Here is a 119,880-nt window from a genome sequence, read left to right as displayed (position 1 = left end):
AGTAGCTGATGGCTCAGAAAAGACATCAGCGAGCCATGCTGGGAGCTGTTGCAGCGGGAGCATCAACCGTTCCACCACGGTTTGACTGACCCAACTGTTCCTCTCGCCCATCTTGTGTCCTTTCTGGCTCCTGCCACAGTTCCTTTGGGTGTTTTCAGCCTGCAGCTCCTGTGGAGGATGGAGAGGAGGGAGGACACAGCTGCGGGTGCTCCTGCCCCAGCGAGCCGGTCCCTCTGCTGAAGCACAGGAGCCAGGGTGAGCTCTCCGTCTGCTTGGACCCGCACCTTGCTTCTCAGGTGGCCTTTACTCAGTGTGGCTCATGGAGGGGAAATTTGAATACATGCTTTCCAGTGCCTCTGCCTGTGCGGGTGCGTCATTTCACCAGCACAGGTTTAGCTTTGGCTCGCAAAGGGGGAGGCAGGGTGGCGATGGAGTGTGGGACGCCTGGTTCAGGTGCAGTGCTGTATTGCCGTGGTGCGGAGGTGTAGGACACCTTCTTGGTCATGCCTGGGGTGGGGGTCCCGCCAGGGTCTGTGGGGAGGTCTCCCTGTCCTGGGGCTGGGGGTGGAAAGGGCTTTATGAGGTGCTTGCTGGTTTGAAAGGTGTCACCACATTTTGTCAGGGAAGGGGGGTGCTGACGCTCACCATATGGGAGCCAAATCACTGCCAATAAAGGGAGCACAGTTCTCAAGGAATTTTTCCTGAACTCTGTGTCTTTTGTCATTGCATAAACACCGCAGATGTGAGCAGGGGCCGGTGGCTCTGCCGCTGTGCAGACCCCTCTCCGCAGCACAGAAACTGCTCTAGAACAGAGCAGCTCGTAGCAGCCCTCCTGCGGACGCCTGGCCCTAAACCAGACCTCTTCCACACATTTAGGCACAGAGATTTTCAGGAATATGACAGAATGGAAAAAGAGTTCATACAGTAAATATCCGTAAACTCTCATTCTCCTGGAGGATTTGAGCCAGGGACAAAGCCTCGACTCGGACACAGTGTTATCTCTGTAAAGGCAATGAAGCCTGGGCAAAGCTGTCCTTTCAGAGATAAGCCCTCACTTCCATTTGCAGGTGGGCACTGCGAATGCTTTGTGCGCAGCTGAGATGCTTTTCTGTTAGTGGTGGCATGCAAACGCACGCGCCTTAGATTCAAGAGAAGGGCCTGCTCCTCAGCACGCTCGGACACCGCGGCTGGAGTCAAACACATCTGAGCTTTGTCCCTTTGTCAACATCCGTAAGTTGTTATGAAACTATTTCCTCACTGGGTTGGATTTCCAGTAGCAGATGCCTCGGATTTACTGTTTAATGCCGAGCTGCAGCATGCCATGTGGCAGGGGTGCGCCTGACACCACAGAAGTCATAATGCAGCGCATCTAGAATGACCCAGGCTTAGTGCTAAGAAATATTTATTTTAAAAAAAAAATGAAGACATCGTAGATGACGCCAGTCACAGCAAATGATCATTAATCACATTTGTTCTTGAACAATAAATTATGACGTGGAGCATTGTGCCCTTTTGGAAGAGGTTGCCACGGACAGATGCACTGGGGAAGATACAGGCACAGACATTTTCTAGCCCCTGATCTTCACAACAGTGATTTTCAGCGTCCTGCACCCTCTGGGTTTTTAGTGCATGGACTTAAGCTGGAGAGACCTTCTGCCTCCCCAGCCCCAGCCATACTCAGCGTGGAAGAGAGGAGCCACGCGTGTGAGCACGGGGATACAACACCGGGAACTGACAGACTGGGAAATTCTATTAATGCACAGGAACAGACAAAACGAGATATAAATATTACTTCATGGTCACAGAGGTATAAGTAAGTAAACTAAATGCTAATTTCCAACATACAGTTTGCTTTTTATATTTTCAGATGTTTCATCACTTTTTTTGCAACGTATGTTACCGAGTATAAAGCAGGGTTTGAAAATTTAAAAAAACTACATTAGAATCAATTTTACTTGATTAACTAGGAAAGAAAGACTATTATGAATTGGTATGGTACAGTTACAATATTTGGTCTTTGAATTTTTTTTAAAAACCATGAGTTTCACAGTATCAAAAGTGCTTATTTAAAAGAAATGTAGTGTAACAACAGTGATTAAAATTGTTGCATTTTTGATTATGAATAATTTAGTGGATGTAGAACAGGTTACTGCAGCATTTTAAAAAAATTGAACAGTGCTCAGTTTACATAATTTCTTTTTTCTTCATAACAATAAATATAAATAAATTTACAAATAGTAATACTGCCTAGCACAAGAATAGACAGAAGCACAATACACAAGACTATAAAGAAATCTAATCTTTTTTAAAAAAATCCTAAAAATAGGCATAATTCCTAAAATCTTCTAGCCAGCGATCAGTTTAATAATTCACCACTTCCTTCACAGGGTAAGGACTTTGTTTTTAAAACTAGATATAACAGTTGACTGCTATGGGTTTGATTTTTCATTTTTAGTATTTTTTCCTCCTTTTTTCCTACTTCATAACAATAAATTAACAATAGTTACGTCAGAAAAGCGTTAGTGGTGCAAGTGTCTCCAGAAACTGTGTGGGGTCTGTGTTCAACAGCAATAGTTATTTGGCAATTTAAGAAAAAAGATATGCATGGTACATGATCAACCATTTTTTGACTCCAGCTGGGTGCTGAACAGCCCCTTGACTTGTGTTGGCTTCTGTGGAGGTGGTGACCAAACAGCGTCCGCATATAAGTCCGGATCACAGTGTAGATTAAACGTATTTACCTTAACGGGACTATTTTTTCACTCAGTTACATTCTAGTGAAAGTTCCTGCTGACTGATGCCTTCTGGGTCCTTCTTGAGAGCTCACCAGTCCTGCAACACAAGTGTCCGTGCCTCTTCCTCAGTCTTGCCACGGGTGAAAGTGGTTCTACTAGTAACAGTTTGATTTATTTTGGCATCACGTGCTGTGTCCCAGTAAATAGCCAACACATTCCAAGCATCTGCAGGAGGAGCTCTTTTATTGCTTTCAGGTCGGAATTTAACAGTTAGGAGAAACTGGCCCCTGAGTCAGAGGTCTGTGGAACGGTGCAAAACTCAGAGCAGAGCGATGGGTTTGTTGCCTTGGGGGTTCATGTACTGAGCTGCCGCTACGTTGTCCAGTGTCGTGTAGGTGGTATAAAGGCCGGTGACCTGCAAGTCTGAGAAGGAGTGATCGCTGCCGCTGGAGACAGGGGTGAGGCCAGGGGTGCCCAGGTCACAGTCTGAGAGGTGGAGCGGGGAGTTGCTGAAGGCACCCAGGGTGTCAAGGCTGAAGCCGTCGTCTTTCATTTCCTCCCATATGTTACCTTTAAAAGATTAAATTCTGGTCACAGCAACACATCCAACCCTCCCAGGCACTGTGCGTAGGGGTCAGTCCATAACTAAAGGGCTTTACCCGCTGCTTAGGACCAGTGCTGCTTGCGGACGGTACCATCTGTAGTGCAAAGGCAGTAAGAGCGTCTGTGTCCCCCCGAATTCCCCTGGTTCCAGCAGGAGTCCAGACCTTTCCAGGCAGCATCTATCTACCATGTGCTAACTGGAAACCCAGGGGCCACGCTAGGCATAGCCGTGAGCTGGGGAAGTTCTCCTTTTACAGAAGGGGAAAACCAAGGCACGAGTAGAGCTATGGTTTCCCATGGGCAGAGAGATGTGTGTCCCAGATCCAGCTGGTTGGATATCCCTGCCTATGTCTGAAGTGCACTTCAACCGTGAAGGCAGTTTGCTGTCCCATCTAGCACAGGGCAGAAGTGCACCGAGGAAGGCCAGGGAAGTCATGCTGCAGAGGCCAGCTCCAGTTTTTAGCTTAGTTACATCCTGCCCCAGAGCATCCTGCTGAGGACCCTGGTTATATATTCAGTGACTGCATAACCACAGAAGCCATGCCCTCCCCTACCCCAGCTTCCTTCTCCCATACCTTGCAATGCAAAATCCATAATGCTTGGGTCAAGAGCATCCACCTCCGCGTTCATGTCTGCTGTCATGTTGAGGAAGTCCGGAGGCGCGCGTCCCATGGGATGGTGGGGAAGAGGGCTGTGGCTCATGTCAGGCAGAGTATGGAGAGGAGGCGTTTGTGCAGGTGCTGGTGAGTCTGGGGTGATGCGAGCCTGGGTCTGGATCTGGTGATGCAGGGGGATGGACTGCAGCAAGAGCGTCATGATGGGCTGAGGCTGCAGCTGGGAGATGGAGATTCGGCCTTGGGCTGCTGCCATGTGGCTCAGGGTGGAGACCTCAGGCTCTGCCTGTTTGCTGGGTCGCCTGCAGTGCTCAGGTCTGTCAGTGATCAGCTTGTCTAGCTCCTCTGCGCAAGTGATACCCATTCCCAAGGAAGAAAAGAGACAATTTAACCCATTCGTTCAAGCAGGACCCGGCCAAAGCATGTCACAAGTGAGCATAGCCACACGCTTTTGCCGTAACACTGAACAGGCAGTGTCTGTCACTGTACGCAGTGCAGCACAGAAGCCAGGCTTTGACTGTGCAGAGAGCAAAGAAATGCCATCTACTTCCCTGCCCTTAGCTCTTACCCTAGTCGACTTCCACCATTACCCCTAACTGAGCTAAAGAAATGATCACATGAGATTTACACAGAGCAACCACGCCACAGCCGATGGCAGCTGGCCCACAGTGGCAGAACTAAATATCCTCAGTAGGTCTCCTGCTCATAGGGAAATTCTGAATTCTGCTTGTATCTCAAATAAGATTCGTACAAGAGACTCCTGACAGTTTCAATGTCACTTGTTTTTAAGCAGAGGAGAATGCAATTTATCATTGATTGCATGTTACAGATTTTGCAGCAAAAAACTCCAGTTGATTTTGCAATACTGAACTCCTGAAAGCTTCAAAACCATGTGTCTTTATAAGTAAGAATGAGAAAGTCTTAGCAAAGGGAGCGTTTTGCAGAGGAGCAAGCAAAAAACTGCATTAAAACGTGACACTACAAATACTAACACTGGAGGCAGCATAACTCCTCAGAAGGCCTTGGATGTGCTAGATAGGCTAGCATGGGGGAAAAAGACAATCCATTTTGAAGCTGGGGACCAATTTGCACTGAGGGCCTCCAGAACAGCTGTCAGTCCAGTTACCCCCTCCTGCTGTAGTGTATTGCCCTGTCATACAACCTCGGGGCAGCAGTAATGACTTCATTCAGTGCAGAGCATGGGGTATTTCAGCTCAGCTGCTCAGAGGAGGAGGCCGTTGCAAGATGTGAGAGCTCTGCACTAGCCAGCTCTGTTTCATATAACTTATTTCTTAAGATTCATGCATTCCTGGCCAAATAGCCATTTTTCCCCCTTTCCTCTCATATACATAGCAAAAGCGTAATATAAGGCCTACCTGGGTTAGCCATGCTCCTGTGAATAGCAGCTAAGTCCTTCCGCTTCCACTTCTGCATCTCCTCTTCCATCTTGTCAATCTTGGCAGGATTGAGAGCCCAGAGGCACCCTTTGCGAGAGGTGCCACTCATCTTGTTCTCCACCTTCTCAAAACACTTATTCAGAGACAGGTTGTGGCGCACAGAGTTCTTCCAGCCATCAGGGGCTGTCTGAAAGATGCAGGAGGATGTTAGTGAAATAAGCCCTGAACAAAGTATTTGTGATGTTCTACTTCTACCTTTCAGGTGTACGCATACCTTGAAGTAGGGAAAGTGCTCCTTCATGAAGCTGTAGATCTCGCTCACTGGGAGACTGCCTGTTTTGCTGTTCTTCAGCGCCATTGCAATCAAGCAACTAGAGGACAGAGAAATACAGGAAATAACAACAGATTGCATATACGTAGCCATCGTATGCCTTCTTCTGGTCTAGCAACCTCAACTGGCTGATTAAGGGATTACTGTACTCAAGTGCTCAGAAGTCACCCTGTGATCCTGCAGATTTTACTCCTCTCTGGTATTACTCTACCTTTATGCTGACGTCCAGGAACTAGTTCGCTTGTTCATTCCTGCTACCTCTCAGAGGCAGCTTCCACAGAACTCCTGGGCGGATGACAGGATTTTTGTTCCCTTCAAAAAGGAATCAAACACTCTCGTGCTATCACACCTACAGCATTACAGTCATCCCAATGCAGGCTGTAGGCAACACGCCATTCTGCTCTCTACTTACCTATATGAATAGATCGGCTTGGGGTAATGCTTTGGATGCAGTTCTTGGGCAGAGTGAGGAGCCAGGCGTGGCTGAGAATAGTGTGGCTGGGTCCCATAGGATGTGTTGTAGATTGCTGCTGGGTTACACTATATGCAGAATGAAAAGAAGGAAAATGCGAGGTGCAAAATATCCGTAGGTATGTACGTTTAGGGATATTTTGGTTTTCTTTTAAAATAGTTTTAGATATGATCTTGGCAGGTACTTGAAGACACAGACGACAAGCAAATAACAGTACCTGTTGTGTGTTCTGTGCTAGGGCAAACACTTGCTGTGAGTGAGGAGGAAAGAGTTGTTGCTGTGTTTGTAAACTAGGAGATGGCTGCCCACCTACAGCATACTGGCTCATCTGCTGAGATAAAGACAACAGATGTGTCAGTCTTGAAATTACGAACATCTTCTCCTAAGAAGTGTTGCAATAATAAGCCATCGAGGCCTGCTCTTACATTTGCTCCGTGTGTTGAAATAGAATTCAGTCCCAGGATTCCCTGTGGCAGGCTGGCCTGGACATGAATCATTGCTCCAGGTGCTCCTGTCGAGTGCATATTGCTTGCTACAGGGCCTATTTTGGAGAAAGCAAAGGCAGTGAATGTTCGCATGAAAGTACACTTTAGAAAAGAGAGATGGCATTCATTTTTAATAAACGCAGTTGAACACAGCTAAGCTCTGGAGTGGATAATCACACCTCTCTGTGGCTTTCCATCCCAAAAGAACTCAGAGCATTTCACAAATTCCAAAGACGACGTCAGCTGCTTCTAAAACTTGTTATGCAGGGAATGAAAGACGACAGCTGTTTAACAGTCCACAGTGGTGTTACAGACACGGTATCTTACAAAAGAAAAAAAAAAAACATATTCGGCACTATCCGTACTCCAGAGGATTTCTGGTCTAAAGCAAGCAAGATGATACGCTGAGCTCTCTCAGCAGAATGCCTTCGGGAACAAGTGTGTTTACCTAAAGGATGTTCACAAAGGAAAGAAAGGCATTCAATGAACATATGCTGTAAGTCTGTATGAAGCAAACAGGTATGGGGTAAATAAGATACTCTTAATTTTATCAATGTTGAAACAAACAAGAAAGGCTAATTACCTAATTTCAAAGCTGTTGAAAACCTCTGAAATGCAAGTCTTAAATACCTTGGCCCAAGTCCACGCAACAAGGCACCAGCAACTACACCGAGCAGAAAAGCCAATCAGATCCAAAGATCTCTGTCGTGACTGCTAGGGCTCTCTGCCTCTTGAAATGAAGGAAATGTATCAGCAGTAGCCTTATCAGAAGACAACAGGCTCCAGGTCTTCTGACAGGAAGCGAAATGTAAGGCACTTAAAAGGAATCTACTAATAGGAAAGGTAGCCTGTGTGAGGGAAAAGAAAGGAGGCAGTAGGCTGTGTTGTTCAAAGAGCAGTTATTTAACATCCTAGCAGTTTACCTGTCTGTTGTAGCACTGCATTCTGGGCACTGAGGCTAAAATCCATTCTTCCACTGGCCATCTGTTGTAACCGAGGAACATCAACAGATGTCAGCCACGACAAGGACTGTAAGTCACTGGGGAGGTCATCTTCACTCAGCTGGGAGGGGCCAGAAGCTAAGAGTCTGCAAAATAGCATGAAAGGTTAGTAGAGAGCAGAGATGCTGCTACGCTGTCCCTGGAAACAGGGGAGATGACTGGGATGCCAAAGCTCACGTAGGTCAGCAGGGAAAACACATCAGGCTGGAATTCCATTTGCAGAATTCAGATGCGACCTTTGGTTTCACAGCTGGCTGGTTACTTCTGCCCTTTACATAATCATGTGTTCCTTTGTACAATTTGAAACATTGTAGTTAAAAAAACCTTCTTGTGCAGTATTTGTAGGGGAAGAAGGCATAAGAACCCGGAAGAGAAACTGCCTAGAAACAAAACCAGAGCTGATTAGTTTTTTTCACATTTGTCAGAAATTTGCACTTGTTTGGCCTTGATGTAGAAGAAACCTGTCAGTACTTTTAACCTGGCAATTTTGCATTGACCTTGAAATCCAGTGACGAAGCAGCCTTGGAAGGATTTTCTGCACCTAGTTCCTCAAGGACCTGTGTGTGCTGCTGGCTTGAACACCCGGGGAGGGCTTTTCCCAGCCACTGCATCCCATCGGTGGGGACGGATCAGCGGAGAGTTGCTGCATAAACAAAACTTTACAGAATGAACTGGTGATCTCCTCCATTCAGATCCATGAAGTTATTGACACTTAACAAGGAACCATGAAGCACATGAAACATATTTTTTAGGCAGTTTTTGACATACTAAATGATCAGAATGAAAAGCTAGTGACTGAATGCACAATAACTTCCAGCCTGCCTTTAGCTGACAAAACTGAGGTGTAACGATGACAGGCTGCTTTTGGTTTAAAGCTCCGTTTTTGATACATTCTGTATGCTCCATCCCACTTGTTTTATTTTGCTTCTGATAGTGCATGGTACAAAATGGAAATATTGAAATATATTTACAGTACTCAAAAATTCCTGTGTGGTCAAAACTCCAATTAAAGTCAATAAAAGAACTATTGCAAATAAAGGGCTAAACTACTTTTACTTATGTTAAACAGTATTAAAGAAGTCATGGGTATCTTGAGGAGTAAAGCAGTAATTAGAACATGTTAGGACATTATCATTAGATACCCAAGGATTCAGGTCCAGGAAAACATCTTTCTCTTTCAGAGGAACATAGTTTAGTTGGATGTAGCTGATTTTGCTTTCAAAACAAAGGCTTTAAAGAGCTCTCTCATAGATATGTTAAAGCCAGCTGTGTGGTACTAACGTGTGTTTGTTGCCAAATGACGATGCAGAAGCCTTAAATAAATCTGGTCTCTTGCTGAAGCATCTTTTATGTTTTACAGGATTCTAAATCAGCTTAAAAGAACAAGGCAGAACTCTAGTGCCTGGCTGCCCAGGAGCTTTCAGCTCCTCTATTCATGATTTCCAGAAACACGTATCAAAGTTCCCTAAACTATTATCTGGGAGATCTTTAAAGCAGAATGTAATTTATTTGTTTGTAAAAAGATTTTTGAAAAGAAGAAAAGGAAAAGAAACCCCAACACCTGACGAGGAGCCAAGAGCTCAAATCCTGGCCAAAAAAACATCTTCAAATCTCTCTCCCAGCCTACCCTGTTTTCTTTCTTCTACTGTAGTTATAGTGCAATAATTAGCATTGCCATGGTTACCACTGTTCAGTTATTTTGTGAGGCCTGGGACTTAAATACATAAAAAGACTATCAGGTGACGGCTCTCCCGGCCCAGAGATTGGCTGGATTGGAAGTAAACAAGAGCATTAAATGATTTGAAAACTGGGCAGGCTCATGTCGTTTGCAACAGTTGGGCCCATTCATGGGAAGCCGATAACCCATTGTGCCACCAACGACTGCTGCCCGGTGGCACGTGGCCTCGATTGTTTTTGAGATTCTTGCTTAATTGTTTCCCCCCCCCTCCTCCTTTTTACAAACTTCACATTAATCTGGCTGAATGACAGCCGACACACAACACACATCCACATGCCATCTGGCACCCCGGTCCCTGCCAGTCCTCCCAGACAAGTCAGCTCCTTCAACAAATAACGGGGTCAGATGGGCGGCGAGGGTCAGCACCCACTGCACACGCCTCCTGTCAGGCAATGAATCCGCCACATGCCCTCGCCGCTCCTCCGCATGGGACGAGCATCTCCGCACCGGAGGACCGCGGGAGTCACGGTGGTGCTCAGCAGCATTCCCAGCTTTAACTTTTTGGGAAACAAAGGCCTCTGCTTCACACTCACCCTAGGTGCACTCATCCTGGTGCTCTTTCTAGATGTGGGAATGACTGGCCATACCCTGGGCACAGCTGGATGCCGTCAGAAGCTTCAACTACAACTCTCCTACTTGCCAGTTAGCATCGCGCAGTGTTCCCCTCTCAGCATCCTCGTGATGCACACCCACGCAGCTCTCTCCCTCTCGCACTAACGTTGTGGATCCAAATGGGGGCAAGGCAGGTGACTGAACTTTTAAGTTGATATAGCAGTCATTAAGCTCCGCTTTAAACAGATATGAAGATGCAATAATACATAATAACTAGACAAAGTGTGCAAGTCAGCTCCTTTTCCAAGACAAAGATGTTTTTCAGCTCCTTTTCCAAGACAAAGATGTTTTCTTCCCTTCCCCATTCTAGCATGGCATGGTTGTTTGAATATAAGTTTACAGTTCTTTTAAAATCACCTCTGGCTGTTCACTTACACATTTTTTTAATGGATTTGTTAGTTGTCAGAATAACTGTTTTCATTAATAATGGGGAAAAAGTATATTTAATCAGAATAAAATATTTCCCATTTCAGGATTATTCTTCAGGTTGTCTTCAAAACCAATATTGAAATTTCATATGTCTTAAAGAAGGTGAAACTGCTTAAAGTATGCCCATTCCTGTCTGACTGAGGTGTTTTAAATGCCCAGATATATTTCTGCAGCATAAAACCAGCTTATCTCACAGTACACAGGCTCACTATGTGTCCTGCTTTTAGTGAAAAAATGCTAATCTAACTGCCTCTGGAAAGAGCTATGCATAGTAATACCTAACGTTTTAATCTCACAGAGTTCAATCTTTCTGACCTGAAAAATTGCCTGTGCCAAGCCAACTACAAATATGTAAGTACTTACTGTTAATATCGTGTGTACTTTGATTCTGTTCCCCTCCACCACCCTTTTCATCTCACATTTGAGGGTAAACTTCAGGAGTCAGAGATCCTGTCTTTAGATGGGTGTTCACAGCCCCTGGCACAATGGGGCACTGTAGTAAAAGCAGCCATTTCCTTTCAATGCATGTAAATGAGATAAATAGTGATACGCTATAATTAATGCACACTACTGAAAATGTCCCCAGCTGCACATTCCCCGGGGCTGTCTGGTAGATACGCTGAACTACTAAACCCCTATGAAGAAAAGGTTACAGTCACTCCAAATATGTTGCAAACATGGTATTATTTTTAAAGGTGTGGTGAAATTATGCAACTCCATTTTTGCCCCTCTCCTTTCAAACCTCTGCAGGAAAACACCCTTCTGTTTCTATGTGTTTCTATCCTAGAAAGGCACCTGCATTAGTAAGAATCCACACGATGCTGAGGATTTAAGCTCCAGTTCTCCTCTGTGTATCAGAGGATGCTGGCCTCCTGTGAAAAGTGCCATGAGAGCTATGATAGGTATGATACAGAAATGCTCAGTGGTAGCATTAATCTCTGCTACCTGCACTAGCATGCACTGCCCAAAATATTTATCTAATCAGGACAATAGATCTTGACCACCAGCCAGCCCACACAAAGTTTACTTTTCCAGAATCAGGAAAAATACCCCTTGGAATGAAACCCCTTTCCAGATCTCCCGATACTGAGCTGCAGACCTTCCTGCCTGCAGTCATGGAGAAATTGGACTCCTGCATTGGTTGCACATCTGACAAAGTTCACTAGAGCCTGTCAGCAGTGCAAAATCATCAATTAGATGTACCTAAAGATATCTCTACTTTTTTTCCCCTCATCAAGTATATCCTGCTGGCACAACAGCTAGCTAGATGGAATGAAATTCATTCCTGGCATAACCTTGCAGGAAGCTGCAACTAACATCAGAGTTTAATTTGAATCTATATTCATAGATCTAACTTTACCATCTTTCCTCACATCGAGCTGTTCTAATGAGCTGGATCTAAGGCAAATTCGTCACCGCAGAAACTGCTGTCAAGGTGAACTATCCACTTCTACATTTGCAAATGCCATAGTATGGTGAACTTGTCACTGGAGACTATAGGGACCATCTCTTCAACAGCATCATAGAATACTCTGCCAAACAAGTTTGTTCAGACTAAAGGAAAGTTCGGCAATGACAAGCATACCTTAAGATATTTTATCTCCAGATAGTTTAGCCAATAACTGGGTGTTTCGGTTTATGATATGGTGTGCGGAGTTACATATTTCTATGCATATTGCACCATTCACACTTCAGAGGACTCTGCTTGCTTGTTTGCTCTGGAGTCTGTCCCTAAAAGATACAAAGCACTCAAACTGGTTGATGTTGTAAGGGCAAATACAATGCTACAGGTTCTCTCAAACGGATTAGTGCATGGTGGCAACCCATCATTGCTTCCGTTCTAAACAAAGTCAGACCAAAACATTGCAGTTGCATTCGGCACATTCAACTTCAACCAGTTTTAAGATGTGTCTCACTCAATGGACAATTTTTATTACCATTGCCAGCACTGACATCTGAGCTTTTTGCCTATGCTTAAGTAATACAGCTGCTCAACAAGTAGGAGCAATCAGGGGTGATAGATTCTTAATTAGCTCTTTGCAATGGTTTATCCAGTGTGCAGGACAAATGAACAGGAAGAGTCCTAAGAAAACCTCTTCTTGAAGTGGTGATGAGAAACTGTTGTCTTTTGTCTGGGATTATGTAATGTCCTCGGAACAAGCACGGTGATTTCTCTTATGTAAAACAACACAAGGAAAATATTTATGTTTTGTGACTCTTCAGCTGTCTCCATGGTGAGAAGTATTCTCCGTTTTATTGGAGGAGTCACCTTCACCGCCTCCTTTTGCTCCTCACTCCATCTGTTCTGCTCCTTCCTTCTATGCACTTTTCTTCCCATCTTCCTCCCTTGCGGGTGCTTTCCCAGCTCTAGGTTCTGTTTTCCACACTCCACAACGACCTGCCCCTCTCCTCCCTGTTCCTACACCAGCTCCTCTCCTGCTTCAGCCAGCAGCTCTCACTGCTGCTTTCAGTCTGAGATTCCTCCTTGCCTCTTGAAGGCACACCACCCATCCAGTCCCAAACCACCAGCCCACCTTTCTCCTCCTTGTCTTCAAGTTCTTTGAGTAATTTCTGACCTTGCTGGAAATAAGAACAGAAATTAGGCAGCTTTCCAGGGACAACCAGAAAGTTCCTCCTCAGCTACAGCTCAAGAAACCTTGGATTATAGGAACAAAAACTAATGAGGAAAAAGCAAATAACATGATTACCCTGTCAGGTGTTGCTGTTCTCCTTTTCTTACACCATGGTTCAGAAGAGGATTCTCCAAAAACCTTCTGCAAAGGTACTTAGTGCTAACAGAACAGGCTATAGATGCGCTCCTGGAGACTTTTATACATTTCAGCTCCAAGTTTCACAACCCCTCATTACATCATTTCAGTATGGGATGAAGAGAAACTGAATTACAAGCGACCTACGTGATTTGCCTAAGCCTAAGAGGAAGTTAGCACAATATCAGCACTGAACTCCCAGCCACTTGCTCCCTGCTGTGCTTTACCCACATAACCATCCCTAGGTTCAGATTTGCCAAATGCAGCTGGTATCTGACTCAGCAATCTGTTTTGTTAAAAAAACATAAAAACAAAATGCAAACCTGTGACTAATGTTAAAATAAGCTTCTCCTTGATGCAAAAATATGTTGAAGTACCAGGCACTACAGGAATGTTTTCTATTAAAACAAGGAGCATTGTCTATCTGGGAAGCTATTTTTTCCTTTAATATTGCTTCAGCTGCTGTTTATTAGCACTGAACTGATCTATCTGCCTGGGATCTTGTGTAGTTATTTACTCCAGTGTAAAGGGAATATAAAATATACTACCCTTTGTTTTGCACTGTTGTAAGAACCCGTCTCAACTGCATTATTTGCTGCTGCAGTCATGCAGCGATTCTGCTTTCTGCACGTATGAGATTTTTAAAATGGGTAAAATAAAGAGCGGTGTGCCATGAGCATCTGAGATCTCACAGAAAAAGTCCAAATTCCTTTTCTGTTCTTGTTTTGAATGGGGGGGTCAAGCACTGTTTATGAGGTAAGATATGAACTCTGTTCTGGTTTCACTGGAGGCAGACGAGCCTGAGAAGCCTGCAAGATAGTGCCTGGGTACAAATCAGTCCTTCCCATCTCTGCCTGTAACTGCATGACAATTTGAGGAGCAAGGGCCACAATTTTTTATTAATACCGATTAGCACATTTCAGGAACTGCACAGGAAACAGTTGAGCTAATCCACTTAAATCAATCCACAGTGGCCTGAGTTTGACTGATTCCTAGGAGGTTTCTCACATTTTTTTGAAAGAATGAAGCAACTACTGTGATGAAATTCCTCCGACACATCAAGTCATTATCTCACTCCCTGTCAGACACACATGGTGTCAAGGGAATGGACACTGACATTTTCTTCAAGAACAATTACGGTTTCGTTAGTTATGCATTTGTAACCTTTTGTCTGCAGAAATTTCCTTCATGCAAACTCCCAGACTCCATCCATCCCCAGTGGTGACAGTCAGGAGTCCTGAGCTGTAGCTTGCTCTCCAGAAACCAAAGTGCAAAACCAGATATGACACTACCACTTAGGAGAGCTAAAATGTACTGTGTGTCATAAAGACTTTTCACCTTTTTCACCACTGTAATGCAGTCATGTCTGGAATGTATGGAATACAATGGTTGTGTGTTTATGTGTCTATGCTTCTTAATACGATTTTATGCCAAACTATGCTATCATAAAGTAATTATTACAACCAAAATTTAATCAGACTATCTAATGAGCTAATGAATATAGACCAATTTTTTAAGAACCAAAGGGACAATTAAAATGGGGTGAAGGAGGATATACTCTACTAATATGTTGAATGATTAACAATTGAGTAGCTACTTTTGATCAAAAAGATATCTATTTAAAACTGAAATCCTGTTAAACAAGTATAGAAAATGCATTGCAAGGCCTTCAAAATACTACATAAATATTGAGCTGCAAAACATGAAGTTAATTTATTTTGTTGATCTAGGGTTAGCTTTACATCTTAAGTAATGTTATTTCTTCAACTAGAATTATACATTTTAGTTATTTCTTTCAAAATATAGATGCCACATTGTTACCTAGAGTGATGATTTGATTCCTTAAATTTGGATATTCACATATTCCAAACTCTTTGCCTCCCTTCTAATGTCATGTTTTTCATGTCATAATTTATTATATGATATGTAATAAACCACACATAACTGTACTAGTTTGGGAATTGGATAGTCACTGAGAAAAATAAGCATGCTGCTGCATTTGAAAACCAAGAACGCTGAATTAGGGTAATATTGAGCCTGCTTTGGGAGAGAACTTACAGGTTGTAAGTGTTTTTGCAGTCTTAGTCCAGGCCCACCTTGACCTCGCATCTGCCTCCCTGGGGGGCTTCTGTTGCTCAAGCTCTGCATATTAATTCTCATTCTGCATTTGCATACATCACAGTAGATCTTTTACCTCTCTTGCACTGGTTATGTATGTTAAATCAAATTAGACTGCAAAAGGATAGATTGCAGATTTTGATTAAAAATATTGCTTGAAGACCACAGCATTCATGAGCTGATGAACCTTGTTTCTCAGAGACCAGCTCCAAGCCCACTAAAGACCATGGGAGCTCTCCACTAATTTAGTAGCCTTTGAGTTGGCTCCTATAATTTACATAGCTTTGTGCTGAAATAACCACAAGCGTGCCACTGCATAGTAAACTTGTAGTCTGCCTATTGCTTTGATTTAAACATCAGAATATTTACACTAAAACATAATGTTAGATTATTAACTATAATTAACAAGAAGAAAGTGTTAAGGGTTAAAAAATCCCAGTGTGTTACAATTCCCTACTTTTATTCTGTGAAATGTAAAATGAAATCATTAGAACTATTTGTCACTACTACAATTACAAAAAAATTGAAGGTAGTGGGTTTTTTCTTTGGGAGAGTGAGAGGCACCTGCTAATATGAAGTATTACTTTGCATTGGTAGCCAGGCAGTGACAGCACCATAAAAACATAGGCATTGGAGACAATATGATGGCCTTTAATCACTCCTGGACAGTCGCATGTTTTATATCCCACAGCTGCATTGGTAGGAGATGTTTGTCTCAAATCATTTTACTATGGTGCAAATAGTCCCTGGACTTTGCATAGCATTCTAATCCTCATCACTGCTCTATGTGCTACATCAAATTTTCTATAGATGCTTTGGATCCACAGAAATCAAAGATCTGCTAAAATCAGGGATTTTTTTTTCCTCATCCATTTAAAAAAAAAAAAAGAGAAAAAATCCCATCGTTTCAAACTGTAAGCATAAGCTGCATGAAAACTTATCGGTATTTGCTGATTTGATGCCCTGCTTACACACCCATGCACTCCCTCCCTTTTCAGTGTTTCCTCCGGCACACTGGCAGGAAAGCCTGGTCTCCTCCAAGTCCAACTGTCCCATTGAAAGATTCCAAGTGAGACAGAAGAGTATTCTCAGCACAGCCCCAGCCTCCCACTCACTAATTGGAGGCCATTCCCCATTTTGTGGAGCCTTGATGCTCCCCCATGGAGATCTCGGGACTGTGGGTTCCAGTCTTGGACTGTGGTGACAGCAGGAGAGTAAACAGAGCTGATAGAATTTGACAGGTCTATTCTTTTCTTAAAATCATTCAGTCTAAAAGATTTTCTTTTACATAATCCAAAGTGTTTTCTCATGAAGTAGGACAAATACTGCTCTGCATTTATGGTGCAGTTCAGATTTTATGCATTTTTATCAGAATTTGACACTATTAAATGAGGTCAAATAATTCATTTTAAAGCCGCATTAAAGAAACCACAAGTGGTTTAAAAATTTCAGAGAACTGGGATCTTTGAGTTCAAAATGTTTAACAGAGAATTAAAAGTAGTTTTAAAAAGCAGCTGACTTCTGAATAAAAGAAGAAACTCTTACAATTCCTTTACTGGCAGTAAGATAAATCCTATCTTTCTCAAAAAAGAGTGTTTTTCTGCAGCTATGAGTTGAAGAATAGTTCTCTCCATAAAAAGGGTCTTTGTTAAGGTGGTATGTTCTTCGGGGCACTGAAGAGTCAGACTTAAATATAAGTACCCAGAAGTCTCTCTCATACACATCCTTCATTAAATACAGAATAATTTCTTTACAAATATTTACATAGCCAACAAAAATGCCTAGAGCAAAGAGTGCTTTAATAAACAGCAAAACAGAGTTCCACAAACCTTTTTCCACAGTGGCTTCAGAGAGTATAACAAATCACTTGTTGAGCTGCAAGAGGCTGCAGTGCAGTGTTTGCATTTTGAATAGAGAGGCTGATAGAAGAATACCTGCGGCTGACCACTTTTACCCATAGAAATGGGTGAAAACACCCTCAGACTGTAAGGAAGGCAACAGCCTCTCACTCCTCATTTTAAAACAAGGAAATATATTTTTTTTTTTACTGTGAGAACTGGGTCATGTTCTGTTATTCTGTATTTCTTGGAACTTTGCATCATGTGACAAGATGTAACCTAACTTAACCCAGTGTACTGTAATTTATGCAGAACTATCCTGTGACTTCTAACAATACTTTTAAATTATAAATTGATCATTAGTGGTATAGGTAAATTATCAAAGGCTGTTGACAAATCCAGGTTTGTTCCCACTGATATTAGAAGATCTTTGACAGAAGTCAGTGCTTTGGAGTACTACATAAGTACTTGATTTAATGAAAAGCTCTTCTAGCATCTATTGCACTTGATTTAGTCTCTCCATGACTGCTTCATAACAATGCAAACTGTGATCTGAAAGGGACCTTTCAAATAATTATTACTTAACAAGAATATCCTTCTCTGGCAACACTCACACAGTAGAGAGAGTTTGCTAGAAGGTCAGCCCAAGGCTTTGAAAGTGTATTTATCAAACATAGTTTAGTATCAAAATAATTTAAACAGGAATGCTTCTAACTAAGTAATGCATTGTAACCGGTCACCAGCTTAGAAATCTAATTTAGAGAGGAGAAATAATGCAGTTAACTTTTTTTTTTTTTTTGGTAACGAGAGGATTTCTATATGCTAAGGGATTTTTTTTAGGAAATAATGAGAAAACAACATCAGTGCAGTGCATATTTTTGAAATCGATAAATGCCTCACCTGTACTCCTGTGAAGGGTGGTGATTTTGCCCTGAATTCCTAATGATTCCTGACATTATGGACGGGATATCACTTTCTATCATCTCCTTAGCAAAAGACAAGAAAACAGAAAGAAGCCGTTCAGGCAGGAGTAGCTATCCAGCACTTCAGCAGCGGGCAGGAGACAACAAAATCCCAACCGAAACCCAGGACTATAGGAAAGTAAAGCCCAACTTCTAGCACCTTTACCTCCAGCTGCACTGGTTTTATTTGAGCCAGGCAATGCAGTAAATTTTTTTTTTTTTTTGGGGGGGGAAGGAGGGGGAAAAAAAAAAAAAAAAAAGCCCAGAATGGGAACCTTGCCCCTGATGGGGGGAGCATCTATGGACTGCGGGCACGGCGGGGCAGTTCGGGTGCCAGGAGGCTGTCAGTACCGGGAGCACCCGAGTCGGCCGGGAAACGCTCCCGCCTCGGGGCTGCTCTTAAACTGCCGTAAAAGCACCCGCCTAGCATTTAGGAAAAGCAAGCTGCGGTAGCGTGCAGTGCTCTAAGTGCGCCCAGGCTGCCCGCAGGGAGGAGGGCAGCCCGGGGGAACCGCGCCCCGGTGCCCGCGGAGCTGCCCGAGGGCGCTCCCGAGCCCTTCCGCGGCGGCGGCCCGGCAGCCGGCCGGCAGCGAAGGCGGATCCCCGCGGCCCGCCGCCCCGACACCCCGCACCCCGGCCTGCCCGCACCTCCCGGCCGAGCGCTGCTTGCTCCTTCCACAAACCTGGCGGGCCGGGGCCCGGCGGCCCGGCCGGAGCTCCGCGGCTGCGGCCCGGCGCGGCGGGGTCTCCCTCTGGGGCGGGGGGGGAGGGGGGGGGGTGTGCTGGAGCTGGCCCTGAGGGGGGATGGAGCCGGCGGCGGCGGCTCGGAGCCGCGGCGAGTCGGCGGCGGGGCCGGGCTCCAGCCCGTTTTTAAATTTCCCTCTCAGGAGCTGTCCAGCCTGGAGCATGCGCGGCCGGGGGCCGCCCGCAGGGTCAGGGCCGGGGCAGGGCCGGGGGAGCGCGGCGTTTCCCGGCAGCCGCCGCAGCGCTGCGCGCCCCCCCAGCCCCCCCCGGCCCGCCCCGCCAGCGCCCGCGGGACCTGGCCGTGGGGAGGGCGAGCGGGCTGGGCAGGGGACTCAAAATAATAAAAAAAGAACAAAAAAAAAGGGGACACACACACACACCCCCCACACCAACCCAACTTCTTCTAACTTTCCAGAGAGAGGAAGGGGGAGGGGGACCCACCCATCGCCTTCAAACGGGCACCGGCGGTTTGAGCGGGGGAGCATAAATGTGTGAGGGGGAGCGAGGCGGGGGCCGCCCCCGGCACCGCCGCGGCCCCGCCGGAAAGCCGCCCGCCCGCCCGCCGGGGCCGGGGCAGCGCCGCGGCGGGAGCTTGCGCCGGTCCCCGGCCGGCGCCCGCAGAGCCCGCTGTCCCGCTCGGCCGCGGCGGGAAGGGGTGTGGAGGCAGCGCCCGGGTCCGCCTCTCCCCGCCCGCCGCCCGCGCTCGCCTTCCCCGCCGCTGGGCCCGCCGTGCCCGGGACCGGCCTCCACCCCCTGCCCCTCCGCGGGAAGGTGCCCGGGAGCGGCCGGCTGCCCTCCCTCAGGCGAGCCCGGCGGCGGGCAGCGGCCCGCGCCCGGGGAAGGAGCCGGGTGGGGCCCCGGTGGACGCGGGGAGGCGCCGTCCCGCCCGTCCCGCCGCCTCCTCAGCGGTGAGGGGCCGCGGCGCTGGGCTGTGGGGGAAGCGGCGCAGCGCTGGCTGCCGGGGGGGAGAAGATGGCTTCCCAGGCGGGGAGCGGGGACCTGCGGCGGGGTGAGGAGGCAGCGTGTCCCTGCCCCCATGGAGAGGGGCCGGCTCGCCCCGTGGGCCTGCCGCCGGGGAGGCGAGGGGGGCCTTCCCCGTGGCGGGGCGGGCAGAGGCTGAGGGGAAGCGCTCCTCTCCCTGCCAGGGCGGGAGGGCGGCCGTCGAGCGCCCGGCTGCCCCGGGGGCCTGAGGGTGGTGGGGCTGGGGGTGCCAGGAGGGCCCTGGGCGGGCTGGAGACCAGGCCACAGGGTGCCTGGTAGGCGTGGGCACCTTTATTTGGCTAAGGTAATACATAAAAAATAGGAAATGGAAGAATTCATTCTGACAGACATACTTTTACTTCCTCTTTCACCAGAGGCTTAAGCGCAGTACACCCCAGATGGTGAAGTCTTGACAGTAAAGGTGTGAAGTTAGGACAGCGTTACCTCTGCGTACCAGAGAGATGGGAGCGAAACGGCTGAACCAAGGTCAAACCCCATGGCAGCGGAGGGACAGCCCCAAAAACTATTGGCCTGGACTTGCTGGGTCTTTTTTTGAGACCACAAGTTTTTTCCTATAAGCCCATCTTCAAAACAGGTGCCGTCCTTACTTGTCATGAAAGGTGGCCTTTATGTAGAAGCAGTTTGAAATCAGTGATGAAACCAGGTCATTTGGACTCTGCGTAAAACGTAAATGTGGAAATACTTTATATATACTTGTAGAATGAAAACCCAGAGGATCTCCTGAGAAATTTATTTCCTTGTGCTTGACAGTTTACCGCACGGTATACAGGGAATGAAATGGGAAGATGGGAGATTTTTTTCTTCTGCTCTTAATGAGAATCTGTTCACTTTGATGAGCATCAAATCTCTCTGTTAATTACTGTCAGTAGAAATGGAGAGTAATCAATACTCAGCATCAAGGCCTATACCAGGCACATCTGGAGAACTGAAAAGCAGAATAAAAGAAAAAGTCATAGTACTGCTAGAGCCTAAGGCATGGAGTTTGCACAGTTGCAAGTGTTCCCTTAATTACAGTGATATGTTGTGCCGTTTTGTGACTTACTACAAGGTGAACTTACAGTCGTTACATACTTACCTTGTAACTTAAAAAACACTTTTTTTTTTTTTTAAATGCGTTCCTGTAGCTTAATATTTGCAGGAGGGGCAAAGATAAAACACGCCATTTCTTTTAGACCTTCTCGGAATCTGCTTGAGCCATTGTGTTGAACTTTTCGCTTGACTGGTTTCCTTGTAGCAATACATTCAGTGCACAGATTCGTTTCTCTCATTCAGGTGATTTGCATACCTCCTGCTTGGAAGGGCCAGATTATAACAGGTAAGGACTACAAGGGTGGCTTATACCCATCTTGCTCACGAGGGGAGCTTAAACTGAAATGTGAAGGGATAAAGAGCTTAGTTCTCCAAACACTTAGAAGAGTACATAGCAAGTTGCAACAAGGAAAGTTCTAGTTAAATATTACGAAGCAAGTTTTCACAATGAGGGTAGTCCAACATTGCAACGGGGCACAGAGGGATGGTGAGTCTCTGCCCTTGGAGATACTCAGAATTTGACTGGACAGAGCTCTGAGCAAATTGATCTGCTTTGGCCCTGCTTTGAGCAGAGGTTTGGAGCAGAGACCTCCGGAGGTCCCCTCCAACCTAAATTACTCTGTGACTCCATAACAGTGGCATGTAGTACTCCTTGGGAAACACGCATGTGAATATTTGCAGGCTGGGGCTTTTGTGACTGTTAAGCGGACCAGGTGGTGGAGTCTGCCAGTTACCAGCTAAAACACTGTTAAAATTATCAAACAGATTTAAAAGCAGAGTTTCCTCAGTGAGCAGCTGGCCTTAGAAGTTACTGTGAATGTTTTTGCTGCTACTTCCATATATATTTGCAGAAATTCTTTGTTCTGTGTTATGTCAGCATGAAGTTTGAATGCAGGTAAACTCCAAGTTGATGATTGGCTTCAGAGAGATTGACTGTAGCCAATTTTTCCTTGGTTTAGGTGTTTTCTCACCCAGTTAATGTTACACTGGAGACATTATGCTGTCCAAGAGAATAGCATGAAAATGAATATTGGTGTGTATTGTTTTCTTACATACATTAGCTGGGTTCCTTTACGCGATTTAAAATGAGGGACTACAAAATACAGACAATTGTTTTATAAATTAAGTCTTGTCTAAGTTAAGGAATAGGGCAAATTCACCTGACAGAACTGAAATTATTTTTACAGTGAATTTAACAAAGAAATGTGTATTAGGTATTTCTATTAATCCAATTTCTATCTAATTTATTTTGGCAGCATGTAAAATCACATGTGGCCTTTAAAATAACATAATGTTCAGCAATTAAATTCTTCCTTTCTTTGGAGTAACTAGTTTGTAGCAAATAAATAATGCAATAAAACAACAGAGGCAAAAGAGGGATTTGCTTTGTAAAGGCATTGGCTTCCTTGTGTGTGAATTTCTCCTAAAATTAGCTCAAATTTCTATAGACTATTGTTTAAACTGTAGTAGCTCCTTTTGGATGTTGAACTGAATTCATTTTGCTACCAGCTGAGGTCATCATAAAACAACTTTGTTTTATTTTCCCCACTCTCAAGTGTGCTTTAGGAGATAAGTAAAAAACAAAAAAAAGGAGAGTTGAGGAACCCTCAAAACCAGCAATTTATGAGAACTCTGTGAAGACTTTGATGACCTCGGTGTTCCATCTAGTGAGGCTGTAAAATCAAAATATTTCCCCCACCTCAGAACAATTTGGACTGGGACTCATGGTTTCTATGTTGAACCCAGCATGGCTGAAAAGCAGCTTCATGTTTACTCATCATCCTTTTTGTAAAAGGACATTAGCGTGTCCTGACCCTTGATCTTCTTACTCCTCACTTGGCATGTTTTCTGATATTAGTTTTCATCCTTCTTCAACTGAGTATCTAAAATGTGTGGAGAAAATAATGATGTGAATTAAGATCAGTGCCCTCTATTTAGTGAAATGGGGCGCTTCTAAAAGCGGTTAGTGCTGCTTAAAAGGGAATAATTTCCTTGCACGCTTCAAGCCAGCTTTGTTTTATGTGAAAGAGTGGATTCTTTAGCTCCTCCTTTATTTACCCAGTGCCTTTACAATTCATCCCTCCATTCCCCTCAGTATAAAAGTGAAATATTCTATTTACGTTTTAAACTGCAACTTCATCATGCAAATTCTCAGTCCCCGAACAAGATGGGAAGTACGTTACACTTCATCCTACCACTTGCACAGATTCTAAGTTTGTGTTTGTATTCTTTCCCTCAGAAATAAAAAGCAGCTATTTCAATTACCCAAAGGTTCTTTTCCCGAGACCTGTGCATTCATATCTGAATGAAACTAATGTGCAAGTGGATTCCCTGCAACCCATTTTAAATACAGGAAACTTTACAAGCTTCCTCCTTTTATTACAATGCAAAAGCACTGACCGTTTTTTTTTTATTTTAGAATACTGTATCGTAACAAATTATACTTAAAAATCATTTAGTGTGAAATTGCAGATTAATCCCATAGGGATGGGGTTTTAGCACTCGTCTAGCCACTTGGGAGCATACAGATGGTGAATCTGAGTTGTACAAAAGGCACAATCACTGATTACATGCATGGATGTAACGGACAAAAAGGCCTTCCTCACGGCTAAGGTAAGGAAAATGCACTGGAGGTCCTAGTGCCTGGCTTGTTCAGAAAAAGCTACATTTGAAAATGCCTTTACTGTTGAAAAGTTGCATAATATGTATCACAAACAAAGGGAAACCTGCTTTTTACTCCCTTTAGGGTCCCATTTTTACTTTCTAAGGCAATTACTACTTTTCTTATTCTTTTTGTTGTTGTTTTGGTTTATTGCATCTTTAGGCAACAAACAAACAGTGATTCCTTTAGAAGGAGTTTGGCAGCTTCTAACTATCACTGTCCTTGTTACTAAAACTAATGCCTGCTGTTCTCTATTCAGCAGGGAGAAAGTTGTCTTACTCTGTGTGAAGTGCTGGTAGTCTGGCCTGTAAGAAATTAATCTTCATCCTCATGAAAATGATATTGCTGCCCTGTATAGCCGTGAAGTTAAAACTGCCATCTGACCTACTCACTGATACTAATGTAAAATTGTTAATACTTAAGAACAAAAGCCGTCATACTGTGTAGTCCATCATAGTGTGTCCGGGTTCATTAGGGTAAGGTGTGTCATCAGAAGGAGAAGCTTCTTTGCTGGTATCCCAACTTAATTTTTCTTTGGGTTAAGATGTAGTTTTTAGAATGCAGTGCTACTGAATAAGTTTGAAGTTCAGAAAAAAACCTAGTTGGGGATAACTGCTCTGTTTACCTCAGCTGTTCTCATTATACTTACACGTGTCTTAAATTTTCTCTAAAATACTCAACAAAACTATGCATATGATATATAATTTCCTCTGAGGCTGAAACCCTCTCACTACTGTACATTTGCAGAGTGCAAAAAAAACAGGCCTGGGGCTTCTAAATGCTCCTGTAACAGAAATAATACAGAGACATTATTATATGCGCTTTAAGGGCTGGCAGAACCACAAAACCAGACCCACTAGAACACACAAAGCCTGACAATCTGTTTATAATTTAGCCACTTAAACCTAAGCATAGCACAATTTTATCTTTGTGAGTGGTCTACAAGAATATTCTGCCTTGATACATGTCTATTTCAGGGCAAAACATTGTTTATAGATAGTATAATTGTGCAGTGCAGTGGTTATTATATACAATATTATGAAGCAAGTGTTGTGACGAGAATTCTGGTTGGCTGGCATGTTTTCCTCCACTTCAAATCTCCAACATAATTGCTCTTATCACAGGCTGTTAGCAGATTGTAACCCTCAAAATTTCATTAACGAGAAAGTGATCTCTGAGAAATGTAGTTTTAGTGTATTTTTACTTAGCCTCCAGCAACATAGTTACTTTCAGAAGTACAGTGCCTAATACGAGATTCTAGAAATGAGAAAAATTGGGACTGAAGCTAAAATTTGCTTCCTTGAACCATTCTGTTGTCTGTAGATATGCTGTGTATAACAATTAGTATCAACATGTGCAGAAGGTAACATCCCCTTCTTAAAACATGTGGGTGTGAAAGGTTGGAATAAAAACTTACTGTCACCCTGAATTTTTAATGTCCTAAATTTTGACAGTGATGTTAGAACAAATCCTGGTACTATGTAAGCATAGTATTAATGCCTTTTTTTTGCATTTTGGGGATAAAATGTATACTCTTAAAATTATCTTTTTCAATTATAGAAGGAAATCAGTATGCTGCTGGCTGCTGGATATAATTTACAATCTAGTTTGTCACTGAAAGAGACTACTTCAGCGACAGAGCACGCTGCAGACAAAATTGTCAGTTTTGAACTCTTTATTGCTTTTTTGTAGACTGCAGTTTATTTACAGCTGAAGAACACTGCAGAGAAGCATGTGTAGGTCTCACCTATTTCTTCACCATAGTAATGAGCTTTTCCTAAAATAATATTCCTGACTGTTTTCAGCAAATCTCCATGGATTGTGTTGTGCAGGTAATGACAATGAATGCATTGTCAAAACCTATGCTTACATAAAGTTTTTCCTCTCTGTAGACGAAAAGTTAGGAAAGAAGAAAAAAGGAAAATTTTACAGCTACCTGCTTTCAGCTTTGGGTCAACATACAAGTTCTTGTCATAGAAGCAATGAACGTTGACTATATAAGTACTTTGGGAAATTCATCTCTGAGGGCCTTATTCGTTGCCTCAGTTGGAGGCACAGTTGAATCTTCAGCCCTTGAAAGATTTAAATCAGTTGCTTCACACAGTGATGGACACCTGGAGCATAACTGATTAGTGTCAGAGAGAGCCCAGTCTGGTCCACCTTGCTTCCCAGCAAGGCTGCTGTAATGTCTAACCTTGACAAAGTGGAATTAAGTTTGCCCAGTACGTTACTTGCTGAGCTGCACAGAGAGATGGGCGTCATCTGAAGATCACAATCTGGCCACATTTGAACTTACATTTCTTACATAGAAATCCAGTGACAAGACCACAGCTAGAGAAAGGCCAAAGTCTAGTTTGGAATTTAAAATTCTGCAGAATTCAAATCCCCTTGATCACGTTAAGTTTATTAACCATGACTAGAAATGCTCAAGTAAAGTCATTCTTTAAGGTTTGTGGAGAAAAATGTTAATAACAAATACACAATTTTTTCTTGGTTTCTATTGCTGCAATATTTTCAGCATATACACTGACACGTTTTATCTCAAATAAAAAATAACAGCCATAGGATGTCAGGGTAACACTCTAAATGTGTAAAGCCCAAATACAATACGATAAAGGACTTTCATAATCTGTGACAGAATGATTGATTTCCATTTTCTTCCTAGCTTCTGTACATCTTAGGTGAATATGTAACTAGTTTCACACATGTATCGTACCTCATAAAAGCAAATCTACTTTCCTGCCAGTTCTTCAAGAACGTTGGGTGTTTTCTGGGATTCCTGGTTCTGAGTATGCGAGTATTTGCATAACTATAACTTTACAGGTGGAAGCATCCTGCAGAAACCAATGCTGTGATAATTCCTTTGAAGTCAGTGAGACTATCCACATGAGTGAAGACAAGCATGTACATATTTTTCTAAGGAGCTAAGAGTGAAAATTTAAGATCCCTTCTCTTAATAAGGCCATCATCAAATTAACATAATCAAGAAGTAGTCAGTTCTATTATGAACAGCTTCTCTAGCAGGTATCCTGCTACCTCAGCAACTCGGTTCTAAACAATATCACAATTTAGATGAGTGTTGTTTCATGCTTACATGACACAGAAATCTAATTAAACCATTTCTGCACCTTCCCTGGCCAAAATTCTTAATATCAGTAATTAGAAGACACCATGGTACAGCCACGCTGTTTCATCAGATTTTAGGCTACGAGACTTAAAACTAACATTTTCAAAAGCATTTCATGGTTTGAAAGAATGGTCAATTAACCTTCAGTTTCCTGTGGGGAACCCTGCAAAGAACTGTCAACAGTTCAGTTTAGAGAGATTTGTCCAGTGACCTACGAGGCCACTAAGTTCACGAATGCATGTAACAGTGTCATCATAGATTTGTTTCCTGGGTTACTATCACAAGAGAATAAACCAATTGTTTGGCAGTTTCTGCTACAGTACATAGGTGACCAACTGAATGATGGGAAGTGCCCCAGTGCTACGATGCGCTCCAGTATAGCCCGTTCCAAACTAGAACCACTCAACAGGAAAAAAGAAAATCTCCGGTATCTTCACGATGAATTATGTGTCTCTTTCTCTTCCTTCCATAAGGTTCTTTTTTTTAAGATGGGGCCAGGGGGAATTAATCGACTGCCTGCTGAGTTTCTTTGTATTTCGAATTCTCTTCAAATGGCAGTGTAAGATAAACATCTGATTATTCTAGTGGTGACAGTCTTCAGATTTAAGTGATAGCAACATCTCACTTTTATTCCAAATTAAGGGCATTCTGTGGAGCGATAGAAATCAATTCAGGACGTGCACCTGCTGAAGAAAGGCAGGCATACCCATTCTGGGCCCTTTAAGAAAGATTACACCGTCAAGCTACAGTGAGCCGATTTTATTGTCAAATTGAAAAGAAACCAAGGGTCTAGTCCTGGCCATTGAAGTCAAAAGAATCTCTGGTTTCATGAGGGAGGCAGAACTAGCCATAAATAAAATTATCTTCTATGTAGGATTTGATACATGGAAATTGAAATCCAGCAGTTGGCATTGGGCTTTGCTTTTACCTCAGAGCTATACAAACAGGATTGTGGCAGCATTTTGCAAGCTGCATGGAGAAGTGAATTTTTTTTTTTTTCTTTTACTCAGCATCAGAAGGTTATGTCTGGCCAACTTGGCAAATGGAAGTTTGATGTATTTGTTATCACCTTTGCTTATTGCCAGTTGTGTGGATTATTTCAGCGCTTTCCTATGTATGACTTTGAATGCCATGTATCCTTCTGTGAAGCTAAGTATCTAACTGAAAACACCAGGCAATTCTAAATCATGGCACTGTGCCATCAGGTGAAATGAAAATAGTTCAGTGTCGTGTGAACATGGAGTTCCTACATGAAATCTGATTTTCCTGGTTTTTGTCATTTTGTCACATCCTTAGCACTCTCACAAGTGTTGTCAGGGTTGTTGCTTCATGATTGTAACTGTCTGTAATACAGTTTAAAACACTTCAGTTGATCCTATGTGATGCTCCAAACTTAAAATTTGAATATGTGAAGTAATCAGGAGGGTTTGCTTAGGCATTGTTTTGAATGTGCATGTATATCTTTGGTTAAGATTTTATTCATCATAGTGTGCACTATTGTCTGAAGTATTTCAGTTTATTACACAGGGCTCTGATTAGTACATATATTGTCATATTTTACCCATTGATGTAAGAATGTAGCAAAAAAATGACTTCTTTAAACTGAAAAATATTTACATTTTAGTCTTCCCTAAAAAAGAAGAAATTTCACAATGTTTACAGAATGTCTTTTAGTGTGTAATATTAGGGTTTCATTACCTTCCTTTCAAGTTCTGATTTAAGAAATCTAGTCCAAATGCCTTTTCTAATCATCTTTTTAATTTTTTTATCGTTTCCCTTGAATATTGAGAATTGATGCCAAAGGTTCTTCTTATTCCCTCCAAATACGTATAGCAGAGGGTCATTTTTGAGCAGCTGAGGGAATCGGATAATCCGTTCTTTCTCATGGTTTTTATCTTCTGTATGGGAAAAGCACTTTCGAAGAATTTGGACTATGGTCATGCCCTGGTCTCTGGGGTGCAGCGGCTCAGGGGAGCAGACTCCTCGGCCTGCCTGTGCTGCCTGCTCCCATCCGGCAACATCCCCTGTTGCTTGCTCTCGGCTACTGCACTGCACACCACCTGCGGGAAGCTGCTGCGAGGGGAACTCTGGAGAGCTGGGGGAAGCTGGTTAGTGGGAAAGGAAATGAGCTGTTGAAAAAAAAGCAAAAATATAGCTGGAAACAAAAGTAAATTTCTTATTTAAATGATTGCAAAGCATACAGACTACCAGTCATGGGTCTAAACTGATGGTTGGGAAATAATGTATCTTTTCCTAGCACTATCACAGACCATGTGCTTGGTCTTGCATAGTACAGATTTCCACATTTTCTGAAGTATTTACTAATACTGGCTGTCCTTGCTAAGTGAGTTAGTAACTCCTTTTTTTCAGCATGTTGCAAGAACTGCTGAATACCAAGCCCTGAATTGAGCTAGACATACAAATTAGAAACAACAAAACTAGAAACAACCAGATTTGCTGCATGGTGTTGAAAATGTAAACTTCAGTTCCTCAGAAATCTGTTATTTGGAGTTAACTGCTGAAATGACTAATTAGGTGAGTTCTGCTAAACAGATAGTGCCATGATAGGGTTATCTGTGCCTTGGTTAATTCTTCCATAAAACAGATAATGTCCCTTTCTATTATTATGCTGGGGCTTCATTCATTAGTTTTTATAAAACTTTCAGATACTTTGATGGAAGAAGCTGTAGAAATGCAAAAATATCATCATCATTTGTTATTGAAGGAAAAAAAAATTAATTTCCTCAGAGAATAAGATGTAATTATATGAATTCAACTTGGCCCAGTTCCACAAATCCTGATGATCACAGTTCAGAAAAATAGGCTCTGACTTTGAAAAGTTGCAGAAATGGAACTGTAAGCAACCTCTTGCAGAGAAATTGTCTAGGAAGCGTGGCATCTTTTTGTTATGAGTGCCTTGAACTCCCTTCAAAATTGTGAATTTCATTCAACTGCATTTTAAATCTTCATACTTCAATATGCTAACCCACTTTAGATTTCTGACATGAGGAAGTGAACTTCATTGTTAGAGTTTTTCATCATCCTTACATTTGTCTTTCAAAGGTGCTACATATCTATGAGACTCACAGGATGAGATCAAGATACGGAAATTTCACGGAATATACCTCTTGGCATTGACCACAGTCATAGGGTTCAAGTGAGAATTAAGTTAGCAAAAACATTTGATTCTTCCAGCTGAAGAGTGCACAATTAATATAATCAATAATGCTTTTAGGGGGTTAAAATACACATATATGTGTGTGTGTATATATATATATATATACACAGGTGTATGAGTACAAGGCCATGGACATCTCTCTGTAAGTTAATTGTTATCCTCCATAGTCAACAGTTCATGTAAATATGGATATGTAGACATATCCTTGTACTTACGCACCTAACTTCCCACCACAGACAGCTGTGCATCCTAAGAGCAGTTTTTGTACTGAGCGCGGGTAACACCTGCTACAAATAACAGAATTCTCCAAAACCTCAGTGCTTCTGTTTTCCCAAGTGCTGCATGACATGAGCTGGATATACTTCAGACTAGAGGAAATATATAAATTTTTAAATTAATTTTTTAAAACTGTATACTTTCTAAGGATTGTAATTGAAATCTATGCCCTGTTCTTCTGAGTGTTACACGGATGCAGATAGCCATGGCTCAGGCTCCAAAGATCGTCCTGCCTATGCTGATTCCCATCTGACTATAGCCATTGAGCAGTGAACAGATGTATGGGTCAAGTCAAGTAGGTTGTCACCCAGAGCCTGGGCTGACTGCCTCGCAGTGCTTTCAACCAAGAGAAGACACTGCAGGAAGGGAATAACGTTGGTCCTTTGTATTTTCCCTGTGTTGTATTTTAGCAATGACGTGTTTGTGGTGTTCTAATGTGGCCATAGAGAGTCCCCTCGTGAGGTTCCTGGTGTACAAGAAGGGAAGTATGAGGAAAAATAATGGGTCACATTATAAAATTGCACATTCTTTCAGAATAAGTGACACTGGGGAGAAGCTCAAATGCTCAACTGTTCTTTCTTTCCTCAGAAGTCAAAGAGAACAGATTTAAAATGCAAAGCATGACTTTGCAGGCCTGTACGTGTAAGGGGGGAGGGGAGCAGAGGATAAAATGCCATTGGCGGCACGTTGCACGAGCATCGTTAGACATTGAGAAAGATATCATTAGATTAAAAAAGTGTCTTCACAGAGAAACAAAAGGCGAGCCAAGGCACAGCATGTCAGGATTGCCCAACACGAACTTCAGAGTCATTGCTGTTGACAATAGATGCATGGGCAAGCTTTGCCTGGGAGAGGTTAGCAATTCCAGACAGGGTCCAAGTGGTGCTAACAGACACTGACTGTCATTCTAGCCGAATAAACAGTCAACAGGGCTCCACATCTCCCTCTCAGTTCAAGATTAATTACTCATCTAAAATGACAGCTACTGTCAGTGCCTAAAAGTTGTCAGGCGCCGTATTGCCCATTCATGTTCTTCAAGGACAAATGGTTTCGTTTCTCTCAGGCACATTTCTGAATTTGTCTGACTGTTCGATTACATCTTTGAAAGTGCTTAGCAAAGCTGACAAATTGTTCATATTTTTATTGCTGAGGCTGAATAAGAAGTAATCTGTTCATCATATGTAATGTCTGTCAAGACAGCCAGGTTTCTTAATACATTCAAACTATCTTTCCTGGATTTATTTTTTTATAGCACTTCTGTAAAATAAAAGCTCAGAGATTTTGCTACAATCTTTGGAGCATTGCCTAAGAAAAATATTGATCCTGCTAAACGCCTGAAAATTGGCACTGGAATATGAAGTTGGGCACTTATTTTTCTACTTTTTCTTTTGTCTTGCCAAATAGGTTTAACCTTTATGCATTATATATTTTCTTGGTTTAGAATGGGCAGTTTAATGGTTAGGTGAATTGCAATATACGGGTATGTAACAGAAAAAAGAATCTGTTGGGGTTATTCATGTGCTTCTGGATTTGATTTACTTCCTACTTCCTTATTTAATAACTAGGTTCTTTAAGACTCCTTAAGCTTGAATGACCCATGTTTTGTTGCCGGGTCTATTCCAATGACCCCTGCCAAGACCCCTGCCCCAGTTCGTCTATCAGACAAAAATGAATCTATTCCAGGAGCTATCAGTTCCCATTATCTCTAATTGAGCCTGACAGTTGGAGACAGGCCTCATTATTTTTAATTGGGCCCTATAGTTCTAGAGTTAAATTAAACACAATTTAATGCAGATAGCTCATATACATTGGTATGACAGAGTCAAATTGTATTTTAAGTTTAATGAAACAACAGTTTTTGTTTCCAGGCTTTGCTTTTACATAGTTTTACTGCTTTGAGCTCTGCATTATTTAAAACTTGCCTATTGCATGATGACACATACATTAATTAGAATCTGACCTGATCATGCACCTGTTGAACCTTTTCACTACATACACTTTTATACTGAAAATCGTAATGTAGGCATAAGGTGGTGATGAACAACTCTTTATTCTCTAATAAGCTCAGACTGTCTGTGATAGATTCATACTCAATGGTTAAGATAGTTTTAAACAGATTTGCAGTCACTAGTCATGCAAATAAAAAAAAACTCCTGAAAGTTTTCCCAGAACTCCTGAGTGGAAGTTTTATTCAGAATTTTAAAATGATGATACCTCTGTATACCTCAACAAGGGCATTTTTACTGCTTTGTAAACAGAGCATCTGGCCTTTTTCTGTCACAAAGCGAACATTTTTGTCACGATCAGATGGGGCATTTCTATAAAGACACCCCTGAGTAAAGAAGGATTGAACCATCCTGTTACACAGGTGCATGTTGCTCTAAATATTATAAATGATCATGTACTGAATTTTCACTGGGAAGGAACATACCAATCCATGCTGATGAAGGAGCCAGTCTCACCATCCTTACTTTAGCAGTCTTCAGCCATACAAGAGTTTGTAAAATCATTCTCTGTCCTCTTTCTTTGCAGCATGTAGTGAGTCAGCAGTGGGCTGCAAGACAAGGTCAATTTTTATTAAATCTTTAGCTTTGCCAGAGTTATTGAAGCAGGTAATCCATCAATGATACTCCTCTTTGGATTAAAGATCACGGAACCAAGTTTCCTAATTACAGAAGGCTTTGATTAAATATTGGATTTTCAGATGGAAATTTCCCTTTACACAGGTGAGCTTAGCAGATACTTCTTTCAAAGGACTTTTCCTTTAATAGATTTGCATTTGCTGTAGCTCCCTCTTCAGCTTTGCTTGAAGGACAAATAAATAAACTACACCAATTCTCTAATGAGACGTGACACATGTAATCAAACTGGACACTTTTTTCACAAAATGTGTAAGTTTAGGAATCCAAGACAAGTACCCCTGTTTGGAACAGCAGGAACTCTAGCCTCCTTAAGAGCTCAAACAGCTTGCATTTAGTAATTATATACTATGTGTTTAATTAACAGATACTTAATCGTGGAAATTATATGTCATCAAGCCTATAGGCTAGGATTGTCCTGGAGAAAAAGAACAGGGATTACCCAATGTTTATATAGTCACTCTACCTTTCTAACTGCTTTCCTTGGCCTGTGTATAGGCATCCTTTCCAGACCAAACATCAGTTATGCCTTACGTCTCCTAGCTGCCTCTAAAGTTTCTTCTGAAGCATGTTACGCCTGCATCACAGAACAACGTCTGAATGAATGCTTTGTTGTCTATTATACTGGACTGAATCTCTAGCATTTTCTCCCTGCATTGCTTTTTTTGAACAAAGGTGCCATCACAGATGAGAGGTCTGCTCTACCTTTGTTCCTGCTATGGGGAGTGACTATCACTTTCAGCTTGTAGATACCATTTGACATTTTAATTTTTTTTTTTTTTTCAATTTATCAATTTGCAGGGATGCACTTCATATTTTAGAGCAACAGTGGGAATATTTTCCATGCTGAAAGTCTAACAGGAATCTCGGGTAACATTGGTGTGACATACTGTCACACACTCCTCCCATCTGCAGCTCCCCAGGGAATGCTCCTCCACTCCAGTGCTACACACTGCCTTCCCAAACCCTGGCATACAGTGTGTCCTAATGTCCATCACCCTCATATCCATTTCCAGCATGTTCAGTTCCTCCTCTCCAGGGCTTCTCCAGGGCAGGGCTTCTTTAAGTCGCTGCATTCTCCTCCAGAAGTGTAGCCACATTGCACAGAGCTCCTCAAACCACCCCATCTTCCTCCCCGCAAATTCAGTGGGGTCAGTGATGGGAAGCTGGAGGGGGATTAGCTCAAATGGGTGGAAAACTGTGGTATGGGTGAGAAGGATGGAGGTTAGCAGGGAGAGAAACCAGTGCTAGAGAGAGGAAGGGAAGAGTCAGACCAGAAGCTTGCAGGACACAAGTCCGTGACAGTGTTCAGGATGTAGGACAGAATTCCTTTTCCCCTGTTCCAGAGAGGAAATGGGGGGGGGGGGGTGGTATAATTTGTCCCCAAAATATTTTTAATTGAAGTAAAAATAGTTACCGAAAACAGTATTTTTTTAGTCCAACCAGTCACTTGAAGGTATATCCGATAGCATCTCTGGAATTAATTTTTCATGCCCACATTCAGTATGCATATGCTACTTTAGACATAGCTAAATGCATGAGCTTCTCAGCTCTTCTACTCATTAGGTATTTTTGTTAGCTTTAGCTTGGCCAGCAGAAAAACCCTCTTTTCCTAGCACTGCAGGAGGTCCCTGCTGTGACAGGCTAAAATACCAAAAGATACAAGGGGTCTGTCATATGCTGTTGTCCTTTTGATTGAACTTGGAGAGAAAAGGCTTTTGTATAGTTTGTGGCCAGTTAGCCAGCACACTCCTAATATTATAGGCGCAGATTTAGTGACCTGCATGAGAAGTGAGATTGAAATAGATTTATTACAGCTTTCCATGTCCCTGGAAACCATGTATCTATGTTTGGGATTTTTAATGGCTTTCTTGTGCATTAGCATTTGGGCACTGCAGAACAATTTATGTCTGAATATTCACAGCAACTGTGCAAGGCAGAGGAAGTATTGTTGGTCATATTTTACAGATGGGGAAGTGAAGCTTTGAGGGTGTATTTATGTAATGGAGTACAATGCTATGGAAAGATTGAGATGAGGTAGACTTAAATGGCTTGGATCCTGGGAAGCAGGCTAGTTTCTAGGTTTTTTATACACATGCTTGCTTTGTACAGGAGTGTCCTGTGTGCAGTAGGCATTTGCTGGGTAAACTCACACTACAGGCTTGTGGCCAAGCACAGAGCTGCATTCAGGTGTCACAAATCCTGACTACCGTATCAGTCCTCTTTTTCTGTGCAGGCATAAGCTCCCTAGATGGGTAAATTACAGATTCATTTATTAGATCGTAATAAATGGATTTATCATTCCCAGTTATTACTGGAACATATTTGAAAATCAAATCTTGCTGGTCTAAGCCACCTGGTTTTATTTCTGTCATCATGAAACTATGTCTTGCATGCTGAGCCCTTCTGCGGATGCTGGGTGGGAGAGCTTGCGCACAGCAGTTCGCACTGGAGCCACTGGCTCCTGAGCTGACATGCGTGGATCTGGCAGAAAGCTTCCAGGGACGAAAGACACCTTCTCTGGGAGCATAATGACCCCTTTCAGCCACAGAGCTAAAATGCTTCATGTGTCACCCCTGCTATTGTTAGCAGAAGAACAAAGTTAAAAATACTACTTCCATATTTGTTGTACTAATTAACTTCTGTATGTTCCAGTACTCCAGTCAAGTCACAATGTTGCTTGCTCGGTAGATTTCTGTCTGAATGCTTTCCAGTTTAGGGTGAAACTTTAAATCATTGTTCTAAGATATTCCTCCCAGTTTCAAGTGCAAACAGAATTTTTTCTGTATTGTGTGGCACAATGAAAAAGGTATAGACAACATTTTGTCAGACATGATTTTTTTCTGTTTTTTTTCCAGAATGCCAAATCCACAAGAAGACCATGAGACCCAGGCCAAGGGAAGGTAGATTTTCCTGTTCCAAGTACCATTCTGAGCAATGACAGTAAAAATTCAAATGTAAACCAAGTCCCATTTTACAGGTAGGAAAACTGAGGCATTCAGTGAATTGTTCAGTAGGATATTTCACATTTGCATGATTTCTCGTTTGCCTTGTGAAGATGAACTTTTTAGTGGGATACATTCACGATTCCATGGCTTGCAGAACACCACGTTGTTGCTACACAAGGTTCATGGATTGTCATGGCCATGCTGGATTCATATTAAAGAATTGTAAGAAAAAAAGGCTTCTGTTTGTAACAGTCTCTTTTCAGCAGGGTTTTAAAGCTTAAGGTGTGCCGACTATCAGAGGGACTGCCCCAACTCTGTCAAGTAGTGATGTATATAGATGGCACATCTGCTCAGCAGTGCTGAGGTTGCTGTCTGGGCCTTAGATGCAATGTGAAAATAATGTACTCTACTCTTACAATGACAGAAGAAGTCTTTGCATTTTGAAATACTTGATTTTGTGTGACTGTACTATTACTAAAGTGCAGCGTGGTTTGGAGATCCTCCCAGAGAGCAGGTTGTGGTTTTGCTGTGCTTTACCAGGACCAAATTATCTCCTGTTCCCTCTGGGGTTTTTGTCTGCTTTGTTTGTTTCCTCTCAACTGGCTTGAGAAAGAATGTGGGTTATAAACAAAAGATGTCAAGGATTTAATTTAGCTAGTCAAAAAATACTCTTTTCAAATGTTAAAACTGAGGCTGAAAGAAAGGTCTGAGCTGCTGGTTTGAAAAGAGAGGACTTTTCTCAGTGCTGTTCAGCCATCACCGGTCCTGGCAGTGATGGGAGAGACTCAGGTCCTAAGCTGATGAATCTGCCCTGTGCTACTTTCTGACACAGCACCACTATTGTACCATGTATGCTAGCCTGCTTTCTTCTTTAAATAATATATACAGGAAAGCCCTGTATAACTCACTGATGAGCTTGCAGTTACATGGACAAAGATTAAAAAGGAAAACAAAAGTATTTTGGAATTTTTACCGGAGCAGTAGAGCAGTCCTATTTATTACTTGGGATGTTTGGAATTAATGCGTTCAGGAGTGAATAATTGATAACCATTTTAACACAAGCAAGAATTCAATTAAATATGAACAAGAGGAGGCCGGGCATGCAGTAAAGAATTTCTCTTTCCCTTTTGACTGCAAACAATCCTTTCAGATCTGGTCACTGAAGACAACTGGCAATGAAATGGGTGTGTGAAAGAGGAGGAAACTAGATATTATGTTACTTAAAAGTCATTCATCATGTCACAGGAAGGCAGGAATCTGAACTCCTGAAATAAATAATCACTAAAGGTGATCTCTGTACACAAAGGTACTGCAGCATGAAGCCACTTGCAACCGCTAAAATATTCCTCCTGTAATTAGGCCAGGTACCCGAGTGCTGTGCTTGCAGTATGTCTGGGGAAGAACAGGACACATTAAGATAATTTCCTGGGTGAGACATCTCCATGAACTGTCTGTAGAAGTGAACTTACTGCTCTGTTGTGCAGATGGGAATGTAATGCAGTATTCTCATCTCTATTTTTGCCAATGTGAATGCTGAAATAAAGCAGGATTCTGGGTTAAATTCTCAAGCCTGAGTTGCAAAGACTGTTTGAAGAGCCCCATTCATATCTGCCCATCATAGATAGCACCTTGACTCCAAGTACAAAATTAATTGTCATTTTGCATTTGTCAGTAAAGAATATTATTTCTTTCTGTCTTTTAATTCCATGTCTGTTTTTTCCTACTCTGTGTGAAACAATTCCTCAGCATTCCCTACTGAGAATGGATGGCATGAAAAGATCTGTTCGATATTTTATCTGGTGGCAACTTCAAAGTTGTAACTGTCTGAAAGAGTAACGGTGCTTTTGTTGGTGGTCAAGGTAACAGCACCATAGTGCATCAAACAGTCCAGGCCAGTTTACTGAAAATGTACTACCTTGTCTGTGTAAAAGACAGTGACTTTGGGATGAGAATGGGCACAAAAGCTTCTGTCAGCAAAATAAGTGATTGCAAGGGATCAATATAGCACATACTTCCAAGAGTTCGACTGGGCATGAGCGTGCTTTCTTTTTCCATCTCTTAAAATACTCAGTGATACACTCAATTCCACTTTCATGTCTAGCCCTACATAAACTAATGAATTTTCCTCAGTGTTTCTGCACTGAAGTCAATAATACATGTTCATATGCTTTTCATCTATGTATTATACTGTGTCACATTATATTATTTTTTTTTATTTTCCTCTCCCTTTCCGGGAAGGTGCCTAAAGATCTAAACTGAGTGGTTTTGCAGTGTTTATCAGCATTTCCTATGATGTGAGTGTACACAGAAGCTACAGAAGTTAGTCTATGGGACTGTTAGCCTGAACCTTTGCTGCTGCTCAGTTTTCTGATGCAAGTACTCATCGCTCTTCGTTCTGCATAGCTATGCACTCTGCTGCTTTGTTGTGGTTCATAGACACCTACATAAATATGCACATGCACTTTGAATGCACCACATGATATGTAATGGGGAATGAATTGCTAGATAAACCTGAAAGAATTTAATAAATGTTCTCTCTATCTTTCTCTTTATGTAAGCAGCTGTAGAAATCGCTTGAAGCTCGAGGTCTAATTTTTCATCAGCTAATGTGTGTGGAACTGAGTGTGAGGACGGTGCAGCGAGGATGCCAGCAGAGGTAGGACTGCCTCTCCTTAGATCTGGTTACAACACGTCAGGACTCTGTAGAAGAAAAAGGAAGAATACAATATGTGAATGTGAGAGTTGAGTACTCATTCATTATAACACTGTTTTGAGTCTCTCTTTAGGGTAAGACTGTATCCGCACCTGTGCCCTGTCACAGTGAATGGCACATTGCACAGTGGGGTGAAGGGATCACAGAGGTTGCAGCAACTCAGGGAAGTTAGTAAAATTTAGTGCGTGAGTTGGAATCACATGAAAGATTAATGTGTAGTCTTAGCATCTGTTCCTCCTTTGTAGGATATCTGCACTTTTAATTTTTAAGCATGTCTTAGCGTCAGCCTGGGAAGAGAGATCCTATAACCAAGAGAATATACATTATTAACCTTAAAGCTTCCAGCTCGAGTCAGGTCTCACAGCCTCTAACATTCCGGTTTCTGAACAAGCAGATGAGCACCCACCACCCAGTCTGCAACACCAGCATGGTCCTGGATTGGGCAGACTCCAGGGGCAGTTTTAAAACAACAGATGGATGCACTCACTTATTTTGGTAGCTTGTAATTAACATCTAATGCTTATACCAACTCATCAAAGATCACTGGTGCCTGCAATGTAATCTCAAGGAAGATTCAGTTTCTAGTGCTTATCTTGGAAAAGCGGCCACTAAGTGTATGCGCATACCATAGGACAAAGTCCCTGACTCACACAGTAAATTATTAATGGTAGTCTATTCGGGTGAGAACATAGTCTCCTAGCTAGCTGCACAGTGTTACGAAGGACCTTAAACAAGTTCAAAGCACCTTTTGAATGGTTTAGCTGGAATAGTTGTTAACAGCTGACTTTAACAGCATTCAAGATGGATACCCAGGTAACTTTAATTATTAGTGGCTATAGTTGTAGATGTATTGCAGCTAGCTAGAGATGTAGTTCCATATGACATTTCTATTAACTGCATTAGTAAATATTTCGGTAGTGCATTTCCATAGGCTAGATGATGGTATAATGATTTTGAAATAATATTTTTATAAAGTACACAACTGATATAATTCAGACTAATTTCAAAAACTTCATGGTGCCAAAGTGTGTGTTGTGTTTAGCTTGGACGATACGCCTTCAGCAGTAAGAATGACTTTTATCCTTGATACCTGTGTATTCATAAACGTTCACTTTCCATCTCTGCTGGCTAATTTAATTTAGTGGACTTCGACAAAGAAATTTCTTGGAAGCTGTGACTGAGGTGACATCTCACTTGCATGCTAATGAAGTCTTGACAGAGGAGATGACAGATGGAACTCCAGGATCAAACCAGCTACTTTTTTTCCAACAAGATATTAAAATTCAAAGGTTTATAACAGCTCTTGCAATTAAGGTGCAGGTTTCTCGGTGTCTGCTGATGACTTTCCCTTGCCATAGACTGTAGCAAAACTTCCAGGGAAAATTCTGTTAAGACCTCTGTAGCAGTACTGTGTCACTAACAGACTGTTTTCTTAAATAGTCCAGTTTAGTCTTTCTAAATGCTTAGGAAGTTCTGAAGCTGGCCTGTTTGGACAGTGGTCACAGTCTTGGTGTGGCACTCTGCCTCCAGCAATCTCCATCGAATCTCATCACAAAACCTGGTGACAGTTTTTGTAGGACAGACATCCAGGTAACCTTGACATTCTTAGTCCAGAGCTGACACGTAGGCAAATGAATGATGTGGTGACATTCTGTGTTCTAATTGGCAAACATTCCACTTGCTGCAAAATAACTTCCTCCATTTATTTATTGACCATCAGTATGTTGAGACCTGCTCAAAGGAAAAGCAGTTCCTTTGCACCTCCTTTTCTCATCTTCCCCACAGAAAATTGTTGTCTGTGTTTGGCAGGGACAATAGAGTTCACACTTACAATGCATTTCATGAAGGTCAGTTGTGCAGTAGAGGTGGTGTCCTCGGAGGAATCACGGTTGAAAAGCTTTGCAGAGAGCTGCTCCATCAAGTGATTGGGCTGGAGAGAGTCAGCTCGGCACATAAGGAGAGGGAGGCCCTTGCTAGCTGGGGGGGTTTGAAGTAAGGAGTGACATTGAGTCACTGGGGAGAGGTGCTGAAGCAAAGGTGGTGATCCAACTGTGAGCTGCAGCAGCGGCACGGAGCAGAGGGAGCAGAGGTGGGAGCTGGACTGGAGCTCTGCAGCTGGCACCGTGAAGACCAAATGACAGAGCTTGATGCTGAAGCCAAAAAGAAGTAAGCAAATTATTCCCAAATGAAAGGCAGAATGTAACAGAGCGTTTGAGCTGGATATTCTGACTCAGAGAGAGGAATACAGTGACCAAAGGCAAGACAGAGGATTTAATTTTTAATTAGCCATAATTCATTCCTTCCACTTCTTATGTCTGGTGAGAAGACAGAGTGAAAGGAAGTAATAGTGGTTTTGCTTCGATGTGTCATGGTACCAGAGAGGGAGATAAGGGGTTGTATTTTAGTGAGTTGAAGTACTGACTGCTGAACTTGGAGATGATGTGGGTGTCTGGCTGCGCAATGATCCTGTTAAATCTATTGGAGTTTTGCTTATTGCAACACTGAAGGTTTTTTTAATTTGCATGCAATTTCCAGTGTTGCTACTCGATAGTGCATGGTCTAGCTGAATCAGAGACAGCGGAGCCCCCGTTCAGTGATCCAAACTTAAGCATAAATTTAAGAATAGTCCATGGGATGTGATAGGTACCTTGCTGTGGAGGCTTTAAACTGATATAGAAATGAGGTAATTTCTTTTTAATAATAGTTGTAGAAGGCTCAAAAAGAATTCCTCCTCAGGCAAAAAAAGTATTTTATTTTAGCCAATTAAAAAAAAAAAAACCTCTCTTTCCCTTTTAATGTATATCTGTACAGATCCAGACTTACTAACAGCTTTTATTAGCTGGGGGCTTTTGCAACTTTGCTGTGAAAGTTTTACTTCCTGCTGTTATACCACATGATAGCTATTTGAAATAAATTACAGTTATCAGACAAAAAAAAAACCCAAATGCTCAAAGGAAAAATCATTTGCTCTTGTCAGATAACCCCGTGCAGCTTCTTTGGCCCTACTGATGTTAAACCTGCTCCTTCTTTATTCATCCTCCCAGGAAAAAAACCAGCCAGGACCTGCATTTCTCATTTCAAAAAACCCAAAGCAGCATTACCCTGCTCCTTCTTCTCAATTTGTCCTTTTGAAGGTCAGCTTTAAAGACCATAAAGTCAGCACAGTAATCCTAATAGGATCCGTGAGTAATTCCTCAGGCAATAGCCTTTGTGTATCCTCACCCTGTGTTTCACCAACTCTGGAGCTCCGGTGTTGTGACAGTGCTCGGGTGTCCCCAAGCCCTCTTGTCATGCCACCAGCTCCTTGTTCCCAGAACAGTTTATTAACTGGCGGTAATCCGCCAGGGACAGGAGCAACATCCTCCTATTTGCTAAGCATTGAATTTTGGATTTGCAAAAGAGCTGCAAGGCTTGGAGGAATTTCTCCTATGTAAAATCAGGCTTTCTTTCCTCCCTGTCTGGTGTCAGTGAGCGCTGGGCTCGGGCAACGCGGGGCTCTTCAGGGAGCAGGGGGGGGATGTGGCCACCTGCCATGGAAATGGAGATTTTACAAACATAATGAAAGGCAAAACAAAGAAAACAACATCTACAACATGAGCTGCTGAGAAGCAAACAGCAACTTACATGTGGTTTGGGTTTGGCATGGCCTTTATTTTTACCCTTAGACAGGACTCCATATCTAGTTCTTTACTGTATTAATGACACGAGACAGAATTACAGCAAACAGGCCAAGCACATTCACTACTGCAATAATTGTCCTCGTTTCCTCTGAGGCTGGGACAGCCGAGCGCTGCACAGAGCCCTGAATGTGAACAGACCGATGGCTGCAGGTGGAATGCAAGAGCGGTTCCTGGTTTCTCCTTTTTCCCCACTTACGCTTCTTTTCTTCCATGTCCTCTCTTTGCTCATCACCTAGCAGAAAGGAAATATTCAGTTTGATTGCTGGGATAATTTTCATTCACTGTAAATAGTCCTGTGTGAGAAGAGGAGTTCTTAAAGGAAAGACTTGTGGGTTCATAAAGGTGACACATTCTTTTCCCTCAAACCCCCCTCTTTTATTTTTTATATGTAAAGCATTTACTTCTCAATCACTGTAGTTATTTCTACTTCCTCAAATAACATTCAGCTCTAAGTATAAAACCCAAGATTAATAATGTATAAAGCTACTTATGCCCTTGTATGAAACTCTTTATTTTAAAGTTGTTAATTTTAGATAGACTTATTTTTCAAGACAAGGAATATATACTTTAATAGGAACACTTCCTTATTCAAACATGCACCTAAATCCAAGAATTTCATATCATCTCCTAATATGCAGGTAGAGTAAAATACAGAGGCATCTGCTGATATATTGGTCTTATATTTATTAGCCTGCAATTATGTTACCACTAACTTTTGACAGCAGTCGCCTATACCATGCAGTGAGGGTTTATTCTTTAAAAATTCAAGCATTACATACAAAAATTTGCTTGTAGCAGAATATACATTTCTGTATATTCTTTCTTCTTCTATCCTTCTTAAGCACAAATAAAATAATTTCATATAGAAAACATTATCTTTATTCTTAAATACTGCTAGTATATTAAAACAAATCCTCTTTCTCATGAGAGGAAAAGGAAAGAGGTTTTACAGCAGCTGCACCATAGTGGTCATTTTGTTAAGGATTAAGGCTAAGAAGTGATTAATGTTTTGTTGCTCCTTTAAAATGTGCCTCTTCACTTACCCGTTTTACCTATTTGAACAGGTTTTCCCTGTTTCAGATGATTAAGTTTCCCTGTGTCAGCCATTCAGTAGCCTTTTAACCATAAGAGCAAACAGCTGTGTCACCTCTGCTTCTAGCCTGCTCTGCTGTGGCAATATATCCTACACTCAGAGTGGGTAGTTTTGCGTTTCGTAAGGTGGGGCGGATTTACTTTTTTCTCTTTCTTGCTTGGCTTGCCTTAGGCTACCTTTTTGTAGCAATATGGAAGAAGTGGGGGTAAGTTCTAGAGTTCCTTGTAAGGTTTTAATGCTAATGGGTGCTTTAAAATGAGAACTTCTGGCTAAACGAGGAGAGATAATTGTCTTGGCAAACTGGTGCCTGACTTGCAGTGTGTAGGTAGCAATGATTTTCTTCCTTCTCAAAGGAAGAGAGGTAGAGCTGTTTCTGGGGCATTTTGGAGAGAATGGTGTGACCAAAGGAGGAAGGAAGGAGCTGACTTTTACCTGTTGGGAGAAGAGAGGGATGTTTTTTTCTGATCAGTGGAGAAGGGGGCTTGCTGCATGCACACCAGAATGCCTGGTAACTTGTATATGACTGCTTGAGGAGCCTTGATCTTTATGTAAAAAGCAAAAACCAGATACCTGCCCTTTGGTGACCCTGATGGGTGGGTCCTGCTGCATGCAGAATGCTTGAGACCCCCTGCTCCCCTCTTGTACTTGCTATGGAGTAAAAATAACTTGGGTGCTCTCATGGGCATCACTGTGCTTCTTCCTTTTACTTCTTCTCTGTCCCCATCTCTGTAACAAGTCAGAGTGCTTGCCTTTCTCTCATGTGGTTTCCGAGCTGCAGGCAGCAACGGAAGTTCCTCACAGGTACCGTGACCAGACCCTTCCTACCCTCAAAAATAGCTTTCGTGCACTGTAAAGTATCATGAGGGGTAGGTAGGAAAGGGATTTCTTCTGAAGATAACACCCTATCTTCCCTTTACATAAATTTCTCCTGTATTAAGTCTCGCTATGCTCTCTGCTTAACGCTGCAGGTGGCTGTAAAGCAAATCTAGTCTGCTAACCCCTCTGTCAGACTGGTTGGTTGGTGGGGTGCAAGAGGCTCTCCTGTGGCTTCAGGTGGTAGTTTCCAGAATGAAGCATTCATGTGGCCTATTGATAATGTCTTCATGCTTGACTTCTGAATTTAAATGCTTGTTAGTTAAGTGCTTTGAGTGCAAGGGGGTCCAGGAAAACTAAAACAATATGGAAGGTCTGATAAAGATGTCTTCTGCATCAGTTTGAAGGAGGTTTACTATTTATTCCCAAGAATGTTCCCTGCTCTATTGTGGCTGCCTCTGCAGGCTCTGTTGAAATATTACACTTGCCGGTAAATTTGCAACTAGGTAATGAGTCTGTGCTCACAGCCTCTTCAGATGCGCCCTCTGAGTTCCTCCTAGCTGTGTGCAAAATTGCAGTCTTGGCATCTGATGCTACTTCAAGCCTGACAAGCCAGGCCCAGAGCAAGTGCATGTTCCAAATTAATGTGAGCGTTTGGGTGACCTTTGCTGTAATTCTTGTGAATTAGACCTTGCGTTGCAGCCTCTGAAAGTTACTGGTTTGTAGTTGTTATCAAAGCAGCCCTTGATTTTTTGGAGGGCTCTGGTGCAGAGATAAAGACTGGCTTTTGCTATGGGAACTTGAGTTGTAATCTTGTTTTAAACAGCAGTTTGTTGTCCCAGGCATCATTCATCTTGTCTGCTTTCAGTTTTGACACTGACTTGTCGCCTCCCTTGAGAGGAGTGATTACGCAGGCCAGCTTTTCTTTGCCTGACGATGCCCAAAGGATTTTATCATTGGGGTTTGTGTTGGAATGCTTCTATGGGAGATGTGATACCAATACTTGTTTTATCTGTGGCTGCCTTGCTGTGTCCAGAAGTGTGTGTTTGGGTGCTTGGGTGCAATTTTCCTCTAGTTCTCTCTTCTGACTGTCTTGAAGACTTTCCCCTATAATGTTGTGCCTGCTTTGTAAATGCCGTGATAGTGTGTTCACTTGTGTTTTAATAAAACTTGTCATTGCATTGAGGGATCATGAGTTTTTGTCCGTGTCGTGTGTGTGTGTGTCCCTGGAATTCTAGCTTAAGAATTAAGATTTGTGATTGTGGAAACCAGAGTGTTCAAACTGTGAAATGGGGAGAAGGTGCCTTTGGTATTGTAGATTTCTGCGCGGCTGGTGTAGATCTGGAACCCGGCTGGAGCGCTGGACCTCCTGCCCGCAACACCACGCAGCTGGGGGAGGTTGCTCTATCTCCCTTTCTTATGCCAAGTAGGAATAATGGCATGCTTGCTCTGAGCAGCCCAAGTTCTGGTTGAGGCCAAACAAGGAATAATTTTAAATACAGAGAGACTGCCACCCAATCCATCAGAAATACCTGTTATATCTTCCCTGTAGCTTGGTTGTGGGTGGGTTGGTTTTGTTTGGTTTTGGGTTGGGTGTTTTGGGTTTTTTTTGGGGGGGGGTTGTTTTAGGTTTGTTTTTTTTTTTTTCATTTTCCAGAGGTGGCCCTGTCCTGCTGTGTCTTTTTCTGTAGTTATTGGAGCAAAATCAAGGTCTGAGAGGTGCTCTGGCCAACACAAAAGGCACCTTAGCAAGCTGTTCCTTTCTGTTCATCTGCAAGACTTTTGAATACATGAACTTACTGTTGTTTAATGCTACTCTCCCTGTAACGAATGGACTGTCAGATATTCAGGGACTGTTCTCTTTCCTAGATGTTGAATAAATCTACTCTCCCTTATTTCCAGAAGGGAATTCGGCTAACTCTGAATGTTAGCTTTCCAGCTGGAAATCCTATGCTCTGTTAGCTAGGGAATACATTTTATGGACCTTATCAGCAATTTATCCTTTCTAATAAGATGCCCTGTTCTGCAATTAATAAAGATTCAGGATTCATTAAGGAGCTGCCTCTGGTCCAGCAGCAGTAAATCTAAGCATGTCGGTGCTGAAGAAAACTCTGGCATTTGTATCTAAAAAGCAATGGCTGAGAGCAAGAGCATGAAGTTAGTGTCTCTGTTCTGGCTTGACAGGATTTGTAGCTTGATTTTTATAGTCTTAAATTTCCCAAGTGAGGTGTGATTGCTGTTGCTCTCCTTGCTCATCAAGCTAGCATGTCTGGGGTGCAGAGGCAAAAGCGGAGTTTCAGGCAGCACCTCTGCTGCATGCAAAACAAGCTGATAAAGCAAAAGGATCTTTCCTAGCAGTTGTTATGGGTTTGTCAATTAAAAAGTTATAAAGTATTTTATGCTATAGGTCAGGTGTCTGAATGCATTGGTGCCTGCTGACAGCACTGTAACCTGGGAGCACTGGTGCAAACTGGAATCCCAGAGGCGAACTGGGAATTTTGGAGCAAGAAGGGCTGTTTTTACTAACCTGGTCCAGAAGAGCAGGCTTACTGGCACTAACCCAAAATTTGAGCTGCTCATATTAACCTGACAGGCAATTGTTTTATTAAAGCTGACGTGCTGAATGGGACTCTCTTTAATGATATTCTTTACCTGTCTTATTGTGTTAAAGTGGGGAAAGGGGAAGGGGGGGAGAGGCGCAAGCAGGGCGAGCCATGGCAGGTGGAACCAAACATCAGCACCGGTTTCATGCCTTGAACCGCCCGGCGCAGCCAATGTAGACCCCGTGTAACAAGAAAGAGTTGCTAAGAACAAATCTCTATTGTTCCCCGTCATCTTTAAATGAGTGTCAAAGTAGGCAGGGGGGCTTTGACCGTTAACCGCACAATTTAGCCTGCCCGTTGTGTCCGGCAGCCCCCACCGCCTTGGAGTTTCTCGGATGAGAAAAGGCGGCCTCAGCCCCTTATAAATGGGCCAACTCTTCTCCTTTGTGTGCAGACTGCCCAGTGTGAAATCTGCAGTGACGTTAAATGTTTTCTAATGAATAATTACTGAAAGGAAATGTAGGAATATATGTGTAATGGATTGTAGCGCATTAAAATGTTTTATTTTGGGCACAAAAATGTTGTCCTTCACCAGCGCCGCGATTGTTTCAGGAAGCCTTTTGTGGGGGTTTGATTCTCAATGGATTATCTGTGAGCGCTCGCATTTCAAATAGAAATCAAAAGGGTCCTTTGGCAAACTAATGTTTTTCAAAATGGCAGCCATGAAGCCCATTTAGTATTTAAAGTTTGGGTTTTAAAGAAATGTTTGAACTCTGGAGATTTTCTCACTTTTTTCCTTTCTTTTGATTTATGAAAGTGAAGTGGTTCACCTCGACCTCTCCTCTATTGAGAAAGACAGACAGTCACCCTTTAACAAGTCTATAGCAGACTATGCCCTGGAGACAGACAAGAGGCCTTAAGAACTGTTGGCGTTTCCCTAGGCTGTTGATTAACCTTAAAACCCTCTTATTCTGTATTCTTTTGAGAAGAAATTAGGTTACAATGTGTAAATTCTTCCGCAGTATAATTGTATTTATGAATTCTCTTGCCTTGAAAAGTGTGTACAGTAGTGCAAGATGGCCCAAGTTCCTCATTACAGACCCAAGACATGGCTTTTCCATGGTGTTGCCACTGCATTTCCAAGTGCAGTCAACGTATAGCATTTCAGCTTCATTATAAATGTGGAAGTTTCCAGAGATACAGGGACCAGTCTCACTGAAATGTCTAAAAATCATCTTGTCTTTTTGTTGGCTTTGCTGCAATGGGACAACTGTAGCTTGGTCACTCGGTGGAGATCTGGTCTGCTTCAATCTGTTTTATGTGTTTATCTGAAAATTATCCTGAACAGATAAATTCTTATGAGCCATGCCAAAGTTTCCAGAGTAGGAGGGAAGTATTTCCCTGTTGCCCTGGGCTCACCATTATTCTTGGGCGGTGACATACTGCTCCAAGTCCTATTGCCAAGCATACAGCAGTACCAGCTCTTTGATGGTCACCAAACCCAAGTTCTCTTTGGGGATGAAGGGATGGGGTCCTGGCTGCTCCTGGAGCAAATACTGTGCAGGCAGCTGCCTGTAACCCCTTTCAGCAGCCCTACAGTGTGCTGTAATCTTGACCTTGAGGTCATTGCCAGGGTTGAAGGAAGAGGCATGATTGCTGGGACCTGTCCATGCTCTCCTCCTGACCTTGCCAAGCAGGCTTTTGCAGAACATCGTTCTTTGCCACTTTTGATGGTCAAGAGCTGTCACTGCCCTTTCGGGCAACTTCTTTCGAGATCCTTAGGTAGAGTAGAGTCCAAGGGGTTTCCCTGTTGTAATCCTTGCAGTGCCGCCATCCAGTTTTCAGGACTCTTAATGAGCAAATTCCTGTTGCGCACAAGGGGTGCAGGACTGGGTCAAGGAGCTCTGCCTCTTGCAGTAAATGAGTATTTCCAAAACAGAGCTCTGGTGTTTCTAAAGGAATCTGTATTAGCAGTGTTGCTCCAAGTTCATCTGTCCTGAGGAGGCCTGAGACTGTCATGTCTATTTTAAATCAGATGGCTCCGGAGATGTCCGCTTACTGCGCTGTGTTCCTGTGGCATGAGTTTTATTTGCTTACATCTCAGGGGTGTAACAACAGAAGAACAGGCAAAAAGGTCATAAATATTTGGTGTCACAGCAGATTTCCTAGGATGCCAGCGGGAGATGGAGTTGAACAAGTAGACTGAACTGTGCTTTAGGATTGCTGTGTCCAGTGTTAGATAAGGCTCTGAGTTTTGGAGGGAGTGGAAACAGGAAGCTTTTTTGCAGAGATTGTAACCCAAGTGTGCTCTTGTCAGTAGGAATTATCTTACCTGTTACTGAAAAACTATTCTGTTGGGAAACAGTTCTAAATAAACTGTCTGTTAAACAGGTGCTTCTTTCCACTTCTCTATGGAAATATAAATTATTAGTGTGGGGTGTTTTTTATTTTAAGTCTTGAATGTTCTTGTTCATAATCAGTATTTATTAGCTGAGGGTAAGTCAGAAATGCCTTTGCCTGACTCAGTTTCCCAGATTGTACTGTTTGCCTGTTTTCCTCAATGACTGAACCACGAGGTAAGATATCTAACTTCTAAACGTTGCTGTAAGACCAGGCAAAGATATTTTGTGGTGCAGGAAGGGTTCTTCCACTTCTGTAGACCATGATCTTGCTATGAGTCACTTTAGGAAGACAGCTTTGTTATTCAGTGATATTGGACTTGGGTGTGAAGCTTCTTAAATATGGAGCTCTTTACAGGACTGAAAGCATCATCTGGAGGATGGTGAAACAGAACTGAGAGGTCACTTGCTGCTACTCATGGATCACTGGCTACCCAGATGGAGGGGTTTTATTCTGTTGACAGTTGTTTATGCAGAGAAGCAATCATGGGAAAATATTTGTTGTTGTTGTCTTTGACAGCTGGGCGGAGGGGGAGAAAGAGCTGGCGTCATGTGGGAGTTGGCGGCAATCGGAGTCCAACCTGAGAAGTCATTTTTTGGGGGGGAGAAACTGTCTGTTGCATATGAAAAAAGGGATAATCCGTGGAAACGTCAATCTGCAAATTAAAATGGGTTTTGCAGTGACCTCTAGTGGGCAGCCAAGCCGGGAGCTTGGGAAGGGAGTGAGGAGCCTGTTCAGGGGTGATATATTTTGTGCCTGGATTTGCTCAAATTACTTGTCAGAAAGGTTAGAGTCCATCACTTCATCTTCAAACTCAGACTTTGCTCTTTTGGTGAGATCTTAAAATCTCATCAAGCGGTGCTGTCGGCATAAACCACATCACAGCTTGAGTGCTGACAGCCTGTTAGATAATTCATTAAACAAGGAGGATGTTAGCATCCCTGCCCAAGGAGGGAGGCAAGCAAACAGCCGGACACATGATACTTGGTGTCAGTGGGCCTTAACTTCAGCCCTGTTAACTCTTTATGGAAGAAGCGCAGGTTGGAGAAGGAGTTGATGGAAGACGACACGCTGCAGCTGGGGGGGGTCCAGGTAAAGGAGGAAGGAGGCACTGTGAAATAAAAACATTTCTGAATTTGTAGGGTGGTGGTGAGGAAATCCAGCATCTCTGGCAGGTTGGGATGGTTTGGAGGTGTGTGGAGGATCCCTGAGAAGACTTTTCTGATTTTTGTGATGGGAATTGGTGGTCTTATGGGTGGCCCCAATAAACCTGGGGTCTGGTGGCTTGCATGGCATTTGGCTACAGATGAGGGTGCTTGCCTGACTGGGTGGGTAAGAGGCTACTTGAAGGATACGCTGGGTGAGATGGTGCCCACCCGAGGCTCTCGCCTCATGTTTGTATTTGCATGGGTAGCATGGTTGGTTTGGGTTTTTCCAGTGCTTCCAAAATAGCAGTGGCATCATAACTGATCCTTCTCTTCCCCTATACATTAATCTCTTCTGTTCTATGGTGTTAAACCAAAGAAATAGCAACAATTAACTTTGGAGCCTGGTGCAAAATGAAGTTCTGAGCCTCTGGCAAAGATAAGTAATAATTTTGCAAAGCTGCTTTTTTTTTTTAAAAAAAAAAAAAGAAAAGTTGTTTTTCTAACTGTTCTTGCCAAGTCTTGTTTATTACAAACTAGTACAAACTTTATCAAAGAAGCTAGTCTGTTGCTTCTGACCTTAATTTAGGTCTTTCTCAAGAGCTGCACATTTCATGAATTTGTGTTGTGACCCATTGCAGTGCCTTGTAGTTTCAACGTTGATAGACAAATCCCTGTGGGAAAAGAAAAAGCCCTCATTGTAGCGAGGGAGAGATTTTCTGATAGAGCTTGTATCTCAGTAGGCAAGAAAGAAATCTCCTGACTCTTAAGTGATGAGGAAAGGAAAATAATCCTTCAAGAAGAGCAGTGTCTTGCTGGGGTAATGTGCAAAGATGAGTCCTGGGCGGGGGGGGTGTGTGTGTCTCTTACTAATGGTGATACCAGGTGAGCGCAAAAGTTCTTGTAAACTTCCAGAAATGGGGTGGGGGATGGTAAATGGTACTGTGATCACAAAATTGCCTGACCTCAGCAACAGCAAAATACTGAAAAAAATCTGTGCACAAAGTAGCTCAGAAAAGAGCTTGGGATTTTTGTCTAATGGGGAGAAGCATCACTTACCCATTAACATATGAGTGAGAGAACTGGGTTAAGGAAACCTGATCAGGTAGATGGCCACTGTGGTTTCAGGCTTATTCTTTCATGCTTCCTGGCTTGGAGAGAAGGTAAAAGTCTCTTGTCCAGCTTGTCCTGAGTGCTTTCTCGGAAGAACAAATCCACCTTAGGTTGTTTATAGTCCATCTTTCTAGTAAAATGACAAACTCTAACCTTGTCAGGCAGTCACTGTGCTATGACCAAACCGGAGTGGAAAAAATGAGTATTGACTGTTTGGAGGGAGTGGTGGGGGGTGGAAATAAGGTGAAATAGTTCAGACTGTGGTATGGTTTGAGTTCTGTACTGCCTTAGGTCAATCTCAATTTAAAGTTTTCAGTTTAGATTCTTTGCTTGGCTTGGTCCAGAGTATCTGTAGAGGAAGGTGGGTTTCAGGGCATTATTATTTTGATTAATACTGCGTTTATATTTTGAAAGGAAGCTGTTCACATATTCTCTTTGCTTGTAGTAATTCTGCCAAAAACCTGCTTTACCCTGGGAGAAAAATCAGGTGATTTCTTACTCAGACTGTCAAAAATAACTTGAAATAACTGACAGCTGAAAGAAAACAACAGTTGAGAAAGACAGGAGGCTTCATATACCATAAGCCCTAAAAGAGGTGGTGCAGGATACTGCAGACAAGACCGCTCCTCCTGTATGGCTCATTAACGTGCGGCAGTTAGACACCATGGGCATATGCATGTGATGTGGTAGAGATGTCTAGATAGGTCTAATTCAGGGCGTAGTAACTTTGGTGTGCTGGTAGTGGGCTGGTACTAGAGGCTGCTGACTCTGAGCGGTTGCTGCGTGTGCCAGGGGTAGGTAGCTTGATGGCTTGCTAAAGAGAAGCACTGACCATGCATGGAGCAGAGGGTGTATCGGGAGGTGGTGTTCCTGCAGCCAGGCCAAAGCCTCTGCTTTAAAATGAATTTGTAATTAAATTCAAAGACATCCTTACCTGTTAAGACATGCTTAAGTTTGAGAACTCATTCAACAGCCCTGACTTCATACTTTTGATTGCTTTTAATTCTCTGTCACTGGATACTGATTTATTACAGCCCAAACATGCTCAAGCATCCTAATGTACAAGACGGATTCCAGAAGGATGCATTGCTTTTGGAAGGAAAATATTCCCCTTACTTAAGGTTAATTTTTATTTTCTTATGAGAATATGTGGGTTTTTTTCCCAGCTGGTGAAGGTGTATCCAACCTATCAGAGTCTCTAGCAAAATGGTGAAGCACTGGCACAGGTTGCCCAGTGAGGTGGTCGATGCCCCATCCCTGGAAACATTCAAGGTCAGGTTGGATGGGGCTCTGAGCAACCTGATCTAGGTGAAGATGTCCCTGCTCATTGCGGGGGGGGTTGGACTAGGTGGCCTTTAAAGGTCCCTTCCAACTATTCTATGATTTGAGGGATGCACATCTTTACTGGGCTGGGATGATGGTAAATTCTTTCTATTCTTGACCCAGAGCTAACAAACAGCTGCTCTGTTAAGTCTGATAAACACTTGTCCAGCTTAGATCTTAAGAAGGTTGTGTGCCCTCCCACCCTGGGTAGGTCAGCTCTGTGGGTAGGGGCCGGGCTCCAAGCTCAGCTGCCCTTGTAGCAAGAGAAAGAACGTCAAGATGATTAAAACAAAAGTTTCCCTGCTAAATGGTGAAGAAAGTATTAGGACAAAAGAAATAATAAATATCTATCTCTAAACTCTGGCCTTTTGTTTATGAAATGTACTCTTGTGTTTGTTAGATAAAAATATTAACCTTGCAGCAACTTATGTGGAGCAGATAAAGTGTTTTTAGACCAAAAAAAACACCTATCTTTTGATAACAGAAAAGCTATAGATTGCACTGCCAAATGATATTGAATACTACTTGGATGGGATAGACAACAAAAATGATTACTCTGGTAATCTGCGCTATAGCTGCCCATTTGTCTCACTTGCAATACAGTGAAGTTACAAGATTGCTAAAAATGTTTGCAGAATAGATTTTTGATTTGGATATTCCCATGGCAACTATGTTCACTACAAAACCAGGTATGACTGAATGTTGTCACCTGTATTAGTCCAGAACAGCGAGACTGAAATGATTACTATTATCCCACTTAATACTGCACTTTGAAAAGCCATTCTGTCAAGTCTTCCAATGATTTTGCAAAGCTGTAATAATCTTTTTGGGAGATGTCACGACTACTGGGGTGACTAGTGGTGTGGGAACACCAGCACTAGCGAGTATTAGATGGGCTAATTGGTTTAGAGGCAAGCGTTCAGAATGAAAGCAGTGATGTCTGTGACTAGTGGTTTGAGTATCTTTTAGGTTCTTGAAGTTTGTAGAATCAAATTAAATTTTAATAGGACAATGAATAGGAGAGATTTTTTTTTAACTCTTTCCTTCCCCCCATTCCTCCTTACATAGGTAGTGGGGTCTGTACAGGTGTTGGTTTGAGAAGCTAAGTCATCCTTTATATTGTCTTCCAAACCAATGGAACCTGAGCTAAGGACAAGCACAACAAGATATGTCACGTGCAAAGGAGAAAAAAGGGGCTATTTAATATTAAAAGAAAAAAAAATTATGTATCTTTCTGGCAGAAGAAAGAAATGATGACAGTCACATTATACCGTGGTTCAGGAGAAATGAGGAATACTGCCTCCTGCCAACCCAGAGCTGGTAACACAGTCAGCTGGAAGCAGTGGATGTAAAAGGCAAAAAAGTAATTACTTGTACAAGAAGTTAGTGCAGGTATGACTTATTATTTTTAAACTATGATAGGATTTAAATAGTATGCTTTCAGAATATCTTTCTCCCTGGAGTATTGTGGTAATGTTACTGCTGAATATAAATCTCAAAGCTCAGATCACTCTGAATTCAATAAAGAATGTAAAGAACAGGCTGTACTAAAAATGAGACTAACATTAAAACTCCTGTTTAAGAGCTGACTCTTCTGAGCTTCCGTCAGTCATAAAGAATATTGTGCGGTGGGTCCTTTGCTCTTCATTTTAGTGAAACCCTGCTTCTAAATCCACCAAGCCTTAGTGTCCAAAGTGCTGTTGTCTTCCACCAGTGCTATGCAGGCTGATCCCAAAAGCCGACCTCCAGAATCAGGGTTTGCCAAAGCTTAGCAGAAACATTTTACATTGTGCCTATTTACAATTTGTAAAGCTCCTGCTTTTAAAAAAAAAAAAAAAAAAAAAAAAAAGCCGGGGGGAGTGATGTGGCACTGTATAAGCAGGCCATCACTGTCCTTTTAATGCTTGTTCAAAATCTTACACACAATCATGCAATCTTCTTGAGCAGTGGAGCAGCAAAATGTAAAAAACCAATGTCATGAAGGGCAGTATGAGAATAGCAAAGGTGCTGGGCTTATGTGCGTATCCCTGAGTCTGAAGAGCTGCTGTGTGCATTCAGCTGATGGCTGCTCAGCCAGTTTCTCTCCCCTAATTTGCAAAGCCTGGGAACCCTAAAAGGTAAGCTGCTCAAAATGTATTAACTTAATTTCTGTTGTAAGGGAAGTGTTTTATGCATTAGAGTAGGAATTTTTCTCTGAACTGTGTAATCCTGGTGTCTTGAGAAAACAAGCAAAAAAGAAAACCTGAAAACACCACTATGGCGCACTTACTACTATAGAATAAAGAATATCCTGTTTGTCTATTTGCTAGCATGAAATTATCAGCTTGATTTAATTAAATAAAAAAACATACAATTTATTCTTATAGCCTGGGAAACAGGAGCTTGATTCTCAGCAGTATTTTCAGCATAAGGTCAACTTCCACAATAAAGAATAGGAAGTGGAGTGTGCAAAAGAATTATGTTTTGTCAGTGACATACTTCTTGCATTTTTCAGCCTCTTCAGAAAGAGGTGGTGTGTGTGCTAGTAAAAGTTTAACTGTTTCTCCAAATCGCTGTTTGATCAGTTTTATCAGCTTGGCGGCCTTGCCGCTCCCTGCCCAGGTCTTTTGCTGGTGTGTGGAGACATCTGCTGCCCAGCCCTGAAAGTTGACTTTGATCTGCTTGCAGAAGGCACTAAGAATAATGAAATAATCTTGTGCAGAGTAGTACTGTAGGATTAATCTTTTTTTCCCTAAAGGTCAAGTCAAATGCAGCCTTTTCTGGAGATTCTCCATTTTCGTAGCTTTATCTGTATAAAGTAGTTGCTGGTGGTGTGAGATACTAACAGTTTGTCTGGTATCTTCCGCCGTTAACTTCCAACTTTGTGCTTGCAACTGCTTTGTCTCGACTGAGTTAACGGAGTGTCCCAGATTGTAACTGTGTATTCGGAGCTAGGTTTGTCTCAAACAACTCTTGTGTTAGCGAGGGCTGCCTGGAAACCTTGATCTTCACCTCTGGTCACAGGAATGAACCTCAGATGTCTTGACTGTAAAGAATTTGGAGTGCAAACTCGCATGGTATGAAATTGCCTTCTTTGGGGAAGGTGTTAATAACAGCTTGGATAGTAATCTTTTGGCATTTCCTGTGCATGGTTGATTTGGCCTTGGGGTATGGAGAAGGACTTAGCTGACCCTTAGGATCCCTATCTGCTCTCTCCTAAATCTGTTTCATCCAACCTCTGTGTTGCAGAAAGAAGAAGTGGAAGATAACACTGACGCAAACATGGAAGGGGCTCTGATAGCCCGGGACAGAGTTGGGGTGCAGGACTTTGTGCTCCTGGACTCCCACACCAGTGAGACTGCTTTCCTGAACAACCTTCGCAAGCGATACCAAGAGAACCTCATCTATGTAAGTGTGGATTCGTGTAGTCTATAGCAGGTGAAGTATCTCCAAGTGTGGCATGTATATAAATAAAAATATAAAGTTGCCCATCTAGATGGGATGCAAACTAAAACTACAGGGGCAGGAGGTGTTATCAATACAGAGGATACTCTCCCAGCTCTGATTTCAATGTTCTGGGACACATTGCTAGATGTTAGTAGTACCCAGGAGAGTGATCACCCAGTAGTAGTCTGTCTACTTGCGCTAATGAAAACAATATTCTCAGCCTGCTCCAAGTTGCCTTACAAAGATCCAAGCATGCAGTGGATAGCATTTCACTTTCCTATTTCCTTGTTAACTTTGAAGGCAAGGCAGTGCTGAGCGTGGTATCTGACTTGTATGAGAAGTGCTGAGTACTTCATGGTGCAAACTAAGATGACTTTGCAACCATGCCCATTTTCTCAGCAGCCCCAGGGTTATACATTGGCTTACAGCAGTGGCAAGTAGTATCTAAACATGTCCTTTGTCAAATGAGGACTGATATTTCCATAACAGTAATGGAAAGAATTTAAAAGAAGATAGAACAGGGCATTTTGATGTGCTGAAAATGTATGCAAATAAGGGAAAATGTAATGTGTCCTGAAATGCGTTATTTGATCACCTTTCACAGTCCAGAAGGAATTTTCTCTGTTGAACATCTGTGGAATAGACATCCTACTTGGCTTTCCTTCACAGCATTAGTTATTGGTCATTTCCAGAGACTTTTGTGAAACAGAGCTGGGATAGTAAATGCATTATTATCTTAACTTCAAGTAGGAAAAAAAATCCTTTACGCATCATGAGATATCAAGACCTTGTATATGAAATGTAAGGTTCTAAGCTTGCTGTCGTTCAACTCCACTCTTAACTGGGTAGGTTTTGGAAGAAGTTGGTATTGGCTTTGAAATAGTGATGCCTGTGGAAGTTTTTTTTGTGGGTGATTGTTTTTTCTTCTTCTCTCATAACAAGTTCAGTACCATCTTTTTCAGTTGTACTTAACTCCTCTTTCAGGAGCTGTCATTGTAGTGATGGAACAGGTTTCCCACCTGTATGCATTCTTTTCTCCCTGCAGACATATATTGGTACTCTTCTTGTATCTGTCAACCCTTACAAAGAGCTGGATATCTACACCATGACACAGATGCAGCTTTATCGAGGGGTAAACTTCTTTGAACTGCCACCACATCTGTAAGTAGAACCCTTAGGATTTCGTTTTATATCAATAAATTGGTTTTTTTCTGTAATGCTGTTAACTAGCAACAAGGATTTGTATCCACAGTCACTAGGTCTGGTGAATGCTGATATTTTTATCTCTCTGTAGGTAAGAATATGTTTGTCTCTGTCTTCTAGCCAACTGTGAGAATAAAAGGGGAACAAAAGGATTGCGGAGTGATGTTGGGGAAACTGTAGGGGAAGAGGTATCTTGAAGATTACTGTCCAGACTAGTGCTCAGTGTGTCCTCGTTACTACACATGGTCTAGCCAGACCACTGCCTGCCTATGTCCATGTGCAAGTCAACATCTTGTCCTTCAGTTGTCCACAACACTCTGGTCATCTTGTCTTGTCCTCAAGCCCTGTGTCAGTGCGGGCAACCACAGGACTAGCACAGTGCTCATGCACAGCTTCCACTTGGATTTCCTGAGAGGGGAATAAACCTGAACTTCTGAACTCTGAGCTGGAATTTTTTTTCATGGTCAGAAGTTGTTAGGTGGTTTGCCAAGTAGGTGTGTTTTGGGGGGGGGGGGGGGGTGTTGTTGGTTTTTTTTCCTTCTTTAAGTGGCATATTGGTGGAGAATTAGTGAAGAACACTATTGGTTATCTTTGTATCTGTCTCATCAGCAGAAGTTGAGATCTTCCCTTTAGTGGAATCAAAACTGGCCTTGCTGCTTTGGAAGAGGGAGTCCCTGCTGTGTATAAACTGTATTTACCAGGGATACATGCAGCTGGTATAAATCCTACAGCAAAAGTGGGGGAAAAAGAACAAGCCCTATCTGTCCTTCAAATATAGACTGGGTTTTTACTATGAGACCTTGAGTCAGACTCACGTTTTGAGCTGTGCTTTCTCATCATGTATAATACTTGTAATGTTAGACAAGGAGTTAGTACTCCTGAAAAACTTTTGATACTCCACCTCCTGTTGCCATTTCTAGCAGATGCTTCTCCTCTGAATGCTTCTTGTGATCCTTGTTCAGATATGCCATAGCTGACAATGCCTACCGGGTGATGTGCAGTGAGTACAACAACCATTTCATCCTCATCTCTGGGGAGAGCGGAGCTGGGAAGACAGAAGCATCCAAGAAGATCTTGCAATATTTTGCAGTAACCTGTCCAACTACAGAGCAGCTGCAGATCGTCCGTGATCGTCTGCTGCTTTCCAATCCTGTTCTGGAGGTAAAAACTAAATAAAGGTACAGCATGCAGAAGAACTGGCATTGATGGCCTCGCTCCACAAGACTTTGATGCAAGTCTACACACCTGCACCCAGAAATGGCCTCCTGTTTCACAGGATTTTGCACCTGCATGTATAACATAAATAATAACATTCAGCCAGCCTCTTAGCAGCACAACCTCTGAAAGAATGCATGGGATTTAATATCACTCCATGTTTAGAAATTTAAACTTGGGTTTTATAGTGGAGGATAGCTGAAACCTGGGAAGTACGAGGAAACTGTACAGCATACAACAGTTCCTCATGGCTTCAGTTATAGGTCATAGAAGAAAGAGCAATAATTTGTTTAGCTGAATTCCACATTAAATCTAGGGAAATACATTAGTATAGAATCACTTAGGTTGCAAAAGACCTTTAAGATCATTGAGTCCAACTGCAAACCTAACACTGCCAAGTCCACCAAGCTTGTATTTCTTTAATCTCACTAAATTCAGTAGTAGGACTCAGCTGATGCAGCAAATCTTTATTTCTGGAGCTTTGTCCTACCGTGGGTGTCAGGCTCTCAGTCAGATGAGAAGTGACTTAATCTATCTGTTTATCCATAGGCTTTTGGAAATGCAAAAACTCTGCGTAATGACAACTCGAGTAGATTTGGGAAATACATGGATATCCAATTTGATTTTAAGGTGAGAACAAACTTAATGGACCGCTATTAAAACAAGCTGTATCAGTGAACCTCTTGGACACTTACCAGGCAGCACAGGATTTATTAAGACTTACACTGCAGATTTCTGACCCTGTTTTTACAGGCATTGCATTTTGTAAGTAAAGTAACTAGTTATACATCCTGAAAGCTTCCTACATTACTGGCAATCCTGCCAGTGCTCAGTAGAAAGCTAATATAAATTGTTGTAAAGCACAAGTTATGCTGGAAGGACAGCAAACTCTTTAGATACAGCTTGGACTGTTGTTGGATACTAACTCTTAAACACAGGATGGCAGATAAGTAACAGCAGAAACATGCTTCTCCTGACACTGCTCCTTGTTCCTAGGTTGGAGGAACAGCCATCACAGTGATGTTATTTATATCTGTTGGTGTTGATCTGACTGCTTTGTTCTGCCAGGGAGCTCCAGTGGGAGGGCACATCCTCAGTTACCTAATTGAGAAATCACGAGTTGTCCATCAAAACCACGGAGAAAGGAATTTCCATATTTTCTACCAGTTATTAGAGGGTGGAGATAAGGATCTTCTTTGCTGGCTTGGGCTGGAGCGCAACCCCCAAAAGTACGCATATCTCATCCAGGTCAGTGAGAGCTTGTCCCTCTCTCTGGATTTCACATCTAGAATTGTAGGGATTGCAAATGCAGCTTTTCTCACTAAGTGCGCTGCTGAACTGCTAAGAGAACCCACTGTGTGTCACATTATAGCAAAACTCGCAGGCAGGTTGGTTGCAAACATATTCACTCTGCGGTTGTCAGACACTGTTCTACCCTGGGTGCTTTTGTAGCAGGAACTGTTCCAGCTGTTATGGCCTAAGGATTCATGTGATAAGTGGCTTATAAGGGATAACTTTTATTGGATCAGCTGATATAGTTGTGGGGACAGAAACAAGCTTTTGGGCAATATGACCCAGTGACAGCAAGGCCATCAGAGTTTTAAAAAAGTTGCTTTCACCAGGTCTCTTGTTAATTGTGTATTCCCCATGTTCTGTGTGTGCAGAATGGCTTGCTGCTGCCATCCATACTGCTGCTGTGAGAATGTAAACACTCTTAAGCAGATGTCACCAAGCCATTTGATGACCCTAGTCCCTCTGGTATGGTCAAGACACTTCCTGATTCATTGAGAAGAGTGGTCTGAGCTACTAAACAGCAGAGCAGTATCTGCCTGCAAGTTACACTTTGTATAAAGGCATCTCTTCTAACACCCTTGTGTCAGGACCTGGTATAAAACGAGTTTCTTGGGATTTATGGACCTCATATTATAGAGATCCATAGGTATGGTTATGCAGTATACAGCTCACTTTGTGGTAGTGCTCTCAGTTTCCTTTCTTCCTTGGTAGTGAAGAATACTTGGGCAGAAGTTATTATTACCATAAAAATGGAAGATGGCTGTAAGCTCAAGCTCTTCACAAGATTTAGGCATTTTGTGGTAATCACTGTCCAAGCTCAATGCTTTATCTGTAGATTTAAGTATACGCTGAAAGATCTGATCAAATGAGCCACTTTTAGGATTAGCAGGAGTGAGAGAAACTTGCTAGCTAGCTGCAGGCTGCATCTGTACAGGCTGAGGAAACTGGAAATGAAAGTAGTATGCCCAGTAGTATGCTATGTTTGTTGCTGATTTAAAAAAAACCCAAAAAACAAAACAAACCCCAACAACCAAAAAAACCCTGCTTTGCCAATTAGTTGTACTAATTCATCTTTCTTTTACTGTGTAGGGTCGATGTGCCAAAGTATTTTCTATTAATGACAAGAATGACTGGAAAATAGTCCGCAAAGCTTTTTCTATCATTGACTTTACTGAAAAAGATATAGAGGTATGCATGTTAAAAGGGGCTGAGCCTATCAAAGGGAATTTAAATAAGGAGTGCGCTGCTGTCTTTTGTCAAAACTGATGGAAGCAGTCTTGCTTGGGAGAGGTGTTCGGGATGGAATAGGACATCATTTGGGGGGTTGAGGGAGTGGGTGGGTGAAGAGCTCTATCAGCACGATGGCAACTGGTGGTAGTATATCTCTGAAGCAGGTTGTCTGACTTGCCTCTTTCAGCCTAGCCAATATTCTGTTTATTAGTATGCATAGCAAAGATTAGTACCATCCCATGGAGCTGTGGGAACCTGTTTTCTAATGGTATATCTCTCATTATTAGCACCTCTTTGGAATTGTTGCTAGTGTGCTGCACCTTGGGAACATTCAGTTTGAAGAAGATAGCAATGGACATGCCATCATTCGCGATGGCACGCAGATCAAATGGATTTCAAAGGTATCTCTTCTGAGATGGTGTCAGTATTACAAGTGCTATGAAGAAAGCCTTAACCTTGCTGTGTTTTCCTCTTAAGCGCAAAAACATCTGTTCCCAAAAGCAGAAGGATTGCTATATAAATACCTAGCTCTTGTTATAAACTATCTTGAATTGTAGGGCCCCTTTTCTGTGTAGCACATCTCTCTGAAACTTCTTTACACTGTTGCTCGAAGATGAGTATATCTGAGATCTGCCAAAGCTGGCATCCCCCTGAAATGAATGGGAATGGACTGGGGGGTTATGGCCTACTGATCACACTGTACTGCTTATTTAAGCAGTCTCCTGCTGGCCATACTCTGAGTGCAACTATATCTTTTTCTGCAGCTACTGGGTGTGCACTTGTCCATTCTGCAGGAAGCTCTCACCCATCGGAAGATCGAAGCCAGATCTGAAGAGGTATCGAGTAGTCCCTTGTAACCCCAGGCAGCTGGGAGTCACCCCAGTTAGTGGTGGTGACAGATGAGGAGCTCTGTTCTTAGCAGTGTTACAGTAAAACTGGATCACTCTGGCTGTCTCTCTCCTCCATATTTTCTTCCTCTTCTTGCCCGAGACGTTAAACTAAAACATAGAATCATAGAATCGTTTAGGTTGGAAAAGACCTTTTAAGATAATCCAGTCCAACCATTACCTAACACTACCAAGTCCACCACTAAACCAATTAAGGGTAGAGTAATAATTTCATGTTTCCTGGCTTGGTGGCTGGATTATTTTTTAATGAAAGTGAAAAGTAGAAATCATTAAGGTTGGAAAGGATCTCTAAGATCATCAGTCCAACCATCAACCCAACACTACCAGTTCCAATGTTCCCAGTATTGGAGTTTTACTGCTGAACGAGGTAGTAACTGTTAAAAAGCTAGGAAGAGGGACTTGCAGGCAGCCCTGTGTTTGAGCCAAATGATTTCCTTTTGTTCTGTCCCTGGAGTGCTTCCTGGGAAACTGGGCTGCATAAACAAAGAAAAGCACTGGTAAAAGCTGTTCTTTGAGCATTTTGTACCAAGTTTAATAAAATAAAACTCAAAGGAAGTCTCAATAGTTCTCCCTGCTTGTCTAAATTAGTACTCTCCAAAGCATAGCATCACAATTCTGCTGGCATGTGGCCATACAGCAGACTGAAGTAACACTGATGGTAAATAAAGCTGTAGGCAGCTACAGTTCAGATAGGCTGAGCACTGTGCTGTGGTATACAACAACATGGCTAGTTCTCTAAGCCACAGGTGTGAACTGGCTTTGCAGAAGTTTGCTCTGATGATCTGTGGTATTTATCATCTCCAGCATATCTTTCTTTATTTTTAGGTCCTAAGCCCATTGAATGTGGATCTGGCGTTCTACGCTCGGGATGCAGTAGCAAAGGCGATTTACGGGCGAACTTTCACTTGGCTAGTCAGCAAAATTAATGGCTCTCTAGCCAACAAGGTTGGTTTCTTGTCTAGTGCCCTAGACACTGAGTGTTCCTAACATGCTGAGCAGAGTTTCTCCAGTGAGGCCCTACAGTACTCATCATCAAGTATCTTAGATGCTTGGTAACTGATGTAGGGGCAACCCACAGCACTGAGCTGAAAAACTGTTAGGTGTGGAAGGTGGTACCTTAAATAGTTTTAGCATTTCATTATCTGCTTTAAAGTGGCTACTCCATTGGCATGTGATACAAAGCTCTCAAAGAGAAAGTTTAAAATTTAGGTGGAGAAAGCAATGTGAAACATGCAGGGAAGAAGCATCAGCTGAAGCAGCAATTACAGAGCAATGGTGTCTTTAACAGGATTCAACTCGGAAAACAGTTATTGGCCTGCTGGATATCTATGGGTTTGAAGTGCTGGACACAAACAGGTAACAACAGCTCCTGAGGCATGGGGTAATCCCTCCTGCTGATGGGGGCATGTGCTGAAGTCCTATATGGCTTCTTGAGTGTACTCTCATCCTAGCAAGGCAAGCTACAGGTGACTGCAAAATCCGAGTGCACTGGGTTAGCTGAAACCCCTGATGAAAGCTTTATCTTGGACTGCTTGCCTGGATTTGAGCCATTGGCCCAAGAGTGTGGGAGAAGTGTGTGGGTTTGATCTCTAGTAGTGGGCTGGCTGGCTGGAAAACAGTACGTAGCGGTGGGAGAAGTAAAACTGTCCATGCAATAAATAAAAACTTATGCTCACTTAACCACTCTGAAGCTTTGAGCAGTTCTGCATTAATTACTGCAATGAGAAGCTCCAACAGCTGTTGATTGAGATGACCTTGAAAGCAGAGCAGGAGGAATATGAACTTGAAGGAATAGAGGTAACTTATTTTCCCCCTCCCTTTTTTCTTTGAACTACCATTACACTGAATGCTTTTGATCATCGATGAAGAAGATATCCTGGGTTTTTTTAGTTTGCATTGTTCTTGTGGGAAGTATAAGATAGCCATGGGTCTCATTCTGTAACACTTGTAGTGTAATTTAGTGTCAATTTAATTTACATCATCTAAGAAAGGAGTAGGACATTGCCACTGTTGACCTTTTGAGTTTTGGGGAATGTTGCTGTAGAAATGAGGAGCTCCAACAGTGTAAGACACTGGGTGATGGAGTGCATTAATGTAGAGAATAAGAGGATGGTCTGGGCTGCTGAAAGCAGGAAGACTGTAGTGTGGGGTGATGGATCAATGTGCTGTCATTGTTTCTCCAGCAGCTCAGTTGGTCCTAATTTACAACACTGATCTTTACTGGGATTGGAGCCTGACTCCAAAGAACTTAGAAATTGCAAGAAAAGACCTTCCTCTAAAACTTTTCTTCCTTTTTTCCCCTCTTATTTCCAGTGGGAACCAATTCCATATTTTAACAACAAGATCATCTGTGACTTGGTTGAGCAGAAGCATAAAGGAATAATCTCCATTCTGGTAAGAACAGAGTTTGTGCTACTTAAATTAAAAAGCATACCTGTGCCCTATTTCAATGGTCCATAATCATATTTTTTTCCTCTAATTATGTGATAGGTCTGCATTATTCAGAATGTAAACAAATAGTCCTTGTAAACAAAGACCCAGAAGATTAAGGTAGAGGATCTGCTTGTTAGAGAGCTGTGTGTTTTAAAGGTGGTATGCTGCTTCCACAGCAACTCAAGAGTGCTTGAGAAGGCAGACCTAGGCCATTCTTTCCACTTTTTGCCTGAAGACACCGAGATGTAAAGGGAAGGTACCTGCAGCAACCTGGCTGGCTACAGTCAGCAACAGGGATGGGACCCAGGCTTCTTTGGGGTACCATTAGGGAGACTGTGGAACACCAGGAGTGCTTCCCCATAGCCACCTGAAGCCAGACATCTAGGATTTTGTAAAGATGAAAAAGGACAATTCATCCCATCTATCTGCTTACGTGACTTGCTAGCCTTGATGTCTGATGCTTCAGAAGGTCTCAGCTAGGAGAGAAACACGAGAGCTGCCTACCTCCTCCTGAGCTGTAGGTCTTCCTCTTGTTTCCTCGCCCTTTAGTTGTTGCTACTCCTAAAATACTGATCTGAAGAAGATCCTCTTTGTGCCTTCATAGGGTTGGCAGGAGAAATGGGAGAGGCTGAAGGCCCTGCAGAGCCTTTAACAAGGAGCTTGTTCTGCAATGCTGAGTAACTTTTTTTGCTTCAATTAAGCGTGCAGTTCCATGGGGAGGAGCCTGAGCACACGAGCTAACTACTGTGATACATTCTTGAATGCAAACCCTAATTAATATGAAATCAAGTAATCTTCCTGTAGAGACTTGTAGCCAAACTTGAAGTTGAATCATCCCTTGCTGTCATCTCTGACGTGTCCAGAAAACTGACAATTTTTATCACCTTGGTACAGGAGGCAAGGGATTAGTACATCATAATCCAGAGAAGGTACTGCTGAAGCTCAGCATTAGCTTCACATTGCAATGGATTGCTCTTTCAAGCAGGACTTTTCTACACATAGTACAACTGGAGGAGCAGAAGGAGTTGTGTTTCTGGGGTTAGGAAAAAGTATTCTGTAACCTTGTCTTCCCCCTCCAACTCTGTGATTCATCCAGACCGAGAGTCCTTCAGGTCCTTCTGGATTTTGGTTAGTCATTGTTCTCGCTGGTTTTGTTTAAATGAACTACAAATGATAAACGATGAGGCAGGGCATTTCCAAATTTGGAAGAAAAAGCCAGATTTGACTTAACTTGATTTATCTTGACAGATCTACTGAAAACAGATAAATGAAGCTCTAAATTTAACTAGGAAATTGCTTGTATAAAAGAGAGCTAATCTCAAATTATAACCAAGCTCTTTGGTTTTGCATAACAAAGTTATACTAAGTGTTAGTGAGGAGGGAGTAGTCTGTTCAGAGCAGAGTTTGATCTGGTGTCTGTTGCTCCAGGATGAAGAATGTTTACGACCTGGTGAAGCGACTGATTTGAGCTTCTTGGAAAAGCTGGAAGAGAAAGTAGGAGATCATGCCCACTTTGTGACGTATGCATTTACATTCTGTATCCTATCACAGAGGAAACTCTTCTATCTCTAACCCAAGCAAAGTATTGGGGAGGGAACAATTTTTGCTTTGTACCAAAGACAATCAAGCAGCCCTTCCACTGTCTAATGTTGTAATGTGCTACGCTGCTAGAGCATGACCTGGGGTACTGGGGAGATGGTGGTGTCTCTTTACTAGTGTGATGATGATCTTTGAGTCTGGTTTTATTCCACACTAAAATTAAGGACTGAAGATTAGATGGCTTTGGCCCATGATTTTAGCTCAAGAAGGTTAGATGGCTTTGGCCATAGATGGTTTTGTCCCCCATTGACACCAGAGAAATATGAAGATATTGTGAAGAGGAGCCTAATGCCCTAGGCTGTGAGGGGTACGTTTAAGTCCATCTTGATATGTGTGAGCTTTGAGTACAAAGAGGAAAGAAACATGCTCCTGCTGAAATCTCCCAGATGAGTGGTATTTTGGTTAATACTCAATTTGTGGTATTTTCGGATTCGGTTTTGGTGGCAGATTAACATGCTGGCGGTGGGCTGTTTTGGCAGTTCCCAGCAGAAGCCTACCGACAGGCTTTGACAAGTCATAAATTCAGAGTCACGCTGCTGAATTGTCACCATTTCTACATCTCTGAAGTTCATCACAGCCAAGTGGAAAATTTGTAGCCAACTTCCTTGTCACCACAATGTGCCTTAACACTGTTCTGCTTGATTAAAATCTTTAAATAGAAGTGCTAGAGCTACTTAAATGGGATCTGTACTTGGCAATACTCTTAGAAAGGAACTTTGATGTACTAATGTGCTGTTGTGACACACAACTCTGCTGTAGTGAGTGCTTACAAAGCTGAAACTTAAACTGTTAAGTTGCTCCCCCCCTCCCTCTGCCCCCTCCCTGGAGTCCTTGCCTTCTAAAATCTTCCTGCTATTCTTGAAAATTTTGATTCCTCCTTTGCATTTGGGTTCTTGCTCTAGGGCAAAATATCTCAAACAATCCTTTCCCCTCCTGCACGGTTTCACTTTGAAATTGAGGAAGCTGGTGATCTTTTCCTCACAGAGGCAATGAGAATGTACTTAAATGAATGTTATGGGAAGAAATCTTGATACTTCTGGAAAGGGTGGTCATTGCCAAATGGCAATGGATAGGTCATAGATATTCTGAGGAGTTTAGGTATCTGACTCCCATTCTCTGCTGCTAGCTGTTCAGAATGCACAGATAAGATGATAATTTGATTATAGGCCGTAACTATATAGTCAGAGCCACGTCAATAGGAACAAACATTAGACTTCCAGCTGTGCTACAGGTGCTTTTTGTGCAGGAGACTTTCTACAAGCTGAGGAAGTCTGTTTGCTGCTTTTTCTCTTGGTGTTTTCTTTTTTTCCTGCAGTCGCAAGCTTGCAGACCAGAAAACACGGAAATCCATTGACTGGGTGGATTTCCGCCTCCTTCACTACGCAGGAGAAGTCACTTACTGTGCTGTTGGTGAGTGTGAACCTCAGCTTTTAAGCCAATGTGGTAGATGATAACTTGATGGGAAGGTGAATTACAAAATATCTGTCCTCTGAAGGTACTGTTACTTGGAAGTCTTAAATGTGAATGCAGTGAGAATTTTTCATAGAATCATAGAATGCTTTGGGTTGGAAGGGACCTTTAGAGGCCATCCAGCCCAACCCCTCTGCAGTGAGCAGGGACAGCTTTAACCAGATCAGGGTGCTCAGAGCCCCGTCCAACCTGACCTGGGATGTTGCCAGGGATGGGGCCTCCACCACCTCTCTGGGGAACCTGTTCCAGTGCTTCACCACCCTCATGGTAAAAAATTTCTTTCTAACGTCTATTCTAAATCTATTCTTCTTTAGTTTAAATCCGTTATTCCTTGTCCTGTCACAACAGGCTTTGTTAAAAAGATTCTCCCCATCTTTCCTGTAGGCCCCCTTTAAGTACTGGAAGGCCGCAATAAGGTCTCCTCGCAGCCTTTTCTCTAGGCTGAACAATCCCAACTCTCTCAGCCTGTCCTCGTAGGAGAAGTGTTCCAGCCCTCAGATCATTTTTGTGGCCCTCTTCTGGACCCGCTCCAGCAGGTCCATGTCCTTCTTGTGCTGAGGGCCCCAGAGCTGGACGCAGTGCTCCAGGTGGGGTCTCACCAGAGCAGAGTAGAGGGGCAGAATCACCTCCCTCAGCCTGCTGGCCACGCTGCTTTTGATGCAGCCCACGATTTGGTTGGCTTTCTGGGCTGCAAGCGCACATTGCCGGCTCATGTCCAGCTTTTCATCCACCAGTACCCCCAAGTTCTTCTCCGCAGGGCTGCTCTCAATCCCTTCATCCCCCAGCCTGTATTGATATCAGGGGTGGCCCCATCCCAGGTGCAGGACCTTGCACTTGGCCTTGTTGAACCTCATGAGGTTCACACAGGCCCACCTCTCCAGCTTGTCCAGGTCCCTCTGGATGACATCTCACCCTCCTGGTGTGTCAATGGCACCACTCAGCTTGGTGTCATCTGCAAACTTGCTGAGGGTGCGCTCAATCCCACTGTCTATGTCATTGATGAAGATGTTAAATAGCACCGGTCCCAGTACAGACCCCTGAGGGACCCCACTTGTCACCAGTCTCCATGTGGACATCAAGCCATTGACCACAACCCTCTGGATGCGACCATCCAGCCAATTCCTTATCCATCGAGCAGTCCACCCATCAAACCCGTATCTCTCCAATTTAGAGAGAAGGATGTTGTGGGGGACTGTGTCGAACACTTTACAGAAATCCAAGTAGATGACATCCATTGCTTTTCCCTTGTCCACTGATGCAGTTACTCCTTCATAGAAAGCCACTAGGTTGGTCAGGCAGGACTTGCCCTTGGTGAATCCGTGCTGGCTGTCTCGAATCACCTCCCTGTCCTCCATGTGCTTGAGTATATCTTCTAGGAGGATCTGTTCCATGATCTTCCCAGGCACAGAGGTGAGGCTTGACAGGTCGATAGTTCCCAGGGTCTTCCTTTCTTCCCTTTTTAAAAATGGGCACAACATTCCCCTTTTTCCAGTCAGCAGGGACTTCACCTGACTGCCATGACTTTTCAAATATCATGGAGAGTGGCTTGGCAACTGCGTCAGCCAATTCCCTCAGGACTCTGGTATGCATCTCATCAGGTCCCGTAGACTTGTGTACATTGAGGTTCTTCAGGTGGTCTCGAACCTGATCTTCCCTTACAGTGGGAGTGGCTTTACCCCCCTGGTCCCCATCTTTTGGTCCATCAATTCGGGAGGGGTGAGGAGAGAGGTTGCCAGTGAAGACCAAGGCAAAGAAGTTGTTGAGTACCTCAGCCTTCTCCTCGTCCGTTGATACAAGGTCACCTTTCTTGTTCATCAAGGGGGGTATATAAATGTCCAGATTTTGTGCTAAAGTGTGTAGCCTCCAAAACAATTAAACTTTTTTTTTTCCATCAGGATTTCTGGAGAAGAATAATGATCTACTGTACAGAAACCTGAAAGAGGTAAGAACAAAAAAGGAATGCTGTTCTCTTAGGTTACCTTGCTTGAAGCAGAAACATTTTGCAGAAGATGTATTTAATGTCTGTAGCAAACATGAACATACATTTCTCCTTAGCAATGTTCTTTAGGCGCCCACATGTGTGTCCTTATAGCTGTGCTGTTCAAGCTTAGAAGGATCACAGTAGAAATAGCATGGCTGCTAAATAAGGCAGCTTTTCACTTCTGTTTCAGGTGCTGTGCAACTCTAAAAATGGTATTGTTAGAGACTGCTTTTTACTGTCAGAACTAGACAACAGGAGGAGACCAGAGACTGTGAGTTTCATCTTTAGTCTTAACTCTGAATATAAACTCAACTTCCCAAGTCTTGATTTAACCACTGATCCTGTCTTTAGTCCTGAATTCAGTGGGGTTTTTTTGCTGGTGTTACACCCCTGCTAGCTTCCTGGTAGTTGAACAGTGATGTTGCTGAGACAGCAGCTAGCAAAGTGACATACCTTAATGTTGTTATTAATGCATCCTTCTAAAATGAGCCCTGTGCCTAGCATCCAACAGTAGTTTCTGAAGGGCTGCCTTGTATGTCCAGCTGCGTGGCAGGGGTTCAAATATTCCAGCTAAGCACTCTGTCCAGGTAACTTATGATTGACTATGCTTCAAAAGCTTCGCAGTACTCATGCATAGGTCAGCCTTTCACTTACAGTTTTAAGATGGGTGCAGGGAACGAGTTGATTTCAGTTACTGCAGTGATGAGTTCCAAAGCTAAGAAAGTTCTTTCAATGTCATCTTAGGTTGCAACCCAGTTCAAAAACAGTCTGATGAGTCTTATAGAAATCCTGATGTCCAAGGAGCCTTCTTATGTCCGATGCATTAAACCGAATGAGAACAAGGAGCCTGGTAAGACATTGGGCTGAAGACACAATTGAGATAAAGGAATAAAGTGAGGGAGACTTTAGCTTGTAGCTAGGTACAGCATATATATGGGGGGTGTGGGTTTGTAAATTAAAATCTTAGTTAAGCTAGCAGCAAAGTCATCACCTTGGGTAATTGTGGATTTGATTCCTTCCTTATTTGTCCCAATACATGGACAAGTGAATGAGCTTCCACAGACAGTATTTACCAGTGAGTACATGTGTTCTTACTACAGGGGGAAGTTTGATGATTATCTGATCCGACATCAGGTGAAATACCTGGGCCTGATGGAGCATTTGCGGGTGAGGCGAGCTGGCTTTGCGTATCGGCGGAAGTATGAACTCTTCTTGCAAAGGTAAGTGGAACTGTTTTGCCCTCTAGCCAGATAAACCTGCCCTCCCGTGACAGCTTCAGAGCAAGGTTTGTTTAAATGTCAATTCCTAGTGATATGAGATGCAGAGGTGTCTGCAGACACTCTTCTGCATCAAAGATAACCTTTGTATGTGTCTTTTGTCTGTAACCATTTTGATCTGCTTTGGCATCTTCTGCCTTGAATAAAGCAGTAGGAATTTTTTTCGGGGGGGGGGGGGGGGGGCAGTTTCAGGAAGGGGTTCCTCAAACATAAAGTCATGTATGTTGATGTCTTGCTGATCTTTCAGGTATAAATCCCTCTGTCCGGCTACCTGGCCACATTGGCATGGGCCAGCAGCTGAGGGTGTGGAGAGGCTCATCAAGCATATTGGTTACAAGCCTGAGGAATACAAATTAGGAAGGTAAATTTCCTTTCTCTGGCTGTGATCTCTGTTGTTCAGCTGCATGGTGCTTGCCATATTTGATCCTCTGTCTTGTCTGACTGCAAGCCACCATGTGGCCCTTCCCGGAGAGCCACAAGATGTAGTGGTGTGAACAGATCCCTCAGCTTGGCTCTTGCTTGACCATGTGAACTGGGCGGACCTGTCTGGGTCTGCAAACCTAACAGCTTCTGATAAGTGACCTCTTTAAAAGGCCCAAGTAAGCTCACCCTGAAGGCATACAATGCACAGAGCAAGGGGATAAATAAAAAGCCCAGGTGCATAAATTTCCTCTTTATTTTTACCTGCCTATTTCTATGGAAGTTTGAGTCCAGCTGAGTTTCTTCCATCTCTGGGTTAGGGGAGATGGGCTGCCTTGCTTCAGCTCCAGGTCTCCCTGCTTGCTTGGGCAGCCTGAGGCAATTTGCCTGCCTTAGGCTTGAGTTCTTTTTTTAACTGCCTTTTGCAACCACTCCTGAACCACAACTTGTCCTCCTTGCTAAAGACAAGGGCAAGGCAGGGCTCTAATGTCACCTTCAACCTATAGCTATCAGAACCCATGAATTAATGGCTAGGATAATAGCTAAGATAAGGAAGCCTGTTTTCACTGGGTTTCAGCTGCTTGTCCTGAGCTCCACAGTTCCTGGGAAATTTGCAGGGATCACAGTGTTGAGAATTAGAAGTCATGTAAAGGCAGAGGCCTCCCCACTGCACCTTCCAGGGCATCTGGGACCTCGTGCAGTAACTGGTGTTTTGCCTCCTTCCCTCTCCCTGCCACCCTTTGCCAAGTCCTTTGCAGCCTTTCAGGATATGCAAGCTAGACAAATGAAGACTGGTTATGGAAGGAGATGTAACTTGTCAGTATTACAGCTAGTTGGAGGACTCTGAGCTTGGTTAGGGCAGCTGAAACAATGGCTCACTGTAAGCTGTTTATGGTCTCTTTTTCAGAACCAAAATATTCATTCGGTTCCCAAAGACTCTGTTTGCTACTGAAGATGCATTTGAATTCAGAAAGCACTTGTTAGGTATGGTTCCAGTTCCCTTTATCTATAGACTAAGAATCAGAGCCTGGGTGAACTGTGTTTCTGGGCTCCAGGTTCCTGCAGCAGATGCACCATGGTGAGAGCTGAGACCCCTGGTCTGTATAGCTATGGAGAGTCCAAGGAAAACTTAGTAATCTTTTTCTAGGGTGGGGAGAAATGACTAGCTATATTGCTTGAGTTCTAGACACGTATCTCCTTTAGAGCTCCTTGGTACTACTAGTAACTGTTGGTCCATGTCTAGATGCACTAAGTACCTTTCCCCTGGGATTGGTATACCACCTGTCTCATCCTACCTGTTTGTACCTGCTTGAAATGTATACATGGGTGGGGCTGCCTAAAGGCACATTTACCTATGCGGGCTACTTCTGGTCCTGTTGGTGTTTTGGCACCTTTGTTCTTTGCTGATTGTGCAGACCTTCCTGTGCCTTAGCATGTGTTGTCCGATTTCTGCGAGCACAGCTCTTGAACGCTGTGATCCTGTAGATACGAGCAATGTCTCTGCTTTTTTTTGCCAGTTTCAAGACTACAGGCCAAATATAAAGGATGCCTTGGAAAGAGAGAGTACAAGAAGAAGAGAGAAGCAGGTATGGGCTCTGGAATTCAGGATTTTCTTCTTAGGGCTGTGCTTTCCAATAGGAGTTGTAGCTTTAGGAGGTCACGAATCCATGTTGCTGCAGATAGCACTTGCAGCTTCCCTGTGGAGCTGTGGGTGCTGGGGTCAGATGCAGGTGACATCTGTTTGAAGCGTATTCATAGAGGTCCCTTTAGTTCTGTTTAGCTCCTCACATCATGTGCTGCTCTTGGCCTCATGCAGGCATCAGGTGTGTGAGCAGCTCTGTGCAGCGGCAGTACCCTCTGTCATGCATGTGGGGATGTTCTGGGGTACTGAGGGAATTGCTCGCTAACTGCTAGGGAGACAAACCCTCTTATCGCAGTAGACAGGCTGATAAATAATGCTGCAGGCCCAAAGGCCTGCTTTCTGAGATGAGGTACTTGGTGTGTACAGCCTTGATGTTGAGCTCTACAGTGCAGGTAGTGCCAGATCCATTATTATGGAAAAGAAAAAGTTCTAAAATTATTCTAAACATCAGCTGATGGGAAGAGCTGCAAAAGAGCCAGTTATAACTTCTGCTGTGTGAATTTAAAGGATAGTATGGCACAGGACCTCTGATGCTAGTAAAAGGACCTGATTAATTCTTGCAGCTATCAAGCTGGAGGCTTGTTGGCGAGGAGCTCTGGCACGGAAGGAGGCCAAGAAGAGGACATGGGCAGTTCAGATAATCAGGAAGTAACTATCACTGTGTGGTGGTCATGGGGAGGGTTGTGGGTCACAGCCTGGTGTTGGTCTCTGGACAATGATTCCAGAATACTGACAGTAGAGTGAGTCAAAACCATCTCCTTCACACCCATTTCTAAGCTCTCGTGGTAGTTAGGACAGTTGCCAGATGGGGTTGATCAGAAATGCCTGTCACCTCTTCATGAATTCTCTGACTTGCACAAATTTCTGTTGCTCTACTACTTTATATTGGAACAGAGGATCTCCAAACCAGTCTTTTGCATGCCTGTCCATTCTCTTATATATGGTCCTCCCTCTCCAGTCCCTTAAACCCAGCTCCTGAATACTGCATCAGACGTAGAGCTGATCTTCCTTTCTAACTCCAAAGCACTGTATTTTGGTCAACAGAACTTGGAAAAAAATGTTCATGTTTGGAATATTATAAAGCTTAACATTTCCATTGCTGTAACACAGGCGTACCTGAGTTAATGTCAATGATCTGTTAGCCTGTTGTGTGCCTTCTGTGTCTTGCCTTTCACTTCCATTGATTTCTGAAGGTAACATGTAAGTTCTGGTTTGGACATTTTCTGTAGATTCATAAATGGCTTCATCAATCGGAAGAAACCCCTTTGCCCAGAGAACACTGAATTTGTGCAGCTTGTGCAGTACAACTACTTGATGAAGCTCAGAGACCATGTTCCAAAAAATGTCTTGGACAAGAGCTGGCTCCAACCTCCTTCCATCCTGGAAGAGGTGAGGGTTGCTGCAGGCTTTGGGAGAGGTGAAGATGGCTTCTGTTCTGTGGTCACTTGTGTGCATGCTTCATGTTGGAAAAGAGCAGTGGTCTCCTGCTGGCTTGTCCTCTGTTCAGGCATGATGGCAGAGCCTTTGGAAGACCCTGAGATCCTCTGTATTTGGGGGAGGATGGGAGTGGGAGGAATGGTGCTGTCACTTAAGTTTCCAAGGGAAAGGAGGCAGCTTGGTACTTTTGTTTTAAGGAATAGAAAGGAAGATGCACTGACAGAAAAGTGAACTCATGAGCCCTATTAACGACAAAATTAATCCCACGATGTTTTAAGCTTGCGGCACAGACAGGCTTGTAGCCTTTCATCTTCTTTGGGCTTTGGCAGGACAGGTAGCCTCAGTGCATGAATTGGACAAACTCTAATTGCTTCCAGCAGAACTCTCACTTAGCAACAGCTGCTGACATTTGTTATGGCCCCTTTGATCCTGCTTAGCCTGGCTCGGGACCAGAGCAGGTCACTCCTATGCCAGCTGCGGCTGGTGCTCAGTGGGTGAGGTGGGCGCAGTAAATCAGAAAGCTCAGGCGGAAGGTAAGGTGAAGAGCATTGCTAATGGTATGCTATGTGTGCAGTGCCGCAGTCTCGTCTGGGGGTGACAGATGGGGTTTGCTGCTTTTAGTAACTCTAATAATGACTCAGCCACTTGGTGTTCTGCATCCTTCAGCTGCTGCTGGGCGTTAACCCTTCTCTGGTAGCAAAGCTCTTTGATAGGTGGGGTTCTAGGCTTGGGGAGCTCAGATGAGTTGTGACTAGATGTTAAAAACAGCTTGCACCAAGCAAGTATTTGTTAGGACTGCAGCAGGAGTTGTTTGCATAACTTCACTACTTTTTCTTCTTTTTTTTTTTAATGTAGACATCAGAGATGCTACAGAAAATCTGCATTAGGAACCTAGTGAGGAAATACTGCCAAGGTGTTACTGCTGAGAGGAAGGTGCAGGTAACTAATACGTGGAATGCAAATGTGCAAGTTAAAACACACTGTGCATGTGTGATATCCGCTCTCTGTGAACGGTCTGAAATGGACTGCACCTTCTGACACACCGCTGCTCCTCTCGCTGAGTAAACATTCCTGAGCCTGGAGTCAGGTGTTTGTTTTGGTGGCACTTGCAATGTACAGTGCAGTTCTCCTACAGACATGTGGGTCTTAATCTTATGGCACTAAAACCATACTTCATGTAATTAGAAAGGATCCATAAATAAGAAAAGATCCGTAGGACTGTTTAGTCCATACTACCCTTTTATTTGGTAATACAGGAATAACCTAAAGATGTTGGAAGAAATGCAGCATGAGTCAGGTAGATACTGCATGAGTAAAAGGATGATGTTGTGTAGTAACAGTGCCTACATTATAACTGCTGATGTGGCTAATGGAATGGAGAAACTCGAAGAGGATAAAGGCTGTTCCTTCTCAAAACAGTTACAGCAAAAAGCGGTAGCAAGTGCTGTTTTCAGAGGGAAGAAGGAGGGCTACCTGCAGAGTGTAAACCAGCCTTTCATGGACACCCGACTAAGTGAGTACACAGCAAACCCCTGAAGGACTCAGCCACATGGTTCTTGCTCAGGAAAATTCTGTTTGACAAAACAGATTCAGTTTCTAAGAGAAATTCCCATCTGACAGAGGCAGTATTATCTGCTGCATTTGGGCCCTACCATTTAAATTCCTTTGCCCTGTCATGTCTAGTGACGTAAACGTGGCAATCAGTCTGCCAGACTTTGCTCTCAAACTGGAATCCCTCCTGGGCCAGAGAGCCATAAACCCAAGCAACATCCCCTATGGGCTGGGATGGATCAGGATCATCCTCGCTGTGCTGGATGGAGCAGGGAGGCTGAGCGGGAATGTTGCAGTGCAGCATGGCCAGCTGTGGGGATCCAGCCCTACGGACTGGAGCTGCTGGGAAGGAGAGATGTGAATCTTGGGAATCCATGTAGTTGGTGTTAAGCACATAAAAGGCATGCAAAGAAAGCCCTAGTAGCACAATGGCAGGGCAAGGGATCTGGGAGACTGGGTAGGGTGTGGTAGCAGTGAGATGCTGGGGTCATTACTGGAAGCTCTCAGAGAGCTTCAGCTGGAGCGCTGTGCAGAAGGAAAAACGCTCTGGGTGTTTCTCAGCACAAGTCCTCCTGTGCCAGGGCCTGAACCAAGAACAGACCCAAGAACAGCCAGTAACTCCCAGTGTGAATTACTTGTCAGGCAGGAAGAATCACTGAAATGGGTTTAGGAGTAGCTGGAAGTGAACACCCCCAGTTTAGAAGGGAGTGTACCAAGGGGACAAGGACAAATGGGATAAAGACAATTAATGCAGCTCTCTGTTTTGCTGGTGGGAGTGGTGGCCATCTGTTGCCTATACTCAGTTTATCTTTCTGGTTTGCTCCTCAGAAGAGAATGATATAAACCCCAAAGTACTGCAGCTCATCCACGGTGAGAAGATCAAGGTAAGGGAAGGACAGCTGGAGCTCAGCAGCCCTCGAACCAGCTTCACTGGAGTCCTGGTTGGTCACACAGACTGGGTGGTCCGTGACACCTGAGGCTGTCTTGCAGCCATGCCTATGCAGGAGGGCAGGCTGCCGAATAGCAGTGTAGCGAGTATTTCCTTGCTTTTAAATTGGAGATGGGTCTCAAAATGCACCTAGACAAAAATTATTTAAGATTGCTGTTATTAAAGCTTAAAAAGCATTATTAGCCCTATATGAGCTGTAATGGGCAGGAGAAGTGCAGGTGTGTGCACTGCACTTCCCATGGTTATTGCCCAGAGGGCAAAGGTAAACCATCTTTCTCAAAGCATGTTTCTGCCATCTGAATTTCCAAATATAAAAAAACCCAGATGATTCTAAGCAGAGGTTGGCAGCAGCTGTTGTGAGTTGGGATCTGCAGCTCCGTAGTGCAGTGCTGCTCCTCGCTGAACTGCTTCCAGCACAGGACCCTGCGGGAGTGAGAAATGCTGATACCACCTTGTTGTTTTCAGTATGTGACCCCCGTGATAAAATATGACAGGAACGGGTTCAAAGCACGAGACCGGCTACTTGTTCTGACCCAGTCCTCGGCATACGTGGTGGAAATGGCTAAGATCAAGCAGAAAATAGACTATACCACTCTGAAAGGTAATGATGGAGGTCAGTGTGGGGCTTCCCTGTCTGCCAGTGACCCCGGGGGTGGAAAGATTAACTCCTGAAACTTGGTCTTTCCAAAGATATTTGAAGCAATGATCTACCTGAGAACACTTTTTTTCTGGGGGATGGATAAAGGGTCTGTGTGTTAGCGTGCAGTTCCTTGAAGTATAAATTATGAGTAAGAGGACACAGTTCTTTGAAATACTTAAATGCAGGAGGACATCACTTTCTGCTGAAATAGAGGGGAAGAGAAAAAAACCCAACTTTCCTACACCATTCTGCAGGTATTTTTTAATCTTGCCATTGTCTGAACTACAGTCCAGGGGTAGAATATATATTTTCTCCCTCCTCCCTTACCAAAACAAAGGTAGCATGCAAAGGTATGGAGCGAATAACTAATGCACTGTGTTTAAATAACTGCTGTTGGAAATGTGTTACGGACAAGTGGATGACAGAGAAAGTGATCTTCAGAAGGTATTCTGAAAACTGGGAAGATGATGATGGTGGTGTGGAACTGTCTTTGGTAGTTTTTCCTCTAATTCTTGGATTTCTTTTGAAGGTATTTCCACCAGTAACCTGAGTGATGGGATTGTAGTCATTCATGTTCCCGAGGACAACAAACAGAAGGTAGAAAATTGAAATGTAGCTACTATGAGCTTGTGATCAGAAGTAAGGTCTTGTAGGTGACAATTCTAATATTTTCCTATGAAATACTGGGATTACACAATTACTGATGTTTACTAATTATGTAATCAGCTAGACTTTTACATTCTTGCTGTCTCACCATTTCACTTTCCTTTTTTCTTAGAGCCAAAGTCACTGTAAATCCTAAATAGTCCCTGGAAAGGATGTTTAACAAACCAACTTGTACCTGACTGGTTTAATTGCTGTTTAGTTATCGGTCCCCTCTGCACAGCACAGCAGTCACTACTCTGGCATTAGGAGGGAGTTTCTCTGAATGCACAGCTGCTGCGTGGCTTATGTGCTGGGACGATGCCAGGTGACTCCATGCCTCTTTTGTTTCCAGGGAGATGTGATACTTCAGTGTGAGCACATCTTTGAGATGATCACTAAACTCTGCATGCTGGCCAATAAGCAAAACCTTGTTAAAGTTGTGCAGGGAAGGTAAGGAAGGAAGTTGAATGGGTAGTATTGTGCACACTATATTTATGGAAGAACCTGCTTCAAAAACCTTTAGGCCTGGACTACTAACATCAAAACTATTAACATCACCCCAGCAGACAGTGCCCTCAACTGATTAGAGGTCTGTTGTGCAGTAGCACAATTGTTTTCATGGCTTCCTTTCATAGGCACAGGGGAGACAAGACGGGATGCATGAGAACAAGAAAACAGTAAAAATCATTACAGCCTCTTTCCCACCCTAATGGGGCTTGCTTCCGTGAAGGCTGTGGTTGCACCTTGCTAGGTGTGCTGCTCTGCTTTAAGACCTGCCCGTGATCCATCTGCTTAAAACCCAAACTGGTTTATAGGTGACTGTACTTGAAAAACACTTTTTTCAGGCTTCTGCTGATGTGACCTGGGTGTGTGGTTGTGGGTTTAGTGGTTTCACAATGGATCTCATTAGCACGAGCTCTGAGGAAAGCCTGCTGAGCTGAGCCTGTGGGTCACTTCAGGATAAATGCTCCTCTCCCTAAAAGATTGAGAAGGCCTTGAAATGTGATTGCTGAGCACAGGAACCTTCTCAGTCACGCCACCAAGCTAATGGCAGGTGGATGCAGTCTGTCTCTCAAATCTTTGCATGAATTGAAACTGGCATATGAAACCTGTACTTCTGCTCCAGCTTTTCTCTCTGGCCTTTGCATTTCAATTGTAATTAGATTCTGTGTGTTCAGTGGTTTTCTCCAGGTCAGATCTGCTTATCTTCTAGTGCTTAATTGCACCAGGAAAATTCAAATGCCTGGACCAGGCAGGCATGCTCCATTCATCAAACCCTTCTGGGTTGTGTGTTATAATGCAATTGTTTAGGAAATTTACCTAAGCTGGAGGGCTCTGATCTTCTAACCTAACGAGATTTGCCAAGGGAACAGAAATAAAGGGGGCTTAGAGTAAAGCCTATTGTGAAGAAAGCATCTAATCAGTAATTCTGTCTGTATTTGCAGTCTTCAGTTTCGCATTGGCTCCGGCAAGGAAGGGACAATGGTGTTTACTGTTGGGCAGGAGCCTCAGGTCTTTAAAGCCAAAAATGGACAACTAACAGTGGTAAGGCCTCATCTAAGCACTGGGAATGTGACTTGTGCTTTCTCCTTTGATGCTCAACCCCCGTAGAGAGCGCAGCTAAGCTCTAGCAAGGGCCCTTTGTATGAGTTCAGGAGGACTTGATTCCTCTTACAGAGCAGAAGTGTGCATGATTTAACTATCCAGTCAGTATCTACCTACATAAGATAATGCATAATAGATGGTTGCTGCTGTGTTGGGAGTTGCAGCTACGCACTTTGCACATGAATTGTCACTGCTACTTGCTCACTCAGGCTAGCATGGGGAGAGGGAGCAAGGCTCTCTCCTGGCTTGGTCGTTTAGAGAATTTAGCCTAAGCCCAAATTCAATGTGCACCTGCAAAATGAGGACTCGGGTGAAGTTTGCCACCTCTTGTTGCCTCCTTCAACTGAGTTACTTCTGAAATCAGTTGGGGGACAGAGGAAAAGCATTTCTTGTCACCCAAGCAGGTTGTCTGAGAGGGAAGGATCTGTCTGACCTAGTGGCAATCTCAGCAGAACTGCCACAGAGGGGAGAATAAATTCTGACTCCATATGTACCTGTGGAAAACAGGGGAGCTTTGCTTCTATCCTTGCTTGTGGTCAGGTAGGGAGGTGTGCTAAACCTGCCTCCGTCAGCTCACAGCTGCAAGGCAGTAAATGGCAAGCGTGGCTGGAGGAACAAGGAAAGATGTGGGTCTCTGCTTCACCAGTGAGCTCAGCGTGTTTGGTACTGTTAGCTGACAGCTCCAAGAAAGGATTATGTGCTGAGGTGCAATACCCTTGGGCACTGGTTAGCTGTCCTTGCAGTCCAGAGATTGAAGGGAATGGTCTTGATATGCCAGCTGTTAAATAGAAACAACACAACCTCTCTTGCCACAGACAGGACACGTCAAGGACATAACATATGTACTTAATGACTCCTTCCTTTTCTCGTCCCAGGTGTCAGCCCAGGCAAAGTCTTGATGAGAAACAGTTCCTGTTCCTGGTCACTGTCTTGGCTAGGAACAGAAGGGAGCCTGCAGGATGAGACCAGCACTCGCATCTCCTCTGGAATCTTTTGATGCCATAGGGCTGCTGTGATTTGAGAGTTTGCTTGCATCTTTTAGGCTCTTTTTTATAGCTTAAAACTATTCAACTATAGCTAAATAAATTCCATTGTGTTGCTGTAACATTCCAGTGAGCATAGATGCTCCTTACACACTGTCACAGGGAAATGTTTAAACCAAAAGTTGCAGTTCCACATGTAAAATGTCCATCTCTGTGTGCTCAGTAAGAGCTGAGAGCTCTGACCAGTCAGGAAGGATTTAGAAGCAAAAAGGCTTCTCTAGCTGTTTGAGTCACAACTTGCCAGGAGAACTGCATCAAGGGCAGGTCAATGAAGTTAACTCTGGTCTGAAAACACCTTTTCTCTCAGGCAGACTGGCAAAGCCTTTAAAACCAGCAGCTAGTCCTTCAGCATGTGTACAGGTGGTTAAATGTAGGAGTAGGGCTGGTACTGGTATCTTTGAGTTGGTGCACCAGCATATGAAGCTGCTTATCTGGAAATCTCAGTAAGCTGCTTTCTTGTCTACTCTGACATGGGGGAAGATCTTTGCTTTTAGAGTAACGCTGTCCTGGTTCTCCCTGCGCAGCAGCTATGCATGGTGCAGTGGAAGCAAAACTATAAAAGATGACCAAAATGCCTCCTCTTAAAGAGGGATGTGCTGGCTTGGTGCAATCCAGTTCAGAAGAAACCAGCCTCCTGCTGCTGAAGGATCTTCGTCTCTACCTATGGAGCTGGACTCCACTCACTCAAGAGCATGGTAGGCACTGCTGTTCCTGTGAGGTGTACTGGGGCAGGTACAAGGGGAGAGGGTGAGAGACAGGAATTCCCTCTGCTCCCTCCTGCCTGGAAGCTGCAGCTGTACTGCCACTTGCCGTGTTCATAGCGCTTACTCTGCTGCCTCATGTTGAGGCAAACTTGTGTATCTCCTGCTCCAGTTTGCTTTGGCTAGGTTGAAACTACAGCCTGAAGATCCTTGACTTGCTGCCTTTAAATCCTGGGGTCTGCAGAGTCCTGAGAGCCAGATTGCTGGTGCCTCTGCCGTGAGCAGTGCCGGGAGGTAAAACTAACAACCCAGGGGAGGATGATGTCTGGTGTCTTTCTGAAAGTTCCTTCCAGCTCCATGGACTATGAGGACAGCATGCTTCAAATGAGTAATAAAGCAACTCACATGTAAATATGAAATATCTTCTGATTTATTGTGTTATATTTAAAAAAAAAAGTACATATCGCAAACATCAACCATACACTGAAATCCAGCTTAAGCTTTTTTTGTGCATAAGTATAAAGTGGGAAGGAATGATTGTACAGAACAGATGAATGTGCTGCTATTGTCCAAGAAACGGAACAACTCCATTAAGACTGAAAGGTTCTGCCTGCCCTTTGCTCTAAGGTAAGACTGGAGCCTGGAGCCTTCTACAAGGGCTCTAGCCAGGTCATGTCCTGTAGCAGGTGGGCTCAGGCTGGGATCCAAAACCTGCCTTATGGAAGTACAGGAGCAGCTGCTTTGGTGCTACAGCTACACAGATATGGGTGGAGTAAACACCCTGTCAGGGAGCGTGACGTCAGTGGCTGGTGGTCACTCTTGCCTCTACTGTGCAGCCCTAACTGTCTTACAAGCTGCAGATTGTAGTCCAGCTTGTCTGCATTATGCTGATAGACAAATCACTTCCACAAGTAAGATTTTAGTCAGCTCTACTCTGCTGTACTGTCACTATTAGTGTCTGTTGTGGGCTGCTGGAGAATCAGACAGGTCCGTGCTCCCCGTTAATACGAGGTAGGCCTAGATAATCTAAAGAGCTGCTTGTGACCAGGCCAGCTGTCCTGTACCCCATCTTCACCTGAAAGCTGCAAAACCATTTACAGTAAAAAGGCTCAAGAGCTGAGAGCATTTGTGCAATGGCATTAACTAAGTGTCTCTCTCCACAGACCAAGGACAAGTGGCCAGTAGGTAACGGACGTTCCAACACGACAGCAGTACATCTTTACTACACAACTACAGCACACAGAGGGTTACGGCAGGAGTGTGTTAAGGCAGAGTCTGCCCATAAATGCAGGAACGAAACTGAAACTTACTCAAACTCTCCTGGAGTGACTTACTAAACCAATAGCTATATAAACCACTGTACAAAGATTAAAAATAATCATCCCCTGTTTTTTTTATGAACTTAGTTTGCAAAACCTGAAAAAGGAAATCCTGAAGCCAGTTAAGAATCTATTTACAGAGACGTTAATCACATAGATGCGATCTGTCAGTTGCTTAGCACTGGTGTCAACATATGTCACCTCCTGGAGCTGAACCTGCTCTTGCACCACAGGACGTGACTGGATTTTGTTTGAGCAGCCAGTGCTGGGTTGCTGGAGTCTCCTTGCGCTGTATGGGGAAAGCAGGTAGTTCAGCACGGCTGAGGCTGAAGGTGGCCTGTCCCTCCTCCCTCACAGGAGAGAGCCAGTGCTCTAGCGTTAATGAAGCAAGCAGGGTTTGCTGCAGGACTATCAGCAGATTCTACAGTAATCAGCTGGCGTTTGCTTTTTGCCCACTGATGGCTGGCAGGAGCACAGTGGGGCTGTTGAGACATGGGAGTTAGACTGAATGGCTTTACATAGCGCAGAGTCTAGACCCCTTTGAGGGCAGGAGGTCCGTTACAGATGCTCAGAAACCCAGAAACAGCCCAGTGACATACCAGTAAGTGTCAAAGTACACAGTGCTGGAGAAACAAAGCAATTCAGAGGACTTTCCGTCCACACTCCCCAGCTTATCACTTAAGAAAGGTAAGAAGGGAGAGGCACTGGGTCCTTCACAACAACTATCTGCACTATGGACTTCTACAAACCCCAAATGTGTTGCAAACACATGTAAGTACAGCTCAGAATAGAAGCCTGTAACTGTCAGGACATAGGTGAAGCTGCTGAACTACAGTATAACTGACACATCTGTTTACTGTTGAGCTCTTATAAATCAGTAGCTGAAGAAGTACAAGTAGAGGCGACAGGTACAAGTTACAGACACCAGCTGTCTGTAACTTAGAAAAGTCTTTGGTTACTAGAAAGATGACCTCAGTCTAACTTTGAAACCTTTTTAGCTTTACTTGATGATCCAAAATTGTACCACTGAGCAAACGCTTAATAGTTTATTTAGCCTCTACAGACAAGCTATACATAGTTGGGGATGTAACCGTTATTTGAAATAGAAGCATTGGAGTAACGTAGCTGGTGATGCTGACAACGCCTTTGGTTTTTAAAATGTTAACATGCCATTAACAGCCCTGAGCCAGGAGTAGGAATCCTTACAGCAGGAAGTTGGGCAAAAACAAATAACCACCTCACTGAGGAACAGGAACATGGAGCTGCTGCTCTGTAGGAGATGTCTGGCCATTAAAACCAGCACTAGATATTCCAGATGAAGGGTCAAAAAACTCTAGACTAGGCCAAAGCACTCTGGTGTCTGCCAAGGTGCCAGCCTGATTGCAAGTTTAAGACTTCCTACATTGGGTTTCTCTCCCTCTCAGGATTTGTTACATTAACCATTACAGCTGTGGCTCTGCTCATTGTCCTTTAGCATCCAGTTCTATTGAATAATACATGATCTTCCACTATAATTGTTACTTGACTCCACAATAGGCAACAAGAGACAAGGAGGTAGATAACATTCATTTATAATAGAGAAAACTAGACTACCTAGGTCTTCTCTACGCAGCATTTTAGCTCTGCCCTTTCACACACAGCTGCCACTTCTGAAAAGACATGGGATATGCTCAGGATAAAGTCAAACAAGGAATAACTGCCTCTGTGCCACTGCCTACTCCTCTTCCCCATGGTACTCGTGTTGCCCTTGCTCAAAGCAAGACAATGCTCCTGTATCGGTTACAGAACTGAACTACGGCTGCTGGCCTCCTACCTACGCTAGGCTGGCATGGAGTATTTGAACATGTACTGACTACTGCTTTACGTGTAGTAAAGCAAGCACAGCTTACTGACCTGTGAGCTGATGGAAATAAACTCCCCAGCTGAGACCCGGGGTCAGGCAGAAGTTCTAAGTGCTAACTGGTAGCAACACCACCCTAAGGAAAAGCAATTGCATACAATCTGTTTCTGATCCTGTTTTGGAGGAATTTTAGCATCTTCCACCCTTGAACTGCACAGATAAAGTAGGGGTGCATCTCCACAGTTCAGTGCTGTAGGAAGCTCCTCCGAACCCTTTGGGGAGCAGGCCCCAAGAGCTGTAGGGAGCCACAGCCAGCCACCCAGCAAGCCGAGCCCAAGCAGCTCCCCCTGCTCCCTCCCACCGCTCCAAGAGGGCTCCCTCTGCCCTCCAGCACTACAGAAATCGAGTCAGCACATGTCATTTGTCCTTCTGGGAGTTACGCTGAGGCACTTCTAACCTACCAACCCCATCACCTACAGGCCTGGGAGAAAGGGAGCTCTGGAGTAGCTCTGGTGCGTTTAGATCACTGCATTTCTCCCACGCCGGAATGCCTAGGAGGAGACAGGGTCAATGACAGCCTGGGGGGAAGGTATATGGCTGACTGAGCTTTTGTTTGTTTGTTTTTTGTTTTGTTTTGTTTTTAAAGTGCAGGATAATTACTAAAGCCAAAGGAAGCCAGCCCTCTTCCTCTCTAGCCACAAGACAAGAGTGCTAAAAATTCAGGGCATTTCTCCAGATGCTCCATAGGTCCTTACAGTATCTATCGTATGCCCAGTAACCTTATTTATTCTTGTCCTAGAACTACTGCATTTAAATACCCCAAATAATCTAATTTGTTACAAAATGTAATTTACAGACTTTGCTGAACAGAAGTTAAACCGCCTGGTCCTCTGCTGCAGATAATCGATCAGATGAAGGGCAGCACCTTCCAGACAGAGCTGCACAGTCTGCGGCTGTCGCTCGGCTCACTGATGCAGATGGGCCCTGTCATCCGGACGTTTAATATGAATTCTTCGCACGCGTTCAATGCGCTCTCGTTCCTCATCTTCATCTAAGTGATGGGAGCGGCCAGCTGCCCCTCCTGTGGCTTCCAAGAGCGCGTTATCAGGTCCCCTCCCATCCTGGGACTCGTAGAGCAGAATGTTCAGTGTCTCCTCGTAAATGCGGGCTTCTGGAAACTCCACCTGCCCACCCAAGAGAAATAAGGTCACTCTCACCTATTGCCAGTCACTGCAGGCACCAGGTTACCTCATGTGTAATTCCCAATACCTTTTTGGTTTTAGAATTTCTTAATTGCACTCTAGCCACAGAAATCCCTTCTAGCGCAATCATTTCTGTTCTATTATTTGCTTTCAGCTTTTGAAACCCAGCAACCAGGTTATTTTTTTTTCATAACTGGCTTGCCCACAGGGCAGACTCAGACACATTTCTCCTGAGAAAGGTAAGAAGGCACGGGGGAGCCATGCCATTGCTCAGCAGGATCTGTCTTTACACAGGGATGTAAACCAAACTTGGTTAAATGCGCAAGTTTGTCTAAAGATAAGGAACGGGACTGAACTCGCATTACGGACTATCACAATTGCCCTGTGTTAAGTGCCACAGCCAAGTCGTCCCCGCCCTAATGAACCCACAGGATGAGCTCCACTGTGCTGCTCCCACTTTGAATGGCATTGATTATTCTATAGAGACGCTAAACAATGAAAGGAGTGTTCAAAATGGAACAGATGTCAGGGTGCCAGTCTGACAGCAGCTCAGCCCGTTGCTGGAAGGATTCAGGGGTTTACTCGTACCTTTGTCTGTTTTTTCTCAGTAGCATAAACAATGGAAGTGCAACAGACTTCGGCAATCTTCCGTCCCTGCCCGTAAAAAGACCAGCAGCAGATCTCATCTCCAATCACATCTTTTATAAAGAGCACTCTTCCATTAAACCTCAAGGACAGCTTATCAAATAGCTCAATGTTCTTCAGCATGTTGTCGTCAGAGTTGCTGCGAGAGATAAAGGAAGGCAGCAGTCACATTAGGGTAATTAAGACAGCACACAGAACAGAAGGGGGGTTCAGGCAGTGAGCATTTACAGGCCTGTACGCCCAGTTTCCTTTAATTTACTGTGTCTCTACCAAGGTAGTATTTACAGTCAGTATCCAGGACTGCAGTGGGTAGCTCATTTGACTAGTACAAGCAGGAAAACCTGCTGCTGAAGAAGCAGTAATATGACAACAGTACTGTCAATAATACCGTCCAAGGCCATTTCATTTGTGTACAAAATTCTATCACCCAAATGAAACCATTCCTAAGCTCAAGCTCAGCACCAACTGGATGGAAACAGCATTATGTCATGAAACATATACAGACATAAGGAAAGGGGTTAAAGGTCCCAGACTTGATGATTTTACCACTTATTGAGAATACTGCACCATGGCAGGCTTCCTGTATTCAACTAATATGCTGTAGCCCATGGGGAATGCAGGCCAGCAGTTGGCCAGGAGTCTCTGCCAGCTGCACCTAAGTATTAGACGAACTCCTCTGACATAGAAATAGCACATGCTTAGCCTTCCTTTGATGACAGTAGGCTCCCTTCTGACTAAAGTTTGAAATTAACTGGGGAAAAAATTGAGTGTATGCCAGCACCAATCTGTCACTGGTTCTGAGTAAAGAAAAAGCAAATGTTTATGATGGATTTTAGTCTATGAAAAACTTCAAAGAAGTCCAGCTGAAGTCATTTACCTGGTGTAGGAATATTTGTTGTTGCTTCTGTTATATAGCAACTTCACTGCTGGCTGTAAAAAACAAACCATAGATCAGTTACAGGAAGCACAATAAGAGCTGGAATCTCAGCTCAGTCCAAGACCACACAGCAGAGAAGTTGCAATACGATATGACACCATCAGGCCCAAGCCCAGTGGGATTTTGTTGTTGTTGTTACCGTTGTTGCTGCAAAACTGTCATGCACAGGTTGGCAATGGGGCTGCAATCCCTTCTGACCCCTTCTGTGACTAGATTGTAATCTATTCTCACTCACCCTCTGCCTTTTTGTCAAGGCCAATCATTATCACCAGCATCCTCCCCTCTACCTGCCACAGCGAGGCAGCTTCCAGAAACAGGAGTCATTGATTCACTTTAGCTAAAGAAAGTATCTGTCGTTAATAACCAGAGTGTACAAATAAATGGAAGATCTAATAGCCCTGAGGATCTGCTCGATCATCCTGCTACTGCCTGCACCCTCTATTTTAATACCTTATGTGGAGAAATACATGGCCAGGCCCAGCCTGAGCACCATTTGACTTTTAATTCAAAAGAAACATTTAGTCTGCTGTAGATTTTCAGTGCTTCGCAGATCAACAGTTGAAGTGCACGTATTTTAGAGTAAGCCCATTGTTGAAAACTAAAGACCATTTTCTAAAGAATACTTGATCAAGGTCCCATGCAAGCCCGGGACAGCAGGCCAGCACCCTCCCAAGCCATGGCACAGCCTGGCCTCTCTTACCTTGTTAGAAGTGGCTATAAGTTTTTGCTCTTCTTTGGAAGATGTGATGACTGGTACCTTGCAGAACGGTTCATATGCATCTTTGTTCTGCTGAAACAAGAATCAAACAGCCAGCTGAATGTAAATAGGCCTTAGGGCACACTCATATTAACTGGGAAGGTCCTGCATATTCTGTGCTGAAGAGTTCAGTGTGCAATCCATCCCTACGCCACACTGAGTGCCCGTTTCCAGTCCATGCTCTGAACCAGGCTGGCACTCCAGCTACCAGGCAGCATTCCTCTGGGACCACCTGAGAGGTTCAGTTCTGCTCTCTACCACTCTGCAAACACAGGGACTGATTGTTATGTACTTATTTAAATGGCAGGATCTGGAATGTGGCTTCACTCAAACAGGACACCAGTAACAGCGGCTTCAAACCTAAGATGAGCGCCTCGGAGGAAAACAAAGAACAAAATGGGACTCCCAGCAGCCTGTGCCTACTGTGGACACAAGAAGCTGCTCTGGTCTGGCCAAAGGACCTATCCCATTCTGGTTGATGCTGGAAGTATTAACTTTTGTCTCAGAGCTCACACTGATGATGGATCATTTCACCACGTAAGACAGCAGTAGAGAACGCTGCAGAGGAGCCAGGCTGCTGCTCCTCGCATACTCCCAGGAGTCAGTGGAGGGAAACTGAGCAACTTTTTATCCCTCACTGTAAGTGGGTAGCAATAAATGTTGAGAATGATTCAGTACGTTTTTCTGGATGTGACCAGACTCTAGCAGATCAATGACATGAAGTATTTCAATTTCATCCCAGCCTCAAAAAGGCACCAAGTGGAGACCAGCAGAAAATCTTGCTCTGCCCAGATGCTGCTTCCCACCCAGAGAAGCCTCCTCTTCTTGACCCCTCGTTGCAGCCACAGTAACGTCCTTAGCTCTGCAACCTACCTGCAAGGCTGCTTGGCACTCGTCCACCAGCCCCTGGACCAGGTAGTACTTTGCTTCAGCCAACAACTCTTCTATCTCCCTGCGGCTCTCGGGGAGTGGCACAGCCCCGTCGCGCAGGTAGTTCAGTATTGTCCCAAAATGTTTTCCACAGCGGTCAATCAGGATCCAGCCTAGGGACAGAAGAAGACCACAGTACAGCAGAAGCAGAGGAAAAAGGCCTTGACACTGGCTTGGCACTGCTGTACCAAGCAGGTTCCTGCCAAGAGAGACTAACTCCAGTTCCTTGCTTGAGCTGGCGAGCAGAGGAGCGGAATGCACAGGGAATTTATCGCCTCCTGTGTTTCAAGTGCAGAATATGTGGGAGTAAGGTAGGAAGCTCACTTGTTTCTCACAGTTCCCCAGTTACTGACAAATCATTAACTGAAACAGAGGAATGAATACTTCTCGTTCTCAAACTAACCAGCTCTCTTCCTCCTCTACTCCTGAAGACCTGACACGTTATTATTTTCTTGCCTTCTATCTTAGAGCCCTGTTACGTATACATGTGGCTGTTTCTTACAGACAGCTTACTAGAGCCAACCAGATGTGACCGTCTAAAGGTTGTCGCACCTGAACACAACACAGGGACCCACAGTGACCCACCATCTCCAGCAGATGTGCAAAAAGGTCAGCAAGAGAAAGGCAGCACAGACTTTGGCACTGTCATGGCAAACACTGTTTCAGTCTCTATATTCCCAAAGTGCATTAATTTGGTAGAACAAAGTGGTTATTAGCACAATGCCTTAAACTGCTGAAAGACATGACGTGACAGCATGCGTAAGCAGAACGCAACGTACAGCCCCTGCCCTGGAGCTCACCAGCGCTGCTATGTACTGACAACGGCATGAAGAAAAGAAAACAGAGCTCCAACCAAAATGCTTTCCAGTTAGCTGGCGATCAAAGGAGCTGCGCTTCACCCCTTGTCACCATTCTGTTGCCTGACTCAGGCTGGACCTTGAGAATTGTTAGGCAATGTGGATGCTCAAGTTTCCATAAATGAACAGATGGCCACTCTTACGGGCTGAAGCTCAGGAATGCAGCGAGGAAACGCTTGTGGGGAAGGAGTCATATTTTGGACAAATAAGGAAAGTAGGTTAAAGCAGACCCTGTATATTCTGCATGAATGGAATTACTAGTAAAGTCTGAACATTTGGTTCAATTTGGAAAGTGAACACAGCCCTTTCATGCTGTCCTGCGGAAAACTGAGACACTCTCCAGCAGCTTACTACAGGCTTTCCATCTCCCTCGCTACCCTGCTGTCTACATAAAACACAACATGTGCTTGCAATTGTAATTTTACAGACTGGAATAACAAACTAGAAAGCTGGAGGCAGAACTAGAGACAGAGAAATCAAAGAACAAAAGACTGATCGAGGCTAACGAGTACAGTGTACCTAACCAACCAGAGCAGAAAAAAGCCCATTTGTCAATGCAGAGGTACGTAAAGCAAGATCTCCCATTTTAAAGAGAAGAGGGAGCGCAAGGCATGGTAATAAACAAGGACATCCATATTCCACAAACGCAGCCGTTGACAGAGTTTACTAGAGTACACCAACATGTAGGGAGGTAAAGGGCAGGCTGAGAGCAGAATTGTGATCCCCAAAATTCTGTGTTATCATCTCTGCTGTGATCCCCTCTGTAGGCTGTAAAAATCTGCTGCAACTTTATGTTTACAGATGGCGAAATCAAAGCAGAATTGCTCACTTTCAGGGGGGGTGGGGGGGAGGAGGATGAGAAAATATTTCGAGCAGCATTGCAAAATACAAGTGGCTGCTAAAACAGCTTTCAAAAAACCTTCTGTTTTAACCAAACAGCCAAGCGTACAACCAAAGCGAGATGACTCACAGGAAAGCGACCCTGCTGCCACTCAGTCACAGCTGTGCAGAACCTAAGAAGTGGGTTTCAGCTATAGTCTTTTAAAGCTGTTTTTTAATTGCAGTGTTACAAAAATGTCCTGTGATCCATTTACTGAGGTAAGAATACATAATCCATGAATTGTATGTACACACATTAGACTTTTAGGAAATTAATTTTTTGTTTTACAAGAAGTCTCAGGGACAAGCATCCAAACGCCCCAACTAAACCAGGACTACATTTTCTGACCAAGCCTTGACAGATGAAACAGTAGCCTGACACTGAAGACTGCCTGATGCTCAACAGTCTTACTAGCAGCCGAACAAAACACATGCATGTCAATCAACTGGTTAACAGCAGTGGGAAGGGGGGAAAAAAAAAAAAAAAAATCACACTGCAGAAAAAAAAAATTGGAAACAGATGGATGCACCTGGAAAACTCACATCGTCCTATCTGCTCATTGCCATAAAAATAAAATTTTCAAAATATGGCGATTTGCTACAGTTCATGAACAATTTCTAAGCCGAAAATAATCATCTGCCACCCACCACCAGAGAACTCCAGTCTTTTCTCCTACGGCCCAACTAGCAGCATGTTGTAATTGTTAAACTTTGAGAAAGAGCTGGGCAGATGGCGCTGGGGTCAGAAGAATGCATCTAAACAAAGAGGAGGACCCCGTGTGACGCATTCCACAGACTGTTTAAAAACTTTACTCCTTCCAGTTTCTCAGCAAGTCTGGCTTCTTTTCCTAAGAAACACTTTGTTTTGTGCCAGATTTTGGGTGTGACCAATTAGCAGTATTCTGAAGAATTTCAGATAAAAAGACTTTCCTTTAACAGCTATAATGCTATTGTCCCAGTTTCCAGCATCACGCCAGGCAAGGGGAGATAAAGCAAGAACTATTGCAATGGGAGTGTCTCAGTTACAACACACAGGAAGTATCAAATTCCTATTAAAACACAAACTGGCTAAATGGAACAATCCCACACAGACACTGTGGGATTCACAGCAAAAGAAACTTGCGATTTTATGTCTCAAGCATGATATGTTAGCAGATTAAACTCCAGTTACCCTCAGATTAGCAGTAATATCGTCAGCTGCTCCCCAGCAAGAAGTACCTGCACTTACACGGACTCCGAGCCTTGGGAACAGGATGTGCCAGCCTGCCTGTGGTACCTGCCCAGGACACCCGGAGGAAGCGCTGAGACCACGCCAGGGTGGGCTTCCAAAATTAATTTGGAATTTCTGATCCACTGCTGGCTTTTTTTATGCAACCTGCGCAGACCCATGAGAGGCAGCCCAGAGACCCTTTGATCTGGAGTCCACAAACCACAGCGCCAACGTTACTGCTTTATGACAGCTGAAACTTGCAAAAGCATGGTATAACACCCGGAACAATGCAGCTTTTTTCCCCCAGCTTAAATATAAGGACTTCTAGCTAAAACAGGAATATGCAGATAAGTAGGTTGTATTTTTTACAATTTTTTCCTCCAAACCCACTTCCTCCTATCTCAAGAAAGCTTATCACAAGAGCCCTCCTAAATCCATCACTTGTTCCACATGACTTCTAAATATAGACTATTCTAAAGCACTCAGAACTAAGTCCAATTCATCTAACCACATACTACATTTTCTATGCTTTCAGCAAGTTCAAACAAAATTTTCAAATAATTAACTAGTCACAAGAAAGGTGTTTTCAATCTTCAGGCTCAGCAATGTACTAGCTATTGTTAAAGACAAGGTATCCAAGTCCATAAACATAGTTATGGGCAAAATGTCAGCACGTAAATAGAAAGCTGTGCTTCCATTTAAACTCTGCGACGCTCCCACAATATGAGAATGCTGATATAAAACTACGCTACCAGTTGCAGTTATCACAAACACATTTTAGCTACATTATTATTTTAAATATAAATGTTTTAAAGAATTTCAGCAGAAGATAAAATCAACATATCTGGTAAGGAAGCGAAGTATTTGAGCGCTGCTCCTTCAGAAGACTGTAGTTTGACATACTGCACATTACTTCTTTCCAGACACATTTAATGTGGAGAGACCCATTTGCTGGCTCTCCCCTTTTATTGTCAGTAATACTACAGCAAATTTTCTAAAAATTTTGCAACCGGTTTTGTTTTAGTGAAGCCAACAATCAATACTCTCACAAGAACATAGTTTCATTTAAAAATCAGCTTTTAGCTCATAACCCCCCCCCCCCCCAATCTTCAGAGCAAATTTTATACTTGTTGGTATACTTTGTATTTGAGGTGAGGAAACAAGATGAAGGAACTGCCTTCTCAGCTTCAAAGTAAATAGGCAAGTTGTGACTCAGTTTCTTAATCACTATCCCCACCATTTTCCATATGCTTAAGAGCTTTAGCATTAGGATTTCAAAAGAAAAAGATAGCCTGTGCTATCCAGGCCTGACAGGGGCCTTGAGACTTCTTACTGTCCTTTTGCTGTTTAGACCACTGTTCCAGTCATACGTGTCTCTCATTCCACATCTTTTCTCAGTTGTATAAGCCACAAGTTTTAATGCTAATAAAGTGTAGAAATATCTGGGCCTATGATTAGATGTTCCTCTCTGTTCTCTAATATTTTTCTCCAACCCCTGAAGAGGAAGGAAGCTGATGTGAGGGATGCGGGGAACAGCCCCTTACCTTCGCTGTCCGTGAGGACTTCCATTCGGCCACTGAACATGGCCTTCAGCATGGTGTCCTGCTTGGTCAGGGTCTGCATGGTGGTGTAGTAGAGGGCACCGCCAATATTCAGCTTGACATACTTGGAGCTCGGACTAGTCCCTTTGAAGGAGGTAGTGCGAGTCGCAGCCGCCGGCACTGCTGAGCTCACCACACTTTCTCCCGACATCTCTTCCTGCAAGCAAGGAGTTACCAGTTAGACCTGCAGTTCCACTGCATGACACCCAACTTTCTGTTACTGTTGGTTATTTTACACAGAAGTAGTCATAGATGTGCTGGGCACTATCAGCCTCGGCTCCTCTCTGCCTCTCTGCAAAGCTCTCAAATGTTTTAGACGTTTAACTTTGTCTTCTTTCTGACAGTGACATAAACCAGCAAAAGAACGTAACTCAACTCAGCCAGTGAAGAATGCTGTGAAAGCTGAGCAGCATTTTACACTGTGAAAGCCAGTGCTTTCCCACAAACTGTGTTCATTTCTTTCACAACTTCTAAAGCTTAAGTTCATGAAGCATGAATAGTCTGGTATGTAACTGGGCAATCCCCAATACACACAGCCTGAGCAGACGATTCCTATGTGTTAAAATGCAGACTATCCACAGATTTTTCTCGAGGCTTTTTTTCCTTAAAGCATACGTGGCTCTACAAGAGAGCACACACAAGCTGCCCACTCTCTCCCCTGCACTCCCACTTTTCTCAGCAAACCAGAACCCAATGTCCAGCATCCCCCTCTGCTTCTCCCTGCAGCCCCCAGACAAAGTGGACTCCAGTCAGCTAACGAGGTCACATGCTGTACCAGCAACACGTTAGCTTAGCACTGCAAATGCTCCGAGAGCCACTAACGATAAATCCTTAATCAAGCTGCATCTCTGCGGTTAACTGTTTTGCCTCACAACGTGACAGGATGGGATGATTAACGGCCCTCCGCCTCGGACAGACCCAGGTCCTGCAACTTTGGGAGCACGCTGGCTGACTACTGTACTGAATGATTTTTGCTCTGCTGTCATGAAAAGCAGAACTATCAGACGGCAAATCTGAAGGGTAGCTCAGAAATGTAGTGACACGTCCAGATTGCATTTCACGAGGGGAGGAAGCAGGACGGCCAGAGATGGCCACGGGGGACCGCTCCCTCTGCCACGGACCCTGCCCAGGGCTCTCTGGAGCGCAAAGGCACCAGCCTCAGCCCCCCCGCTCAGGCTCCTTCCAGCAGCTGAACGCCCCCACCGCTCGGCCAGGAACCGTGCCCGGGGCCCCAGCGGGACCCTGCGCTGCAGCGGGACCCGGCGCACCGGGCCGAGCCCGGGACCCTGCCACCCTCAAGGCAGAGTGCCGCAGGGCCGCACCCCCAGCCCCCCAGGCCTGCCCTCCCCAAACCACGCCAGCCTCTGGCCAAGGGCCAGCCGGGGAGGACCACATACCTGAAAACCAGACCGTAGGCACCCCAATTTTTGGGAGCCGGATCCCACCCCGGACCCCTGTACCCGCTCCCCGCTCTCTAAGCACCCCAACCTCGAGGGCAGGCCCACCCCACACCCTCCCCCCCACCCAGCACCCCGCCCCCGGGGACCGAAACCATCCAAACCCCGCACCGCTCCCACCCCCCACGCACCCCACCCTGGGGGCCGGATCCCCAAATCCTGCCTCCCCCCCCCCGCCGGGGAAGGAACCCCAGCCGCGCACTGCGACCGCAGCCGACCGGCCCCCCCAGCCCCGAGGCCCCCGGCCCCCCGCGCCGCCTCACCATGAACGGCGCAGCGCAGCCCCACGGACCGAGCGAGCGGGAGCGCCGGGGCGGGGGGAACTTCCGTCCCGCTGCCGTCACTTCCGCCGCGGCCCAGGTGCGCCACCAAACCCTTCCGATGTTCCGCTCGGCCTCCCCGGGCGGTGCCCTCCCGCCTCCCGGGATCGGCCCGGCCCGACCTACCCGGCAGCAGCGAGACCCGGAGCCGGCTGCTCTCTCTCTGCCGAGCCGAGCGGAGCAGACGGGCGAGCGGGCGGAACGGTAGTGGCAGTGCGGGTTGCCGGCCGGACCCGGAGTGCCGACACGGGGTCTGAGGCGGGGGCTGCCGGGCAACGGGGCTGCGGGCCTCGGCCTCGGCCTCGGCCTCGGCGGCGACGGAGCTGCCCCGGGGCCGCTTGGCCCGTCCCGGCACTGCCCTGCCTCTGCCGGAGGCGCAGGCGACGGCGGGCGAGGGTGAGGGCCCGGGAGGCTGTGGGGCGGCGGACTGCGGGGGGCGGCTGTGGGGCAGGCGCCTGGGGCCCGAGGGGGGCCGTGGGGCAGGCGCCTGGGGCCCGAGGGGGCCGTGGGGCAGGCGCCTGGCGCCCGGGGAGGCCGTGGGGCAGGTGCTTTGGGCCCAGGAGGGCTGTGGGGCAGGTGCCTGGTGCCCAGGGCGGGCATGTGGGGCTGCGGGACGGGCATGTGGGGCTGCGGGGTCTCGTGGTGAAGAGGGGGGCATGGGGGTCTCCGCTGGCTGCTGATCGTGGCTTGGGCAAGTCCCAAGGCAGATTCTGCCCCTGGGTCCTGCCCCAACTCTGGTGAAATGGAAAACACTCACTATGGGGCGTCTGCTGCTCAGGTCTTGCCGGTGCCCAGGGCCCTGGCACATTTGAGGCTGGCCTTCGCTTTGGTCACACATCACATTGTTTTTCCCGACTCTGAAGTGTCAGGAGCTACGTGTGCCAGAAATCACAGCTAAGCGGTGGTGCTGCTCTTCCTCTCCTGAAGCTTTTCTGACTTCACATTTTCATGAAGGTGTAGTGAGAGGTGAGTCTGGTCAAAAGGACTTAGAACTGCAAAGGTAAAGAGTAAATCCCCAAATCATCTTCAGGTAATGTGCTTATCTGTGCAGGAGCTGCCTGAAGCCAGTGGATGAGGATCATGTTTGTGTATAAATGATTATCATGCACTTCTTTTGAAGAAGTAAGCCCTCAGGTGAGTTTGTTGTTAAGTATTTATAAAGCTGTTGTTGACTCTGTGCATTTTGTGGTGTTGAGTGGCAATAAATTAGCTTCCAAGTGTCTCTTGTGCCCTTTCTGTCATATGCTTGCCTATAGCGTTGTTCTTATATGTTATCTGTAAACAAGAAAATGAAAACAACTAAGACTGGAAAGGGGAGTTGGAGTACAGGGAGGGGAACACAGTGACAACACACTGATTTTTTTTTTTTTTTTTTTTCCCCTCTTAAAATCTACTTGCCCGCATTAGGTTGCGGGCTTTGCTGGAATGATTTGGATATCAATCTGTTTTCTTATTGCAGTCCCATTGACAAGTAACTTTGGCTTTGCCTAGGCTGTGTTTTGCATGCACTTCTTTCTATGCTGTTGGGTACTCTCCTTCCCCTGTTAACATGTTGGATGCAGGTAGTTAGTTCAGAAGTAATGTAAAGAATTACCCTTGCCTGTGCATTTTGTCCACACTGCTCCTAGTTCCCCAGGTGTTTGCTGCAATGGTTCTTTGTTTCCTTAAATTCATGTTTTGGTAGGTTACAAAAATGTTCAGTGCGAGCCAGTCCTCCAAAGCCCAGTTCCTCGATAAAGCACGCCAGGCTCGGGAGGAGCGGAGAGAGCTGAAGGAGAGGGAGCGTGCAGCTATCCAGATCCAGGCTTTGATCAGGAGATTTCTCTGTCGATGCCGCCTGCAGAGGGAGATAAGGTGTGTGAAATTCTGCCTTCCGCGCTTTGCTCTTATCTGGAGAGGTGTGTTTGATTTTTAACTACTGATGTTCATTTTTCCTACTTTCCTAGGAGAGAAGTGGAGGATTTCTTTGGCACAAATGAATCTAGTTCAAGTAAAAGAAGTGCTCTTTCTATCTTCAGAATTGCTAGGAAACTGCTGTTTGTATTTAATCATAAAGAGGACAAAGAGGTAAGGTTGTGACTCTGACATGCTTTTTTTCTTTTGAGTCCATATTTTAACAAGTTAAATAAGTTTAGTTACGTAGTGATTCTGTAGGTTCCTGCAATATATTTAGGATTCAGAAATGGGATCTCTGTGTCCTACTCGTTGGAGAGATCTGCCTGTAGGAATGAAATAGAAGAACCCTTGAATTTTTTAGTAGCAGTTCTGTATTCAGGGCATAGTTTAACGCATGTTTTTCCTGGTGACTGTGCCAACTTCAGTAATTGAGCAGTGCCTTATGATTTTGTCAGCTGCATCAGTTCCCCCGGCAGGTACCTTGTGGCAAGCTCACAAAGAGCTGTCCTGGCAGAGTGTAGTGTGCAGGCTGTTTGTATCACAACTGCTTTTCTGAACATGCCCTGAATTTGTGGTTTCAGAGTGAAGCCCTTTGCTGTAGTGTCTATGAAATGATTATATTTGCCCCAGGAAATGGTGAGGGCTAATTAAAAGGAAAACAATTGGAAAATGAAAGGCTGTATTTAAATTGCAGCAGCAGTGGGTGACTGTGGTTTGGTTTTTTTTCTTTTAATGCCTGTTCCATTGAGCTCCTCTTCTGTTGATGATGGTGCAAGTACTACAAATGCAGTTTTCTGTATTTACAGCATCAAACAAAAAATGTGTACATTACGAATTTTTTAAGTGCCTGGCATCCACTTGAAGTTCTGTATTTACAGTAATTGGGTGCATTGCTGAAATATGTCTGTTCTACTTTCTCTTCTTCCCCGTCCAGCAGCAAGTCAGTCCCTTGCTGGGCTGAGGACTGGGCTGTGCTCGTTTGCACTCTATTTCTGGACACTGCTCTCAGTTAGAATAACCACAGCAGCCAATTCTGTAGCTCAGAATGGCTTTATAACTTGCAAGCACGTGACAAATACAGCTGGACTGAAATAATTATAAAGGAGTTCTGGATGTGATCACCAGGTTCTGCTGAGAGCCATGATGGTCAGGAGTTTGGAACACACTGCTGCACTTGTTAGCATTAAGCTCTTCTAGCTGAACCCCAACAAGAAGGTGCTGTTGAGGGAGGCAGTTTAGCAGGGAAGGCTGAGAAATTCCTCCTGTCGATGAGCACTGTGTTCAAGGAGGAAACTCTTCTGCATAGCTGTAGCATGATGTGTAGATGCGCTCTTGGGGAAGGAGCCATCGGCGCTGACTGTAGGGAATATGTTTGGAACATTTGTCGGTTTTGTTACGGAGGTATCTTGCTCCCTCTGCTGAGCTGTTCCTAGTGCTTTTCCAGAATAGCCCTTCCTGTTTAGAACTAATGCCACCTTTTTTTTTGTTTTTTACCTCCAGAGATTTGAAAAGCTGTGCCGTTGTATTCTTAATAGTATGGATGTTGAGAATGAGCCCAAGGTCAGCAGGGTGTTTTTTTAGTTTGGGGGTGGGGAGGGTTGTTTGTTTGGTTGGGTTTTTTTGGTGTTTGGTGGTTTGGGGTTTTTTTTAATTCTACATGTGGGGATTTAGGTTGGTGGTATTTGAATTTTTAGCTTTCAAAATCCCCTGAACACTGGTGAGATTCCATGATGAAAGTTTGGACAAGTTCTGTAGTATTCCTCTGGTATTTTTACTCTGTATACAGCTATAGGAGTTAAAGGGCAATTTCTTTCTGTGGTGGGTGGTATGCTTTGACCAGTGAATTCTGGGGAGAGAAATAACTTGGTTTTGTTGCTAGGTTGAGTAGGGCACTGAGGAGGCACTGAGAAATTACAAAGCTTCCTGGTAATAGATTCTGCCAACCTGTAGCATAAATACTCACCACTGCTCCCGTTTGTATCCTGCCTTTCTCAGGTCTGGTATGTGTCACTGGCACTCTCCAAGGATCTTACGCTCTTATGGATCAAACAGATCAAAGACCTTTTGTGGTTTTGCTGTGAATTTCTCAAGCAGCTTAAGGTAGGAAACATTTTCTTTGTGTTTTGTCTCCCTGCATTTAACAGTTCTGTAGTTTGGCACAAAGCTAATTTGATTTATTAACATTGGCATTTGTTATCGCAGCCTGACATCTTGCAAGACTCCAGACTGGTCAATTTGCACCTCACAATGCTTGTCACCTTCACAGATACTTCTACGTGGAAAATCCTTCGGGGAAAAGGTTGGTGCATCCAATTCAGTGCTTTAAGCCACTGCTTGGGGATTTGTTATTAAAATCTACTGAATGCTGTTTCTGCACCTTGTCTTCTCCCCATGCTTACCACAAAGATTCATTATGCTTCTGTGCTTGCACAAAGCATAGAATGAGCAGCAAGGATTCCCTTGAGATTAGATAGGCTATTTTCCCTTAGAACAGCAACAGTTACAACATTTTTATAATGCTCCAAAATCTCACACACAGAATTGTTCAGAGGATAATGGAATCTGGTTTTAGCTCTGGGTTTTTGTAGGAAATACACGTAGAAAAGGTAGACAAGTATCGTGAGGAAATACGACTCTCATACCTTCAGCAAGACTTGCTGTAACACGCTGCTAAAATGGTGGGTTTGCATATAAGGGCAAGGACTTTGTGCAAGAAGGGTTTATGAATTGACAAACTGTTTTATAGTTTGTAAGGAAGTAAAGAGTGGAGCTGTGATGCTGATTTAGTAACATCAGTGTTTTAACCTGGAAGGTGAAACCCTGAGGCCTGCCATGAACCACATCTGTGCAAACATCATGGGACATCTAAATCAGAAGGGATTTTATTCTGTGCTGCAGGTCAGTCTCGGGCTGATACAGTTATGTCTTCTCTTGATTCAAAACAAGCCCCAGTCCTGTGCTGTGGTCCTTGTTCTGGGGAAGCTTTTACAATCTCTGTGGTGGTGTGTCAGGGAGAAGCTGGTTGTGGAGCACTGGTGATTTGTGTGTGGTCATATTTTTCTTCAAAGTACTTAAGACCAGATACACTGTCTCCTTTTTGTCACTATTGCTTAATCGTCTCATAATGAGATCGCCAGGAAGGACTCTTGAATATTTTTCCAAACTGCTGCTGCCATTTTGTATGTATTTGATTTGTTTACTCTTCTGTACAAGAAAGGAACTGATGTAATTTTTCTTACTCTTTTAAAGGAGAATGATATTACCAGGCAGCTATGAGCCTTGCTTGTTAATTTTAAAAGGCCTGGGAACTCCGAGTACAGGTCCTACAGAAATAAGTACTGTAGAGCATCTGATTTGATTGCAGTTTCTCTGTTATGCTGTTACTAACCTGAAGCCCTTCTAGTTCTGCCAAATGACTTGTAGTAACTGGTTTTTAGGTTGCTTTGGTGGTGTTCTTTTTCTCTGCTCTGAAAATAAACAGAATGTCTTTCAGGAGTAATCATAATCTTTTTCTGAGTACTGCAGGGAGGTTTGGGTTTTTTATCTTCTTTTATTCCAGATTTTGCTAACTAATGGCTTGGCAAGATCCAGACCTTCCTTGTCCAAAGGCTCTTTGACTGCCATCTTCTCTCTTGCATTGCGGTAAGGCAGCCAGAGCTGCTTGGGACAATATGCAGCCAAGTTGTCTTTATTGTGTTTTTTGAAGACTTCTCATTCTGCCAGTCTCTTCATGCCATTGAGAGTATCACCGTGATGAAAGAAGCTGCATTAGGCAAATAGCTCACTTTCCTGTCATCCTTTTTCAGACCAGAATGCTCTTAAGTCAGTAATTAGTGTTAGTATGAGCCTAGACTTTGGAGTGCAATTCCAGTTCAGAGTACAGGATCTGTATGTCTTTCTGATGAACCATCAGGAGGGGTTGGAGTTCTCTAGATAAGTGAGGTTGTGTGTGCCTCTTCATGATGAACTGCTGTTGCAGATGTACCTGTTACTCAATTTGCAGGGGCAAAGTTCGTCCCTGAAACAAGAGCTGGTTGCAGGTCTTTCTAATGATTCAGTCTGTTTTCCTTAAAAAAAGAAAAGTATGCTGTTACCCTGACCTCATGTCTTTCCACTTTGGAAGTCTGCAGCCAGTCAGAAGCATTCTTTTAAGACTTTGTGATTAATTGTGTGCCACTTCCCTTCTATAGCTGTCACTGCTGGGATGATGAGGTTGTGATGTTCAGTAGAGTAGCAGTGGGCAGTGGATGTCCTTGAATATGCCACTTAACTTCTTCCTAAGGAGAACAACTATTTAATTACTGACTTCATGGTAGTGAGGAGAGATGGGGAACTTAGGAGATGAACCACATAACACATACAGTGCACTGGGTGGTATGGGTGTGCTGTGTAAAAATACATTATGCTGTGAACTGTTTGGCTTCTGTTCCTTTGAGTCATGAGCTATTTTGTGAACTTGCTGTGATAACAGAAGTGTAAGTGAATGTTCTTTTTCCGGTGATGCTTCTTGATGAGGGTAGAATCAGCAGCGAGTTCTGAATGGCTCAGTTAAAGACTGTGTCTTACTTTGCTAGGTCAGGTTTCTTGCACTGAAGTATTTTTCTCTCTGTAGCCCTGTGGTTGCTGCGCAGTTTTCAGACAATCTGTTGAGGTCGTTTCTGATCCATATCATGTCTGTGCCTGCTATAATGACTCATCTTGCTACTCTAACACCTGAGGTAAGTGGGTGATGTAATAGTATAAAAAATCTGCTGAATATCACATAAGGCCACTTGTTATTCCATTTTATCAGCTCTTGGAACAGAGCATTGGCATTTCTCTCTTTGCCAGTTTCAACTCTCTGTTGTGGATGGGCTTGATCCTTACACCCTCCAGATACTCTGTGTTTCTAATACCACAGAAGTTATTAACACCAGTGGGATAATGGGCTGAACTGCCCTAAAATAAATAAATAAAATAAAAATTAAGGCATATGTGACACACAACTTGAATTTTTGGATGTCCTTATTCTTCCGTTTGTGTACAGGGCCATAGCAAAAATCAGTCTGTTGCACGGCAAAGGATCCGTGATGGTAGCTAGTAGGACGTCCACTAATCTAATTTAATTTGACTGCTCCTCTGTATAGCTTGGTGCAGACAGGCAAGTTTTGTGCCAAATGGGCATCCTGTGTTCTTGCAGACAGACGGTTGCAAAGGTCTGTCTGCAACTAGAACATGGCCTATTCACCTGCAAGGTTTTTTATTTCCTAGACCAGCTTCATGTCAAACACCCTCTGCAGTGCAGCAGTCTCAACTTGCTGCTTTATTTGGAAAGAAGAGACAATCCAAATTGCTAATGGCAGATCAGGTGTGGTTGTTCCGTGTGGCACTTCTCAGCCTCACTGGCAGTTAAATTCTGTCTTTCAGCGTCTGGCAGTGATAGAGTCTCATGATCTTTTCCGCAAGTTCATCCTTTTTTTAAGTCGTGAAGCACAATGTCGAGATGTCTGCGTGTGCCTAGAAGGAAGTCACACTCTTTGTTTGTTAGGTAAGCATCTGTAATACTTCTTGGTTTTTACTGTACTTGGAAGAGTCTTGAGTCAAATCTTTCTTCTCCATGGGTCAGAGCTGCCTCCAACTCATCATTTTTTATCCTTATTTAGATGATTTCTAAATAATAATTGAGATTTATTTGGGGATACTGCAAACATGGTTTAAGGCCCTTGCAAATGGAGGAAGGGTCAGAGACTTCTTCTGTACATGTCATCATACCTAAACTGTGAAGTATTATCTCTGCTGGCTTTTCACTTGGACTCTGAGAAAGTCTTGCAGTGTAGCAGACTTGAATCTAGCTTCCCTAAGCGGGCGTGCTACTGAAATACTTAAGTTCACATTTCTGTAGAAGTAACAAGAGGAACAGTTGGAACTCAGGAATAACCATGGATCATCTGTAACTCATAGTAATTTGTAGAAGGTGTTGGTGGGATATAGATGAGAAGGCGGACAAAGTGACATGCCACCTTAGTGGTTGATGTGTGCTGGAAATGGCTTGCTGCACATAGCCTCTAATAGTCATTCTTCACAGAAATCCTCTCCTGGACTTGAAAAGGGCTGTGAGTTCATTTTGTCTGTTATGTCTATAACCACTGTCCTGCAGCATCTCTTCCTCTTTTAAGTCTTGCTGTGCTGGTTGTTTTGCCAGGTAATCTTGTGTACTTGGGCTCCTTGAATGATAAAGTTCTTGAGGAGGAGACGGCTCATTTTGTGGGTGTGCTCATTCACATGCTTTCCTACTGCCAGAAGTACGTTTCACAAAAGAAATCCAACCTCACCCACTGGCATCCTGTCCTGGGCTGGTTTTCACAGACTGTGGATTATGGGTAAGTGACAAGGACCTTATGGTGATAGATGATTAAGCCTCTCTTTTTATTTTTTCCTTTTTTTTTTTTTTTATGCTGCAGTGTGTTTTATGTTTTGAGATGAACAGCATGACCCTATTCAGAATAACTTCTCAGATGTTTCAGGTTATGCCTGCGCAATATAAACTGCTGCATTCATACACAGACTCTTACATGAGGAAATTAATTTAGGATAGTTAGACTGGTAAATGATGGCCATATTGGTACACTCGATACAGGATCTGTATATCAGCTCTTCCTATGAGGACCATGTGTAGGGTGGGTGCATGCTCCATTTTGACTATGATCTCAGTGTATCAAAGTATCACTGCCTGGTGTTTTATTCCAGCCTGCCTTCTACCATGTCTCTCTGACTTGTCTTTCAGATTGAATGAGTCCATGCCTCTGCTGACAAAGCAACTGCAGCATCTCTGGGGAGTCCATATGATCCGCATCCTCTTCAGTGATGTGCTCAGCAAGAAATTGCTGGAGAATCAGGAAATAGCTCAGCTGCCAACACAGCCGGTTTCCCCTCAGAACAGCCTTCCTATGAAGAGTCAGTTTTGGAGGGTCGCTTTTTTGTTTTGTGTGTGTGTACATGTGTGTGTCTCTCTCACAGACTCATAGGGCTTTGACTTTTCCACTCAGGCTAAAAGCTTTGAGTAATTACTTGCAACAGCTGCTGCTGCTTAGGTGGGGATATGGTCTCTCCTATTTGTAATTCCTACTCAGAATGCTTCTGTGACCTGGGGCAAGTCTCTTACCTCGGTGCTGTGAAAATATTTGCTTATTTTAGCAGTTTTTTTCATTGTTTCTCAAGTAGCTGAAGTGCTTACTGCATAACTTAGTACTTCCCAAGGCTTGATGGGAGGCCAGCTTCCCAGGAGAAAAGCAAGGTGAAGCTGGCTCGTGGACCTGTGATGCATGGTGACTCTGCAGAAGAGTATTTGGAATAAGACAGCTGTAATCTAGCTATTTTCTAGGTGCTGCCCATAGCACTAGATCCTGTGGTCATTAGTTACTGTGGTTCTGGTAAGGTTTTAACCTCTAGGGTAATGCCCCCACTGAAATATTCTTCTGTTGCTAGCAGCTGTACAGTGTTCTGCCAGAAAAGTCCACCAAAACCTTTTCTCTGTGGAGTGACTTAGTCTGCTTAAGATCCTCTTTATTGCATGGCTGCCAAGTGGCTAAGAATAATAAATGGTTTGGAATAGCACTTCTGTCTCCTGAGCCAACATCTCATGTGCTTCTCTGTCACTAGATCTTTTCAAGAGAGCTTTCCAGAAGTCTGCATCTGTCCGCAACATTCTCAAGCCTGTTGGGGGCAAGCGAGTGGACTCAGCAGAAGTGCAGAAGGTGTGCAGTATCTGTGTCCTGTACCAAACCACACTCGCAACGCTAACGCAGATCCGTCTGCAGATACTCACAGGTCAGGGCACATCTGTTCTTTTCAAATCACTTAAAATGTGGAGAAAAAATAGATTTTTCTTATTAAATTCTGTTGACTTGTTGGTACTTTTATTACTGACAACAGTTTATTGACTGGCTGGGTGGAAGGCTTGTTCCATCCTGAATCATACATCTGATCAATAACATTCATCACTTCTTTATCAAGCATTAACTCTCCAGAATACAAATTGAAGCACGTTTTCCTATAATGAAACCTTGCTTACTCCATATCAAACTTAGGACTGAGTCAGTGTTTTTGAGAAGCCTAGCAATATTAATCTTTATGTGGTGCAAACACTGAATGCTTTCATACATCTTAAGAACAAATTACCTGTCTTAGGAATGGATGGAGGAGCAGATAAGCACTGTTTTGGTTTAGTGGCTAGAGCAGAGGAATGAGTCCAGAGCCTTGGGTGCTTTGTGGCTATAGTGGTGACCACAGGTACAACCCTATTCTTTGTGTTCTCATCTCTAAGATGGCTGTAATGGTGATTGGAACACAGAAATTAATTACTTTCTAAAGTTGCAAAATAATCAGTGGGAAAGGGCTTCAGATGTGCAAACAACTAATGCCTCGTTAAAAGCTTTTTTCTGCTTTCCTGGTGATTGTACGTCTCCTGTTAATGCAGACAGGCTTGGGAGCCAAATGTGATGCTTATGTTGCCTTCAAGTAAAGTGTTGCTTTGCAAAAGGATCTTTCAGGTCCAAGTCACGTTCGTCTCTTTGAGCCTGCATGAACAAGCAGGCAGAACAAGCTTTACTGAGTGTGCTTTACATTTTTCCTAGGCCTCACCTACCTGGATGATCTGTTACCCAAATTATGGGCTTTTATCTGTGAGCTGGGACCACAGGGTGGGTTAAAACTCTTCTTGGAGTGCTTGAATAATGATACGGAGGAATCAAAGAGGCTGCTGGCCATGTTGATGCTCTTCTGTGACTGCTCCCGCCACCTTATCACGTAGGTAGCAAGCAGAGGCTGCTCTCTAGATTTGTAATGTGAAGCTCTTGTGTTCCTTAAGTTTCAGGAGGAATAGTTATGGTATTGCTGCCTGTGCTTAAAAATAACTAGGCAGAGTAAAGCAGCAAGCTTTTCAGATAGAGTGCTGAGAAATAAAGGACTTCAAAAGGACTTTCCCCCTCAGCTATGTGCTGCTTCAGGAATATACAGCTGGCTGAACTGGTAACAAAATATTACAGCACTGGCTAGGGAGGGGGAAGAAACATTTCTTCTGCTGCTTTTGGGCAACAATTGTGTCAGTCCAAAGCAAACATTTCGATGAGTCCAGATAAGCTTTGAGGATCAATGTTATAATACTGCTGCAAGAAAGCTCCCCAGCTTATGTGTTTTTGTTTACAATTCCTTTGCTGTCTCATTCATAGACTTACACAACACAAAGGATGGCAGAAGGGGTAGAAAATTGCCTTTGCTGGTCAGTAGAGACAGTTTTCTTAGCTTGAATGATGAAAAAGTTTTCTTGGGGATGAGTGCATAGGTCCTTTTTAACTATGAAATACTGGCTTTGCTTGTATCTCAGACCTTTCGTGCTGTCTTCTGTTAGGATCAGATATCGATCAAATTCAATAAATAAGGTTTAGTTGTTTATGACTTTAGATCCTCGTGGGTGTCAGTTGTCATAGAAATAAGAGCTGCTGCTAAAGGATAATGTGCCTTTATGAAAATTTCAAAAGGGAATTAAATTTACACTTGTGCATTTGCATTTGTTTTCTCTGATAGGATTCTTGATGACATAGAGGTCTATGAAGAGCAGATTTCATTCAAACTGGAAGAGCTTGTTACCATCTCGTCTTTTCTGAATTCTTTTGTATTTAAGATGATTTGGGATGGAATTGTAGGTAAATGCTTTTAGTAGCTTGAGTTGAGGTTACTATTAGAACAACAAAAGGCATTAATTTTGGAATTTGAAGCTTCTGCTAATCATTACTTCGCACAAAAAATCATACTACATTGTGTGGCATGAGAATATGTCCCAGTCTTTTGGTGTCCAGATGCCACTATTGTGCTTGGCACCAAATACAGTGCACTTCTCTATTTCCAATTAAGAATTTGTGTAACAGACATGATGGGCGTGTTGGTTTTTGCCAGAGACTAAGTTTAGCATGCCTGAGTCATATATTGGATGAGAATGTAATACAGTGCTTTGACAAAGCAGAGCAGGCTTGCTAGGGTCTCTGTAGATATCTGCTGTTGATCTATATGCTGGTATAATTTGGGTACAGCTCAGTTCTGGCAAATACATGAGATCGTCCATTTCTGTTGTGATGGCTCAGGTGGAGCTGGCTGAGATGGCTGGCTGTCTTCTGGGAGGCTCAAAATCTCTCCTCTCTGAAGGCCGTGGAAGTTAGGAGAAATACGCCTGTCCTATTAGTGTGGGGTGGATGATCCATATGTTGCTCTAGGGCACTCCTGTTACCTAGGGTGCCTGGACATTGCTGCTTTGTTCCTTTTGTTCAGAGAATGCCAGAGGGGAGACCCTGGAGCTGTTTCATTCTGTCCATGGCTGGCTCATGGTCTTGTATGAAAGGGACTGCCGCAGGCGTTTTGCTCCTGAGGATCACTGGTTACGCAAGTAAGTGTTCAGCTCAAGGCAAGGATTGTGTGTGCTTGTCCCAGTGCACCAGCTCCCTTGTGGGTGGTTGGTTTGGGATCCCTTACTTTTAAATTGAGTGCCTCTCATTCTACCTGTGAGATCAAGGTCAGAACTGCTCCCTGTGTTTGCAGTTAAGGACGCCCCTCCTATTGTGCTTGTCTTCTGTGGTGTAAGGATTAGCTGCTGCTCATGGAGGGTGATGCTTTGAAAACTGACTCAGCACCTAACAGCTTGAGTGTCTCTGGCCTTCTTAAATGTGTACACCCGAGCACTTAAGTCGTCTTTGAAATCATTACAGGTTTCCTCTCTCTCCTACCCCCAGCTGTTTACCACACCTGGGCATTTCTCAGGGATCTCTGAATCTCTGCCTTTCTTTGTAAGGGACCTCAAACCCAGCGTGCTCTTCCAGGAGCTGGACAAGGACAAGAAACGAGCCCAGCTGCTCCTGCAGTACATCCCGCACGTCATTCCCCACAAGAATGTGAGTGGGACAGGGACAGAGGCTGAAAAGCCAGTGACCTGGGTGGCGTAGGATGGAAGGCACGTGTGTCTTGAGCATTTTGTGGCGTGGAGCTTGTGATTGAAATGCCAGTTAAACAGAAGTCTTCTCCGTCCCTCCCCAGTCTCCTCAATATATTTCCTCTAAACTGTCTTGATTGCTCTCATTGAGAGAGAGCTTATTTGTGTGGGCAGCTGCATAGAGTCATCCAGCAGTGCATGACATGGCTTTGGAGAAAGTCCTTATGCGGAAAGCAGTGTCTTTTTGCAGGTAGCAAATCTGCAGAGATGACAGATTTTTATGTGGTGATAGGAAAGGTGCTTTTGTTTTCAGTATTGTCAGTACCCTGTCCCTCCCATAGCAGAGCTTCAAGGATTTCTCTGCCCTGCTGGGGAACAAGGAGGCAGATCCCACTATTTCTAGTGAGTGAGTGACAGTGGCATCATTGGGCCTAGCTGGGAACAGGACAGCCAAGAGCTAGTTCTGGGTATGCATCAAGAGCATCTAAAAGCCCTGCTGCACTGGAGGATAAGGATCCTTGTGGATGAAGACTTACATTTGTTTTCTCTTTAAGAGGGTGCTGCTTTTCCGAAATATGGTTGCAAAGGAGAAGGAGAAGCTTGGGCTGGTTGAAACCAGCTCCGCATCACCTCATGTCACACACATCACTATCCGCCGCTCACGTATGCTGGAGGTGAGTGACTTGGCTTGCAGAAGCCAACCAACAAGCCAGTAACTTGACCTGACAAGAATGGGGTGTGAATATGTTTTTATCTTCTCTGTGGATCCTGAGGGACCCAGTGCCAGTTCTGTCTGCTTTTGTATGAAGTGATGTTACAGGAAAATGCTGGACCTTAATTTGGTTCAGACTGCCGCAAGCCTGTAGTCTTGACTAGGAAAAATGCTGGTCTTTTTGGACACAAAATTCAGTGACAAATGCAGATTTCTGTGGTGTATCTGTCTCCTGTCTCTGCCGCACGTCTGTGTGGTTGTTTCACACGTTTCCCTGTATGATTGTCCTCTGGCTCTTCTGGTCTGTGTAGGATGGGTACGAACAGCTACGGCAGCTTTCCCAGAATGCCATGAAGGGAGTGATCCGAGTGAAGTTTGTGAATGATCTGGGTGTCGATGAGGCTGGTATTGATCAAGATGGTGTCTTCAAAGAGTTTCTGGAAGAGATAATAAAGAAGGTGTTTGACCCCGCACTCAACTTGTTCAAGGTATGATGCAGGGCTGCAGTTGCTGACCCTGATGACCCATTGCAGAGAGAAACAGACTGGCTCACTGTACCATTATCTGTGTTTGTGTGCAGACAACGAGTGGTGATGAGAGGCTGTATCCATCCCCAACGTCCTACATTCATGAGAACTACCTACAGCTCTTTGAGTTTGTGGGGAAGATGCTTGGGAAGGCTGTATATGAGGTGAGCCAAAAGTACCATATTAGGATATTGTCACTGTTGGTATAGCACTGTTCAGAAGCAGTTCTGTGATGGTGCCCCTTGCCTTTGAGAGCATCTGTCACATGCTTGGGGAGGTGTTACTGAAGAGGTGAGTTTGGAAAAATGACTTGGATAAAGATACTGATGGTGGAGCAGTCTGGCACTTCTGCAGGCATGTATTAAAAATAATTTTGGAGGTAAAACCTGGGACATACTTTGATTATTATTCTCGGTGCTGGGGACACTAGCTGGAATAGTCTGTTACATTGGTGTTACACCTTACAAGCATCCATTTGTTAATACTTTACTTAAAGGGACATGTGGCTAAAAGGAGGATGGGATGACAGAATGACCTTCTCCATGTAAAGTAGTTCTTTTAAAGGAAACATGAGTTCCCCTATTGCCTTTTTGCACCTGCTCCACTAATTAATGGTTTTAAAGAGGATTTGGTTTTCTCAGCTGATTTCAATGTCTTACATCTTTGTGCTTGTTCCACAGCACATGATATGCCTGCAGGCCTCATAGGTAACCAGAAACATTACACATAAGGAATATGTGGCAGGACCTTACCTATTCATTCTTGTTGTCTGTAGGGAATAGTTGTGGATGTACCATTTGCTTCCTTCTTTTTGAGTCAGCTACTTGGGCACCACCACAGTGTCTTCTACAGCTCCGTAGATGAACTTCCCTCCTTGGACTCTGAGTTTTATAAAAATCTCACTTCAATTAAGGTTTGAGCCTTACTTTTCCTGTTGTTCAACTCCCTTATCACTGGCTGCTGCTAGAAATACTAGAATTACAAATGCCTTTGAGGTACCAATCATCTTTAAAACACCCAGGAAGTAATTGGTGATTCTGAGGCAGGTTGGCAGGTAGCAATCCTGTGTTTTTACTGGGGCAAGCAGGGATGAGAAAGAGTCTGAAGGTGTAAACCTGGAACTGGCAATCAGGAAATCCCAAGTTTTAGCCTCAGCTCTTATGCAGTCTCCCCGTAACCTAGAGCGACTTGTGTATTTGTTATGCTTTGATGCCTCATGCCTGCTGGGGATCACTCAGTGGAAGAGTAATACAAAAATGCAGAGCTGCTGTTCCTGCTGCTAAACACTGACCTTCTTTCCCTTTTTCTATTGTTCCTCTAGCGTTATGATGGTGATATCAGTGACTTGGGCTTAACACTGTCCTACGATGAAGATGTGATGGGTCAGGTAGGCTTTCATTCAGTGACTGTGTTGGACCTTATCTTATCTCTGCTTTGTTCCAAACACCCTCCTCATGCTAGGTGGTGATGAGCAGAATTCTGGGCACTGATAGTCAGAGTCCACAGCCCTGGCTCAGGCAATCCCTGTTTCTCCTGATTAGATCCGAGCTGCTCCACACAGGAGCATCTCCCTCACTTGTCTGGTTGATGTTACCAGGAAGAGCATTTGAAGCACTAAGAGGGATCCCAAGGATCGTTGCCCACTGCTGTGGGAAAGCCTGTGGTGCCAGAAGTAGCAGATTGTGACTATGAACAGTTAGCAGCAGAACTAGGTTTGACTCCTGAGCAGAGGTGTCCTAGCTTTTATTGGTGTCCTTAGAGCAGAGAAATATATTTGCAGTCTGACTTGCCAGCAGAAGACAGCTATTATTCTCTGCTGAGCTTTCCGAGAGCTGGTCTTGAGCATCTAAAAGTCAGGCAGTCTGTCCAAGCTCATGCTACACAGGGTGCTTTTTTTCTGGCTATGTCAGGTGGATGTTCTGTGTGGCCCATCTGAAAAAGAATCCTGAGGGGACTGCCTAGTAAATGACCTTGTGTTTGATTGTGGTTAGGGCTTAGCTCTGCTCTCCTTTTACAAAAAAATGCCTGTGCTGAAAGGCTGGCTCAGCTTCAGAGGTTCTCTGAACTCAGCCATAGGATTCTGCAGCTTCGTTCAATATTTAGCTGTGGGCAGAGAACAGCTTTTTCCACAAAAAGGTTGCCTTCTGACCCTTAATTTTTCTAGTGCCAGGATTTTTTCTTTTCTAACTGAAAAACATTGGGTTTTGCTTTCCCTGCATAAATGGTTTTCCCCTCTTTTAAAAAGAAGAATCTGTGTGAGTAGGGAGGAATTCCTTTTCTTTAAATGTAGCCATTTCTGTCAGAGAAACTTGAAGTGTGTCAGGAGGTCTCTTGGCCTTGAGAAGAGAAGGCTGTCTGTCAGTCCCTTATGAAGGCTTGAAGGTTCTTGGTTGCACTTGTGTCTTGGGTTCTGTGATGCTGTGTGCACATAGCTGGAAAATACAAATAGATAAGATAAGAATGCCTTTGCTGTCCATGTATGCTGTTATTGCTGCAAATTCTGTGGGGCCGCCCCAGCTAGCGCTAAGCCTGAGCACTGTTAGCAATGTAGATCCAGTGGCACAGAGCTCAGAGACCACTAAGTCACAGAGTGTTTATCTGGGGCAGCTTGTCCTCGAGAGCTTTGTGTGCTGCAGTTTCTTATCCCGAAGCTGGCTAGTTTGGACCTAGCTTACATACATCTGATAGCAGCAATAGCAGTGTAAATGTACCTGTGAAGCTGCAAGGGTGAATGGGAAGACAGCTAAGTACCGATACAGCCCTGCTCTGCACAGGTGAGAGGGTGCGCCCGCCGCACAGTGGGCTGAACACCTTGCTGCTGCCTCAGGATTGCTGAGGTTTCAGCTTTGGGGTTTCTTCCACCTTAAAAATAAAGGTAGGAAACAGCATATGAGAGCCCAGCAGTAAGACATGGAAGGCTGCAGCACTCAAAACTTCAAAATAAACCAGGGGACTCCTGTTTGCCTTGTGTTTTGGCCATGCTGAAACAGCCAGGTGGGGTAACCCTGTGGTTCCTGAATGAACTTGTGCGTCCCCGCTACGTACGGCCCTGTGTTGGACACAGGGGAGCTGAGTTCATTCCCTGTGCTGGGCTCCCTTCTGACCTTGGAAGTCACCTGGAACTGAATTACGGAGTCCACTGTAATATGTGAATAACGACTTTCTGCCTCTTAGCGTCGGTGCAAAGATGAGTCATTACTCTGTTGCTGTCGCAAGCACCCAGAGGGTCCCACTGCTGTCTCTGAGCAGTGCTGTTGGCTGAGCACCAGGCCCTGGCCTGGCAGGGCAGGGAGAAGATACTTCCCAGCTGTGTCACGTTCTGAATGCTCTCCGCTTCATGCCTTGAGTGCCCAGCTTGAGGGACAGTGAACTCCAGGGAGCTCTGTCACTCAGGTGGCCCCGGACGAGACCTGTGGAGCAGACAGTTTTGGATTGTGCTGTTAGACTGAGCTATGCGAAGGCTCTGAGCTTGTTCAGCCTCTGGATTCTGGGATTGTGACAGTCCCCCAGGACTCTTTGAATTGATTTGTGTGCGGTTCAGCAGTGATGGATCAGACTAGAGAGGAGGCTTCCTCAAAGAAGGGCTGGCTCCACTGGTGGGAGAGTTAGAGTTCCCTACTGTTCAATTACTGTGTTAATAGTTAAGTGAAGCTGGTTCAAGGCAGAAGCAGGATTATTACTTAAATTTTAAATCCTACTGTTTTATTGTAAAAATAAATGTTTTATGGGGAGGTAACAGCTTAGCGTGGCATTTCTTTCCATTGTGGTCCCAGGCAGTAATTAGCAATACAATCGTTTCTTCCTTCAGCTTGTTTGCCATGAACTTGTTCCTGGAGGGAAGACCATTCCCGTTACCAATGAAAATAAGTAAGTACAGCAATTAGATTTTTAAGGTCACCACTGCAAAATACTTTATTCTAGTTCCTTGGGCTTGCATCTGGAATGAATTGAGATAGATTGGAGTAGAAGGAGCACATAAATATCTTAATAGAATTTACTGGTTACAGTTCATCGGCAGAAATTGTATTAAATTCGATTTGCAAAATAAAAATTGACAATTTACTTCTTGAAACAGCGCTTCTGAGGTCAAAGGCACACAGTCTGTGAGATTCTGCAGGATTTAATGACGGTGATAGATACAGACAGATGGATTCAAAGCAATTCAGGCACACAGTCGTGAACATAGAGGGCACAGATGCTCAAAGACACCTTGGAGCAGACAGATCTTCTCAGAATGATAACATGTGGCAGTTGTATAAAGCACTGTTCTTCAGAAGAGACAGTGGTGAATTCAAATGCAGTCGACAGTCGTACTTTAGACACAGGAAATCAGAGGAGACACCAAGCCCTGTAGCTATTTTCACAGATAACCGGCTTTTAGATAGTTATCGTAAATGTCAACTCCAGAGCCTGAAAACCAAACCCACCTTTTTGTTCCCTTCATTTTTTTTTTCTTCTCTATACCCTTCAGTGATCATAAAAGCAGGATAAAATATCTATTAAGCAGATGTGTGTTTGAACTGGTAATCTGGGGGTTGTTCTCTTTAATGGCAAGTGAAAGCTGGATCCCACCTGAGGATTTGTCTTTGTTAGTGTGCTTTGCAATCTGATGTTTCCAGTCTTTTCCCTTCTTGAGCTCTGACCAGGGAGTTTGCATTTGAAAGGATCTTTCTCTGGCTTGTCAGAAGTCAGCTCAGGGAGAAAGTTGAAAGTCCTGTATGTTATCCTACTTGCTTACTGCAGAAACTTTGAAGCTTTTGTGCAGATGTGCACAGAAATTGGTAGTTGGGAGGGAGCAGGAGAAGTGTTATAGTGGAAGCAATCTAGAAACAGTTCTGTCTGTTAATGGCAGAGTGGGGTTACCTAGCTGAAAACCCAGTCAATGTGATTGTGGTGGTGTCTGCCTAGGAGCTGATGAAGAAGAATCAGCAAGCTCAGTTGTTTTGACTGTTGGTGAGAAGAGGAAGCCTGATGGTGCCTCCCTCTAATAAACGGCACACATTTTCCATACTCCTGGGATGAAGGTGGAAGTCTCCTCGGTGGTTTTTTTGGTGTGTTGGTTCTTCAGCCATGGGTTTCGGTGCAGGCAGCATCAGAGCCCAGACAGTTGTTTTTCAAACCTAGAGAAGCACCTGTGACTGGGGGATCGGATCCTTTAAAGAGGAGTTGGACGCATGCTCCCCTCTGTAAGCTGCTGTCCAGCCAAGGTTGATCAAGCGCTTATTAGAGCCAGCTAGTCCCTGGGTTAGGAAGAAGCTCTAAGAAATGAGCAGACAGTCCCAGAGGTGGGGGGTGGAGGTCAGAGTCTGGGCAGAACAACAGCTCTTTCTGCTTAAATAAAGAGCAGGGCCCTGGCGGGGAAAGTATAATGCATCTCCAGGCAGTGCCTAGTCCCTTTTGGGCTGGAGAGGCAGGTCAGCAACCTTGTTCCTGCACAAGCGAGGTTGTCCCTTGCGGCTCCAGCTCCCTCACTGCCACCTTCCCTGTCACACACAGGATCAGCTACATCCATCTCATGGCTCACTTCCGGATGCACACACAAATCAAGAGTCAGACAGCAGCACTCATCAGTGGATTCAGGTCGATCATTAAGCCTGAATGGATTCGTATGTTTTCTGCACCAGAGTTGCAGCGGCTGATCTCCGGTGACAATGCTGAGATTGACCTTGAGGACTTAAAGTAAGTGAGCAACTTGGTCTGCTGGTCTTCTCGCTCAGCTAACCAAGCCATTTTATTATATAGCTATTTGGAGGTTTGCAGGGGATTGACTCTTTCACAACTTTCCGCTTCTCCTAATTGAAATTTGAGGAGCGGGCAGAAATGAATGGAGCTGAAGGACATGTTCCTTAAAGCTAATTTGGACAAAGTACTAATGAATGGGAAGGGTCCTTTCTTCCACTGGCTCCTGAGCGGAATTTCTCTCTGCTGTTCCCTTTTCTCTGATCAAGTACCCTCTAAGCGTTGGGGGCTCAGTACTGGCAGAGTGAACCTTGACTTGTGGCAGGTATTGGTCCTTCCAGCACTGGTCAGCTGGCAGCTGTGACCCTCCTGCTGCAATGGGACACAAGCCTACCGCAACCTTTTTCTCCCCAGAAAACACACGGTGTACTATGGGGGCTTCCATGGCAGCCACCGGGTCATTATCTGGCTCTGGGACATCCTAGCCAATGACTTCAGCCCGGAGGAGAGAGCCATGTTTCTCAAGGTAAACGCAGTCATTTCAGCGCAACCTGCCATTTGGGGTGGTTGGGCCAGTGCTGTTCTCCTCCCATTAGCTATGTGCTTTCTGCACTAACAGGAGTGTCAGAATGCTTGACGCCTTAAAATCAACATCTTGCTCCCCTGCAGAGGGGCAGCCGTGGAAGCAGAGTTCCTATAAATGCTCTTGTGTCACCACGATTGTCCTGTTTTCAAAGGCTAGGGGAGCTGTGCACTAAAGCTCAGCAGTGTTGTACTGGGGGGTGCTCAAATGCCAGTCCAAGCAGCTGTCTGCTGTGACTGCATTAGCCACATGTCTGTTACAGCCAGGCTGCTCTCAGTGCTGCTCTCTTTCACTGTCCATCACTTTTTCAGTTTGTTACCAGCTGCTCCAGGCCTCCACTTTTGGGCTTTGCCTACCTCAAGCCTCCTTTTTCCATCCGCTGCGTGGAAGTCTCCGACGATCAGGTAGGCACCCTGCGTGCTCGTGTCTCATGCGCTCCCTGCCAGGCTTCTGACAGCCTCCTTCCCTGCCCAGCTTCCTCATCTCTGTCTGACCAGGAAACTCTAAGGCATAAAAATATATGCTCTATAGGGCAAGGTGAAAACAACCTTACGCTAATAGGATGCATATGGCTGCACCTACCTCCTCCCACACACAGCTGCACCTGGGCTCTTTTTGCCTGTCTCCAGGGTTGTGTTTTCTCCTCGGGACCTCCCTGTGCCTCTGATCCCGCTCCCCTGTGCACCCTGCAAAGGGACCCTGCAGGTGTAATGGCAGTTGCAGTTACAAGAGAAGCTCCTTTCTAGCTGTTGTGGGGGACGGGGCTTTGAGGTTTGACTGTCCTTGTTCCCACCAGACAGGTTTTGTGTTAGCACCTCTGCCCTGTGTATAGGCACCCTGCTTGGAAGGAGCACAGCAGAGAAGTGCAAGGGTGATGCATTTCTGCCCTGTTCCAGGACACCGGTGACACACTGGGCAGCGTGCTACGGGGCTTCTTCACAATCCGCAAGAAGGAGCCAGGCGGGCGTCTCCCAACTTCCTCCACGTGTTTCAACCTCCTCAAGCTTCCCAACTACAGCAAGAAGAGCATCCTGCGGGAGAAGCTGCGCTACGCGATCAGCATGAACACTGGCTTCGAGCTGTCCTAGTTGCTATGGCCCTGGACTCTGCAATGGGGGCTCTCAGAGCTGCTGACTGCTGCTGGAGGTGGAGGCCTTCATGCATGGAGGGTGGATCAGCTCCATGGGAGCTGACTGCTCACTTGAGGGCTGGAGAGATGCAGCTGATAATAGAGGTTTACAGGGAAGAGCTTCTGGGCTAGACAGGGCTGGCTTTTCTTGGGCACTTCTCCAGGATGAAGGAGGTGATGGGCCTGACCCAATACACTTCACTTGACACCCACGTAAATCGTCTTTAAAAGCAAACCCCGGGGGAGCATAAAAGGAACATTAAAAATGCCAGTCAGATTAGTGACTGTAATACCCCCCAGCAGGCTGTGCAGTCTGGGCAGCTGCTGCTGTGGGAGTGTTTCTTTTTCCTTTCCCAGGAGATGGTCCAGTTTCTTACTGGGTAGAAGTCAGTCTGTGGGAAGCTGCACAAAGGCAGAAACATGACAGAGCCCACAAGGAGACGAGCACGAGGCTGCAGCGTTGGATGTGCCACAAATGGGCACTGTTTACTCAGGACAGGTACTGCGCGGGGGCTTCCTGATGCCCTTGCTCTGCGCAAGGCCCTTGTGTTTATCTCCGAGAATGAACCACTGGCCCAGACTTGAGAAGCAGCAGGTTAAACGCAAGCAGATGGACCCTGCCATTCTCAGGAAGGCTTCAGAGTGCTGTACGTTAAGAGCTCAAGCAGCAGGCGTGGGGGTCAGCATGCTGAGCCAGCTGTGCCTCTGCCAAGCTCTTGCCAGAGCCTGTGCTTTGGACGAAAGTGGTTGTTGTCTGAATTTGCTCAGGAGCAGAAAAGGTTTAATTTTATTTAGTTTCCAGAGGACAGGAGCTGGCACACAGCTCGGGCAGCCCTCACTCCCCAGCACAGTGCTCAAGTGGGGCAGGTGCCCCCTGCGCTCTCTGGAAGGGGAGTGTGTCGATTTGCCAAGAGCCCTCTGGAAACCTCCGCTGGCAAAATTTCTCTTGCTTGGATAGAAGTTTCACTTTGTTGCAGGCTCTTTTGTTAGGAAGATGTGCTGTTTTGAACCAGGACTTGGCCTCTGCCTAACAGCCACATTTGCTTTGTTGCCAAATTATTTATTTTGGTCGCTTTGTCTCTTTCTGGCCTTATTTTTAACAGTTGATGTTTGCCTGTAGCAGGCAGCTTTTTCAGGTTGTTCTGAAAGGGAGGGTGTGAGTGGGGGAGTGTGTACGTGTGTGTGTTGGGAAGGTGTGGACCCTTCCTACCATTTCTAATGAACTCCAGAGCCTGACTTGTAAAGTGTCTCTGCAGCTTCCTGGCCTTGGTCCCTCGTGCTGCTGCAAGTCCTGCCTCGGCCTGGGCCGGGTGAGAGGAGAGACTGCCGTCTCCTGGGCTGCTCTGTCCTTGCTGGGTCTGGCACAAAGGGAAGCCATGTGCGTTCTCCTGTTCGGGACAGGATTAAAAACCAGTCACCTTCTCCGCTTCCCCTGTTGCTGCCCACTAATAAAACAAGCTCCCACAGAGGCTGCTAGTATCTGCCCTGGACTTCCTTTCCCCACCTTACCTTCCCGTGGCACTGGCAACCCCCACTCTGCGCTCTGGCCCCTCTGCACTGTATGGGCACATCGGCTCGGAGCCTTGCTGCGCGGGTCAGCTCGCAGCAGCCGCTCCTGTGTGAGGCTGCCGTACCCTACCTCATCTTCTGGAATGCCTTGGTCCATCTCACAGGGATTCGCATCCCCAGGCGTGCTCAGCGTGGCACAGGTCTCTGCACGGAGAATGCTCCCTGGGCTCTTTGGAAGACCCTCTTGACCACGATACGTTGCACATTTCAAACAGACTAGAAAATAGTTGGCACCGTTCAACCAAGAGTATAGAGGTAGCCTTTGCTTCATCTTTCTCTTCTGTCTTGCTTCAGCTGATTTTCAGAGAAGTAACCCTTTTTTTTTTTTTGAACCAATGCCTGGAAATGCATCTGGAAAGCAACATCGGGATCCTTTTTCTATGTCAACTCAGTAATAATTAAACAGGAGTGATCGGAAGTGTTAGTGAGGACAGGAATGTCTGCATTCAGAGGATTCAAGATACTAGACTAAGTGAGTCCAGAGAAATTAAAGATGATAGCACATTCAAATTTTTTTTTTTTTAACATAGAGCATTTCAGCATTAACAAGTTATTGTTGACTGTGTAGTTGAGAGTTTTAGGCACCGACTTGTACCAATCATAGTTTAAAATATCATACAAGATTTCTTTTTTTCTTCAAGGGAAATGCAGTGTCTAAATAGAGCACAATGATTGTTCAGTGAAGTGAGCTGTTGACACAGTGAAATAAAATCTTTGCTCCCCTTTTTTCCTTCATTCCTCAGGAGTACAATTCCTAGAAAAGATCTTAATGCAGACTTAGCTAGGTCCCTCCAAACCTGGAAATACTGCACTACGAGACACTACATCCAATTTTGTAGCTAGTGTATAAAACATGATTGTCTAGTAAACGCCCTGGTGGCTGTGTGTGCAACAATAATATTTCTCTTGAGTAGCTGATTTCTGTATGACTGGGAGGCTTTAATACATTTTTACCTGAGCAGAAGGCTGCCAACGTGTATCGGTCCCTGCCTGTACTGCTGTATTCTGCGCGGGTGTTCTTTGTAGGGCAGGGATGGTTTTGCCATGGGAGATTAATGACTATTTTTTCTATAGAAGACTTGCTGCTGTGGAGACCTTGGTTACATCCCTTGTATCAGAAATGCAGGGAAGAGAAAAATAAACCTGGTATGAGCAAGACGATTGGATGTCGCCTCTTCCTTTCCCTGGGTGTAACGCTCCTGCTCAGAGCACACGGCAGAAGGGAGAGCAGAGCTTTGGGGTACTGGTACCTCTGCCTGGCTGCGGGGCAGGGGATGGGGGCTGCTGGTCCCTTGGAAATCCCTTTTGTCAGGCTGGTTCCTGGTCCATGTGCCCCGGTGTCCCTGAGAAACGAACTCCATGGGGCACTACTGACGGTGATATGGGTGCCTCTGAGCCCGAAGGGATCTGGCAGGGCGGTTTGGATCAGGATTTGTTCTTGTGTCTTGAAATATGCTTGGAGAAGTGCTGCTGGGTCCTGCAGGGTGCTGTGCCTTCAGTCGTTGGTACCTTTCATGAGAGCACAGGTGCTCCAGTGGTGAGCCTGGCCAGGGCAGGGGCTGGGGCTAGCAGTGCTCTGTGCACGGCTCTGGTCAGCTGGGAACGGTGGCTGGGGCCGCTGCTGGAGGGGAAACTGGACGGGAAAGCCAAGCAAGATCCCCCAGCACGGGAGAGCGGG

General features: G+C 44.3%; 4 protein-coding genes across 10 annotated transcripts; 2 read left to right on the top strand and 2 right to left on the bottom strand.

Annotated features, from left to right (window-relative positions):
* Window positions 1-3,054: 3,054 nt before the first annotated feature.
* Window positions 3,055-18,124, bottom strand: FOXN4 (forkhead box N4). Its single transcript, XM_075719172.1, has 9 exons — window positions 18,042-18,124; window positions 7,561-7,724; window positions 6,578-6,693; window positions 6,370-6,480; window positions 6,093-6,220; window positions 5,624-5,720; window positions 5,329-5,536; window positions 3,914-4,297; window positions 3,055-3,305 (listed from the first exon to the last, which is right to left on the bottom strand). Exons 1-9 carry the CDS (start codon window positions 18,122-18,124, stop codon window positions 3,055-3,057), a joined length of 1,542 nt encoding a protein of 513 aa, XP_075575287.1.
* Window positions 18,125-55,759: 37,635 nt separating this feature from the next.
* Window positions 55,760-79,461, top strand: MYO1H (myosin IH). Its single transcript, XM_075718968.1, has 30 exons — window positions 55,760-55,918; window positions 57,003-57,118; window positions 58,123-58,321; window positions 58,925-59,005; window positions 59,444-59,623; window positions 60,758-60,856; window positions 61,186-61,299; window positions 61,663-61,734; window positions 62,632-62,751; window positions 63,095-63,162; window positions 63,498-63,603; window positions 64,120-64,200; window positions 65,668-65,759; window positions 67,154-67,248; window positions 69,204-69,250; window positions 69,480-69,560; window positions 70,034-70,137; window positions 70,390-70,509; window positions 70,814-70,927; window positions 71,894-71,970; window positions 72,504-72,572; window positions 73,192-73,276; window positions 73,858-74,017; window positions 74,921-75,004; window positions 75,485-75,578; window positions 76,445-76,500; window positions 77,031-77,166; window positions 77,735-77,802; window positions 78,203-78,300; window positions 79,296-79,461. The coding sequence occupies exons 1-30, from the start codon at window positions 55,793-55,795 to the stop codon at window positions 79,459-79,461; spliced, it is 3,108 nt and encodes a 1,035-aa protein (XP_075575083.1). The 5' UTR covers window positions 55,760-55,792.
* Window positions 79,462-84,684: 5,223 nt separating this feature from the next.
* On the bottom strand, window positions 84,685-95,130 carry KCTD10 (potassium channel tetramerization domain containing 10). Of its 3 annotated transcripts, none has more exons than XM_075718847.1 (7): window positions 95,097-95,130; window positions 93,320-93,533; window positions 88,773-88,942; window positions 87,843-87,932; window positions 87,083-87,135; window positions 86,149-86,344; window positions 84,685-85,542 (listed from the first exon to the last, which is right to left on the bottom strand). In XM_075718847.1, the coding sequence occupies exons 1-7, from the start codon at window positions 95,097-95,099 to the stop codon at window positions 85,324-85,326; spliced, it is 945 nt and encodes a 314-aa protein (XP_075574962.1). In that variant the 5' UTR covers window positions 95,100-95,130; the 3' UTR covers window positions 84,685-85,323. The 3 variants fall into 3 exon arrangements, with proteins under 3 accessions (XP_075574962.1, XP_075574963.1, XP_075574964.1); XM_075718848.1 differs by having other exon boundaries at window positions 87,843-87,929; XM_075718849.1 differs by lacking the exon at window positions 95,097-95,130 and adding an exon at window positions 94,418-94,447.
* A 400-nt stretch (window positions 95,131-95,530) lies between these two features.
* On the top strand, window positions 95,531-119,349 carry UBE3B (ubiquitin protein ligase E3B). Of its 5 annotated transcripts, none has more exons than XM_075718298.1 (29): window positions 95,531-95,549; window positions 96,017-96,119; window positions 96,205-96,287; window positions 96,838-97,007; window positions 97,100-97,220; window positions 98,550-98,609; window positions 99,045-99,149; window positions 99,252-99,348; window positions 99,862-99,947; window positions 100,609-100,691; window positions 101,662-101,767; window positions 102,456-102,576; window positions 103,231-103,408; window positions 103,813-103,982; window positions 104,688-104,855; window positions 105,662-105,833; window positions 106,611-106,729; window positions 107,349-107,463; window positions 107,866-107,965; window positions 108,558-108,677; window positions 109,027-109,203; window positions 109,296-109,406; window positions 110,018-110,155; window positions 110,564-110,629; window positions 113,051-113,109; window positions 114,739-114,921; window positions 115,336-115,447; window positions 115,816-115,908; window positions 116,401-119,349. In XM_075718298.1, exons 4-29 carry the CDS (start codon window positions 96,847-96,849, stop codon window positions 116,590-116,592), a joined length of 3,213 nt encoding a protein of 1,070 aa, XP_075574413.1. In that variant the 5' UTR covers window positions 95,531-95,549; window positions 96,017-96,119; window positions 96,205-96,287; window positions 96,838-96,846; the 3' UTR covers window positions 116,593-119,349. The 5 variants fall into 5 exon arrangements, 2 of the variants coding, with proteins under 2 accessions (XP_075574413.1, XP_075574414.1); XR_012831478.1 differs by lacking the exon at window positions 95,531-95,549 and having other exon boundaries at window positions 95,933-96,119; window positions 116,401-117,132; window positions 117,890-119,349; XR_012831479.1 differs by lacking the exon at window positions 95,531-95,549 and having other exon boundaries at window positions 95,933-96,119; window positions 116,401-118,457; window positions 118,562-119,349.
* Window positions 119,350-119,880: the final 531 nt, after the last annotated feature.

Source organism: Pelecanus crispus, chromosome 11, assembly GCF_030463565.1.
Source record: "Pelecanus crispus isolate bPelCri1 chromosome 11, bPelCri1.pri, whole genome shotgun sequence".
In the NCBI taxonomy this organism is placed as follows: Eukaryota; Metazoa; Chordata; class Aves; order Pelecaniformes; family Pelecanidae; genus Pelecanus; species Pelecanus crispus.
Note: the sequence above shows the minus strand (reverse complement) of the source record. Positions and strands in the feature narration are given on the sequence as shown.

Excerpts from the sequence above, each read along its gene's own strand:
- FOXN4 (XM_075719172.1), bottom strand. The coding sequence starts at position 18,124 with ATGATAGAAAGTGATATCCCGTCCATAATGTCAGGAATCATTAGGAAT. Across the intron at positions 6,481-6,577 it reads TTTCAACACACGGAGCAAAT|ATGAGCCAGTATGCTGTAGG; the intron begins GTAAGAGCAGGC and ends TTATCTCAGCAG. Across the intron at positions 5,537-5,623 it reads AGCACTTTCCCTACTTCAAG|ACAGCCCCTGATGGCTGGAA; the intron begins GTATGCGTACAC and ends TGCATCTTTCAG.
- MYO1H (XM_075718968.1), top strand. The coding sequence starts at position 55,793 with ATGGAAGGGGCTCTGATAGCCCGGGACAGAGTTGGGGTGCAGGACTTT. Across the intron at positions 59,006-59,443 it reads ATATCCAATTTGATTTTAAG|GGAGCTCCAGTGGGAGGGCA; the intron begins GTGAGAACAAAC and ends TTGTTCTGCCAG. Across the intron at positions 61,735-62,631 it reads TCGAAGCCAGATCTGAAGAG|GTCCTAAGCCCATTGAATGT; the intron begins GTATCGAGTAGT and ends CTTTATTTTTAG.
- KCTD10 (XM_075718849.1), bottom strand. Across the intron at positions 87,136-87,842 it reads TTATAGCCACTTCTAACAAG|CCAGCAGTGAAGTTGCTATA; the intron begins GTAAGAGAGGCC and ends TGTTTTTTACAG. Across the intron at positions 86,345-87,082 it reads AACAAATATTCCTACACCAG|CAACTCTGACGACAACATGC; the intron begins GTAAATGACTTC and ends TATCTCTCGCAG.
- UBE3B (XM_075718298.1), top strand. The coding sequence starts at position 96,847 with ATGTTCAGTGCGAGCCAGTCCTCCAAAGCCCAGTTCCTCGATAAAGCA. Across the intron at positions 102,577-103,230 it reads TCACACTCTTTGTTTGTTAG|GTAATCTTGTGTACTTGGGC; the intron begins GTAAGCATCTGT and ends TTGTTTTGCCAG. Across the intron at positions 110,630-113,050 it reads ATGAAGATGTGATGGGTCAG|CTTGTTTGCCATGAACTTGT; the intron begins GTAGGCTTTCAT and ends TTCTTCCTTCAG.